We start from the raw sequence: 141,997 nt of genomic DNA, 5'->3' as shown, positions 1-141,997 counted from the left end.
TGTTAGATCAGGACCAGCGTCACACTTGAACATGATCATGTGATGAATGCCTCCACCCTTTGGACTCTGCCTTGAGGCTGTGGGGGTCTGAGAGGGCTGTGCGGACATCCTGTGTCCCCGCCCAGAAAGGGTCGCCTCCACACATGCAGGCCACATAGCTCACCCTTTAATTGCGCGCACCCCATACTCTCAAGTGTGGAAAAGAACTCATTCTATTGTTCTCAAGAGTCATATGTTCCTGCACTCAAGTGTCTTCATCATGCCCCGAGCCAGATGTGTGAGTTGTGTGTGCTAGCTAGAAAATTTCCAGTGGACGACACCTCCCCTTCATTCTCTTCAGTTTCATCGTGGTCATGTTTATATTTCTTCGACTCCTGATTAGAAATCTTTTCTTGAGTGCCACTTCAACATCATCAGGTTTCTACATCCGTGAACCCGATCGGATCCCACCTTGGCACATTTTGACCACGCATGATAGTTATCTAAAGTAATGTGTATGTGTGTGTGGGGGGGGGGGGGGTGCAAACAAATATATACCGGTACATTTTGGTGGCCTTAAGTCCATCCATCACAAAACATAATCCATTTCATGCAGAGAATTTAAGGCGACTTGAAAGAAAAACTTTGCATCACTTATACAAACAAAACATCACTATCAGTTTGTCTTGAAGAGCATTATTAAGGAGAAATTGCTTGCTTCAAAAAATATAAGTAAAACAAGTGGCAACGATGTGAAAACAGAATTATTGCATGTGCCTGGTACTAAGTATGTCTACTAGTGTTTTTAGTGTTTTTCTCACATATGTTGCTGTAAAAGTCTCTTGCTAAGGGAAAAAAAATAAGTTTAGGCAGAAATGATTCCCATTTTATTTACTCAGATGTTAGCAATTTTAGCTCAGCGGATGTGGAACTGAAGGCAGTAAACAATTGTTGGTCACGAGACGGAGGAAGTGTTTTCTGGCAAGCTTCAAAAGTTCTGTGCAAAAGTATTCTTAGAAATAGGAAGTCAATGATGCCTCAAGCAAAGGGGTAAATATGGGAGGGGTGGGCAATGGAGTATTGGCATGAACAAATGGTAAACATCCTGCTTCAGTCTGTCACAATGATTGCTTTTTCAGCTTGTCTGTATTAGGTTGCCAAATGATGCATTGGTAGGGTTTTCCTTTGAGGCTTCCTTTGTGTACAAATGCGGGATGAGAAGCAAATAGCAAACATGCCATCGCTTTGCCTGGAAGTTGCAGCCGAGTTCACGGGTCATAAAGAAAATCCCATCTTTTCTTTTATGTGTCAGAGAAACATTTTCTTTCTTTTTAAATGGCGGCAAAACAATAACAATTACACAGCCACATTATGTTAATGTTTATTAAAAACAGACACACATAATGGATGATAAAGAATAATCGCAAACATCAGCATTATTTTCAGTTAAATCAGGTTATTATTCAGAGTTCTGCAGATGGATGTACAACTATAGAAAGTACTGTACAGTTATCCAGTGGAGGCTAACAGATAGTCAGCCAGTGTTTTAGAAGGCTGAAATCTGCAGCGCCTCAAAAGCTCACATCCCCAAATGTACGAGTTCCAATATGCAAATTGTATGTCAAGATAAGTGTCATTTACTGTATGCACAATATGATTGAAATTACTTCATCATCTCTTCTCCAGCATTCTGGAATAAGAACAGCAGAAACCTCAGTATTTTTGAAGCAAATACGAAGGAGGAGCTATAAATTAAGAAAACAATACTAACTGAGACAAAACATGCCATACTCAAAATAGAGAAAAGAAGAGGAAATGTAAAATGTGACTACAACGCCACATTGTGCAACACAGAAACTACACACAAAAAGTTGGGACTATTTCGTCTTTCACCTGAAATGTTTGCAGGTGAACTTTTGGACGTGCACAACTTTTCAATGTTTCCGTACTTTTTTGAACAAGTTGCTGTTCTCTAATAACCAGAAGGATACCACAGAGACATAGAGACACTGGAAGAGTCACAGAAAGGCACAGCAATGGACAACCTTGGAAACATATTGATCTTTTCATTCATAAATCAACACCTGCTGTCAATTTTGGCAATCAGCTCCTTGTGAAAAACGTACTGAAGCACTGAACAATTTGACTTTTGCATTCAAAACTTGACAGACAGTCAAAAGGTTGCAGTGCATTACAGGTTCATTTTGAAAATTCACCTGAAAAGCTCAGACCGCAATTTTTTTCAAAGTTGTGTTTATCGGCCAGTGTTGTTAAAATTTGCAACTCTTTTATTCATCTGAGTGGCTTCATTTGGCCTTCATGCCTAAAAACACGCAGTTCATCCACTCGATGTGAAAAAGACGTCACACTTTAGCTTGTTGAGCGGCCTATTTACATCCTATGCACTGAAAGGTTCTGCAACAGAAAAAGGTGTTTAAAAAATGGCAAATTCCTCTCAGTTCCTTGCCGTCTCTCTGAGCATCTGAGTGCCTCCTGTGCAAAAGGTTCATTTCACACAAACGGGCTGTCAGATCGGAATATGTCTGAATAGCTTTTGCCGTTGGTGTGCTCGGTGTGACTTTCAATGCTGTAGCAGCGGTGGACCTCGGTGAGCGACGACGCCACAAAGGAGGCCGAGCGGAAAAGGTCGGCGTTGGCAAATGTGCCGGCAAACTGCATCCGCTGCTGATTCCAGTGTCTCCGCAGAACACTTTGAACCTTATGGGAGGGCGGAATCACAAGTCAACATTGGAAAACATTAAATTAGTCAGATAGAGGGTTGCCACCCAGAGGTAAATGTGGTTTTGTGAAATTCATCTGTGGCAAGTCAATAGCCTCCAAGTCAGGTGTGGCTTACCTCCCCATTAAAGAAGCAGAATATGGTGGACACTAGGAGACCCTGAAAGCGTGAAAGTGAATGTCTTTAGTAGGAAATAAAATTAAACAAATTCTGCTTGTGTTTTGGTATGCAGACCACTGCTGTATTTTTCGATGCTGAATCAGCACTCACTTGGTAGTGCATGAGGATCTCCATGATGTAGAGATAGATCTCAGACACCCAGTGCTCTTGCGGCTTGTAGGGAAGCAGCACAAACTGAATGCCAAGAAGCGGAATGAGGATGAGTGTGGCTCTCACCGCCCGCATGTACAGACTGGACTCAGCTTGATGGGTTACTCGCAGCTTGGTGATGAGAACCCGTACAATGTTCAGCAGAAAGAAGAGATTCACCTGGAAGCAGATAGATGGATAGATTAGTAGATTGATAGATTGATAGATAGATACACTTGAGACTGACTTCACTTCTGGAGGCAACTTATTCCATTTGCATTCAGCATAACAACTAAATGCTGCTTCACCATGTTTGCATTGAACTCTGGATCTCCACTATATGACCTGAGGCTGTAGACCTCATGGCCCTACTGGGTTGATATTCCATTAGTGTTTCTTTAATGTTTTTATGACCTAAACTCATCAGTGATTTTCAGAACAGTAGCATAATTTTTAAATCTATTCTATAGCTAACTGGGAGCCGGTGTAAAACCTTTAGGACTGGAGTAAGAAGTTCTGAACTCTTTCACAGAAAAAAAGCTGCAACATTCTGAATGAGCTGCAGCTGTTTGATGCTCTTTCGAGGGGGTGCAGTCAGAAGACCATGACAGGAACCATATAGACAGACTGACAAATGTCAGGTGTTGACACTTACTACCAACGCGGCACAGATCGGCCCATGGATGATGTACAGCAGGGACGTATCGGAGCTCACCCAGCATCTGCCAAAACAAAACCTCATTCAAAGATGGCATGAAAGCAACAAATTACCGTAATTTCCAAACCATTAAACGCTACTTTCTTGACATGCTTTGAACCCTGTGGTTTAAACATTATGCAGGTAATTTATGCATTTTTATGTTATAACAAGCTTCATGCTGCCACTAATTTTGGGGCCAATCCCAATAATACCTCCATGCCCTTTTTCAGCCTTCCGCTTTCAGTTGTACGCCTTCACAAGAATGAAGGGGTGTCCCAATTCTCAGAGGGCTCGGTCTCACAGCAGCAAGCGGTGACAGCGCAACTATAGTGTAGTGTGGGTTGATGTGAGGACAAGCCTTCTCGCAATAGCAAGGTAATAGAACTTCTCTTTACTGACAAATATGTGTCTGAAGACAAAAAGATCCCAATCTCTCAAGTGACTCTGATGGTTATACTTCACATTTTGAGTGTGAATGCATACCAGCAAATTGTGAGATGGTATAACACATGTACAGAAAAAAAAACTGCTTTTGAAGGACAATTTAAGGACAGGGTAGGACAGGGTCGGGTGCTTATTAATCTTGTGACATTAAAAAACTTTTATATAAAATTCTGGCCTGTATTTATTATTTTTATGTCATAGGCTGTGTTTTATATTCAGGTGCGCTCAGTAGTCGGGAAATTAGGGTTATATTTTAGGTTTTAAAAAACCCACTTGTCATTGTAGTAGCATTGGCGTGCTATGGAATGTAACACTGCTGGCACAAGTGGGAAACCTGTAGGGTAGAAAACACGTGTTACATGTCCTCATAAAGCTTGAGCAAGATCCTTGAACTCCACGCTCACCCCAGCCAAGCAGATAATACCACAAGAGATGCTGCTTCTCGGCAAACACAGCCACCACAATCAGAGTGTGCAGGTAGATTCCCTCACACAGCATCCAGAAGTAGTTGCAACTCAGCAGGTAGAGATGAATGAACATGAGTAGCTTGCAGCTCGCCTATCAGTGGGACAGTAAGAACATGACAAGACTCCATGGCCTCTTCCTGGACAGAGAGCAACTCACTTACTGAGTCGTTGTACGTGTGCCCTTGTTTCTTGGCCACCTTCGTCAGCCACACAACTGTGATGATTGAGTTCAGAACAAAGGAGACAAAGAGATTCTTGTGCAGCGTGATCCTTTGACAGCTCAGACTCCTGGAGGGGAAAGTTCAATGAAGAGATTCTGCTTACAGTCCAATTTACACCACAGGCCCATTTCATCTTTTAAGTAATCCAGGCAACTGTTTTACACAATGTCTGCTTAGCATTGATGACATTTATCTTATTTGAGACACTAGCTAACAGGAAATTCTAATTGTCGGTTTGCATATTCTGATATATATACTGTATATATAGATGTATACTGATGTATACTGTATATAAACAGCATATTGAACACATTTTATATTATTTTTTCTGAAAGATCAACTCACTCAAAATGTTCATATTGTTGAGAGACTACCTTACATATTTGTATGTTTATTCCATAATTAAAAAAAAAAGTATTTATGTAAGGGTCGACTGTCGCTCTGTGGTGATATCACAAATCACCACTTACACTGGGTCTTCCACTGCCCTATGCTACAATGTGAGGAGACAAAATATTTTTCGAATGATATGGAGGACAAACATAATCTCTCAGCAATATGAACATTTTGAGTGAGTTGATCTTTCAGAAAAAAATATATTAAATTTGTTAAAAGACTTAATGTTTTTTTTCCCCCCAGTAGTTTTGTGCCATCCTTGAATGGTAAGTTTAATGCAGCCGAGCCTTTAAAACTGAAAAAAATGTGGGATGAGATTATTTTGCTGTTTGCATCAAAACCTTGGTTTTTGGGGTAAGATATTGGATCTTTTACATATTCACTGAAATATTTGTATTTTCAGCATGCACTTACTTAAAATGGAAGAATATTCCGAGTGAGATGATCAGTGAGACCAGCGACAGCCCATGACCAATCATGACCAGGTAGAAGTGAGTCATCGCCACCTGGGAAAAGAGCAACATTTCATAACAGAACTTTCCAGACATTTTACATTACATTGTTTTCTTACTGTGCCATGATGTGTTGTATTGGCTCGGCAGTTGGTAAAGTTTGTCCATGTCCGGTTGCTCTCCGGGTGACGCCACCAATCGCCAGTTTCCGTACAAACTTTGGATGCTAGCGCTGATGGCAAAATGCAGAGTTGTAGAGAGACTCAAAGGTTCACATCAAGGAAGTCTTACCATTGAACCTTTCAGACAAAACATCAAAGTTATCTGAATCACAATACGCAAACCTCAACTAGGGAATCACATTTGATTAATTTAAGGGGACGTATAATTCAAACAGACTTTTTTAATTACGTGTCTGCAAATATTTGGTCCGGGTGTGTCTGTCTCCTCATGAAGTATAAAATTCCATAAAACTTATATAGTAAATCTCATTTTCTTCTTGTCCAGTGGTGAGAAGGGATTTTGTTGCCATGACAACTAGCACACACGAGCCCGCACAAAGACAGTATTACACCGCCATTTTCACTTGCAGAAGCAGCACTTCATCAATATGATGGTGAAGTATGTTTTAGCGGACACAAAGAACCCAGTCAACATCTTCCTTTGATTGTGATTTAATGCATAACAGAAACTCAAAAGTGATGAAACTTAAGAGCAGTCCTTAAATAGTGGGTTACGACCCCCTGGGTCCACGATGGGATGCCTGCAGGGCATGTAACCTGAGGAAGCATACTTCTTTTTTTTGTTTGTTTGTTTTTAAATGCTGTCCTACAATAAATTATAATTGCACACCCACTACAATAGGTGGAAATGGTACTCTCTTTGTCAAAGTGCGCACAGAAGACAGTATAAGCTCTAAGGTTTTCTTTGCACTGAGCATGTGCACTGCAGAGTAGAAGATATGAACCGCAGTTAACAAACCCTTGAGAGACACCATGGAAAAATATTCATCACGGAAGAAAAGAGGGCTGAGATGAAAAAAAAACAGTAATCAAGTTATTTGTTATAAGTTTAACTAAGGCTTTCATTTTTTTAAATTTGTTCAATGTTAATAATGATACAATGGTTTGCATAGGATTACGTAGAACAATTCTATTGACAAATGATAGTATTTATAGAGTTGGGGGGGGGGCACAAACATATTTTCTTCTTCCTGGGGTTGTGTATCAGAAAATAATTGAGAATTACTATTTTTGTGGGGTACTTTCCTTGAATATTTAGATTTTTAAAAATAAAGCAGTATTTTATTTTTACTTGTTTTTGAGCTTCAAAAATGGCAGGAATAGGCCAAAACTCAAGCACAGTAAAAAGAAAGTATTTCTATTCTGCAAGACGAAAAATTACTTTTCCTGTTTTTTTTTTTACAACACTAGATACAAACCATCTAAAATATACAGAAAAAAAGAAAAGTATAAATCAGTCAATAATAAATATTTTGGTTGAATCTCCAAATGTACAACCTCAGGGCCGGGAATGTTCAAGACGTCCCACTGTATTTCCATCAGCCCATCAAAGGACTATTTATATACTATTGTTACTCAAGGTATTTGTTGTGTCCCCACATCTATAGTATCAAAATTGACCAAGGAAATTATAACAAGCAAAAATATTACCATAAGTGTCGAAGTCTTTATAATAGTCAGGGCAGCTTTGCTCTGTTATGAGTCCTGCTTCGGTCTCATCCCAGCACAACCAACCATCCCATGTCATGTTGCAAACAGGTCCTGCAGGCAAAACATAGAAATAATCACTTTTGCCTCTTTGGCCTTGCTGATGTTCTGCAAAACCAACATCATCATGCTCACCCATCGTTTGTGTTCTGTGATGATTGTCTCCTCTCACCATTCGCTGGAAACACTTGTACTGTGCCATGGCGATTGTTGCCGGATGTTCCCCATAATGGTTCAAATGTTCCTGATTGGCCTCTTCAGGACTTTCAGCCACGAGCAGCTGACACATGAAGCATACCATTCCTGATTATAACTGTTATTCAAGGAGAGAGACCATCTTTTGTGTGGACCTTTACTACCTTGCAGAGGGAGCACATCACCAGGAGAATTTGTAATGTCGGATCCATTTTCTGGGGAAGATGAGCAATTTTTCTCAAGTAAAAAAAAATCATTGGTGCTTCAGTGCTTCAGCCGGTATGGAATTGGATTTAAATCAAGTGCCGCTCTTTTAAGAAGATTTTGATGTATCGTAATCTGTTTTAAAAGGTTTCCTGTTGTGTATTTTAGTGCACTTGCAATGTTTTGCATTGACTCTCCCTTTGAAGCAGAGTACACTATCTTACATAATTTCTTTTTGGACTGACACTTGACATATTCAAACTACAGCAATCAAGCAGAAGGCTGTGATTTAACTTTTGGTATGGCTGTAACCTTTTGCAATAGCTCACATCTGGTTTCCGCTTCTTTCTGTTACTTCCTGATCCGAGAGCTGACTCTGAATTAGATTGACTTGAACTACATATTTGCCATGCTTTTTGACCTTTGCTGTTCTGCCATGCAGTACATTGGAACCAGTTTTTGTAGTGCCCCTTTCAACAATATGCAACTTCCACAGTATTCCTTTGTTAAACCGATTTCTTGACATTCTGACTTCCTCTTTATCCTTTCCTTTATCCTTTATTTGTCCCCCACTTTTTTATTTTATATGAGCGAGTGATTTTTGTCTTAGTTCTATGACCATGTTTTCTGTTTGTGTTTCAAAGAACCTGCAGAATGAATAGACAGTTCAAGGAAAAAAAAAGAGAGTGAAATATTCTAGATGCCTATTTCGTGGGGGGCATTCGGTAGAGGTTTGGTTTTGGATATGTGATGTGCTTCGGGCAAGGGGTTAGAAGGTGGGTGATTTGCTCTTTGAGGGGTAGTTTGTGTTTTGTGTATTTGTCTTCATTTTGTGTGTCTTGTCAGTCAAAAGGGTTGATTATTAATATATTATCATGCGCTGCTGAAGATCCTTGTTTGAGTTTCTTTTCGTCCTTTTACTTTATTTATTTCTTATTCCCATTTTGTTTGTTTGTTTTTTCTTCTTTCTTCTTTCTACCCACATTCTTGCTGTTAGAGGCTGTAAATTTCCCCAGTGTGGGACAAATAAAATATATCTTATCTTATCTTAAAAGTGATCGGTTGTGCCATCAAAGCACACAAAAAATGCCCATCTCTCCTGTGCTATGTGTGATGGCAGGATTCCTTGTTTAGCACTAGATGTCAGATTCAGCCTCTCTTTCCCCTTGGCCTCCACAATTTCCTTCCTTCTTGCACATTGAAGCCTACGTATTGAGCAAGTTTAGCCAAATGAATGTCGATGCAGCTCGATGTGTTAATTTACTTCCTGGCGATACTGTGTTACTGACCCAAACATTTGTATTTACTCTTTGCATTCATGTGAGGTGTGCCTCCCAAAATATTAGCTTCAGTTTGACAGTATATTGTAAATTTTCCTCAAACTATATGAATACAAAGCAAAAGAAAATACATAAATATCGTTTTATAAATTAATCGATGTGACATGTCCTCTTGAATCTTTCATCGTCCTCCATTCAGGTCCATGTAAATTCATTAAGCTGAAGTCAGTTAAATAAGCATGCGATGTTTCCAGTATTATAAGCCCATGTGTGCAAATTGGATAAAATGATCATGTCAATGTGTGATGTAAGCATAAACAAGAGCTTACCTTTGCAGATGACTGGGGTATTTTGAAGACTAATCCCTTGATTTGTCTCTTCTTGTCATTAAACTAAAAAGATTCAAGCTGTGCTCACGAGGAGTCCGTGTGTCTGTTGTGTTCCCCTCCCCAGTCTGAAGCAACACTGAGCTGTCCTGATAAGAACACTTTTGGATGACATCATGTGTTCGTCTTCCATAGAGGCATAAAGGGAAATCCCTGCAAAGGAGATGACAACACTATACAGGTACACATTCACACACACACACACACACACACACACACACACACACACACACACACACACACACACACACACACACGCACGCACAGGCACACACACATACACACATACACACACACACACACACGCACGCACACAGAGTATATGTATACAAATATAATATATTAATCTAAATGTCTATGCAAACCGATGTAAATAGAGAGAGTTCAACATGTCAACTTTACTTTTGAATACACAATTTAAAAGATTTGGTGACACACCGAATGTTAATTTTAGCAATAGTATTGGAACAGATAGAATTAAGGTAGATTAAAGTTAATAAGAGGTTCTAGTTACAGTAGTTGCATATGGTTTGCTTGCAATAACTGCATTAAGCTTTTGATCCACTGACAACAGTAACAGATAAAATGCATGCTGTACAGGATTTAAGTCTTGAGACTGACTTTCCTAGTCTTGGGCCCGACTTCCACTTTTTGCCCCGATGAGCTCTGGCTCATTCATTTGCTGCGTGATGAACAATTTCCGACACGGTTTGGTTTTATCTTTCTTGAAGATTGACTTTTGTAATGCTTTTTGGTTAGCCATTTATTGTATAAAATCAGTGTAGAAAGAACACTAATGTAGTAGGACACTCACACCAACTTGTCTTAAATGAAAAATGTGTTTCAATGAAAAGCTGCTATCTAGCGGTCAGATGTGGATATAAACACCTGGAAATACAAGCTGCAATGATGACATTTTGCCTCATAGTCATTATTTAATGTCAAATGCAAATATTTTCAGTTTGCAGTTAATTATAACTGTGTTGAATGAAGACTGATTTCTTTCTTTTTACTTTTTTATCTACCTTATTTTCTGTCAAATTATTACTGTATATGTTTTATGTTCAATAAACAATAAACAAAAAAAAACAAAACAAACAATGGTTAAAATGTTATTTCACGGACGTTATTTACATTGGTAAACACTGCCCCCTCCTGTCCAAATGTGCTGTTATGTCCCCAACAGTGAACTTCTAAACTCCACTCAAGAAGGCCGCAGCCCGGATTCGAAGCCATGAACCTGACCTGTGAGGCAGACCCACCAGGCTGTCTCATCCATTTGACCAACAGGTGCATGTTATGATCACGCGGCAATTATATGTGATTCATGTATTGCTTTTTAAGGTGGCAACAGCATAGTTATTTAGGCAATTTTCAATATTTACTTCTTAAAAGTGGAATTAAAATCCAATGTTTTTTTTCATTTACTCTTATCCAACATCACATATCATACCTGTTTACATCTGCAACCAATAACCCCCCCCCACCCCCCCCCCCCTTTGATAGTAAGGCAATCCAAAAACACTTTGTACATGCAGACAAAAACATGTACTGGTACATTCATTCATTTATTGTATTCTTTGGCATTCAACTCAGCATGACTTAGATTTGTTCTTGGTTTTACTGTTTGGTGCTTACTACCGTCTTTATTACCGATTTGTTTTAATGTTTATTGTATATGTTAAATTGTGCTGGCATTGTCTGCCAGAAGTTGACATCCAATGAAGATTATGAATGTGGCTCAATATCACAGATTATTTTTTATCTTGGAAGTCTTTGTGATAAAGGATCAGCCAAAGATTCAAAACAAATGTGTTTAATACTTTAAAGCACATAAAATGAATACATAGTGATTGGGAAGAAATGTGTCATGACTGCCAAAGCATTACAAATACATTTAAAGAAATTACTTGAAGTGAATGTTGTTGTTTTGTTTTAGATAAGCCTGTTGACTCATTAAGTGCTCATATTGTTGCTACATTTAAAAGAAACATCTATCTGTTTTGTATTCATTTCTAAGAAACTCCAAAACAGTGAATGCAAGATTTTGAAATGAATTAAGTGTACAAATAGAAGAAAATTGCACAATCAACATCACAGTCACATAACTGAAGCAATTTGACTCTACAGTATACACACGCATGACAACTGAAACCAAACCTGAATCCATCATGGAAGACTACATTTGGCAAAACTGCTCAGCTTTAAACATCAATTTTGCTGCTAATATTTCTGGATTTGGCATTGTGCATGAACATGAATATTCTGTATTGGATTGGACAGAGCGATGGTTGCTTGAGTCCCATTATTTACACAACGAATAAAGACGAAAGAACATGATCAAGCGATTCTCCAAGGCACAAAATGTAATTTCACAAGTAACATATACAATACATGAAAGGAAGTGCTGCTGTGATGAGGTTGAAAATGATCACTAGGATGAATAATGCTTACAATCCTAAACTACATTTGTACTGTAGTGAGAATAATTTCTCATTAAAAAAACGAAACCAAAAAAAATTTTTTTTCATGCACATCAAAAAAGGCAGTTGAGTTTTACAAATTCCATTACCTTAACAGAAAGCCATCTCAATTCGATTCTCAGTATCATTTCGTAAGGTTTTTCTTTGAAAGTGTGGGGGCGGGGGGATAAGCCATATGTGGGCGCCGTGGGTTGATGGTGAGGATAAGTGCACTGTTGCCCTGTGTTATGTCCATCCTGCAGACTCACCAGCATTAACTCCATCTTACTTCACTGTTGGATGCAGAAAGAAGGCACTCTTTCTGCTTGGACTGTGGGACATGAACGTCCACAAGAGGAATCCTGCTGGTGATCTTCAAAATGTGTTTGCAGGTTCTTGATGCTTCAGCAGAGCATTTCTGCAATCTTTGGCAAAGTTGTACAATCACAGAGTTCGACAACAACATTGCCTAGAAGAGGAAAAGCAAGCCGGCGGTTCCTGGACAAAGGAACTTGCTTCAACTATTTTCGCTTGGTCAGAGGTCGCCCCTCTCGAACGTGCTTGGTATTTCTTTTCTCTGATTTCACCTTCTCCTTGCACTTCCTCAGGCGGCGTGGTGGGGGTGTCTCTCTGAGCTCACTGTCTTCCTGAGCGCTGGATGTGTCCATTCCGTCTTGCTCCTCGGGAATGTTGGGAATAGTTCCGCTGCTTCCATCTAGAATGTTCCTGAGGGAGGGGTCCTCTGGAGTGCCAGTGGCCGTAGTGCCACTCTCGCTACTACTCAGATCCTGCTCTTCGCCATACCTTCCGCTTCTGCTGTGCTGCGGAAGCGAGGAAGCCCTGATTGATGTCCTTTCCCGTCGCACCTCACGGATGTTCTGCTGAGGCTCGTTCATGTCCACCCCGGAGTCCAGGCTGGTGTCGTTGCTGCTGGTAGGGCGGTGGCGGCTGTGGAGCTCAATGATGGAGTGGCGCACTTGAGCGGCCGGTTTCCCATCCAGGGAGACGAACCAGGCCCTGGGGTGGGAAGACGAAGACTTGCACCTGGTCAATTCCAACAGAGTGCGCTCTGAGATCCCTTGCAGCTCGCTCGATATGCCGTGACCGCCGCTAAAGCCTTCCATCCCGGCCGCCTCATTGAGAGTCCCTGGCACTGAGACAGAGGACTCAAGAAGGTTACTGTAGCGGCCCCATACAGCTGGAGGGCCTTGGCTTGGGGGAGTAGTTTCGAGAGGCTGGGGCTCATCTTGATGGCTATGCTGTTGGCTGCTTTGAACTTTGCCAAGCGTCTGTGTGTAGCCGTCTTTACTTGGTGCTTCTGAGTGAGAGTCAAACTCATTTCCATTACGGGGGAATGTGGCAGACTTACAGCCGGCTTTCTGTGGCTCTTGGCTGCTGAAAAGCTCTGGTGCCTGAATGATGGCCACTGGATGGTTGTAGATATGAACCAGTTTGTCCGGAAAGAAGCTATCAATATTTAAGTTGCTGCGCTCCATAAATTGAGATATCTCCTCGTTGTTGATGTAGTGAGTGAGCACTTGGGGAATTTTGATATGATCAGCAGAAATATTCTCATATAGAGGAGCTGTTACTTGACTGGCTGGGTCTTCCACATAGATGTTGTAGTTGGCTTTGTGCCTTGGGGTGGACAAAGGGTCACACTGGACGTGACAGGAAGCCAGGATATTCTCACCTGAGTGAAAGAGCAGACCCTCCTCCATGTGCATGGAGGTAGTCTGGTCTTTTTTCACCACTGTGAGTTTGGAAAAACGGGCTCGTCTGCCCCTGGGCTCTCGCTGGGAACTTGGAAAGAACATTTTCAATTGATTATTGGCAGAAATAAACTTGTGATATCAAATGAAATGCTTGCCAGTTCCTACCCGTATTGACACAAGAGCAAAGACAGGAATCCAATCATGACTACAAGAGTTCCTGCCAGTATTCCCACCAACAGGAGGTTGTGATAGGAAAGGAAATCCAAAGAGCTTCCATTATCTGACACATTAAAACTGACAATTAGTACAGTATCATCACAAAAATTATGCATGCATATTCACCGTTTGAAGGCAAGGGGGCAACGATCCAGTATCCCAAGTGAGAAGCGGTGTATGTCCAAAACAGCTCTTTATCAACGTTCTGCACTATTCCCAGGCCCTGATTCTCCCAGGCACCTTTAAGCAGAGTCATTCATTCCAGAGACATGTCATTTTTTTATAAGCCTACCCCATTCAGCTTCAAGTACGACTCCGACCTGTCTGTAGGTTGAAAGACCAGGCTGGTATGGTGTCAGAGGCTCTGAGGCGGGTGCCGCTCCCCAGAGGCACATTAAACTGGATGGGTCCTTGAACCTGGAGCTCCTGGCCTCCCGCATAGAGCCGGACACTGACTGCTGCCACTGGCTTCAACCCAATGCTTCTAAAAACTGCACAGTCAAGCAGTCATAATATAATGGTGTACAAATACTTTGTTACTGCGCTACATTTTTCGCAACTTCCACCACTTTTACTCCTCCACTTTCACGAAATAAAACTTGGACTTTTATAGCGACACATTTCCACGAACCATCTTCCTTGCTTGTTACAGCTAAATTAAAAAACAAGAAATCGTTCAGTGGCACTTGCAATTTAATGAGGATAACGTGACACACTTGTGGTCGCATTGATAGGAGTGTTTTTTGAACACTGGTGACAGAAATATTGTCTTTCACAAACTCAAAGTGAAGAAGCACATTGAGGTAGATTAAATTCATTGATACCAATCCCCCAAAATCGAAACATCGGTATTCCTAGATTTATGATGTGTCTGTTTGAAAAAGCCAGCTCATTAACGTTTGCGGCACCCTTGATCGTGAGCCAACATACACATATTTTTAACTAATGTACAGCACTGGAATAATCGTTAAAAAAAAAATCAAATGAAATAATTAAAAACGTAATCAAAATTTGAAATACTCCCTGTTTAATTTTATTAACTTACACTTAATTGTATACTTCCAACACCTATATGTACTTTTATTATCTATGTTTAATTTCAGGGGTACTTTTGATACATACTAGTATAGCAAATGCCAAATATTTTAAGACTTTTACTCCAATAATTGTCCACAAGGTGACTTTTACTTCTACTGAAGTTATTTTCTGCAATATATAGTACATATTTACACTTACCAATGTATCACTTTCAGGTACTTTATACACGACTGCAAACAGGCAAATGTTGGTGTCCAAGTAATTTGATGGTCACATGAATGTGATTGCTTTAAATGTAAGTTTACTTGGGGCTCACCTGATGTGTTGACAATAATGCCTGGAGTGCAGCTGTCACACTCCTTCCTTAACTCTGGCACAGTCAGGTAAGGTGTCAATGATGACATGTTGCTCTTGAAAGGTAGTGTGAGCAGGTTCTTGGGAATCTTTATCTTTAGTTGAGAGGCACTGTCTGCAAAAATCAGACAGGAACAAAAATCCAGAATGATGTTGTGACAGCATTGAATTTGAAATGTATGTTGCATCCAAACACACCAGGTAACTTGGATGTGATGAGCACTGTGTCTTCAAATAGCCAGATATTTCCTTGCCTCTGAGGCAGCAGCAGCAACGTCACGGCAGAGAAGACTGCAAGGAGATGGCCATGAAGTTTAACGTGATTTTTCCCTGCTAACAATATCGATGAAAATCAAAGAGGAATGGAAAATTCCAGCAGAAGCGACTCACTGGGTTTCTTGGTCGTGCTCCAAGGCAGTGAGCTGGGGACGTAACCCTCCATGCTGGCCACCAGGGTCAGACTCAGCCAGGGGCTGTACGGCACCCAAAGCAGAGCTTCACCCTTTTCCCCTGTCCAGGTGGAGCTGCTCAAAGTGTGGTTCACATAAATCCCAATTGAGGCCCCTGGCAAGAGATGACGTGTCGCCATGTCTCTCACCAGAACCTTTAGGGCAAACCGGGGCTCTAGAATTCACAGAAGAGTTTTATTAACTAATTCACGGGAGGCCCCCTCCATATCCCACCACAGTCCTGCCTACTGTGTTTTTTTTTTTGCTGACACACACTTCCATATCTGCAGAGCAACATGGGATGACAATATGACTTCAACGTAGCACCTTAACTGATTCTTGTATTCTAATCCCATTACATTCATGTAAATGAGGGCTTTCGTATCACTTAATGCAGGTGCACTACATGCAGTGGTGTGCCAGCAAGTAACAAAAAATACATTATTATTATTTGCGATTAGGCAACAATGAGCGGCGCAGATGTTCACCTTCAGTAAAAGCAGGTGCTCCGAGAAACACCCCCGGAGGACTCGGCGTGGTGCTGGCATTCTCGCCATTGTCCCCGGGCAAAATGGGCTGAAGGCCGCCGCCCTCATTCGCGGCTCCAACTGGCGCATCAGAAATCAGAAGCAAAGAGCGTGTAAATAGCAACAGCAGCAGTGGCGGCGGCGGCGACAGGAATGGAGTCAGGCGGCGTTCGGCATTGGGCATGGCTCACTGTTTATCTTTATAGACATAACGGCTCGCTAAGAGCGAGGATAACGCAGCGAAAAAACGAGAATATCGTGAGCTTGGCCTTGAACGGATCGAGGAACAAACGCGGGGTTTGGAGGATGCGCTGGTGCTGAGGCTGGGCGTGTGCAGTCCAATAGATCGTTTGTCATAAAAAAGACGTATCACTCAAGCGCTGCCAACGACACAGGAGAACTTTTCATTCCCTTTCACTCTTGACCACTTTTCACACTGTGCACCATTTTATGACACTTGTCAAAGAAAAAATATGGGAGAAACAGCTATATATTACGAGGGGGCAGGCGGAATGGAAAAGCAACGACAGTGATAGAGTAAGGGGTCTTCATTCTCAGTGTATCTTTGCAGAAGAAATGCTCTGACGTCATTCGGCTTTTGTGCAGTGTAAGTTTACGTCCTGACAGACAATTTTATATTAATTTTATCTGCCTGGACATATTACAATGACTCTAAAAGATAGAATTACAAATTTTGTACGTAATTCAATAAATCCGATCATTTAATTGGCAAATTTTACTTACACAAAATAAAAATATTCCCTTCCAAATTTTCAAATACTTCTCGTATAATTTAATCAGTAGGGTGGTATTTAGAAAATAACACAAAACAAGAAAGGTATTGCAATGTCTTGGTGATTATCTCAGATTGACCTTGAATGCAACTTTATTGTGCCTTGTATTGTTACTTATTTCTTTGGCTCAATTATGCCTCGTTTTTTTTTTTTTGTGTTGCTTATTTGTTTTCTTGAATCAGGTTGATCCATATACATTTTGTTATATACCAACGAGGCGTTTGTAAATGGTTATAAATCAAAGTCTTGAATAAGATTTACCCCCAAAATGTTCACATTCTTGAAACCACAATAATATATTCATCTATCCATCCATTTTTCTGAACCGCTTTGTCCACATAAGGGTCACGGGTCATGCTGGAGCCTATCCTATGTGTCTTCGGGCAGTAGGCGGGGGGACACCCTGAACCAGTTGCCAGAAAATCACAGGGCATAGACGAACAACCATCTGTACTCACACTCACACCTGAGGACAATTTAGAGTGTTCAATCAGCCTGCCATGCATGTTTTTGGAATATGGGAGGAAACCAGAGTACCTGGAGAAAACCCACACAGGCACAGGGAGAACATGCAAACTCCACACACAAAGGCTGGAGCTGCAATCGAACCCTGCACCTCTGCACTGTGAGGCGGATTTGCTAACCAGTCGACCACCATCTGCCCCCATCTGTGCAATGTTTAGTAAAATAAACATATGTGTGTAGATGTTGATTTTGTTGTCCATCCTAGCGCTAACAAAGTGGACTATCTGATTCAGATGCTAAAAAGTGGCCTTGCTGAAGACTGAGCATTGCAAAAAGCAAACAGCAAAATATTCACACCCTTATTGAAGCAGTCATGAAGGTAACGATCACATAAATACTTTTTAACTTGAAATGCTCAATTAGATGGGCGGCCCGGTAGTCCAGTGGTTAGCATGTCGACTTCACGGTGCACAGGTAACGGGTTCAATTCCAGCTCCGGCCTCCCTGTGTGGAGTTTGCATGTTCTCCCTGGGTCTGCGTGGTTTTTCTCCGGGTACTCCGATTTCCTCCCACGTTCCAAAAACATGCACGGCACGCTGATTCAACACACTAAATTGTCGCTAGGTGTGAATGTGAGCGCGCATGGTTGTTCGTCTCTGTGTGTCCTGTGATTGGCTGGCAACCGGTTCAGGGTGTCTCCCGCCTACTGCCCGAAGACGGCTGGGATAGGCTCCAGCACCCCCCGCGACCCTAGTGAGGATTAAGCGGTTCAAAAAATGGATGGATGAATGGCTCCATTAGATCTTCATGAAACATCAGGGAAGCGATCCCAGGATAGTGTAGTAAATTGTTGCAGCCATAACATTCCAAGTTAATGATTACTTTCTAAAAACAAAAAGATTTATCAGGTTGAACATTAACTACCTTGTCTTTGTAGTGTGCTCAACTATACATAGGTTTAACAAGATTTGCAAATCATTGTATTCTGTTTTATGTATGTTTATTGCAACGTTGTAACTTCATTGGAATTGGGCTTGTATAATGAGCCACATATGGAGATTTTCAAAGGGATTTTATAAGAAAAGATAAGATATCCTTTATTCGTCCCACACTGGGGAAATTTACAGCCTCCAGCAGCAAGAATGTATGTAGAAAGAAGAAAGAAGAATTTATTCTGTTAAATCTAATTGAAACACATGAATAAAAACAACTACCGAAAAACAAATAAGAAATGAGGTGGACTAGTTAGCACCGCCGCCTCCCACATTGCATGCATGTTAAGTTACTTGCAGATTCGAACGTGTCTTTAGGTATAAGTGTGAATGGTTGCAATTGGCTAGCAACCAGTCCAGGGTGGACTCGGCGTCTTGCCCAAAGTCAGCTGGGATAGGTTCAGCATCCCCGGTACATGAGGTTCATGAGGTAAAAGGTACAGAATATTGAGGAAAGGATGGATAATAATTCAAAGAAGAAACATAACTCTTTAATTACAATAATTTAGCTTTAAAAAGTGCTGGTTCGTTGGGCTGTACTTTGTGTTTCCACCTCATGAATCTTGTCGACCCTTTCTCATTCCAAATTTCCACAAAAGGCACAGTACTGTCGACACTCTACATGTGTTCTGGATGGCTTTGAAGGCAGGTGATGAACTTTTTCACATCTTTGCCTTCAAAGCAGATCTCGTATATCGATGTAAAGAGTGGAAACCTAAAGCAGGAAGAGAATAATTCGTTAAAATGAACAACTTTTGAACTATTCAGTATTTGCCAGGGAGGCCAGGGAACTTACTTGCTGACCATGTCCTTCTTCTGTAGGATTTTGTATATCTCAGCTGAGGTTTGTGGACCCTGCAGTTTTTGTCCATTGAGCATTTCAGCCTCCAGCTCTGCAATGGACTAATGAAGAAGAAATGTTTTTTAATACAATGTGTAATGAATGCTGTATGTTCTTTTCCTTGTATTGGTTTGCCTCATTGTTTGTCTTTTATTTGTGGTGTTTTGTTTCAATATCATTTTATACATAAATTTTTAGGTGTGCTTTTATGTTCATGTAGTGTGAATTTGTAAATGATTGCATATATTCAGTGTAGATTGTAAACGTGTTCACTCAAATAAATCAATGGGATGCATGAGCAATATGCTACCGACTGCTGTCAGGCTGATGAATAAAAAATAACAATCATAATAATAATAATAATTAAATGATGTGAAGGAAAATTGTAAATAGTACTGCAATTTATCCATTGGTGTTCATATTGTATTTAATTGAAAGATGTTTGTTGTTTTTTTTTCTCTTTCTCCTTTCTTCTTTCTACATACATTCTTGCTGCTGGAGGCTGTAAATTTCCCCAGTGTGGGACGAATAAAGGATATCTTATCTTATCTTATTCCAACAGTTTTTGGAGCGTTTCTTGTGTATTTGTCAGCTAGCTGGAGTTGAGGTGTTGCGGACAGTCACCTTGGAAGTTTTGACGAAAGCCTCTGCAACTTTGCGGTTTCGTCCCCCATAGCAGGTAGTGATGAGGTCAGCCACGCCGCAGCTCTCCAAGAATGTGTCGGAACTCACTTGGCCCCTGCAGAACAATTTGGCAAAGGCAACCATCTCCATCAAACCCAGCCTGATCACCGCAGCCTTGGTGTTGTCCCCGAATCCGAGGCCGTCGCTAAATCCAGCCCCTACTGCCACTATATTCTGTAGACACAAATTCATTTGTTCCTCTAGTGGCCTTGTGAACGGTTTTCATGATAAGCACGCATTTACCTTCAGGGCTCCACACAGCTCCACTGTGTCACTCTCCTGCACCACAGTGATGCGAAAGTTGGGAGTCTGAAGCAGCTCTTTGAAGAGAAGTCCATTTGCCTCATTTGTTGAACCTATATATTTGGAAACATCAGAGAAAACGGTAACTCAAGTAACAACAGTCACACACAAGAGACAGGAAGAAGTGACCCACTAAAAATAATGAAAATAGTGTCACACCAATGGTGGTTTCACAGAACTTCTCTTCCGCCACCTCTCTTGCAATGTTGGCCCCCATCAGGACGCTGACCTCAATTTCCAGTTCCTTTCTGATGATGTCCGATATGAGCTGCAATCCGCCTGGACCCTCGTCGATGCCCTATAGGCAGTTACAGTACATACCAGAATCAAGCAACTCTTGCTTGATTTTGCTATCAGAAAATGAAAAGAGGATCTCACTTTGATGAGTGAAATGCCGATGGCACCGTCTTCCACGTGAGACTTTATTTTCTCACAAAGTGTGCGGATGAATTGGTGTGGGGTGACGAAAATGAGCAACTTTGCTCTTTTCACAGCCTCTGTGACATCTGGAATAGCCACCTGTACAAAATGATTGTAACAAACTGAGATCATACTAGTAAAGTTGATCTCAGTTTCTCAGTAGACTACCGTACTTGCTGGCAGTACATTTGCCAACAAAACTAAAGAATTCTGTTCTAACTCCGCTTTTAAGTGTGTCAACATGACATTTATGCCAAAGAAATATTCAATAGAACTAAAGCTCAATATAAAGAAGGACATTTTGCAACATAATTTTGTAATTATTCCTTTTATAATAGACAATTACCACGTTCTTTGGCAGCTTGTGGCCAGGCAAATATTTGACATTTTCATGCTCCGTGTTAATAATCTCGGTCAGCTTCTTCCCATCGATGATTTCTTCATAAACCCACATGTTCACCACTGGGTCGAACCGGTTTGACGATCTGACATTGACCCCAATGATTTTAGCAATCGAAGAGCCCCTTTAAAACAAAGCAAAACAACAACATCAACAACAAAAAGTGAATTCGTGTGAGGAAATAAACAAAGAGAGTAAAAATGTATACGGGTGTGGATCAACAGTAGGATGTTAAAACGCAGGCAATCAGGCATTACATAAACAATTGACTTTCTAGACAACATCAAAACGCCCCAAAACAAAGCCTAAAGGACAATGAGCCTTAACCCGAATGTATGAACAAATACAGCCTTTTAACCCTGGAGAACCCACGGGGTCAAATTTGGCCCCTATATATTCTGCTACTCAAATGCTACCCTTAAATCCCAAAGGGTCAGATTTGGCCCTAATCCTAAATTGGGATTAAAGCATTTAAAGCAATATTTTTTAAAAACCCATATATTTTGGTGTTCAGTGAACATATAGCAGACATTTAATGTATAATTCACCATTTTCCAAAGAAGAAAGGGGTTCTTGGGTTCTCCAGGGTTAATGTTACCAAATATGTTAGATTTAAGACAGCGTTGTTGTCAGTCTTAAAACACCATCAATACAGTCGTTTTCGGCCGCCAAGATTCTCATAGTGTGGTACGCGGGCTCCCTCTTGTGTTACCTATGTGGAGGACGACGGGGGACAGTAGGAGGCAAGGGGTGGGGCCTTCTTGTTTTCTTTCTTTTTTAATGCAATCCAATATATTTGTTACATTCAGTTCAATTAGTTTAACAAGTAAAAGTAGTCAAAGTACAAAAGTACAGTATATATTTTTGGAGTGTTTAATTCGAAACATTAATTAAGGTTCATTTTTAATTGAACGTTAACATGCAATACACCTTAAGTGAATCGTTATGAGTCCAGGTTGTCCAGGGTTTGATTTTCCTAAAACTGTTTAAACAGTAATATTCAAACGGTGCTGAAACTACACTGGATTACAGTAATATTAAACATATATTTTGGGATAAAATTTCTGCCTCGTTTGTGAGTATTTCGATGAATAATGGCGGTACGGAATTGGAAAACGGATCAAGGGGTAGACTTGATTTTAAAAATTTGACAACTTTTCCTGAAAAGCTAGAAACGGACTATATGTGTATTCTAATCGTTTTGCGTTATTCTTCTCAAATGTGATAGATCATACAAAACAACGTTTCCAAGAAAGAAAGGGAAAACAAACTCGGAAGACCAGTATGTCAGTTCACGCACAGATTGCGTGAAACAGTAATGAAACACCGTTGTGAGACACGTATCTTAAAAACGGAATCAATTTGTACCAGTTTCCCGATCCCAAGATGCAGACTTTTGTCCCGGGCATTTCGATACTGGTCGCCCTTTTCTCTGTACTCTGCGCCGTGCTTGATCTTCCGCGTTTATTAACTTCCTCATACGCCCTATGATTGCACTCGATATCAGGTATCCAGAACACCCCTCAACCTCCCGTCGCCCATAAAACACATTTTAGGAGTTTTTAATCCGTTTCTGTATTTACAGATGTTATTTTACATTAGCAAACTCATTACTGTATCCTTTTTCTTCACGGTTGCGTATATATACATAGCAATGCAGTTCAAGAAATGATTAGTTTTATTTACATACATACAAACGTACATTACATTGAATAATATTGTACAACTGTAATAATTTTATGCCGAATAATATAATTGCTAAGAGAAAAATATAATATACGGTGTATTATTTTCGTCTGACGTCATAACAAAAATGTTGCTTGTGGAAATTTTCCTAATACTGTATAGTAGAGGTATAGTGATATATATATATATATGGATATATATATTTTTTTTACATTTACGAGCAGTTTTATTTACATTTACGAGCCAAGGTGCATCCTTTAACTGACAAACATGAGTATTAGATTTTTGTTATTAGATTTTGTTATTAATAGACACTGGGATGGTTTTCCTGACGTTCACATCACGATTGCAGTGTTACTACTGTACTGTACTAGTTAGAGGAAACATCAAATATTTTCCTTCCCAACGTATTTTAGGTATGGATTGGAATTCTATTTGAAACGTCACGTTTTCTTTCATCAATATATCTTTTTAAAAATGCATTTGATGCAAAAAAATATCTTGCGAATCCCACAACGACGAGCACGTGATGCGTTTCCGGTGGAGCTACCAGGAAGGCTGCCCACTCCCAGCTACTTTAGCTGCATATGTTTAATCAGATTTTATGCACTACACTACTGTATAGTGAATAGGGAAATTGCTTTATATAGGTTGTGTGGTCAACATGACATGGATTTTGAACGCCGTTCTTCATTTTAAAGAAACCTTGTTTCTTTATTCACGTTGTCTTGTTTTGACGAGTTAGTTTAAAGCCAACAGACTGCGGCTAAGCTAAGCTAAAGGCGGTGGTGTTGCCAGTGACTATGCAAGGGGAAACCTCGGCAATACGAATTACGGAAAACGACGGAAAATTGGATGTATTCCCCCAGAACAGGACCCCAAGCTCGAGTAGAGCGAGTGCCAAGAGCTGGCAGTATAGGTGAGCGTTTTTAACACGATGACGCTATAAAGCTAGTTACTGAATCCAATCGTGTTGTGTGTTTATTAGAGAGGACATACAGGTGTGATGGAAAGAACGCCATTCGATTTCAGAGTTGTTTCGGTCGGTGCATTTGTTCTCAGCTAGTCGACTTTTGGCGAGACACATCCACGAGACAGTTTATGCATCACTTTTGTGTGTTTAAGGCTGGGTGCTCCCGTCCATTGATCGTTGTCTGTGCTTGTCTCCTTTTGCATGTTAACATTGGATGCCAGTGACCACATGGAAAATATCGATGGCTACTTAATGAAGTACACCAACTTGGTGACAGGTTGGCAGTACAGGTGAGGTGCTATATTTAAATGCACAACCATTCAAACGTGATGCCTTTTCACTGCTGTTTATGGAGTTGGATATCTTATCCTGTTGTTTCCAGGTTCTTTGTCCTAAACAATGAAGCGGGTTTGTTGGAGTACTTTGTTAATGAGCAGTCCCGGCCTCAGAAGCCCCGTGGCATGCTCCCCCTGGCCGGTGCGGTCATCTCCCCAAGTGATGAGGACTCTCATACATTCACTGTTAATGCCATCAGTGGAGAGCAATACAAGCTCCGGGGTTTGTTTGAACTCATTGTTTCCTGATTGTTTGCTGTCATTCAATTTTGTTTTCTTGCGCCTGGTACTCGCAGGCCTTAATTTTCTTGTCCCCGTCCATTATATTCATAAAATGTTGACATTGTTTACTGATGCATGCCGTTGGAGCAGGGATCAACGTTGATTATGACAGTGTTATAGTGACCCTGACCATGTTTTATTATTTATTTTTATGCATGTCATAATATATCATATATATATAATCTATCATTCTCAGCCACCGATGCCAAAGAGAGGCAACACTGGGTGAGCAGACTGCAAATCTGCACACAGCATCACACTGAGGCCATGGGGAAGGTAAAATTCACTTTGAAACAAGTGGGAAATATAATTTCACTTTCTTCAATTAAACTTTGTGCCACTTTGCGTAGAGTAATCCTCCACCCAAGTCACGCAGCTACTCCATGGTGTCTCAAGGCAGCAGTAGCTCACCCATGTCTTTGCGCCGACCGAGCCAAAACCCCACCTCCTTATTCAACTGGCAAATACACAAGGGCTCATCACTGTATTCCAGCAAGCGTTCCCTCCTGCCAGATCATCTAATGGACGCCAGAGAAGTAAATAATTAAGCACTCATCACTGATTAACCGAAATCTGTATTAATGTCCATCTGTTTCCACCATTAAGTAATTTTACAAACGAAGTTAATGGAATAAGATGGCAAAATATTTTGCTGTACTTTATTGAAGTTTTTGTCACCAATAACCAGACACTCCCCCCTCTAGATGATGAGCCAGGCTCAAGGCCAACACAGAGACCTAATCCAGGGCATAGAGGGTCTACCATCAGCTCCTGGACTTTCCGCTTTAGACCAGGACCTGCTCATGCTCAAGGCTACCTCCATGGCTACCATGACCTGCCTCAATGAGTGCTTACATATCCTGAACCTGCAGCAGGTGGCCAGACAGACAGGTTTGATGGGAGGTGTGCGGCTTGTTTCCTTTCCCTATACTAATGGTGATGAAGGGGAAACTAAATATGTGCTAATGAGTAGTTCTACATGTCAAATCATAGATGTGCTTATACAGAAGAACAGGTCTCTGTCCAATCCAGACAAACAGTGGAATAATTTTGCATTATTGATAAGGAGAGTACCTATTATTGCCACCTGTGTCAATAGTAATATGACCTTAGGTAGCTACAATATACATGCAATGCTTTTGTAACAACTAGCAGTTTTAATTAGCATTTCAAAGTAGTGTTTGTAACTTCAACATTCACACGTTTTCAAAATCATTTGAAACACAAACACAGATAGCTAACGTCCCACTTTTCTGAAGCAGATCTTATTACTTGATGCATATTTCATCAGGCAGCCCCAATCGCAACAGCCAATCAGAATAAGTTGCCCAGCAACACACAAGGTGAATTTGAATTGAATCGGCCCGCCCCGAAACTTGCATAAAAAGATACCACGCCGACAGTCCTGAGCCAATCAGAGGATGAAGATGTTTCCTGTTGGTGCGGCAAACTGTCTGACTGAAGGCTCCAGTTGCACTCTGCTGAGCTTGAACTAAAGCGTTGGCCCAGCACAAGTTACTCTTGTGCCACAAGTTGCAGGCTACCTGTCGGGTACGTGTGTTTGTGCACGCAGCTGTGAGTGTCAGGGGGCCTTGGGAGGGAGCCTGGGGGACATTAATATAATGAGCACCTCTGAACCTGCTGCTCTGCACTGCCCGCACGTGGTAGGATCCACCATTGAGTGGCTGGAGCCCAAGCCTGACATCCTGAAGAATGGCAGCAGTTCCTTGGGTAGCTTCACAACAGGAGAGGGTCTCCTGGAGGAGGGATGTCTGGAGCTCAGCAGCCCAGAGTCCTGCAGCTTCTCTGGGGTAAGACAACAGGAGCCATGCAGTCCTTCCAGAAGTGGGCTAGGGTTGTACCCACATGTTAATTCGTTATTGTCTTGCTATTTCAGGAGCAAGAAGACATTGCTGCTGAGGATGAGATAGTGGACTCTTTCACAGACAAAGAAGAGGACCTGTGTGCGGTGGAGGAGGAGCGCAGTGTCATCCTACACCTGCTCTCGCAGCTGAAGCTAGGCATGGACCTCACGCGGGTAGGTCGAGTTCCATGTGCTGACAATAAACAAATTGTGACATGCTGACTTAAGCTCAGCGGCATGTCTTGCCTGCTGTGTGGTGTGGAGTTCACCTGATTATTTTCACTGATAACAGGCTATGTGTAAATTCTGATTTAAGATTAGGTTGGATCACATATAGTTGGTTAAAAGAAACAGAAAAAAACCAGAGCAAAAAGTACTTCTCTAAATCAGATTTGCAGAAAGAAATATGTTTATGCAGCGTCAGAAGTAGGCATGGGCGGCTTACAAGTTCCAAGGTATTTCATCCATTGAACCATCTATTTTCTACCCCTGATCTGAGGTTGAGTCGCGGGGGCAATAGATTTAGCAGGGAAGCACAGACTTCCCACTCCCCTGGTACTTGTTCCAGCTCTTCTCCGGTCATCCTGAGGCATTCCCAGGCCTGCTGGGAAACACCTCACCAGGGAGGTGTCCAGGAGGCATCCTAATCAGATGCCCAAGCCACCTCATCTGACTCCTCTCGACGTGTAGGAGAAGCGTCTCGACCCTGAGCCCCTCCCGGATGACTGGGCTTCTCACCTTTTCTCCCAAGGAAGAGGCCGGACACCCTGCAGAGAAAACGCATTTCAGCCGCCTGTATCTGGGATCTCGTTTTTTCAGTCACAACCCCATAGCTCGTGACCATAGTTGAGGGTTGCACCGTAGTTTGACCAGTAAATTGAGCACTTCACCTTTTGGCTCAGCTTCTTCACCACAACAGACCGATACAAAGTCTACATCACAGCAGACGGTGCACCGATCCGCTTGTCGACCTTCCGATCCCTCCTGCTGTCACTCGTGAACAAGACCCCAAGATACTTCAGCTCCTGCACATGGGCCAAGAGCTCACAAGTTGCATTGTGTAATAGATACTGTATAAATGAATGAATCATGCCGACTGTCCTGCAGGTTGTTCTACCCACCTTTATCCTGGAGAAGCGTTCTTTATTGGAGATGTATGCAGACTTCATGTCGCACCCAGAACTCTTCGTGGCCATCACAGACGGCAGCACCCCGGAGGAGCGCATGGTTCGATTTGTGGAGTACTACCTCACCTCCTTCCACGAGGGCCGCAAGGGTGCCATTGCCAAGAAACCCTACAATCCCATCATTGGCGAGACCTTCCACTGCTCCTGGAAAGTCCCCAAGACACCACAGTCCTCCTCTGCAGAGCCCGCACAAGAAAGCACTGACCTAGCTGCCTCTCAAGATTCCTACCAAGTGCGCTTTGTGGCAGAGCAAGTATCACATCACCCCCCTGTGTCTGGGTTCTATGCAGAATGCCAGGAGAGGCGCATGTGTGTAAATACCCATGTCTGGACTAAGAGTAAATTCATGGGCATGTCCATTGGAGTCTCCATGATCGGGGAAGGTTAGCAGCTTCTTTTTTTTTTTTTTTTGTCTCACATTAAGACAAAGCTTGTCTGGAAATGTTCTATTTTGATATCTTGATGATTTTTGTCAGGATGCCTGACTTTGCTGGAACATGATGAAGAATACACCTTCACGTTGCCATGCGCGTACGCACGCTCCATTCTCACTGTTCCCTGGGTGGAACTGGGGGGCAAAGTTAACATAACTTGCGCCAAGACAGGCTACGCTGCAGTCATTACATTCCAGACAAAACCGTTTTATGGCGGCAAATTGCACAAGTAAGGACTTTGTTTCACATTGAAGTGCAGGACAAGAGCATGACACTAAATGACATTGTTTTCCCAAATGTAGAGTCACAGCAGAGGTGAAACACAATGCAACCAATGTGGTCGTGTGCCGCATTCAGGGTGAGTGGAATGGCACTTTGGAATTTGCTTATACCAGCGGTGAGACCAGGGTGGTCGACATCACCAAACTGCCTGTAACAAGAAAGTGGGTCCGGCCGATCGAGAAGCAAGGACCAACTGAATCCAGGTCAGTACACTGAGACTTGGTCATGCGTCAGAAAAAACAATCCCAATGTTTATATGTAATTTTTCACTCGGCTCCCATATATGTCAAATGTTCCTTGACAAGGTATATATGTTTATGACACTTTATCAAGCTACGGTATGTAGAAATCAGGAAATGTACTTACTGTATGTTGAATATATTTGCATGCGTTTTAGACGTTTGTGGCAGCATGTCACGGAGGCCTTACGACAGAAAGACATCGACAAAGCCACCGAGCACAAGAGGATTCTGGAGGAGAGACAGCGCTCAGAAGAGAGACACCGGGCTGAGACAGAAACGTCTTGGAGGACCCGATACTTTGACAGGGAGGTAAGGCACCAAAACTCAACGTGGAACCTTTTACTACCTCTCTTGCCAACAGTGGAACGTGTGTTCAAGCTAGATTTCTTTCCACCAGGGTGATGGATGGATTTATCACAAGTTACTCTCCAAAAGCTCTGCTGTCAAATCCTAGTTTCATCTCTGCTGTTGTCGATTTGCCTGTGCAATGAGGGAAAGATGACCTGCACTCACAAACAGATGGACAGATAATATTCACAAAGCCTCCAAGCTTTTGTTCTGATCATATATCCACAGTATACACCAACCAACTTGGACATCCTGTATGACCACTTGGGCACGTTAATGCTATCCAATACCAGAGTTTTCTTTACAATGACGGTGATGCTCAGTTAATTTCAGATAAGTGTTGATTTAACAATATTTTCATGATTGTGATGTGAACGGTACTGCATCATCATAAGCACTGTGGCGAATATTTTAGTTCAAGTAGTTACACGAGAGAGTGGAGCGCTTGTATTGGATATAATTATATTCTTTCAGTGTGTATATACTGTAATCTGTCAATAAAACACTGTACAGTTATTCTATAGCCTTAAATAATCACGTGGATGAGAAGTAACACTGTAGCCAGATTATGATCGATTAAGAGTATACATTGATTCTGATGGAATGCCCACCCCCATTATTTTATTTCCTTTGTTGTGTTGCAGTGGATGAAAGAACTTGATGTTAATGCATGCTGCGACTCTTGCATCTGCATTACAGACTTTATTCAACAAAGGTTTTTAACCAATTGTGCTTGTTTTGTAAAGGAATAAATACAATTTTCTTTAAACGCACTCTCGCACTTATTGCAAAATACAGTAGGCCGGGACACATTTATCCTTATGCGAACAAACACTAAATGCATGTTTATAATGTACAAGTGTGTGTGTGTGTGTGTGTGTGTGTGTGTGCGCGCGCACACGGATAGCGCAACAATTTTGACATTTTAAAATTAATATAGTTGTCCCTGGTGTGTTTTTTAAAAATGTTACGCATATTTTTAAATACCTGAAATGTCCGCTATTATTTGTGTGGTGGACTCTCGAGCCTAAAAATGTGTTGTTTTTCTTCCACAAGGGGACGCTGTCTACACATTTAGTGCTCCACTGGTTTGAGGAAAGAGCATTTACGTGGTCGGTTTCAACACCAAACAAGCCAATAGCAGTGGAAGTTTCAGATAAAGGCACGAGTGTCTGTATATGCATAAATACACAGTTAAGCACCATTCGCTCAATTATTTACATTATGTTCAGGGTGAATATTCTGAATACTTTTCATTTGTTTTTAATATGTTTTGGTCAATTTTGACCCCGGCCGAGAATGCCCTCATGATTTTACCTGTTCAATTATGGACATCAGTGCTATTGAGAATATTTAACATCCTGTCTGACAATAATGATATAATTTGTGTCTTGGAATCATTTATATTGGATGAATTCTAATTTTCAAAGTCACCACCGAGATAATCCGTCTGTTGATGCATACAACTATTTAGATGAATGTTATTTTTAAAAAGCACCAATTCAGTGCTATGCAATATTTTGTAACTGTAATTAGTATTACTACTACTCTAAATAATATATTTTCATGCCTCAACTGTAATTAGCTGCAGCTCTGGAAGCAGGAGCGTTTCCAGTAGTGGAGGCAGAGAAACAAATGTGTCAACGTCTGAACGTTCGCATCTTCTTTGCAATACAAAATAATATACTTGTATTGAGTTGTCCAAACTGTACTTTCTTTAGTACATTTCATATTTAGTTGCTTTATTAACTATCTGATTAGAATTCACAGTGGCTTATCACATCTGTGTCTCCGTTTATGTCTGAGTACTTCATCCAAAGCTCTTCCCTCAGCCCTCCAAAGTTGTTTTCTTTTTGTCACATGTGGGTCACCCCCGAGCCAGACCGCATGGCTTACGTCTTTAGATTTACAGCACCCTGTGAAAGAGTGTGAAACCTCACACGACGCATTGTAGATAAGTCGTCACAGTTCCTGCAGGCAACCACTTTTGAACCCTTAAACTGTTTTGGTCAGATAGAAGATACACGATATGAACATTTAAAAAAAAACATGTAATCAGTGAAACCATCATTAAGACATCTTGAACAAATAGAAGCTTCTACTGTGGATATAATGCAAACATGTACAAGGATATCCTTTCCAACTGTTGCAGAATGCTTTCCCAGACGAATAGCAGCTGCTATGTTCAACTCTATTTACCAGATTTTCTCAAGTACAATATTCTTTTTTTTTTCCTGAACATTACATTTAAAATTGATGGTGCGTACTATACGTACAAGGAAAACGGGAAAACAATGCCTCATAACTGTTGAATGAAGACTGATTTCTTTCTTTTTACTTTTTTATCTACCTTATTTTCTGTCAAATTATTACTGTATATGTTTTATGTTCAATAAACAAACTCAAACACATTGTATAGATGTATACTGCTACCTAGAGTTTGTAAAAAATGTGTATTTGATTCCAATACAATAAGTCTTATGTTGTGAATTGAAATTTAAATAAGCAATCCAAGAAATGCTCTTTTCCGATGTATCTGATATATTCCACCTACTTTTCCATCACAGCATTGTCTCCAATTGGCTACCTTTAAACATTTCGCTGGGGAAACTTCCCTCTTCTTGCATTGCTACTCCGTGTCACTACAGAAACTAACTACTTTTTTGTTCGTTGCTTCACTGGTATTGTGCTGTGGTGACACAATCCCCCACCCCCCCAAAAAATTAAAAGGAACAATAAAGTGAAGAAAAACACACAAATTGGTCCATGACAGGAAATCATTGACCATAACTCAATTGAAATAAGGTGGCATGCGGTAAAGATTTGGCAGGATGCCCAGTCTCATTCAACGCTTAAAAAGCCTCAGTTTAAAAAAAGAAAAAAAAAAGCCCCTTCGGATGCAGACGAAACACCGAAACGGCATCCTTGATTTATTGCCGTCATACATGTTGGACTGCAAAGAGCTCTCTTTCTACTTTTCGTCTTGCTACATCTCCAGTAAAGTAAATCTTCCCATCTTAATCTTTTTCTTTGAAAGCGGCTGACATCAGCATAAAACCCTTTCTCTCAGCTCTCACCTTTTCTCTCAGAAGGCAGACTGCTGTTGCCTTTAAGCCAGAACACGGGATTAAAAAAAAAATCAATATAATGGCCATGTGTAGATCCATGAATCCAACCGTCCATCCATTTCTATATTTTGCATGTTCAGTTGGGAAAAATGCAAATTACACCCTGAACTGGTCAACAGCCATTCACGGGTCACATGGAGAAAGACAACCATTAATTCTTCCTTTCACATCGTCAGTGAGTGAAGACTAAACCCAAGGTGCCTGCACCAAAGTCAGGCGGATGAACCACTATGCCATCCGTGAATCACATTTGTCGATGTTAGTCAAAAAAGAGGCTATGATAGTTCCTCGAGCTGAAGCTCATCTCAAAAGATGGCAAGCTTTGGCCCAAATCGATGAAAACAACAATGGCTTAACTTTGTACATGAGGGCATGATGGCACCACAATGTTTTGGGAATCCCCACGTAGGGCCCTTTACTAGCTGTTGCTGGATAGTCGGGAGGGGACGCTGAGTGATGGATGATATTGGTCCATATCAACAATACAACCGGAAACCCCCAGCAAACACCACCACAATAACACGTTGAGATTCGGGACTCTCCAAAATGGACCCCTCCTTGCACACCTATTGTCATGCGCATCACAAAAAAAAAAAAAAACGAAACTAACTTATCACTCAGGTTTGCAAGAGCAAAAATCAAGACAAGAAAAAGCATGCTTGTCATCATCCATTCTTTGGCGGGGAAGGGGGAATCATTGTGCTTCTTACATGTGCGGGTATGATTCCAATAAGGAAACCATTCCAAACTGTATTGCATTGTTTCATTTTGCTGTATGTGCCATGGATCAGTTTGCACTTTCAAATGCTTTTGGCGATTGAACCGCGACCATCAAAACTGACCCGATTGGTCTCAAAGAGAAGTTCTCCAAAGCCAAAGTGATGAGTTGTTTCTCATTCTAACATCAGGTTGCAAGTGTGAGAGGGGGCAAATGCAGAGGGCAGCTTCTGATTTTGCTGGAGGGAGGATTTGGGTTTCTTGACCAGAGCAAGCAGACCTGACCTGGAAGACATCTAAAACATTGTCCCATTATTTACGGCACAAATTGAATGTTTCTGGTTTCTGTCGGGAATGTAGTTATGTAAAAAAAATGTTGAAACCACATAAGAAAAGCTGTTATTAAAAAGAGCAAGTTAGAAGACGATCCAAAGCGGAAACACCACGGTCAGTATTGTTGTTGGTCTCCTACAGGATTAAGCTCCGTTCCAGTCAATGTCATACAACCTTTATTATGCAATTAGCTTATGACATTTAGTTGGAATTGAACGCCGACCGTAGCTCATGACTGCGCGCTTGCACCGGCTAAGCTCAGACACAGAGCATAATTTTGTTGTTGTTGCAAAGATGACCTTTTGACTGCCACTAAGTCTCATATGGTATCTTTCCCAGTGTCCTTCACTGACTTAATATTGTCACAATGCAGTGAGCTTCGGGGGCAAGAATGCAACAAGAGAATGGAATCACGGTCACAGTGACTGTGTCGATGATTGAGTGGAATGTGCCAAAGATGGGCTCAAGTGGACCGTTTGTTCGCCGCGGTTGCGCAAGCCTGGCAGTGGGCAGCCGAGAGCGAACTGCCTCTGTCATCCAGTAACAATTAACAAACATGCAATTTGTTTTGAAGTTAATGTGCATCCTTTGAGAAGTTGAAAGACACCAAATATAACATCTGGGATGAGATTCATTGCACACCCTTGTGGCTGTGACGGGTGGATGACAAAGAGGAATGCGGGACCCTGCAGAGAAGCCAATGAAAAGCGAAGCTCCGGTGGCTCCCGGCCGGCGTGAAGAGATCTACTTGGCAGTAAAGCTCGGAGTCATGTGCGTCCATTTAAATGAGAAGGCAATGCAGGACAGACACGCTGAGACTGCCAAGCCAACACGCTTGAGGAATGCAACAGCGGCAGCCATGTGAGTCAGGAAAACAGCTCAGCAGCTCCCAGACTGTGTAAACACATGGCACTCCCCAAAAGGAAAGCTCATATCACAAAGAAAAACACATTGTCCCCCAGTCAAGGAATTCCAAGCATACTGTAGTAGGCCTAATGCTTTTGTGTGTTTGTTTACCAAAAAAGAAAAAAGAAAAAGCTCACGCTGGCAAACGTGCGCTGAATCTGTCACTCTGCGGTGTACCTCGACCACGCTGGAGTTCATCAACACAGAGTTGTCAACAGCTGCTGGTGATGTCATGTGGAAGTTCTCCTCACTCTTCTCCCGCCCCAGCCCGCCCTCCCGGTGTGTATTTACAAGTCTCATTGGGTGTTGCTGCAGACAACCCTACAGCCCTGCAACGCTTCCTGGAGAATTTGCTGCAGCATGTTTTCAGCTGCCATCAAAGGAAATTCCACCTCATCGCTCCGTCTTTCGAACCCAAACACTACCGAGGGCAAAAGGGAGTTCCAGAGATGCAGGCATCCAACCAGCCCGCCGGCGCAGAGTAAGTTTGCATTCCAGCTAGTTTGCATTCCGGCTTTCTGTGAGTAGAAACATGTTTAATGCTTTCTAAGTATGCGTCATGCATCCTTTTGGCTTAAGTTTGAATGAATGTCTTGACAAATAACGCCTGGCTTCAACATCCCCTCCTTTTTTTTTTTTTTTTAAAGTTAAGCAATGAAATAAGAAATGCCTGTTCTGGCCTGCTGTCCAACTATCTAGTTGCGTTTCTTCAACTAATGCCGATTCCATTTCTCAGCACTCCATCTCTGCGCTATGGCCTTGGTAGTTTTTTAACGTCACATTCCCCACTCGGACCCCAATTTCTTCCTGACTGATCCAGTGAGAGGCATATGCTGTGCTGTTGTTTCTCCAGCTCTCAAAAGACATCTGCTTGAATCATGTTCAGTTCAAGTTTTCTCCACTTGATGCCCTCATGCCAACCAGAAGCTGTACGGAAAAGTCCCTCTTCATCCTGTCTGGACCCTAGCAGTATATTTTCGAACTTGAAGCAGGATCATAGTCGCGTTGCTCGGCTGTGTTTTCAATTGCTCCTTCTCCTCTCAAAGTCTCAACTTAATCTGTTTGCTGCTGACTGAACAGCATGTACTTAACACGTTCTTGGGAGCAGATGATCTTTGTTTCTTTGAGGGATATTTGCCCAGGAAATTGGTTCAGTCAGTCATCTTAGTCGGGCCTCCGGGCGCTGATTAAGTACATCGTGGGTTGTATTTGAAGAGCTTCAGCCATAAACTAATATTGAGATATTGATGATGTAATCCAAACAAAGTTGACAGAGAGAGAGAGAGTTGAGCTTTTTGGTTTGATGAAGGAGCACAATGATTAGTCTTAGTGCTGGCGATTCAAAGGTGTATCTGTAAAGGTCTATCCAGTGTCTTTGCTTTCATGTAGTATATCTATTTTTTATTTTTAGTATTATTATTTTTTCAGGTGTTCGGCAGTCAGCCACGTGTTTGTTTCATAATACTAACTGTACCATCTTGGTCAAATAATATCTCACCCATGTCACCTGGCATAGTTAATTTATTACCCCTGACTTGGTGCGCAGTCATCATCTATAGTATATTTTCTGGTTTATCTATTATCACACCCACATCTCCTTGTTTGTTCATTATCACACCTTAGAGTCTGCTCGGTTCTTACAGTTTCAAAGTTGCTGAGTCGTTGCTGCACCTCTGACTACAAAGTCTATTGTTAATTTTCCAAATGAAGTAATAATACAGTATAACGACTGTGTGCAAAGTGGTTTGACTTTGATGGTTGACACACCCAGACATTAATAGCCATGAAAATTGTTTGGAAGCACTTGTCATTATGCAAAGAAGGTGTTTTAATCTCTCAACCTTGTACTGCAAGTCTGGAAAGCAGGATCATGAAAGACATGTGAGTGCCACTAGAAATGAGTCAGCTCATCGACCTCAGCAGTTTTAGTACAGTGAGGCCCACTTTTCACTCCATACGAAAATGTAATTAAAGTTCCCTCTGTGCAGAGGCGTGCTACAAGCGCTTTATTGGTAAAATGCAGAGCTAACATCCAGCATAACCAATGGGTTGCTCTCAGAAAATAAAATGTTAGAAAAAATCATCCACACACATTTTTTAAGCTTTAATTTGTTGGAGGCCCCGTAAATCCAAGTCAGATCCAGCAGGCTCAGTCGGGTCGGCCAGCAGAGGGACCCGAAACATCCCATCAGCGTGGACCATCTGTGCTACTGCAGATGGGATGCCTCTCTCTCCACATTAAACCCTATGTCACCCACTCAATGAATGGAAAGTAATAGCCTAACCCCCATGCATCATTTCTGGGTCCCCTCCCACATAACCCCCCCACCTCCAACCCCATGTAGATGGCAAAGATGTCCAATGGATTATCGTTGCAGTCATTCGCGTTTCACAGTGTGGAATAAAACAGTCCGGATACTTGGGCTGACCTGTCAATGGCACAATTAATCCTGTTCTGAAATTGGATAACTCTACCATTCAATTCCTGGCATAGCTGTCTTTTCTTTCACCAATAATTATTTGGCCTCTTCGTCAAGAACTTTTCAAAGTGGTGTGAAGATTTAAGTGCTAGCTCTGGGACCCCCCTGGCCCCCAACACTCTGGCCTGGCATCCCCCATGCAGATGGTCATTTTAACATGTGATCTGTTTGCGTAAACCAAACTAAAGCCCAGGACAAGCAAACAACTATCCAAACATGAATGTCATTGGTGGTTGTGAGCCATTTGATTCGTGTTTAAACATGAAAAGCATCGTCATGTTCAGATCACATCCACTTTTGTGGCCCTGACAGAAGGTGCAATCCGCGACACCGACTGTATCATAAAGAAAATGATACCAACAAAAAGCGCGAAAATGAATCGTTTACAGAAGGACAGTATCCGAGGCATGACAATCCATATTCATGGCCTCATTGCTATTTATCCACAAGGCTCACGGTTTGTTTCAGAGAAGCAAGCGCTCCATGGTCCTAAGTGTTCTCATTAAGCTGTTATCCCTTCACATTATCCTCGTGGTTTTGTTGAAGCTGTCTGGGGCTCCCCCCTCGTTCCTGCAGCAGATGTTTAGAAAAAAGAAAAAAGAGAGACCCCTCTACCAACATTTAACACACACGCACACACACTGACACACAAACTACTGCCCATCATCCTGGTATCTAATTAGGCTTCCAGCACAAAGACTCCCAGATGTCAGCGTCCTCCTGGCCTCCTTTGATTGCCTCCTTTCCACACCGCCGACTGACTGGATGACCGGCTGGGGGCTGCGCACGCTGTAGGCGTCGACACGTGTCACTCTGCGGAGGTCAGCGCCAGACCGCTTTAACATACCAGTAATTGCTTTAGGTGTAAATCACAGGAAATCAGGAGGGAGGGAGGACAGTCCCGAATAACGCAATAAAAAACTGCAGAACTCTCCCTTTGCCAGAGAGAGAGAGAGAGAGAGAGAGAGAGAGAGAGAGAGAGAGAGAGAGAGAGAGAGAGAGAGAGAGAGAGAGAGAGAGAGAGAGAGAGAGTTTCTATTTTTATTGAAACTGGAATTCCCTCCAAGTTCTGTGTCGCTAAACTAGTTGCACATTCAAAATCCAACTGGCCAGTAGAGCGGAAACAAATCACTGTTTGGTTTGTTCAACAAAGGATGTAATATTATGAGTTTTCTTTTTATCAGCTCCCTTATCTGATCGAACACATTCATGTGTTTACTTATCACTTCCGATTAGTACGCAACCTCCTCCTAGCCATTTCCAGTGCCATGATGAAAAAGGCGCCATTCTCTCGGCGTCAGGTCAGCGCAATCAGGTGCAGTGCTGACACCTTTTGATCTCAATTTCCCACGACACTGCTGCCCCCAACACCACGACAACGCATGCGCGCACACACACACACACACACACACACACACACACACACACACACACACACACACACACACACACACACACACACACACACACACACACACACACACACACACACACACACACACACACACACACACATCTACTTTCTCTGCAATAACTGCAGAAGCTGCAGGCTGTTTCATTTATATGAAATCTAAGCTTTAAACATGTACTGTAATCATGCTACAATGTGTAGTTAGTCTTGAAAGGCTGCATGTCTCACATCCTGTTCACTGATTAGTTGGCTTCCACAGACCGCCCGTGGACATTTAGAAATGGGGCAACGGGTTTGAAAACGCATCGTCGTGTACTGAGGCATCACGTCGATCATTTTGGATTTGGTGGTGTGACACAGAACAGGATGTGTCATGATGTGTGAGGATGTTTGACAAGTGCACTGACGCAGTGGAGGCCTCGCAGAACACGTAGACGAAGCTCCTGCCACACAGGGACACACTAATGACATGATCTTAAGCCTTTTTGGATGCTTATAATCATGCTTATATTCATTTAATTACCAGGTATATTAGAATTTGCTAAGCAGATTCGAGGTCATATTGTTAAGGCCTTTGCCCTCGGGACATCCATCAGCTGACCTTTGACCCTTCCCTTGCCAGTGAGGAAGTGTGGTGACTCCTCTTTGGCCAGCAATGGCCGGGTCTCTTTGTACAGGAGTAGTGTGCATAAAGTGAAGTGTTTATCTTCGGCTGTGGCCTTAGCCAGGTCGAACTGGTTCCCAGCGCTGTTTGGAGAGGCCTAGAAAAACAAAGGGCTCAGGGTGGGTGGAAGGGGTGGGTAGATCTAGCTTTGCGAAGCCGGGGGAAAATGGGAGGGAACTTGGACTCTGATCTTGTGTAGAAGGTGAAAACTTGAACAAGAGTGACGCTGCTGGACGCAAGGTGATGACTCTCTCCCCACCCCTTCCCCTCTCTGTAGAGCGTCCCAGGTGAATGAGACACTGCCGGACGAAGGAACCTTCAGCAGACATGTGGAGAGTAACAAGCAAATAAAGGGATTTTCCCCGGGCCCACTGGTAAGAAATATAAATTTACTCTTCTTGTGACTCGAACTTAAGGTTCAGGAGGCGCTCAACGTGCATGCAAATATGTCTCATGCTTAGTCAGTCTCTGGGGAAAATATCATTTTTCCATGTGGGGAGTCAGAGCCAGCATGGCCTTCTCTGAAGCAGCATCAGAAGCACTGATTTACAACCTAAATTCTTATTTCTAATTTGCTGCATGAAATTGTATTCCAAATAGTTTATCATCTTGATGTCATAACATTTCTCTTGGCTGCACTGCTTTGACTACATGAACGGGGAGGTTAGATCTGTTTGTCCATTTAGATAGACCTCTGTGTGTTGCAACCATGTGTTGTAAACACTTCAATCTAATCTGTAAGGATCCTCAGAATCGGTAGTGCTCCGCCACATAATTCAAACTGGATTTGCGATTGGATCAGATTTCAGTTGGGTCCTCACAGCATCAGCATTTATTTGGCCGCTGATCGGTTGGTCAGAGCAAAACTGTTCGACGGGAAAAAACTGTTGTGATCCACATCAATACTGTACATTTAATAATAAGCATTTCTGGTGAATATGATGTATTTTTATTTCAATGTATAATGTTTGGTCATGTTATGAGATCAACGTTGGTTTCTAGCCACGCTGGATGATGTACACAGCAGATGTGTGCTGTAATATTTTCTTTTGTATGGTATTGATGATTTCTGTCATTGCAACATGATAGTGGTAGTATTAAGAGATGGATTTGGAGCCCCGTGTACTAAAGGCGCAACACGTCACTTTACACAAGTATAAGTAAAAGCCTTTAAAGATTCATACGAGTTTAATGGACAGAAATGACTCCAGTGGAGCGTTCACCTCAGTTTTGTCACATGTCCTATTGCGCCAAGTCTTTCAGTCATTAAAACCCTCGCGTGGTATGACACCATGCACACACGTGCTAGGTTTGGGAAGCACAGCAGAGTCGTGGCCGGATGATTGGCGAGCATTTATCAGGGGTGGAAACTTACTGTTGCCAGAGGTTAACTGAAGGTGAATCTTTTTGCGAGTGCCTCTTTGAAATGTCAAGTGCAGCCAAGCACTATATTGTGTCACATATAACCCAACCCTCCTCGCAGCCCTAGCCATACACACTCCCACCGACTCACATGTGCATATGAGAGTCATTGCTACGCAGGAAATATGAATCAGCGTTTTGCGTCGTTGTGTCAGTGGAGGATACTGGAACACTGGATTTATTATTTCCTATCCCCTCGTCAATAAGCAGTAACATATTACCTACAATCAGTACACGCCAACCATCTACAATCCCAAATCCATTGATGTGTGAATCCTCTTCAACCCCTTTTCACCTGAATACACTACAAAGACAAAATATTTTATGTTCAAACTGGTCGACCTCACAGTGCAGAGGTCGTGGGTTCGATCCCAGCTACGGCCTTCCTGTGTGGGGTTTGCATGTTCTCCCTGTGCCTGTGTGGGTTTTCTCCGGGTACTCCGGTTTCTTCCCACATTCCAAAAACATGCATGGCAGGTTCATGGAACACTCCAGATTGGCCCTAGGTGTGGGTGTGAGCGCAGATGGTTGTTCGTCTATGCCCTGTGATTTTCTGGCAACCGGTTCAGGGTGTACCACACCTACTGCCCAAAGACGGCTAGGATAGGCTCCAGCACACCCAAGACCCTAGTCAGGGTAAGCGGATAAGAAGATGGATGGGTGGATGGATGCCTGTAACATGTTAAAAAATAGCTGGGACAGGGTCAGGTTTAAATGGGGGACAGGTCTGGGTCAGATTGAAGGTGTAGCGAACACAAGGACTTGCTTTCACTGTTTCAAACACTTTGGCCTCAGTGAAACTGTCCAGCCTCGCAAAATCCCGATGACACCGCATAAAATAACTTTTATACACATTTCCTCCCTAATGCAAGGTAAAAACCTTGAGACAGGCCAGTGACCACTAACCATGGGGCCATTTCAGCCAGTCAAGGCTGACAATTTCGGAAAAGCGATACCGACCTTATTTATGGACATAATTGTACCTTAAATGCCACACTAGAATATAAAAATAACAAAAGAAACACACATAATGAAACAGTAGTACACACACTGATTCCATTGAGAAGAGCGGAGGTGGGCAAAGACAGATGACAGAGTTTTGGAAGATCTTCATCCAGCTGGGCGGTTCCAAAAAGTCGCATGTCACGTACCTGAGATACTGCTCTCATGCGGAGGAGTATTGACGTGGGCTACACGAGTTTGGAACACCTCCCTCTTCAAGAATGCATCCAGCCCTCGGCTTCCTCAAAGCTTTAGGCTAAATTCACAATTAACTTTGAGTCTTTGTGTTTGGGGAAGGTATGAAGGGAGTGGACTCTGAGTCAGCGGTATCTACATTTTACTGATGTGTTTCACCACGCTGCTGGCTTCCTTTTGGCAGGAACAAGGCTGGGCGCATTGGCTAAGCTGAATCAGGTTGCGCAGCTTGGGAAGGACCCAGTGTGGGCACGGAATAACTGGGGCAAAGCATTACATAAGAGCAGTGTTGCTGGGTTGATTTCACGGCACTATTTATTTTTATCACTGGCCATCCGCCTGTGGTGGAGACGCTTGTCGTTACGCTGGGATGTGCACGGTGAGCGGCTGCCAGTGAGATTTAAACCAGGTCACTGACAACGTGCTGCCGGGGGTCAAGCGTGCAAGGAACGGGCTCATTTGGCCAAAAGTTCTATTGTAGTGGGATACATTTTGGCGATATTTTGTAGTCTGGGAATTCATCAGGTTATTCACTCGCATTAACAAAAAAATCTATCGATCCAAAATCTGAATATGTGGGGTTCAGTTGTCCCATCGTTGCATTCATGTACAATGGAGTTTACATGCAGCACCACCCCGCACACTCACTCATACACATAATAGAGAAGCCCACCTTTATCCATCTTAATTAGATTTGCATCTGTTGTGCTTCAAACCGTAAAAATGAAATGAGTTAATTTTTTTCTTCCTCGTGGAGGATGACAGCAAATGTTCGGATTAGATGGGTTGGACTGTACCATGTTTTGGGGGTTGAATCGCAGGATGAATCAAATGGCAACAAGATCAAATCCCCCTCCTGCCCCCACTCACTACAATGTGCACTACAATTAAATTGCTTTTTTGAGCATGAAAATATGCTGCGTAGCTGTTGTACAATCTTGCTCTCAAAAATAAATGCTTTGAAATTATGCCTCTTGCCCTTGCAATTTCCACATGCAGTTGATGATGGAATTATTTATTCATCACTTTGTTCATTTTGCTTGTTATTTTTACTGGATTGATCAAATAAAGCAAAACAGTTCCACAAAAATCTTGCTGTATGATGTGAGGTTCAAGCAAGGACACATAAACCAATCATTTTGATATACACCTGCACTCATGGATTTTTAAGTTTATTGCACATAATTATAACAGTCCCCTGAATTATTTAGTAAAAAAAACAACGAAAAAAACAAGAGGGCGAAAGAAAGAAGAACCATGGCCCAGGTGAATGCTTATATGAGAGGTCATGCGCTCCATTGAAAATGACTAACCAAAATAACCTCGTGCGCTCTCGCCAATGTTGCAGTGACGAATGTATTTCTTCAAAGCGTGAAGTCATCAGCCTGTCTGGGGTTGGTCAAAATGGTGGACGTCCTAGCTTGCGCTGTCAGCTGCACTTGTTTTGTCTTTGCTAGAGTCTGATGTGTGCCGATAACAAGAGGCAAAAGTGAAAACACTATGCAGGAGGATAGGGGAAGTTAGTAATCACAAGAGCTCCGTATTACTCCAATATCTTCCAAAAAAAAAATATTCACTCCCATACTTTTATATCAGTTTTCAATTATGAAAGAGTAGCAGTAAAAATAGCTTATAATTAGCTCTAATGCAGACTGGAAACTAAACCAAGGAGGCGAGTGAATTGGCAATAGAAATACTCGTTGAGATCCTATTGGTCCCCACACTGTCAGAGAGTTTTAAACTGACATGAAAAGGAGTCATTCAGGAACAATTGTTTTCTCAGACCCTGTTTTCAAACTCATTACTGGCCCGACCCAACTCTGGAATTGACTGCTGCCACTTGATTCTGGAGTAGCCGGTTAGAATGGGTCTGCCTGTACAACTTGGATAGGGAAAATGTCACTCACGCTTTAAATCCTGAGCCTGAGTAGCAGCATCAATTTCCAGCTTGCTGGATTCTCTGTCACCACGACTGACCTGTTTTCTTCCCAACTTGGCACACATGCACTTGAACCCAGTCCTCTGCCTGGCACTGAAATCTCTGACCCGTATTACAGGTTGCGTGTTTCGCCTCAATAAAAATGCTCACTGAAAGTCACCAAAGTTGAGCTTCTGTTATCATTAGTCTCTTATCTTTTCTGCTTCCGTGTCTACAAATTAGTTAGGAAGTGCAATCATTTGGACACTTCTCCGTCCTCGTCAATGTCTGCTTCCGGTGACAGCCTCCTTTGTTCGCTGCAGATTGATTGGCCAGTTATCCAGATTATATTCTTCATTTAGAAAACTTCAGAAAAATGTATTTATCCCCACTGGGAAATTAAGGGAGCAGAGACTGGCACAGTTTTTAAGAAACATTTCCTCTTTTCAGAAGGACGATTAATGTCCCAATGGTGCTGTGGTGGCAGCAAGTCTCCAACCAAAATTGTGTTTGTTTATAGTATGTAAATGAGTCGGTGTCTGTCAGTGAGGGACGTGTGTGTGTGTGTGTGTGTGTGTGTGTGTGTGTGTGTGTGTGTGTGTGTGTGAAGTTTCATTCATTCATTTCTTTCTCTTTACTTGATGAATGAATGTGTGCTGGTGAGCCAGCGTAGCATCTCTAACCAAAATAGTGAGATGGTCATTATGAGATGATCTTGCATCATAAGAAACTTTATTTATAGCTGACACGCATTTCCATGATGAACTATTGCACAAGTGCATAAAATGACATTTTACATAGACACCAATCTCTGAGATTCACACATATACAATGCAATCTATTTCATAAACAAGATGGGTGGACCCTGCTTAGCTGAAAACAATTAACTTTCAGGAATGTGTGTCGTTAAGATTGCAAACCTGCAGCTTCACATAGCTCGACTGAAGAACTCCTAACCATGCCGCTTATGTCATAAATTTTGTTCGGCTCGTCTCGTCACATGAGCAAAACACTACCTGCCTCTCGGCTCACATGAATCATCGCCACAGCCAACAGGTTATATGCTCTCTGGCAGACAGCAGTCTAATAATTCAGGATGAAAGCCCACTTAGTAAGTAAAGGCAGTTCCAGATGAGCCTGGTTTTAAACGAACATAGACTTAAAAAGTGCTGTTGTCAGTGTTTCTATAATTTGTTTGAGAAATATAGAGAATGAACCATTCAGACCCAGTTTATGTACTATTTGATGTACACAGATAAGGTTCCCACTTTTTCTTCTTAAGTGACCCCGGCATATTCTGTGTACAGCGGAAGTTTGAGTCTGAATAAAACTTTCAAAGAAAAAACAACAACTTGTATTTGCACACTAATTTCAGTGTACAAACGGTCTTGGCAGGAATCAGCGGATGTATATATGTTGTGCCACTTCTTACACCATGTAGGCAATTGGCAATTTGCGTAGCGCTTTGCTGTAAACTGAAAACCGGATTTATCCTTCTGCAGCACAAGGCAAAAATATTTGCATCTGTAGGCAGAAGTCTTGCATCCTCTTTCAATCAATCAATCAGTAATGATGTTGAGGTAGACTAAAAGAAGTCTGAAAATATATTCATATTTTTTTTTACAGAAACTACCTACAGTATGTATGCTATTTATTAAATGTCACACCTCTTTAATTATGGTTGATATTGGTGGAATTACGCCAAAAATAGCCATCCATGAATGTTGTCCCACCCGCCTACAATATATTCAGTCATGAAGCATAAAAAAAATGCATTTACTCGATCACAGATGCCAGAGGCAGTCACATTTTCATCACAGTGCTGCCTTCTGGAAATAGAAAGTAATAGCGTGAGCGAGGTCATCAAAAACATGATTTAAAAAATGGTCGGAAGGAATCCGGAGCAAATTCATCTTGGACAATCCAGTTTTGGATTTTTTTTTTTTTTAACAGAAAAAGTGTTTCTCTCGATCCGTATGCCAAAGTAATGAGCAATAGAATCATTTATTTCATTATAAAAGTTTCATAATATTTTCACTTATTTCTTTATTGCATTTTTATTTATTTCTAACCGTACACTGGTGAAAAAAATTGTTCCTAAATATAACTTGGTTTTGGGCCTTGAACCGATTCATTATATTTCCATTAATTTAAATGGCAAACATTACCTGGTTTAAGAACGTTTCAAGTTAGAAACGGGATCTCAGAACCAATGAGGTTCATAACTTGAAGTTTCGCTGTTTTTTTTCACGAGCTGCATTGTGGAGCTGCAAGAGGCAAATCCAGGGGTTCATCCAATTTGATTGAAAATGAAAAGTGTTGTCACTCACTGCATTTGAAACATGAACACACTTAAAGCTCACTCACGAGGAGGATTAAATATTGAATAGAGCTGATGTGGCCTCGTTGGGGACAGACAACATTTCAGACAAGACACTTAACTGCCTGCGACAACACACACAGACACACACGAACACACCACAAAACACACATCCACACACAGAGGCATACAGCAGCTGAGACTCAGCTGGGTCAGAAGTGGAGAATGAGGTGGAAGAAGAGGCAGCAGGCAAGTGGCAGACAGGAGCGAGGATGAGCGAGGATGAGCCACGTTGCCGATCGTTCCGTCCATAGGATTAGGAATGTTCCCGTGCTTGAACAACTGGCGGTGAGTGTCATCCCTCCATCCCGTCTGTGGAAGAAGAAACTGGGGCAGTGTTTGGGGCTGCCATATAATCAGGGTGCTCTCCAGTCAGGGCAAATTTACAACTACCTACCGTACATTTGGCCAGACGCGAATTGCTGGAGGATAGAGGATGATGATTTTTTTTGTGGGGAGCTCGAGGATGGATAAGCAAGTGCACATGCAAGTTTATGGTTCGGCTACTATCAGTGACATTCCAATATTTCTATGTGAAGTTATGCGATCTTACCCATGGTGCGTGCCCTGTGCGCATAGGGAACCATATCTGTGTAGAAAAAAAATGTAGGTCACTTGCAGACAAGCTGTGATGCAACTAATTACGCCCCACATCCTTACTTGCGCCATATCTCTACCATGCTGCTGGATTGTGCGTCTTCACAAGCAGCGTGGACTGTCACGAACATTGTGACAGGATGTTGAAAAAAAAAGAAGTGTGGCACCTGATCTTTTTTGAGGGGATGGGGTGAGTGAGAGGAATTTCTGTGCTTCATTTCTCTTTGTGCAAGAGGTGGATTGTAGTATTGCATTCATTCTGACATCCTATAAGTCTCTGCCGAGCTCTGTAACGCCATATATCTTATGTCTAATTACATTAACAGAAACTGAATAGTGACTAATGGCTCGTGAAAAGAGAAGGAGCGAGACAAAAAGCCAGGAATTGGCGAGCCTTGTGATGCATGATTGAATGTTTCCATCCTATTTCACTGTCATGCCCAGATTACCTCCAGAGAAAACCAGCATCCCCCACCCCCTCAACTCCAAATCCCAACTCAAACCTCCTCACACATTCACACTGACCCACTGAACTTGAAATACTTAAATGGTGCAACACACATCCCAAGCATTAGTATCGTCACTCATGTGTTTCTCGGGAGTTTGGCTCAAAATGAAGCTTTGTTGGGCCTCCGGCGCCATTTTCCTCTTGCTTATACTGGCAATCCAATGAAAGCTATCCATACACTGATGGTGCATGTGATCGCAGCTATTTACAGTATGTCCTCCATGTGCATCTTAGCGAGCAAGCTTACTTTTCCTCATTTTCAGCTGGCTTGCAAAATGGAAAAAAAAAGTAACAGGATGACCCCTTTGGCATCAACAGGCTCTGTACAAATAATATTAAAGGTTGTTTTGATTACTGGTAATCTGTAGTCATAAAGTCCTAAAATCATAGAAGCAAGAAAGTGTAAATATGAAATTGCCATGATTTATACTCGCTATTGACAGTTATCCAGTAAATCAGATTTTGCATGGGATACAATGGTGCTCATTTTTTGTATTTTGACAAATTAGAAGTATCTTGAGGATTACATTGCAATCTGCTACCCCCTATAACTCTATGCAAATATCCCCCAGCTGCAAGCTGCAGCACCCTGCTGCTACCCAACATGCACACGTGCGTGCATGCGGCGCGCACACACACACACACATTCACACGCACACATGCGCACACACGCGCACACACACACACACACACACAAACACACACACACACCCTTGGGTCAGTCATGGGAGGGCCATGAAAAGGATGCCGAGATGATTAATTAACTCTGCCCTGGTTTTGATAGCGCCTTATTGGCTTTAAACACACTGTGTTTCTGCTTTAGAGCTTTGCATAGATTAGCTGGCAGGCCAGCACACAGACACACTTCCCAAATATTGAGGCCATGATGGGTGAGTGTAGTGCCATGGTTGTGCAACGCTGCTTGTAAAAGTGTCAGCTTTGTTATAGGCAGTTTCAAGAGGAACCATTAAAGCTGATGGATAAATAAAGTTAGTTGCAATAAGAATTATTTTGTGATGACTGCATGTGCTTCTCACGTGTCAGCTACTTGTGGTCATACACAAATGAATACCTTCATGATTTTTAGCCATATTGTAACCTTTGACACTCAGTAGGACATGTGTGATGACAAACGATACACAAGCAGCGTAAATATGCATGAAGCACACAGGCTGTGCTTTAGCATCCCTGGAGTTTGGAGCATTGACTGTTTGCTCACTGTATAAGTGTGTGTGTGTCCCAGCTGACCCTGTAGTAGCCCTGACCCAGCGTCCCTGGGGCTTGTATACTTTTTCATTGTTGACAGCTTCAAAGGGTCATTTGCACAATCCAAAACGATGGAGAGAGCCTTTCTTGAAGGCTCACACTGGGCGGTATTGTGCGCAGGAAATCACCTGCCCGCGTGGCTGCAGGATGTGTCACACAGTGCACATTTGCATGTTTATGATTGAGCCTGTGCAGAGTTGGCCTGTATGTCGCATTGTGCAATGGTTAAAATCCTGTCTGGCGTCTTTCAAAGCAGTTATTTTCATAGCAGGCACCGCTCCCTTAATTTCTCGCTAAAGTGCTTTTATGCTAAGCAGCAGGACTGAGACATCATAAACTGAGACGTCTGTCTTGACTCAAGTGGTGCCGCCTTTGCCATGTAACAAGGTGTTGCGGAGAACCTGCTTCTCTCCCTTCATGACATTGATCTCCTAATTTTCCATCTCACTTACAGGTAAGAAATCATTTTGACATGTTAGTTTTTGTAAATATGCTCCCAAAACTGCAGTTGTACTTTAAAGGAATCATTACAATGTGGTTACAGCAAGTAGTAAAACAAAATCAAAAGCAGACTCTTTTAATGATTACAGGAAAATCCATGGATATACAACACTGAATGCAATATTTCTGGCTAGGAAAACACATTCGATTGATACTTGAGAAGCAATTGTATAAAAAATTAAATACATGAGATATTTAAACTGTTTTAAGCTCGAATTGTGTTACTAGTTTAACAATATATATTTTTTGTAGTTTGGTCGACATGTTGCTGTTCTGAATCAAATCACTCTCTTAATAATGAAGCTACTTTTATGATCCTAGTGCTGTTGCAACATTCCCCAGGCGGTTTTAAACTTTGTACGAATCTCTTCCTTTGATGTGACGTTAGTTACCTCTCATCTTGTTGATGCCCGGCCTGGACAATGTATAAATGGAAAATCCTCAAAGGTTTTGTGTTAGGATGACCTAACCTTAACCCTAACTCAACCCCAGGGTGGGTTTGTCACACACGGACACATGATATGGGGTGAAAAGCGGGCTCCGAGTGCTCACGTGACGGCAGCCCACTTCACAGCATCCACAAGTGGAGATCTTCTTCAATTCCTTATACTCGTAGCTTAACATGCCAATCTCCTGCATGGACTCCAGTGAGTCCGTTATGCTCTGCAATGTAGACCGTGCACCTCACCTGTGCTGAATTTTAAATGGCTTCCATTGGCCTGGAAGCAAATCAGCTGTGGATGTTTTCACTCCCACAATGGCGCAAGTGCCCCTCTCTATCTGCGACCATCTCAATGTGATGTAGTTTAGCTACTTATGTCATTTCATTTTAGCTAAGCTTGCTGCATTTTTCTCGGGGGTAGCTTCACCGCAGTGAAGCTTCATTAACGTGTGTGACGGTTCATTACATCTTCCAAGTACACTTGCCCAGCACAGGAGTAAAAGGATATACGCTAAATGTACTTGACAAAGTTCCATAACTGGTTTTCAAGATGAATCGATGGCTCTAGAAGTCAAAGACAGAAGAAAAAAAAATCAATATCATCCGCATCCAGAAACAATTGTCCATGTGGATTTTTATGGAGTTAGTTTCAGAGGACACAATATGAGATGTGTGCCTCTCATGACTCAATCACTCATGTTTATGGTGATGCGCTCGTGGCACTCCTTGATTTCCTGGCGTGCTCACTTGCTGTAGCCAGAATGGTGATTAGGATTTTATGAGGCGAGCCGGGCCTCAGGTGAACACTTGTGACTAGGGGGGATGCTCTGTGTAGGATGGGGTGATGCCCAGGAGCTGATTGTGTAGAGTCAGTGGTCAATGATTGTCTTTCTACACGGCCACAGCGGTCAATGAGGGACAATTTTGAGGACCCACGGGCTATCAAGCTGTGACCAAACATCCATCTGGTACTACAGCTGCAGTAGCTGTCAACTACCATGTATTTAAAAAAATCTCAATTTTGCTGGTTTCTTAGGTCTCCTCTTTGCTTAAAGGTGAGAAGAAGGATGAAGATGACCTACATAATTCAACACGTCTCAGAACCTTTTCCCTCAATAAAATACATGTGGCTTGAGGCCAAACTGAAAAATCCTCCTTACCGTCTGTTCTGTGGATGTTTCACAGCTCACCGTGTCGTGAATGGCGTGCGTGTTTGGCCGCCTCCACAAATAATACTCCCCATGTGGTTGATGCAACTTGTGACCTACAAGTGAACAATGCAGAAAGGACCAGTGTGTGATGTACAATGCCATGGCAAACAGCTCATGCTGAAGGTAATGCATTCAGGGGTAGAGGGCATCTGATGGGTGAGCTATTGTAAAGCCTTCGAAAGAAGCTGCTACCTCACTTCAATCAGCCCGTTGGCTAGTGCCGCTTGAGAAATAGCTTCCAGAGGCGTCAGAGAATGGGAGAATAAATTGCTAGAAGGGGCTGGAGGTGAGGGGGGTCAATGGGGGGGGGGGTGCCCCAGATAAAAGCGTTAGCTGAGTAAACATGTAGTAATGATAGAACAGTGTTGTTATTGTAAGAGCAAATAGCTGGCCTAAGCAAAGGAAGTTTGGGTCCTTGCGTTGCAACATTTTCCCACAGCAGCGGCGTAATTACCTGATTGTGGTGCTCTAGGAAAGTTTGGAACGCAAACATGTCGAAATCAAGTTTCTCTGCTCAAAGCGGGCTCTATAAACGAGGCAGTATTATCGATAAAATTGACCTTTGACACTTCACTGAAAAGTATGATTCACTGCCAAGTTGAAAAGAAGTCTGCTGATGTCACCACGTTTGGGAGGTTTAATAAGAACCAGCCCTGTGTTCAAATTCCTCACCAGCACGCATCTGGAAACATTAAAACTGGTGTAGCTGCTAAAAATAAGACTGCGCTTGAGACGATAACAAGGATTTAGTGCTATTAATTGTGTAAATATGGCACGTGTCTGGCTCTGAATTCATATTGGAATTCCAAGACTGCAATGTAAGTGGTTCATGCTGCTGAATTCGTGCAAACTTTGTAATGTAGTGTGCGTGTTGAATTTGGAATGCTCAGACAAAAGAACATTGCCAAATGTGCGTCAAAGGATGTAAACCAATGCGTGTATTATTCAACATAGAAAGCTGACTGAGGATAGGTTATTTACAGTTAGACCTTGAGGTTAGGGGAGGGATGGATTTACAGCAGCCATTCAAGCCGAAACCTTTTGGCGCTGGCCCGCGCACACCTGGGGGCTGCAGCCTCCCCCACCGTCTGCAGCGAAAGGATGACAAATCATTCATGACCCCGGGATTAATCGTTGTACTCAAGCCTGTCGCTGGGGTCTTAGGTCACCACAACCCATCTCTTTCTCATTGCTATTTGTATATTACTCCCGAAGCAATCTCACAACTGTAGCGTCTCCAGCATTGTCAGCCGGGACAGGAAACGCACAGGTGGTCAAGGTAAAACACAGCATCGCATGCTCAATTGTTCCAGGTTGTGGCAGCTTAAATGAGCACTCTTTGATTCCAAGGCAAGGAGCTTGGTGAAGTAGGAGATGATATGAATATTTGAGAGCAGCCACACCATCTGCCCGACACCTGGGTCGACAAGCTTGGCGCATAAAAGGGCTTAGGCAATCAATCAGACTTAGGCGTAAAAAGACACGGGCTAAGATCAAGCTCAGTTGGGAAGTGCCCTGCAAGAAGATATGCTTGGAGTACTGATTGTTGCTGCAACTGCTTGTCACCTTGGCCTGTAATAACTGTTTGGCAATAACCACAAAGGTCCATCCATCATTTTTTTACAGCACTTCATTAGGGTCAAGGGTGAGCTGGAGCCTGTCCCAGCTGGCATGATATACCAATAACTTCAACAGACAATCACAGGGCCCATTCATACTCACCTTCATACCTTAGAACAATTTAAATTGCAAACACCACATCGGAAGGCCAAAGCCCAGATTTGAACGCCCAACCACAGAACTGTGAGGCAGATGTGCTAACCAGTCATTCACGGTGCCACCTCACAATTTGACCTTCTCCGTAAGGTGTGCCTTATTCCCATGAAATGCTAAACAGAAGCCCGACTTCACTCTTCAAAAGTGAAAAGGCAAATATGTTTGGCATCACTCAGCTCCGTCTGCCCTTTTCCTTCTCTATCAATTTCGCTTTCATCTCATTTCCAAGTCATGATTGGAATGCTGAGATGGCGTCTCATTTGGGGGCAAGCAGCATTTCTTGTCTTTGCTCTCAGACCAGAATTCTCTCTGTAGTCGCGGCAGAAAGCCCCACCTCCTCACCCCACCCAGCTTCCCGTTTGCTTTTCATATCTTTCATCACCACCCCCCCCTATCCAAAATCTCCCGCCGTGACTACACCTGGCAGAATATGAGTCCCCAGATGATGATAAAACCTAGGCTGGTAAAACTCTGCACCCCTCATGTCCTCATCCACAGAGAGCTTCAGCGCATATTTTTAAAGTAGTACCATAAATACAGACCGTGCATTCAGTTTAGCGAGTATGAATTGGGCAATTACTTCAAGTCCTAGAAGGAATAGCACAGGTGTTCTAATGACTGTATTTAAAGTGTGGCCTTATTAACACAATTAGCAGCCCTGTCAAGCTAGTATGGGGACTCCACCGTATGCGGCAATGTCCATCCTACAAGAGCGTCAACGGTTTTTGTACACTTTCACTCCTCAACTCCTTTTCCCAATTTCCCATGTGCGGTTTGCCCAGTGAACAGTTTGGCCACTGTTCCCCGCTGGAATGAATGGGGCGCTCTGTGCAACTCAAAGAGCCCGATAAAGACTCCAACACAAGGGGGGCTATTTTGAGCAGTGATGGTGGCTCGTGTTTGGAAAGATAATCCGTCAATGATTCTTGATGGTGGTGATGTGTTGATGTTTGGGCTGGACGCGGAAAAAGTGCTGCTAGAGTTGGGACATCAGATAGCTCAAACCCATTGAAGAGGATGAACAGGGTTGTTTTTGTCTCCCAGGTAATCCGTATTGGCTGACATGATGGCATTTGGGCCGTATAGGAAGGAAAAGAATATCCCATGAACTGGCAGTATTTGTTTAGTGTACCTCTGCTGCTGAATAAGGTCACTTTGTCAAGCCACTGATTGAACTTCCAACCTACAATTCAAGCAATATGACTCTCAACTTAGGGCCACAGGAAGTCAAGTTAAAAGTAAGCTTCAAAATGCACAGTATGTACTACTACATAGTAGTCGTAGTAGTAGTGGTAATAGTCGTACAGTATTTGTTTATACGGAGAAGGGAAAACCTCTGCCCAAATAATTGTACTGCGGTTTTGAGTCTCTGCAAGCTCAGAAGCTGTCGTGGTTTCCACTTGAGGTGCTAAAGGTTGCACATGTGTCAGCATGTTAAATTGAACATGGAAATCCCAATTACTGTAGTATATACAGACACTTATATTGCAAGTTTAATCGATCGGTTGCAATTAATTTCTCAGACTGCAGTCCTTCACTTGAATTCACAGATGGATTTTTTTTCACCCCATTTTAGCAGAAGTCTGCTCTTGATGTAAGCCTTATTGGCCCATGTGAATGTTTGGTTTGTGATTTTGGATAGCAAAGATATTTTCGCTGCACACAACACACTTTTGCATTCTACTGGCTGGCCCATTGACTCGCTGAGGCTTTCTGCTTTGTTAAAGCTGCAATTTAGGGTTTGCTGTTACTATCCAAGAATTCATGCTGGCACGGTCAGTCAGAAATATCCCAGCAAGCCGAGGCAGGCGTGGGTGAAGGGATGGAGAGGATACAACCTTTGTATTTTATGGGAACTGCTGACCTTAACATGCTTTATTTGTACATGTGGACAAAAATCTTTGAGAGCCAAATGTGTAAAAAAGGAAACTTACTGTGGTCACGGAAATAACTTTGTAAGTAAATAAAATGTATTTTTAAAGACATGATTAACATCATTTTTCAGGCACACAATGGAAATCAGCAATTTTGAGGTAATCACTATCGATTGTTGTTACTGTTGAGCATCTGTGAGTCTTGAGTATCGATCAACAGGTATTTATTTTCCCCACTCCTCATCAGCAAATTTGTCTCAGCTGGTTTAAAGTGTGCCTTCTCCACACTGCATGTTTCAGATCTTTCTTGAGTCACCCATTGAGATTGTAATCAGCAAAGCAAAACCGTCGAAAGTACGCTCATCCAGAAGATGTGTGATTTATCAGTGTGCATCTTGACACACGCGAGGCCTGTCTGTCATTTCCGTGATCAGTGGATGTGTGTGCTGGAAGGCTATCAACAATGTAGCAAAGTATTGGAGGGATTGATAAGATCACTTGATATGCAACCAGAGATAGTTTTATCTACAGTAGTTCCTGGTCATACGTTAAAGGTTTCCAGTTGCAAGAAAAAATAAACAAAACCTATTAAATGATCTGGATACCTGCATAAATTGGTCATAAAATGTGATCTGATCGTCGTCTCGGTCTTAATAATATACACAACTTATACCAAACGAAAAAAATGTTATTCCCATGTTTTTGCGGTTGCTGTTGTTTTCGTTTGAGTGTGGCCAAAGTAAAAAAGTGAACATCGTCCATCAGGTCTTTGCTACAAGAAATTCTGAACCGTTGCTCATAAACACTTAATGTAACACTTAATGTTTGTTTTCATTTCATGCACTTTTTAAATGGTGTTCGACTACAGAACTAACTTCCACAAGTTTACAAGAAATGTGGTTGAGGTAAAGTTTGAGTAAGTCCAGATCTGTAAGTAACTTTTTTTGGTAGTAATGGTGCAGTTTTCTCCCTTGCCATAAAACGGGTCAGAATTAAAGCCGTGCTGAAGATAGAACATTGCACTGCAAACGTGAGCAGGGTTTTTAAATGTTTGCTTTAAATACCATCCATATGACAACAAGCACACGGCATTCTTGGCATTCCTGCATGTTCGCTGAGGAGTGTTCTGGTGCCTTGTCATTAGGAGCAGGCTGCCTGATGACACCATTGATTCAGGCGGCCTTACTTCGTGTTTGATGTCGCCTGTAAATATTTCCTCTGACGGAGCCCTTTCACAATGAAGGTCTTTGTGCGCCAGTCAAAATCATTATGGGATTGTGTTGCTAATGGGAGGAAGATGTTTGAGCCAGCAAGTTTCTCCTATGGGAGACCAAATAAAAAGTCAAATCAAATTCTGTTGTCTGCTTGAGCAATCATAAGAAAAAACAAAACAAAACTCGTGGTTGAATTGATTGATTGATTGATTGAATGAATGAAGGGCAGCCCGGTGGTCCAGTGGTTATCGCGTCGACCTCACAGGGCAGAGGTCGTAGGTCTGATCCCAGCTCCAGCTTTCCTGTGTGGAGTTTGCATGTTCTCTCCGGGCCTGCATGTGTTTTCTCCGGGTCCTCGGGTTTCCTCCCACATTCCTAAAACATGCATGGCAGGCTGATTGAACACTCTAAATTGTTTTCTAGGTGTATATGTGAGCTGGCAATCGGTTCAGGGTGCCGCCCGCTTACTGCCCGAAGACGGTTGGGATAGGCTCCAGCACCTGCGTGACCTTTGTGACGATAAGCGGATTGGAGAATGGATGGATGGATCGATTGATTTTTTTTTGATTGATTAATTGAATGTATGAACACATTACAAGAAAGAAATAAAAACTGGAAGAAAGAAAGGAAAAAATCATCAATGGATTTCATAGTACAATGCTGTTTGCATGTTTAAAGGGATTCAGAATAAATTTACATTCAATGATTTTTTACATCTAACAGCAAAATGTGGCTCTATCCTGGTAAGCATCAATGCCATCCTCCACTGGCATTTGTGGAAGTTGTGGTCACCTCACATGTGAGACTTAATCATGCTTCTGGTGGAATTACAGTTCTGTACATTTTTTGTTCAATGTACAACTTCTGGGTGGGAGTCGTCTGCTGTGGGAGCTGTGGTGGGCCGTGGCCGTGGTCCCGCCTCTTGGGAGCCCAGTTGCTGTCAGTGCCGGCATCAACAGCACCACTGTACTGTGAGCTCAGTGCAGGCGGCCTGCGGCTGTGGCCTGCGATTTGGTCCTGGTGCAGCAGCAGGCTTTATGAGATTCCAGATGAAGTTTCCATCCAACCATTTTCTACATGGCTTATTCTCATTGGTGTTTATCCCAGCTGACTTTCGGCACATGCGCTTTCAAGCTTATGAATTATGTACAGTCTTCAATTATCCCAGTTCAAGTGAATTATATTCCTCAGTGTTCTCATCTCCTCATGACAGGAATACATGGACTCCAACCAGTGCATTGGTGAGCTGCTCAAACAGCTTGAGGAGGAGCGCCGCAACATTTGGAGGTAAGACCTTCTTAAGACTTTGGGGCAGGTATTGTTCAGATGGTTGATTTGATCAGCTGCCGCCAATCCATTTCCAGTCAGAGGCAGTAGAACAATGTTGTTTGGTTTTGAGCTCAAGACGAATTTTGCTTTACATCTCTCTCAAAAATGCTTATTGTGTCTGGCAACAATGGGTGGGGGAGTTAAACTCTGGGCCAAGTGCGTGGTTGACTGGGAGCATTTCTCATGGAAAAGATTTTCCAGGACAATGGGGCCGCAGCACTGATGGAGATGCCAACCAAATGACCTTGTCACCGCTATACTTCTCAACCATCCTTCCAGAGACATGTGAGACAATTTTTGAAACTTCACCCTTTTATGAAAGAACCTTCTCTCCATCTCAATGGAGCCATATTCCCCCGGCTCAAAGTAATTTTCCCCCTGAGTGGACAGAGAGGGCCTGGCGGTGAGGGGTCTCGGAATGGGTGGATGGATGCAGGGATGGGAATGGGGGGGTGGGGGGTGGGCGGTAGATGACCACTGGTCAGCCCCTTTACTAAGCAAAGCCGCCCCTTAAAAAAGAAAAGGGATGCGTAAAGGAATGACCCTTCTGTCCAAGTCATCTGCACCCCTATTTAAACACAAGAGTCTCCGTCAGTGACCGGATGGCCTGTTTGCGTGACCCCAACGTCCATGCAGGGTCCTGGTGTGTGTTTTTAAGGAGGCCATGAACTTTGTGACCGTCTTAGTTTGCACTGAAACTTGATCACATATTTTCTCAAAATCACTTGTCTCCTGACAAGTCAGACAATGCTTATAATAAGTGACCAAAGGGCCTGTTCATGTTTCACATTTAGTGAAAGGCTTTCCACACCTTACATCAATAAGATGTAAGTGGTTTGATTTTCACCATCTTTCTTGATATGTGGCTCAGTTACTTATCTTTACTGAACAAATCACGATTGGTTATTTTATAGAGATGCCACCTAACCAGGTGACCCTTTCATGCACCCTGTAACCTGATAACACAACAAGCTGTCCACTATAGAAACTGCTGTCCCTTAAAGGGTTCGAGATTTTTACCTCTCCAGTTTTAAAGTTAAAGCTGCATCAATTCTACAAGGAATGTAAAACATTGCAGACTAGTGAACCCCCCCCCCCCCCCACAACTCCCCTGATTAGGCTCGTAGGGTAGTATACATATCCCTGTGGACCTCAATGGGGCCCATCAATCCATCAGGGCCTTACATTCCTCTGTCCTCTACCTTATGACCCAGTGACCTGGTGCATTCATGCCATTCATTGTACCATATTATAGGGTACTTTCATACTGATGGACTACACAGATTGGACAATTATGACTTATTTTTAATGATTATTCTGTATTTGATGATTTATAGATACATATTCAATATAGCAGATTCAAATTATATTCTCATAATGAGCGACAACTTGTTTATTCATCACGTGTCAGAAACATCTGCTGCGTTCTCAGCATCTGAAATCGATGCAAAACCACTGCTGCCAGCACTTGTCTACTGAATATATGGACATTTCTGAAGAGACAAGAGGGAGCTCCACATTAGCGTGTCAACATCAGATGGCGATTTGTCCATTTTGACCTATTGTTTGTTTTTTGTATTTACTCTCTCGACAAGAATGTTCATTACACGAGAATAAAATGTGTTTGGAACCAACACATTCATGCTTTGTACAGGGCCAAGGCAATTAATCCCGACTGATCTCTGAGACAAGCTTCAGTGTAATGCTCCATGTGGACTAAAGCACTTTTTTTACACAAGCAATTTTCCCACTCTTGTGCTGAGCTCGTGTTTAGAGAAGCAGTTGAACAAGAGAGGCAACAGGCTTTTGGTGCAGATGGCGTGCCTCACAACTCGCACACCTTTTGGAGGGCAGTGAGGAAACCCGAGCTGAAAGAGCATTTTTAGTAGTGCTGATCAATAACCATTTGTCATGTTCATAGAGCAGTAGCTCCTCCCAGGCAAGCTAGAAAGAAAGTGGAGGTTGGATCAGATGTCTGCTAATCTAAGAAATTCTTGGCAATGAATAACATGCAGTAATTTGTTGCTGTTTTCAGCCACCTCTTCTTCAAGTTAAAAAACACTTCAGAGAATGACTTTGAATGTAGCTGGTCGGGGCATGCCATTTGAAGAATATGTCCTTGAACAGCGCGCATGGTCAACATAGCAGGAGCTCCGAGCTGGGAAACAGCTCAGAAGGACCTCACTGATGTTAAGACAAGGCATATCAGGCTGGCAAGACGCCTGTGCGCTGGCGGCGGTCTGGCCACGATGAAAGAGTCTAATCCTTCCTCCAACTACGTAGTGAGGCCTGTTGTTTCGATATGGAGGCGGGTAAGATCTGTCGTCTTACTCGGGCCAAAGCTATGCTTTATACAGCTCTAATTTGATGAATTGACCGGTTGAATGAAATTATTTAATGATGCTAAGATGCAAAGAGATCACACTTCAAAAATATATGTGTTTATGTGCAACCCCTGAAGTGGATGATTGGCCTAATCCACCCATTTAATGTCATTTTGCAGAGTAAAAATGCTTCAAATAACCTTCAGAGTTAGACGATAATCAAATCTGCAATTTTTTTTGTCAGAAGCTTCTAGTACTGCTGGAATGTTAGCGGTTGTTTGAGTCATGTTGTTTCATATACCTTTAGCTAACCCGCTTCCCTCTGCCTAAATGCACGCATTGCTTTTTATAGAGCTGGTGAGAGGTTAATCATGTAGTTTAATGAGGCATTTTACCTTTGCTCCGTCAAGGTTGAGCAAATGAGAGTTACTGTACTAAAGCAGTATCATGGTAATGCCGGTCTACGCTTCCTCAGCTTGTGACACGGTCAAGGTTAAGCACAAAACTAAGCTGTTTTTTCCTCGGTTGTTTTTCTCAGCACATATTTACCTTCTTTTGTTGGACTTGAGAAACACAGGTATGTAAATGAATGTTGCTTCATAGTGTGCGGTCTGAGCTCTTCCCTACTGTGTCATGAAATGTGGTTTATCAGTACAGTACCAGGAGAGTGTGCAATGTCCCCCTTTGGTGCTCATGATAGCGTGATGTTATTTGGACCGGTGCCTGTGCTTCTGAGTCAAAACATCCTCAGTGTAAAGATGAAGACCCATCGAGGCGGTGTGGTTTTTATTATCATGTAGTGGTTGTGTGGTTTAGGCTGATAGGAGGTCATTTCCATGATACTTACCTACAGCTTTGGAGGTCTTTTGAAAACATCCCTTTGTCCCAGAGGAAACAGGATGACGGGAAAATGTGTAAAGTACAAAACAATCCTACGTGGGCTTGTCGGATGATTCACTTTAGTTTTTTATGTATCAGGATATTTGCAAATAACAGATCACATCTAGCTCTGACATTTGTGGATTTAATGTTGATGTTGTTATTGTAGTCACACTGAAAACATCCAAGACTAATTACTGATGAACTCAATCAGAGTTAATTCTGCTCATGGAATACTTTCAGCATTTCCTGTGCTCAGAGAGGAAATGAGTCTGTGCCTCTGCTGTCTCCTCAGACTTGCATCGCACCACACACAGCCTACCCCGCCCACCCATGCTTAATTCCAAATGTCTGAGCTGCAGTCACAATTTTGTCCCATTACACACTCATCTCATCACGTGCAATTTCAAACGTAGATACTCATGGGTTCTGTCAGCATGACCGTCTTGTGATTTGCATCTATCTGGATCTTCGTGGATCTGAGTGGGTCTCTGTTGGGTAAACAAACAAGCTCTCTGTCTGCATTCTGGAATTTCCTTTGCTCGTATTGCTGCAGGAAATGAAAGAATCGCCATGTTGACACTTAAATATTCTCATAGCAAACCATGCATGCTTACCCTGGATGTTTATAATTCATCCAGAAATTATTAAACATTGCTAAGTGACTTCTCAGCAATAAAAAAAGTTACTTCTGGTTTGATAAATGTCTGTCTTGGAATGCACACCTAAACAGTGGAAGGCAACGGTCGAATGAATGAACTCTAGTGACGCATGCTGACGTCCCCCGTCTGCCTCTGATTACTCATCTGTGATGAAAAAACAGTGGATTAATCTCACAAAGAGAACGTGTGGCTGATGGCTGTGCCGAGTGCACTGATCGCCACATAGTGCATGCGCATACGTATGCTGAACTACCGGTATATTAATGATCCCTCACATGGGTCTCCAACCACCAGGCCCTAGATCATTTAGCACCAGGCAGCAGACAAAGAAGAAGTGTAACCCTACTTGAATTTCATTACATGCAGCACATCCGCTGACTATTTCATTCTCTGTGGCACTTCACTGGTCTTGCTTCAGTGAGCCCAAAAGATCTGGGGGTCTTCAACCTTTTTTTCCCCACGGACCGGTTTAATGTCAGACAGTATTTTTAGGGACCGGCCTTTAAGGTGTGACAGATAAATACAACAAAATAATGTGATATGACCTGCATGAAAACTGTGGTATTTTTGAAGCATAATAACAAACACGCATCGTGACATGAGGAACGTCCGATCTGGCCGCAACACTCTGTGGTCGCTATGGTAATGTTTAAACGTGCCTTCAAAATACGATAGACCGCAAATACAAAGTGCATGAAAAATACGACTCACCATCGCCGCATATGATGCAGCGTGGGTTTGGTGCGTGGGAATCTCCCATTGAGTTAAATCCGTATTTGAAGTAGGAAATCCTGATACTGTCTATTAAATGTACCCTTCTTTTTCTTGAAACTCGTAGGTTCTTCTGGGACTTTTCCCCTTCCCAAAGAAATGTTCCAAGGATGTATTTTTGTTGTTGTTGTTTTTTGTTTTTTTTTTACTCATTTTGCTAGATCCTGGGTTTCATTGAGAAGCGCATCAAGAGTGACATACTGTAGACGGATGTAACAGAGAATCTGGTCATTTTTCAAAATAAAAATCTTTCATATTCCAAAATATATAAAACACAAGTAATGTAAGTTCTTTGTTTTTTCTGTGCAGGCCGGTACCAAATGACCCACGGACCGGTACCGGTCCGCGGCCCGGTGGTTGGGGACCCCTGTATTAAATATAACAAAACGGGTTTGGTACAATGCTGTGTGCTGACCTGATCCATGATCCATCACATTGTTTGTCCCTGACGAACTATAAATTTAATCGTAATTTTCAAATTGTGCTTTTCCCTGCTCACTTCCTGACATTCCATTGCAACTTAAAAGTGTTTTTTTCTTTGTGTCTTTCAATAAATGGACATAAGTGGGTTAGCCTATAGCCAATGCCAGACGACACAAATATATTTTTTGAGCCGACAGATGTGTTGCAAACAAACGTAGTGGCTCAACGCTGATTTTGAGTTGTCTAGTCCGTGTAGTATGACATACACAACGACATACATATTCACGACCACGACCACGAAAGGCTGGCATGTCTGAATTTTTGTTTGTCTTGCCACATGTGAGTGTGACATGGGCGACTGGTTCTTTGGCCTTGACCAATCCGATGACAGTACTCTCCTGCTTATGATGAGAGACTGGACATGGTGCAAACATAGAAACAATGCATATACACTCCGGTGACAAGACTTTGACAGCTGTTTGTCCCGCCTCCCTGATGGACCTGCGCCGATGTCCTGAATCCTGACGTAAGCACACGACTGGGCAGGGTCTGGTTGGTGACGGACTTGTAGTGTGACACCTCACCCAGTCCAAGACATGATTGTAGTCCAAAAAATCTTGTAGGCCATAAAGTTACAAAAGACGGCTGAAATGTAGCCAGTGCAAGTCAAATATTTTATTTAGCCTTTTCAATGGGTATGCATAAAAATGTACACTGAAACAAACCATACTGGTATGTGAAAATGAGTCTCAACACCGCAAGGCAACATGCAATCTGGTTTTGTAGCAGTAGACCCAATTTTAGATTGACCATTCTTTGAACAAGGTCGTGCTTCGCTGCACTCACATTCCAACAGCCCGTCACTCTTACCCATATCGATCTGCTGGCCCTCCAGCAACTGTCTCAGCACTGTCCTGTCTCCTTCCCTTCGCCCGCAGGCTCCCTGTGGAATGCTAACCTAGCCTTTGTGTGTCCGTGTGTACATGAGCCACCACTGGAGCCAGGCTGGCTGAATGGGCAGCCAAATGTTTCCAAACAGAGAAATATTTCACTTGCACCTCTAACAATACAGCTAACGATTCCATAATGACCACAGCAGAACCATTTTGATGCACCGATATGGGACAGGTACAGGAGTGACACTCATTATGTTTAAACTTGTAAAAAAAAAATACAGTAGTTTGTCGAAAGTTCAACGAAACAATCAATTTCCTAAACTGAGTAGCAGGGGGCGTGCAGGACGTCGGTGCACAACAAAAAGAAAACCATCGCTCAGTCAATGGCCGCTTGCTGCTGATCTAATTAACATGGAACACTGCCTTCGATCTATTTTGATTACACACACACATGTACGTGTTAATGCTGACTCAGTCGAGCATTTGTCTTTTTTACCCAAATGGGACAATGGCATTTAATTGGCAGCCACCTGCTCTGGGAACCAAATGGCTATGGCTCCATATTTAGATTTGCCTGCGAGACAGCTGTGCTTATGTTAAACACGATTATCCCGCTGCATAACTCTCATCATCACCAGCCATCATGAATCTTTCTGATTTTTATGATGATGAATGAGACAGCGGGCTCCAAACAATGTGGAGCATCTTTCCTAACCATCATGCACCTTCTCTCCCCTGCCCCCACCCTGCTCCTGCAGGCTAATTTCCTCACATGGTTGGTGTCATTGTTCTTTCGGCGCATTAGTGACAGTGAATGTGGGGCCAAGTGGCAGTGATGGTCTCGACTCCGAGTCAGACCGGTCCCTTTCTTCTCCCTCTTTAACTGTCCGCTTCTGTCAACGGGACCCTTTTAATTCCCCCTTTCTCCCATCCCACGCTCATCTCCCTTCGTACTGGTCCCATTGGGAGGCAGACAAAAGAGGGGTCCACCCTCCTACCCTTCTTTTTCCTCATCCTCTTCCTCCCCCTGCATCCCATCTCTCTCGGTTCTTGCTCACAGGGCCGGTCGAGGCTGCAGTTTGTCACAGCCATTCAGCTGGGACTGATTATGATTGCAGCAGATGGGCGGGAGCTCAGACTGAACAGACCTTCATTTCCCACTCTGCTTTTCACCTTCCCCACTGTTTGACACCGTCAGCTTTGCTTTACTTCACACAGTGTTTCATGTACAACACCCATTCTTGCGACGTGACACAATGGGCAACCATTCAGTTCATAGTTCAAAAATGCTGGTAGGATTTGCATGCAGTTACTCCACATGTTGCCTTTACTTGCTGCTTATTCTAAACGTTGAAGGTAATAACAAGGTTCCTGGCAGTCCCATGTGGCACTTCTTCAAGAATCACATACAGGAGCCAGCTTGCTTGTTCGAATCTACACACACATTGTAGTTCACCCCCCCCCCCCCACACACACACACACTTACCCACCACCCCATCCCCCGGCAACGAATTAAAGAGCAAAAAATCCACCTCCTACTCTATGCAAATCCCCACTTGGGGACTCCTCCTGCTTCAGAGATGCAGCAGTGAACGCATGTTCACTGTCCTGCTCGGAGGAGAGACAAGGTCTGAGAGAGAGGCAGAAGCGGATATGTACTTTGGAAATGGGATAATGCCTGGGGGCGGGGCAGGCAGGGGGAAGGCTCACAGTGCTGTGTGTTGATGTGAAAGAGATCACAGCTGTGAGGCAGAACGCATGTAGAGAGAGGATAGGAAAGCAGAGTCGGGACTCAGGAGGTGGGTTGATGCGTGTTGGCAGACCGAAAGAGGAGTGAGACAGAGTACTACGAGGGGGCACGGAGACAGGGAGTGGGCTCAGGTTCAGTCCAGTCTGTAAGTGGGGGGAGCTGTGACGAGTTGTGGATGTCAACTTTATCATCTGCGGGGATCAGCGGGTGACAGTTGCAGATGAGGCAAACGTGCTGGTGGATTACCATGAGTGTCCTCTGACTGCCCCAGAATGCTGCATCTGCACCAGGGTAAGACCAAGTTTCCATGTTTTGATGCTTGTGGTCCACATGAATATTTGCAGCATACCACATAAATAAATACATATCCCGTATACTGCATATAATAAGCCCCCAATATTCATGTGCAAGTAACAATCTTGGACAGTTAAGTTGGACAAACCAGTTAGGAGGGAGAGTGCACCGGGAGAATTGCGTCCTGTGTTGCTTGTGGCAACAGAATCTGGCATTTACCATGTTGACTGGGACTGATCGCAGAAGGAAATGGATCACTGTCACATAGACTATAGCGTTGCGGGGGGATTTATATACTCAGGAATTTTGCCCGCCTACGCTGTCCCTTCTCACTCTCTCAAGCTGATTAAGATTTTTTCGGTGGCCCGCTAGACCCGCCGTGCATTTACTGCGATTGGAGTTGCAATGAAAATGTCAATTTCGATTCTGACAATATGGTATCTCTGTGTACCGTCTTTCGCTTCTGATTTTGGTCCCTCCAAAGTTATGCTACAATAGGTCAAAGTCAGTGAGAGGGTCAGCCATATTTAAAGAACACAGGCATGCATGTGGTTGCTCAAGCCTTTCTGTACTATAAATGGATATCTTAGCTTATTTTGTTATCTCTAAAAACAGAACCACCCGAGAAGATGATAGCCAAGCATGGGAGAGAAGGGGAACTGTCATTCTTGTTGGTTTTGACAAAATGCCAGAAAAAAAAACCCAAAGTTTTTCCTGCAATGGGAATCAGCGTCGTTCAACTTTGACAGCAAAAAATAGATTCTTCCATGAAGTCATTGCTTGAATGCTACCCATCAAGAGGAGATGATAATTCATTGTTTTGGCAGAGGACGTTGGACAGCAGCGCAACATGTACAGTGCTTTGTTTGCATGCATGGCCAGTTTCCATTTGTTCTTTTAAAGTGGGAAATGGGCAATATGTCAACTTGTGACCAAGCCAGATGTGTTGCCACGCTGGGCAGTTTGAGTCTGCCTCCATGTGAAACCTACCTGGGGATTACTGGTTAAGAGGATTGGCAAGTGGAGGGATTTGATCTGGTTAAATGCAAACTGTAATTCTCTCTGTTATGGCCATGCTCCAAGCATTTCTCCCTGGCACCTCGATCGATTTTTACTCATGCTATTCCCTTGCACAACTAAAAAGTCACCTTGTTAGAAACAGTTGAGTGAGTGGGATTTAGAGCATGAGCACTGGGGCTATTTGGAGAATAAATACCTTAAATCCATGCTTGGTGAGTGGACACATCAGCGTGAAGATCCCTCTGACCACTTTTGCATTTCCTTTTCGCGTCGTTAACATTCATTCCTCAACATTCAATTTTACAACCTAACTCCCAACCTTCCTTGCATGCTGCCCCGACTTCCCTGCCTGCATGTAGCTCTCTGTATTCATTGACCCCTAGCTAGCGTGTTGGGCTCGGGTCAAAGTAAATTATTGAGGAATGTTCCCCCTGTTTAATGGCTAGTCGAGTGGGCCTCAGCATGGAAGTGTTCCCCCCTCTTTGATAGCCAAGGCTTTGGAAGTGGGGGTGTCCTTCTTCCAGACGATTTCCTCCAAATGATTCCCACGTCCAGCAAGGCATACTGAAGGTTGCTAAAAAATCTGATGTGGTTCTTGCTGGTTTAGCTTGGCCAGAAAGGTGCATTGAATTTGATGCGGCACACACAAACTCATACAATATATGAACAATAAAAGGCTTCGATTTGCTTGCATTCAATGGCCTATCACGTACAGAAATGCGCTTGCCTTGAGACATGTCTTTGTGCAGCTTGTGAGCATTTTTGTGGTCTCTGAATTATGAGGCTGGATCACATGAGTGCACCAAGGTGTGCATGTTAACAGCCTGGTTTGCAACACAAACCTTTATCGTTGATAAATCTCATAATGGTGCCTTGCAGTGTTTTAGCTCCTAAAATGGGTACATTTAGGTCACATGGTCATCCTGTATTCCCGCCTAGAGCGAGATGATATGGCTCCATGCTTATTCACAGTGTTAAGGCGCTGACACACAGTCACATGTATCGTGCAAGCTTTTGGAACAAAGCCACCAATGATCTGAGCTAATAGTTTCACATTTCTGAAGTTGTCACGGTGACATGTTTATGGGAGAGAGTTGCTGAAAAATGAAGGATCTTAAATAGCGCTGTACACGGGCAGGGAATGTCAACAAATTTTAGCCCTGTACTATCTGGGCTATAAATCAGCAGGTAACAGTGGCAAAAACATGCAGGCTAGCGTCCAGCTGCTGGAGGTGTCGGCACAGCTGGAGAAGCTCTCATTGCTGTTCTTTTCCCAAACACCTCTTCTGCCCTGTTTAAACATTTTAGCCATTTGCTTTTTGTCTTTGCCTAGAATGAATTCTTGCAAGTAAAAGCCCAAGGATGACTTCACTGCCGGCATGCCAGAAGTCCAACGTGAGGCTGTTATGCCAATTTACCCTCCTGAGAGGGTCTAGATAGTAGACCCTTGGCTCGAGTGCCCTTGTTTAATCATGTTCCTACTGTATGTGAAGCCATTTGTCCACTACTATAATGGCCTACTGTTTGATGGACGCTTGGAAAACGATGCGTTGACATTCAGCGTAAAATATCCTATCGCCGCCGCTTGGTCTCCATGAATCAGCAGAACATTCCAGTAAACTGGAGTCTGCGCTGCCCAGTTGCGTCAAGCCAGGACAGCCAGTAATGTGGAACAATGCATGGGAAGTGTGAAATACAGTGCACACAGTGTATAGTGTTGTAGTGAGCGTATACTGTCAACGTTCCCTCGGATCAAAGCTGGGCTTTGTCCGACTGCAAAGTGCAAATCAACCGAGAAAACGGGCATGTTGCCGAAGGTTTCAGACAGGTTTGTGAGTAGACGACAGCGCTGAGAGATCGTTGCCTGCTGATTCAACTTTCTGTCAAGTTTCAAGTCATACAAGCTAATAAATAACACTTTTTAGCAATGCGTCCCTGGTGGCTATATTTTTGACAGGGCAAACTCATTAAATGTATTTTGAAGATATCCTCTTTCTGAACAGCGATTACGCACCATGCAGTTTTTCTACCCTTAAACTCATGCCTCAGCTGGCCAGCAGTAGCCTGGGCTTGCTAAGATGAAATAGCCCAGAGGCAAATGTGTGACACACGTCAGATAATTATCATCAGAAAAGATGAAACACGCACATGATAATTACTTAAGCTCAAATACAAGGAATGCTCTGTGTCACGAGGTGTGTCTGGAAGCTAGTTTCAAGTTTTTGAAATCTTTAATTGTTTTTCAACTCATCTCTTCATTGCTCAGTTTCACTTCATGGCCTTATTCGACATGTAGAGATTCTATCCTCAGATTGTGCCTTGGCATCCTAATTCTCTCCTTGGTTTCGGTGAGTCAGACGGATGGGAATCTACTCATTCACAGCATTTCATTCCATCTGATCAAGAATGCGTCAATGACATGGAAACAGTGAAGGTCAGGCCCCACATCAATGTGAGAAAACCTTGGGGGGTGGGCATGTGGTTCGACAGTGAGGCAGGCGTAAGCCATGCTTGACGAGCGTATTCCTTGTAGATCAGGAGAAGTCTTGGAGAAACGCCTGCCTCTGGCTTATGCTGCTCGAGATGTTGGCAGAAGTTGCTATTTCTGTTAGATCTGAATCTGGGTGTGGACAGCGACATTCCCTTGTCTGCCTTCTAAACAAGCACATGAGATTCTTTGATATTACAGATAATTGGCAAGGGTAGCATAAGAAGCATCCACAAAACAAAAATTTCTCAGAATTTATCAGTTAAAACACTGAGGCTGATTCCATTAGTGTGATATGGTATATCGTTTTTGTGCATGTGTGTGCATTTTTTCAGTTTACAGACTGCCCTTATACAGAGAGCAAGCGATTTGCAACCCTTTAGATTGGTCAAATAATTGTAAAACAACTAATGCCCACACATATGGACTGCTCAGTGTGGAAACATTTACCAAACGTGTAAAACATTTACCAAATTTTGACATAGGAGGTCAACGCGATCAGGATTCATTGAAATCTGTGCCTTAGTGAGCTGAAGCGAACTGTACCGCTTGGTCGAAAAATTGTTTCAAGTTTGCTTTTTTTTGTACAGAGGCATTACATCGATGGACCCATTGTCAAGAAAGCACGATTTTTAACACAGTGAGATTTTTTTTCTACCCCCGCAATTTTGCTGCTGTAGACTGCAAATTTCCCCAGTGTGGGACAAATAAAGGTTATCTTATCTTAAAACTGTAAACAATTCTGAGCTCCCTCGAAGCTGACGATGTGACTCCACGCAGGCCGACATGAACTCAAGCGCGTGATCTACTTTGCTAGTGGCTTCGCCAATGGCCCGCGGATGATACAGAACGCGCTACTGTGCAGGCTAAATACATTCACAGCTAGCATGAGGAGGTTCTTTGTGTGCACCAGCTCATCACATTTCACCATGTCAATAATTGATTGTCTGCTACTGTGAGGTAAGGCTTTATCAGGCCCCTCCCGCCAGCCGCGTGAGTCTGTACGCTGCTGACATGTGGCTCCTGTTTGTTTCTCCGCCGCCGTCCAGCACACTCAACGTCTGCATCGGGAAGCAGGAGGTCTCCAGCTGTGGGTGAGGCTCCATCCAATATGAGGAGTCTCACTATGCTTTCAACCAGCCTGATTCACCAGGACCAGTTGAGCGCTCACAGATGTGTGAGCCCTGGCCCTCAGACCTTTAACAGATGAGCGTGTTTCCCTACGTGATGCTGTCTGTGCTCAACTCCTGGAATCTGTTAGACATCATGGGATTGTGTGCTGAGATTGTGTTACAACCATGTTATCCTAACTATAATTGATAAAGGAAGAGCCAAGTTTTCAGCAAATGTGAGACAAATGGATTTTAATACTGCAAGAGCTGCCACCGTCGGCTCGCTGGCTCACACGAGGGGATTTTGGATCGGATCTGACAGTTACATAAACAGTGGACGGCCGATTAAGGATGGGAATGACAAATGCTGAACCACAGCCAGTGTGTCGGCTGCTCCTCGATGTGGGCCACAGCATTGCGTGCATGTCAGAGCTCTTAACCCAGCAGGAACACAGACACTAATACATAAATGCATGACGCCGCTGCCCGACGTGCAAACATTTGTGCATCCCTGTGTGCCCTTGTGGCTCAGACTGACACGTTTAGGTCACTGGGAAAGTCTGTGAAAATATCGGGAAAACTTCTAGGAGTTATTCTACATTTTAAAATGTATTGCACCTACAATCAATCACAATCTACACCAGCATTGTGTAAAATACTCAGAACGTCATGAGATGTTTAATCTGGCAGTCTCTTTCTGCACTGAGATTAAACCAATGCATGTGGTTTTAGCTCTCCTCAAACAGGGATGACATCAATAGGAACATTTGCAAACCTCCTGCAGAACACTTCAACGTCCAATAAGCCTATGCTGTGATTGGTTGGTTGCAGTTGGAGTTACAAGTCATAATGTTAAAAAATGATAAGTTGCCAACTCACATTCAAAGAGCTGTGATCTTAAATTTGTCCTCAAGTGTAGCCTGTAGTCATAAATGTGAGCTATTTGAAAAAAAAAAAAACTATTTGATTTTGATTGTCAACTGCATTTGTGCTGTGCGAATTCCAAATCAGCGCCAGTCACGTGTCAAAGGAAGCATTCTTAGTTTAAAATCCAAATGTTTGAGGCGTGTTGGTGCTTTTCCCAGGGTGGAATCAGCTGGTAGAACAGGCCTGTGTGAGGAAAGACTGAAACAAAACAAAAACTGCTCGACTGTTGAAATGACATCCCGCACTCAAACACATCAAGGTGGCGGAACAAGTGAACTGTAGCTGGAAAGCATTTTGAAACTGGTCACACTACTTTCATGAGGGTGTATCCGCCATTCCCATTATGATGCTCACACAATGAATAGTAGACAAATAAAATAAAATACAGCTTATTATCATATAATAATAATACAATTAATCCAGCCCAATACATTTTACAGTACAGTTCATTTAGCTTTTAGGTACAATGCATTTTGACCTTTAAGAACTGTTTTTTTTTTAAAGATTTATGTTAGCACATTTTCCATTTGATGCATCTTTACCGAATCATTATTGAAGAAAAAAATAATTAGCCACCACCTCACTGCTGGTTTCACAATGCCGCCTTTGCTGGAATACATTTGGTGTCATTAAAGGGAGCGCCATTGTTTCAGTCCAGACGGACCATTCAACCAAGCCGCAAGATTCTTAATCACCAGGTGTGTCTGCCTGAACAGGTGAGCTGGTGGCTTCTAAACTCTGATCTCATGTTAAAAATTGGCAAGGTGTCCAGGGTTTTTTGGGGGTGGAGGTGGCTCATTTGGTTTAACATTGTCCTTCTAAGAGTATTCACTTGAGGAAGGCTTTTTGTCAACGTTTTATTTCATTTTTTTTTGTAACTACGTCGACCAATCTGATTGATGACTGAGCTGTTTCAGAACCTGGATGCAGTTTAGCTTTCACGAGAGGCCATAAAACATAACGCTTTATTGCTCGTGTGCGTGTTCCATGATTTGATTCCATTAACAATCTGGAAAGGCCTCACGTGGGGGGCTGCTTGAACCCACACACTCCATTTCTTTGTTCAGGCTTGCTCACGTGTTGGAGGTTTAAAAGGGAAGGAGAGATTGGCATTGCAATGCCCCACTCTGTGTTTCATCTTTCTGCAGTGTTTTGTTCTTGGCAGGTTTGAAGGGTTGTTGATTTGTTCAAATACACCAAATGTGTGTGTGTTTGAGCTGACTGCGTAGTCGACTGCTGTCTCGAATGATCCATGTTGACCTAAATAATTGAAATCAGCTGACTTCTGAATGTTTCATGAGCAAAGCTGAAGACTTTTTGGTAGGATTGGTAATCATGTCACACTGCTTATTTTCCCCATTCTCTCTTTTTTTTTTGTACAGGGAAAAACTGGCCGTGGCCCGCCTTCAGAGGGAAGTTGCACGGAGCAAGAGTGAGGGAACAATGGTAAAGTACCCTGGAGTGGCTTGTCTGCAATCTTTTCACACGCACTCATGAGTCAGTCACATGCTGCCAGCTCATTGAAAGGTTTTTGTAGGAGACAATTACTGAAATTAAATGATCCGAAAAAGGACTACAGGCAGACATCCTACTGCTAGGCGAGGCTTCCTTGTGCGTATAGGGACGTCACAAGGTCAAACCGCAAACCATGCGATTCTGCAGAATTTAGCTAATAACCTTAATCACAGCCTTCCTCAGATTTGCTGTGACATGAAAGCAAAATTCTTTTTTTCCCTTTTTTCTTTTTGCCTCATGGTAAAGGAGGTCAGAATATCGGCTACTATTCTTCAAAGACACTTCAGCTTACTGTTGCTGCCGTTGCGGTTCAAGCCAGCATGTGAATACATACACATAAATTATGTTGTAAAAGAAGATGACCACAGACGCCAGCAGAGTCACACGAGTCGTCTTCCCACACTTACGCCCTTCTCTTACCTCCATTTGACCCCTCCACAATGTCACGCCGCTCGTGTGTACGCGTCCAACTTATATATGGCTGCACAGCCGTTATAGTCATGAGCAAAGTTCATGCTAGGTCTTTCCCGCTTTCAGCACAAAGTAAATATGTAAAATGGTTTCTTATGCTTCTCAATTTATAGCCATGTCACAGATACTGATTCCTCACTCGCTTTATCCTGTATGTACACACTACAATTCTTTGTGGAGAATCTGTGTCACTGTCTCCTGTAACACTAACCTCGCAGACCTCCACCAAGGGAAAACATCTCATTGGCTATGAAGGAGCAGCTCCCACTCTAGCGGGGACACAAAATGCTAATTATGTCTATGAAGAAGTGTGTGTGCGTGTGCATGTGTGTGTGTGTGTGTGTGTGTGTGTGTGTGTGTGTGTGTGTGTGCGTGCGTGTGCGTGTGCGTGTGCGTGTGCGTGTGTGTGTGTGTATTGTAGGGGCGCTCATGCGGCGGCGAGAGGGGGATGAGTTATCTGTCTGAGACAGGAGCTGGTCGGGGGGTATCACTAAACTCCATTTGAAATTGGGATTATCCCAGTTGGAGTCCCCTCACACTCCCTTTCTGTTTCTCTCTGGCATTCCTGGGAGGCATCTCGGCTTCTCACTAGAAAGGAAAAAAAGCTGCATGGACGAGATAATAACTGTCAGAATGCTGCCAGTTGGTGAAAAGTGGAAACCAGCAGCGACTTGTGTAGATGCCCACTTCCACGCTTGCCCATGAGCCCCCACCCTTCCCCCCTCCTGCCCTAAACAAATTTCCCATGCTAAATACAAGAGATTACCCAGTAAAGGACGTGATGCTTCTCTTTAAGAAGGAACCAGATCCCAAGCAGAAAGTAGCCGTCTATCTTGCATGTCTGTGCAGGGACACTGCACCATTAGCAGCACATCACGCAGGCTGGTGCAAGCCACAGGTCTATAACATAGTAACATAACCAAAGCGGCATTAACAAAACACTTTTCAGTGTGTTGTGTTTTAATTGGAGCTCTTGTTGAGAAACACAATTGCTGACTGCAGCACCTTACAGCACTACTAATTCAGGATCTTTGCGGAGAATCACTTGAAGCCTATTGAACAATTTGCTGGTGCGAACTTCATTGTCACGCCCGAGGGATTTATTAGTTCAGATGGAACTTCGTCACAGTCTGGACATGGACATTTCCAATTTCAACAAGAAAAACAGGATCATTTGACAGTTCATGTTTGGTTCTGTGGTTTCGACTTCCAAAAGCCTCTTCTGTTCTGAGTGGAATTGCTCATTAACCGGCTCATCACCTCTTTCTTCTGGAATTCTTCTCATAGGCGTGACGCTGGGCAGTGCCACGGTTGTTTAAAGCCACAATCTCAGTCCATTTGGGGAGGGGGCAGGATGCGGGGTTTCCTGTCAGGCTCAAAACGCACGTCCACATGCAGACTCATAAAAAGAGCGTTGCATGCACTGCCCAGGGGGTGGGGCTCCCTGTTTAAAAAAAAGGCATTTGGACTGTTAGCTAAGATTATGGCCACTGGAAACGGCTGTATAAACAACACGTGAAAATAAACCATCTCGACTTCGGGAGCTTTATTTTTCTTTGAGGTCTGTACATGGACGCTCACTTAGCCAAAAAGACAGACAGAGGTGCTGCTGTCAAGGTTTGGCTTGATGCTTGGGCCCGTGCTTGACTAAATATGCACAATAAAAGACTTTAAGAGGAGTGTGAAAGTGCGAAAAAAATAGTTGCAGGAAAAGACATTTTAGCTATTATAGCCTGGTGGGTGTAATGTCAACTATCAAAATTCTTAATTTGTAGTACATAGAAGGAACATGTTGAAATGAAAATCATGAAATTCTTACAGTCAAACGTCTGAGTACACATGAGCACACCGAGGAAATAAAGGCCTGTTCAAACTTTTGACTGATCCTGGATATGATGCATACGTTCGAGCATGTTCGGTGTCAGCACAAAAAAGCCTCAAAAGCATTTGCTAACTTTTATTTTCCTCTCGCCTTCTCCGTTTCACCGGGATAATGATCCTCTTATTTCGACAGAAAGCGCCATGAAGTTTGTTCTGCCAATTGCTACCGTGTATTCAGTTATGTTGAATTTACTTCAAGTGGATGCATGGAATGAACTCATCAGGATGCAGATACATTTTTAAGGAGGTATATGGTCTACTTATATGATTTTATTTCCTTCAACCACTTGACGAAATAAAATTGACTAAATTCAACAGAATTTTTTTCAGTGCTGTAAGATGACCGACTAGTCCATTTACGGTACATCAGAAGTGAGAGGAGAGCGTTGCGCATTGGAAGGGTTTTTCGGCATGTGAAGTCAGACTACAACAAAAATAATTCTATTAAATCAAAGAATGCTTTATTCATCACTTTTCATAAGACATTTGGGGTCCACACATGTAATTGTTTGCCAAATGGCAAACCCTCCTGAATATCAAACGTCAATGGAGGAGTTAGATTGTTTTGTGTCTATCAGTGTCGTACCGGGGTGGCGGGCAGAGCCGTCGTGTGTATTACAACTCAGGCCCTTTGTTCAGTTTGACTTGTACAGTCAAAGGCAGATGTTTCAGGCATCCACAAGCTTTGTTGTGTCTTAGCTTTTTTTCACAGAATTCTTTTTCTGAATTGTAAACATTGTAAATACACAAAATTTGGAGAACAGAGCGCCCACCTGAGTTTATTTTCAACGTTTGAGGTAGTAACGCCGAATATAACCAATGAATCCTGTGGAGTTTGTGCTAATTAGGTGAGCACCATGACACCATGATTAATGACCATACGTTTATCACGAAACCACACTGACAGCACATTTAAGGTTGAAGGTCTTTTGCGGAGCCGATAAAGAAACACCTGAAAGGACTTCAAGTCTTTCTGACAGCCTATGCCTGAATGTGTGACAGTGTAGCCTTCTGTGTGGGGCTTCGTTGGACTCCGGTGCTGCTTTTGCACATGGAGCTTATCATCCACGTGCAGGGGCAGCGCAAGGCTCAGCTCATCTCCTCCTTGAACAGTGAATGAGCGCTGACAGGCAGGTGACAAATCGCCATCCTTCTCAACCACGGCACTGACGGGAAATAATCCACAGTGTGTGGCTGGGGTTGGAAGATGAGTTTCTCCTGGCAATAGTGAATTGCTACTGTTGTGATGGAGCATATTTCTGGGGAGTGTGTTGGGGTGGCTGTACATGATAATGAAATCAATGCCCCTGAGAGACAAGCTGTTATTTGACATCCTGGAAAGTCCACATTGCAATTTCAACTCATTGTGAAACTTACATTGTGGCATTTGTAATCATGTGTTCACAATTATTCTTCCCATCCAGGTCTATTTGGAGCATTTTATGCTCGTACTATTGGCTAAATCAGCTACCGGTAGCTTCATTTTAGGGGAGGTCGGTCCAAGTAGGCCTTGACAAAAATCGACAACTAGACATGAATTAAGGAATAGCATCTGTTTTGTTATTTCGGTTGTCATGTACATTTCTACATGTACATGTCTAATTTGTCCTCATCTTGCAAATTTTTTAGGGATGGCTGATAACGTATGATGCGTAGCAGTTTTACATTACTGCAAATGCACGAGTGCCTCTTTGACATTTTGGGAGTTATTAACTTTGCCAAGAGAGTTTTTAATTAAGCAAGGATTATGCCACCAAATATTAAATGTTAGCAACTTTAAGTTAATAGTGCCTGTCACGAGTTGTTCAACACATCTAAATATAATCAAAGAAAAGCTGGAATTTTGAACTTTTGTCCCATATTCATCTTCTGACCTGAAACCCAAACAGAAGCAAAATAATGAATGAAAAAAAGTTGCCAAAAAGAATGTAGCTACTTGCAAAGATGTAAAACAATAGAATAACAAATCCCATGCCTATGAGTCGCGACTGTCTACCAATGTTCTTAAAGTAATCAACTAAAACAAATGACATTTTCTGCCAAATCAAACCATGATATAATGGTTTGCATTAGTTCAAATTGATTCTATGTGCCAGCAAAGCAGCCCAAATCCTCCTTGTTGTACCTCTCCATTTGAATTCAGTGCTGCTGATGAGCACACATGCACACACAACCTACTGGCATGTTTTATTAATGAACTAAGAACCTTTATGTTGTATTGTGTCCCTGATGTTTGCTTTAGCAATGAGCCAGAGACCCGCTCCCGGCCCTTTGATTAGAATCTGAATGAGGGGGTGAAGGCGTGGGGGTCTGCGTAATGAAGAGATTATTGAGCTGCTCCAAAATTGTAGCCGCATGCTGCGTGAGGATGTACGCTTGCAGATGGACATCAATTGATGTGCTGTCTGGGCAAGCTCATGCACTTGAGCTGATAATACTGATGTAGCTTTTCCTAAATGGGAATCGGAACTGCAAGCAGAGACTGAGGTCTCTAATGAATTTACAGCCATGCATGGATCTTTAAAGGCACTGGGATGTAAGGGGCGGGGGGACTGGTAGAATGGTATGGGGGAGGGGTGATGTTGTAATTCAGCTTGTATGGGCACCATTACCTTCTAATGCAGAGCAATTTCAGAAGCATTGCTGGATCTCGCTTCAGCTAATCAAATGGAAGAGTACATAACAAGCATGGTCTCTATACGTCCCACTAATCCATGTCCTCTTGCATTATGAGCGTTGCATGTTCACAATGATAAATTGATACATCTCAAGACCGGTGCATTTTCATCATCCAGGAAATGAAATTTGCCTCCTCTGTGATAGAGGTCAAATTTTATCCTCAAAGACCCAATCTGGGTTTATTGAAACTACGGTATATTGCTCAGTAGATAAAAAGCCATCCCGGGGCCATTTTACAAATGACTTCTCCCTTTTCCCTTTTGATGTCTTTTTTTTTTTTTTGCTACCACAGTGATGTTTGGCGGCAGATTTGATGGAGCCCCTGCTACCTTTGCAAAATGGCGTGCTCTACAGGCCAAAGCAGATATTACACATATACGCCTCATCAACGATGGCAGACGTGGAAGAATCATTTTTGTGGCGGTCGTTGATTTAACAGAAGCAAATGTTCTTATGCGTTCCATTAAAGAACATGTTGAGGAATAAAGGCCATGGAGTTGGCTTCGGCATTAAACATTTAAGAGTCAGTCTGGTGTATTGCTGTGGATTTCTGGCCACATAAAGATACGGTAATGTTGGATTTAACAGCCGCCTGCCTGGTTAAATTACTGAAATTAGAGATTGAACTAAAGCTATCAAAGGCTTTTACTGGAATGAGACAGTAAATCCTGCCTTGTTATTGAGATTCTCGACTCGAGTCTGTCACTAGAGCTGAGCTTGGTTCTTTACACTTGGGACTTTTGCTGGGCCATGTGGGCAACCCGAAATAACAAAGCTGCTGTTGCTTCTGGAGCGTGCAGCAATCCTGCGCACATTACCGCACGATGAATAGTCGTTTGTCTTTTTGTGTTATTAGCAGCGTTGTCATTCAAATTGCATCACGCAGACCTCCTGCTCACTTGCACGTTTGCAAGGAGGTCGTTCTATTTTATAACGAAGTGAAGTAGGAGGTTTGTTATGGTTCCAGGTGTGAAGCTTTTGCTTCTCGATTGGGGGTGGGGTGCACTTTTTTCCGGCTGGATTTATAGCAGCCATTACAGAGGGAACCTTATGCCGTGTAAAGAGGTGCCTCACACACTGTAGTAGCCGCCGATTTAAAACTACGGCAAGACCCCGCGCTAGTTTTAATGATGCCTTGGGTTTTACTATTTGCACCCTAATGGACTGAAATGAGCAAAATGCGCTTTTTGTGAACGGAACGTTTTATGTTATACAGTATGCCTGTTATTTGGTTGTTTATTGGACTGGTATGGTTACGGGAAATTTTTGATTGAATTTCAATGTGCTGATTTTAATTTCTTACAAGACATCTTGCTCAATGAAATAAAAACCGAAAAATGAGATGCATGTATCAATATGCACTATACGTGCGTCTCTATGTTTCTACCACTAGAGGTCCCCCTCACGCTTGTCTGCAAACTGCTCAAATCTGACCAATCTTCTAAATCTGTCAGACCACAAAAATAAACAGATGCTTCGTTTTAATAAATTGATTTTCCAAAAAATTGTATTCTCTTAAACAACTTCTTGTTGTTTTAATGCAAGGAAACCAACACATTTTTCCTTGTGTGTCCAATATGTTGTTTTGTTTTGCATGTCACCTTGTAAGTGTATCTTATGTTCTGAACAGTGAACGTGTGCATTTTCAGTGCCTTCTACCATTCATCATGGCATCTGTGGCTGTTGCTCTGTTACAAACTTACCTAACGTCCCCAACCAGCTATTGTTAACTGGTGCCTTTATAATTAATGTAATTAGGACATTAAGAACATTACTCGATATTTTACTTCAGTGTAACTAGTTTTGTGATTAACATTTTACATTTTCATGTGAGCATCTCTGTCCAGCCTTGAGCTATTTTTTGGCTGATGGATAGTGCTTGTTAAGCAAAGAAAGCCAGTAGTGTCGAAGTTCCCAGCACAAAGCTGAACTAATTCGACTTTGAAGTACATTTTGAGGATGGTGCGCATTGGGCAACAGATAGCTGAAGCCATCCAGACAGAAGAATCCAATTAAAGCATGAACAAAGATTTAATTTCAGACTCATCTTGAGTGAGAAAGAGACTGATAAAACGGGTTAAGATGACACAAAGCTGACTTAATGGATGCAACAAGTCTTTTTCAGCACTCTGGGCACTTCCGTCAATATCAAGTCCAACGAGGCTACGCGTTTCCAACTCAAGTAGAGTGCAAAGGCTCCATAACAGTGAAAGATTGAAGCTCTGATGTGGTTTGACATTTTTTTGGTGAACTTTCTTTGAAGGGAGCAATGCAACTGCCTGAAGTAGCAACAACTTAGTATTAAATGTCATCATTATTTACTTTTGTCCAGATTTTTTACCCAAGTTTGCCCAAGAGGATAGTTTCATCTGAGTAGATTTGTTTGTGTGCAATTTCCTGTCTGTCGAAGGCTTTCAATGTCACCCCAGTTGTTGTTGTTGTTTTTTTAATTATTGGTGGGTCTTCTCCCAAGAATATACACTCACCTCCAATGATTTTCTTTTTGCTGTAGACACTGAAATGTGAATATCAGGCAATTCAAAAACAGTGGTCATGGCAAGTGCCACCATTTTGAAAGCCTTAAAGGTTTAAGGGGGTGTTTGAATGAGTAGATGAATGAAAACAGCGGCCGTAAAAAAAAAAATATTGTGAAACCTTCAAAGAAAGACCCTGAAACTACTGTTAGTGCTTGTTTCTTTGTAAAGTCGTTTTTGAACCTGATGTGAAGATGCTTTCAACGAACACGCTTTTATTTTTGTGCCTCCACAGCGAGAAAAGCTGATCCATGAGCTAGAGGAAGAGCGACGGCTGCGTCTGGAGAGCGAGAAGCGTCTCTGCGAAGTGACGAAGGAATCCGAGCTGGGCCGGGCACAGATCGTCTCCCTGCAGCAGCAATTCTCCAGGTGAATGAGCACCAAAAGCTCAATATGTTCACTTGCCCTTGTCATCTTCCGTGACGCTTGAGCTCGGAGAAAGAGGACAAAATGTTACGCGATCAAATAAAGCCTCCCTAACCTCTTTTTCCCGGTCAGTCTGAAGCTCATAATTTGCAGATAGACATTCACTAGTCATGCAGGAGTCTTCACATTATCTTACTTCAAATTAGCTGCTTATCTCCTCATTAGAAAAACGCTTCACACTTTAATGATCCCACTGTGCAGCCGCAGACTCTTTGGCAGAAGCAGGATGGAATATTTAAAGAGACAGTTTGCCCAAGAAGTTCCATTTTTGGCTCATCTGTCCATAGCACATTCTCCCCAAAACTTTGATTATTTTATTTTATTTTTTAATTTTCAAAATTGGTGTCCTCCATGGTTGACTCAAATAACGACCGAAGGTGTGATCTGTTACTGATGTATCTTGACATTGCAGTTCATGTTTGATTTCTTTGGAGGTTATTCTGGGCTCTTTTGTGACATCAATTTTCCTGCTACGGCCATGTCCAGGGAGGTTGGCTAATGTCCTGTAGAGCTTACATTTCTGAACATGTACAGGAGTTACAGGAACGTTAATCTGCTTGGAGGTGGTTTTGTATCGTTTACATTTAGTATGATTGTATGTCATTGTTTATCTAATCTCCTGAGACAACTCGCTCTTTCGCTTCCTCAGGTCCATGTAATGTGCGATACACACCGTGCCACCCTTTAAATAGGCTGATTAACTGCTTATAACTTTGAAGACACCCGTGATGCTAATTAGAGGACATAACGTGGTTCCCAATGTTCCTATGGTCAAATCATTTTCAATAATTTCTCTGGGTACCATCATTTCTTCCCTGGCCTGGTTCATCAGGTTATTTTTTTTTGTGTGTTTTAAAAAAAAATAATTCTGTCAAACACAAATTCAAAAGCAATGTAGCGGCATTGGGAGAAGATTCCATCGAAAAAGAGAAAAAAACACATCAAGCTTATCCTTGACTGTGGGTCCTTCATTGATCCCAAATGAACTTGGGGTCATCTGGATGGATGGCTCTCATTGGGCCGTAGACCGCTGAGACTGTCTCATCAAACATTCCAATCTACCCTCCAAAAAAACTCGGGGAAATTAAGTACCCTGCTCAGATATTGTTGTCATTCTGTGAGGGTTCTGTTCATTGTCACTGTGCTGGATTGCTCAGGGCACCTGGTGTAGGGAGGTCTCCCAAAGGTCAACTAACAACTTCACCCGACCGCACACAAAGAAGCCAAAATGATTCTGTTCATGTAAACGAAACGTGGCCGTTCTCTGGATTATTATGATGGCCCGGCACTCATTGGCACAGAGTCTAGCTGGCAGATGGGGAAGGATCGTGTGCTTAGTTACTTACAAGGAAGGCTTCTGGTATCTTCCCATGAGCCTTTGCCCCAGTGGCATCTGCTGCTTGCTCTGCTAGCTTCAGGTAACTGTGCTCCCTTGCCCTGCAATTAGCTGGCAACCAGTTCACAGTGTACCCTGCTTCTTGCGGAGTGATTTTGCCAATCGCTCTTGATATACATCCACCGTCTGAAGGACTTTATGCCCTTCTGTCTCAAACGGATGTCACTTTGAATCTTTTGATCCCTTTTACAAAAAGGGGGCTTTGTGGAGGTGTGGATGGAATAATTTTCTGGTTGAAATGCATCTGATGTAATGCCGAACGGAAGACATTTTGCTGCTCATTGACCATTTGTTTGTCAACTGGGGGATGGGAGCTATGGATGTCCCCCTTCAGGTGGATGCCTGTGGCAGCCGCCTCGTCAGCCCCGCCATTTGCACGCTACTGATGAGGAGCAGTGGGATGAAAAATGGATTTTCTATATGCATGTCAATGTGTTGCAAGAAGCCTTTGACCAAATCTGTGAACCAAGTTGGCACATTTTTTTTGGACTGACTGTTGCTGCTGTTTGTTCTAATATCAAAAATAACTTTTTTTGAGATGCCATTTATGGTTGCTTGGCTATGCATTTTGGCTATACTTTGGTTCGCAGCTGAACTACTTTGCACACAGAATTGCCACTTTGCTCATGTTTTCATGGTTGAGATTAAAAAAAGTCTACATTCCTCAAGTGACTGGCCACTTAGCTCCACGAAGGTGTGCACATATGCCAGTATGCAGCCCCTTCCCCCCGGCTGGGCTCTAATCTTGGTGTGGGTCACATGCTCAACCCTTCCTGACTTGGGTCAACCCCCCAAAGCTTCACTGCCACTTGGTGTGGCCTGCCGTCATTAAACGACTACGGATTAGTGGTAGACTGCAGCCCAGAGCCCTGCTGCCTGCACAGCCCACCCTGAACATCGCTTCACTCCGTATGGGCTGGGACATTCAGGAGCAGGGACAAACGGAAGAAAAATATGTGTTGAGAGCAACATCATCAACTAACAGCTACATTCGGACTTGTATCCAGCAAAGGCACCGTTGAGGCCTTGAGAGAACACCAACAGGATGACTGGTGAGCAGGCTGAAGCGTGGGGGATGCTTGGTGCTCATTCACGTACACTTGCCCAAGGATGAAGTACGCAGTCAGCAGGTAACGGGTCCAACAGCTTGTGTGTCTCACCTTCCGCTTTTCACAATTCTTCATTGTCAGTGTTGTTTGGGATTTATATTAGGCGCTGCGTGCAGTATATTGACAGTCTGGAGGACCTGGCGAAGGACCTGATTTACGAAAGGAATGTATGTGCAAAACGAGGCGAGAACTTGATAGTTCACGCAACCAGATGTGGTAGCTGGTCTACTACAGTAACTGGGCGCACACAAGACTATATCTGTCAAATGAGCAAATTACTGCACATTTCATTTTGCGATTTCTTGATAGCCCGCGACCCTTGTGAGGATAAGCGCATCCGAAAATTGATGGATGGATTTCTTGATGGAATATGTGCAAATAGGTTAGCATGTACAAAATGATTCATCAAACACGGGAAAAGTATGAAGAAATGACTGTGGCTACTGTAATGTGTAGAAGGCATACTGGCAAAATGAGGGGCGATAGGAAGAAGCAACTTTTTCTGCTCATGGAAACATTTCTGAAATACCAGAAATATCACAAAATATCAACTACTTGATGCAATGTTGTAGTTTCTGAAAAGATCCAAGGCCTGACTTGGATCTTTTCAGCTCGTCAATTCTGCATTTCCCTCGGGGTCATTCTCAGCATGGTGTGACAAGAGGTGCTAACTTCTCCCACAGCGAAGCATACCCATAAAATCCCATCTCCATCACTTTTACACCTGATCCCTTTGGGCTCTTCGCAAATCAGACCATGTGTGCTGTAACTTTGCAGAGGATTCTTTTGGGCACATTATTCAGCGCAATAGCATGAGTGATGCAAACAAGCAGGAATGGCATTTCGAGTCTGGACTTGTTCGGGCGGTCATGCTCAAGTTGAAATGCCCCAGCAGAGTAAACCGTCAGTGTTGTATGTGCTTATGTTATTGTCTCGTTAGCTGTGCGGAGCTGGGGCAGCAGAGAGCAACACATTGAAAGAGTAAGCAGAGTGATGTCTTTCTGTTTGCTGATCAATGAGCTCTTCTAATCATTCAAGTACCCGTCCACGCCTGGCCCAAGTCTTTTAATTTGGCATGCTGGAGAAGGCCCCCTGCTGTGCTTGGGAAGCTGTGCTATGAATTGAGCCCCTGTTCCAAACCGCACATCTGGAGTCATTACAAAGAGGTCGGGTTGGGTCTTTTGAAGTCGCTTTCCTGTGCCTTCCACATGACGATGAGGTTTGCTAAATAGATAATAGGTGTCTGCACTGTTTTGGAATTATTGGCCCTACTTTTCAGATTCCACTCTTGAACCAGGAATTAAGTCCAATTCAACTCACTTTTAATCATGTAACTGTCGCTAAAGTACTAGCTTTTAACATCTCTCTGCAGTCCATGTGCTTAAGTTCGACCTATTATTCCATTTTGTCAGCTGATTCTAAACACGCTACGGCTTCCAATAATTAATCTTTTCTTTTCTGATCGTTATCCGATTGATTATTCCATAGAAGCGTGTTCCCTGCGAGTTAACTTTAAAAAGCCTCAAACCGTAAATTACTCTGTGAAATGAAGTGGGCAATCACACATAATTGTCATTTGCAAAATGCATACAATACAGTGTGTAGTCTACAAATACCAGAAAGCCCCCAAACCTTTGGCGTATGTTTCATTTACGGGTAAGTGTATCCCCAGGCTGAGTGCGCCCGCCTGCAACAAATGTTTGAGTGATAAACACCGACGTGGCATTACATGCATTCTGGGCATCACAAATATGGTTTTAAAATGAAAAATTATACTTTTGAGGCAGACATTTTTGAGTCAACCAATTTTTGTGATCGACTTGGCTGACCGAGTGCACACACGCGCACACGAGCGCACACACACACACACACACACACGCACACACACACACAGACACACACACACACACACACACACACCCTGCTGACTTCCGCCACAGATTAGACATGCTGCTTCTCATGTTCATAAGCACGCAGAAAGAGGTCAGATTACAAGCCTTTGCGGATGTAGGGCAAATCCTGACATCAAAATGGCTTGCCCGTTCTCTCCGGCTCGTGGAGCCTTTCCTCATGGTTTGTCGCCTGCAGCCAAACAGCCTGTAATTCAAACTGACCTCATGATTGCAGTATAGATTTGGTTGTCTGGCTGCAGCTCTGGTTTAAATAAACACAACCAGTGCGTCACTTCGGCACTTTGACTGTTAAATCATTAATTCACCTACTCTGTCAGTATATAAAGAAGTCTGCTAATCAATCAAATTATCAATATTAATGCTGTTGAACAAGATTTCAGGCGGCCCGGTAGTCCAGTGGTTAGCACGTCGGCATCACAGTGCAGAGGTACCGGGTTCGATTCCAGCTCCGGCCTCCCTGTGTGGAGTTTGCATGTTCTCCCCGGGCCTGCGTGGGTTTTCTCCGGGTGCTCCGGTTTCCTCCCAAAAACATGCGTGGCAGGCTGATTGAACGCTCTAAATTGTCCCTAGGTGTGAGTGTGAGCGTATATGGTTGTTCGTCTCTGTGTGCCCTGCGATTGGAGACAGCTGGGTTAGGCTCCAGCACCCCCCGCGACCCTAGTGAGGATCAAGCGGTTAGGAAGATGAATGAATGAACAAGATTTCTTTGTTCCCCCAGAAACGTGTTTCTTCAAATCAAATTAATGCACACAAATTTGTGGAGACAGTTTAGAGAAGGCCACATTTTCTTGTGTCATTATTGCCCAAGAATATGAAGGAAAATCCATAAAGGAGGCTTGGATGATTTTGGTATGGAAAAACATGAGATCCTGAATTCATCAGATCAAAGTGTAAGACAGAATAAAGATTTTGAGTCATCATCACTGATCTCTGGTTTCAGGGTCAAAACACAAATTCCCCCAGACATACTCCCAAATCTTGTTGAAATTCTTCCCATAAGTGGAAGCTGTTACAGTAATGATGAGGTGTCCGTATAGTGCATCTACTGAACTTGAAGCGAATCTGGATATTTGTTGTGAGCAATGCTCTGTCTGGAATCGTTATTTGGTCTTGGCGAAGATTTATTGCAGAGTCTGTCCTGCCCTCATGACTAAGGTTTCACACTGGGAGGCCTTCCGTTAGTATCTCACACATGCATGCAATTCACTAGGGTAAATGTCTTCAGCCATGATTTTGTCGACCACCAATGTCTGCCTCGGTGTTGTCTGATTCATTTGGCCAGAGGTGAACATGTGGAGCACTTTAAATTCTTCCAAATGTGTCCGGGATGCCGGAGAATGACTCTTCACGTGGCTCGCGCTTTATCTGTTTGTCCGGATACTGGCCATACAGACTCGGCATCATGCAGTTAATTCGATTCTATCCTCATTTGTTGAAAGGAAGTAAACTACAGGTGGTCAAATGTCGAAACCTGGTAGCGGTTAAGCTTTTGTGACATCCATGCGTGTTTCTGGAAAGTGGATTAAAAGAGTCTCTGAGTTAGGACGCCCCAACAATTAGGCCATATCTTAGAAAGGGTCTCCTTGCAGTTTTTCTGAACAACAGCTCCGAGAGGATCAGAGTAGCTTAGCGTCAGGCTAAGCCAGGCAATCATCGGTTTGCCTCACACAAGGAGCGCAAAGAAGAATGGAATATTCTTGAGCCAAAGCGCACAATTGTGCTTGGGTTTTCTCCGGCCACGTAAGGCGATTGTCGCACGCAAACTGCAAACCGACCCCCGATGGCCTCAATTCTGACGCACAACTAGGTGATTGTTTGTCCTATCGCTTCAGCAGCATTGGGGTTTTCGTAATTGTTCTTTTGTCAAATCTGATTAGCGGCCTCGGTCAACTTGAGTGTCTGACAGCGGCGATAAGGTGAAAGTGTGACCTGTTGAGTAGGGCAAAGAAAAGCTCTGACCCCCTCTCTATTCTCACAGAATCTTGGGCCCCCATTTTTCAGTGGACAATTGTGTTCAGCTTAGAAAAAGTACAAGATAATAAACATGATATATTGATCGAGTTCTTACAGATGTAGGTGATGTGTTCAAAACAAAAGCGAAGCATTTGGTGAAAAGTAGACAATGCACTATGACGGCATATTGAGAGTCAGTCCTGGCATGTCAGTGTGCACAGAAAGTGTTGACTTTAGTGAAAGCAAAGCCTCTTATTTCCCATTAAAGAGTCACAACACACACACTGACAAACGCAGACTGATGAGAGAGCATAAGCCACGTCAAGCGTTCATCCCACCAAGCTTCTCCTTGTTTCCTATATGATCCAAGACTAACAGTCGGTTTGCATCCCAGCGGGAGAGGACTTATTAACATGGTCCATATGGGAATGTCTGGGCCACATCAGTGGACAAGGCCACTGCGGGATAATGACACAGCGTAGACGTAACCAGTAGAGGATCTGTTTCAGGCTGGCTCAGAAACATGGACTGACCACGTAGAATGTGGCTTTACCCTTGAACACTCAGATTTACTTGATGACAGTGTTGCCTTTTTTTGGCCTCAAAACACCCATTTTTGAGTGCGGCACGGCCTCTACATGTGGAGCTCTGTGCCAAGTTCAGGATGACGGTGTTCAAAAAGGAGTAAATCTCAGGTGATAATTGAAATACATTTCTCTCACGTATGTGTGGGCCTCTGTCACTGAAGCCGTTCAACTTTATGTCCCCGCATGAGCACAGGTATGCTTTGATTCCTTGCCATTTAAAAAGACGGAAATGAATATTGTTCCAAAACACAAAACAATGCTTGGCGATGAACTTTGTACCTTGGAGGGATAGTTATCTGAATGAATGTCAATGCCTCTGAGCCTTTAATACACATACACAATTTGGTAGTCGGCGGCCCGGTAGTCCAGTGGTTAGCACGTCGGCTTCACAGTCCAGAGGTACCGGGTTCGATTCCAGCTCCGGCCTCCCTGTGTGAAGTTTGCATGTTCTCCCCGGGCCTGCGTGGGTTTTCTCCCACATTCCAAAAACATGCGTGGCAGGCTGATTGAACACTCTGAATTGTCCCTAGGTGTGAGTGTGAGTGCGAATGGTTGTTCGTTTCTGTGTGCCCTGCGATTGGCTGGCAACCGATTCAGGGTGTCCCCCGCCTACTGCCCGAAGACAGCTGGGATAGGCTCCAGCACCCCCGCGACCCTAATGAGGATCAAGCGGCTCGGAAGATGAATGAATGAATGAATTTGGTAGTCCACAAAAAAATAATACATACAAACACATATTACCAACTATTATATCAACAAAAACATAATAGAAAAGAAAGAAACAGTTACAAATAAATTTCCAAGGTGAGTGCAGCTTGCTTATTTTGCACAAGCTTCAAGGTAACGCTGCAAAAAAAAAAATATATATATATATATATATATATATATATATATATATATTTTTTTTTTTTTCATTCATTCATTCATTCATCTTCCGAGCCGCTTGATCCTCACTAGGGTCGCGGGGGGTGCTGGAGCCTATCCCAGCTGTCTTCGGGCAGTAGGCGGGGGACACCATGAATCGGTTGCCAGCCAATCGCAGGGCACATAGAAACGATCAACCATTCGCACTCACACTCACACCTAGGGACAATTTAGAGCGTTCAATCAGCCTGCCACGCATGTTTTTGGAATGTGGGAGGAAACCGGAGCACCCGGAGAAAACCCACGCAGGCCCGGGGAGAACATGCAAACTCCACACAGGGAGGCAGGAGCTGGAATCGAACCCAGTACCTCTGCACTGTGAAGCCGACGTGCTAACCACTGGACTACCGGGCCGCCTATATATATATATATATATATATATATATATATATATATATATATATATATATATATATATACTGTATATATATTAAAAGACAGGAGAGGGACCTGGTTCATTTTGTTGGATAATATATTCTGCCCGATAGAAGTACAAGGTTACTTATACAACGTAAAGAATTCCCTGAAAAAAAACGGCGTGTTGAGATTAATATGTTGCACATCGTCAAGTGGATGCACCAAATAAAATCATCTGAATCCAGATACATTTTTAAATTAGATGTATAGTCTAAAAAATTTATTTTGATCCATATGATTTTATTTCATACAACCATTTGACCAAAAAAAAGGAGGACACTCAACAACAACAAAAATAAATCAGTGTTATTCTCACATTCAAGTGTTGTCTCAGATCTTGCAGTGCAATTGTGATAGTTTGTTCAATTCTAATAAAAGATTAGCAAATAAAGCAAACTAGGGTCAGCATTTCTGCCCATATATGTTCCCCCAAAAAATCTGCTTCTTATAAATTGGTAAATTTGAAAATTGGCTCGTTACGAGATGAAACATTCCCCAACGGAAAATAAAGTACATATTCTGAATTTCCTTTTCGTATGCATATTTTCCATGGCATACGATAACCCCAAATATTCCATTCAATTAGAAAAAAAAACACACACAATTTGTTGCAATGTTTTAAAATGAGTATGCACCAAGCAAAGTCCATCATGATGTGAGAAGATAATTTGTGACACAATACCCTTTGTCTAGTGTGTCCTGATCACCTTGCTCCTCCACTCATGAAATTGCCCACTTGTGTGAATGTGTCTGCATGTGTTTTGTGTGCGTGTGTGTGTGAGTGGGTGGGTGAGCGTGTGTGTGTGTGTGTGTGTGTGTGTGTGTGTGCGCTCGTGTGCGCGTGTGTGTAAGAGAGAGAGAATCGAAACTTGACAGACCTCAGGCTGTAAATTGATTGCCCTCCTAATTGCATTGTTGGCATTTTTTAAATTCAGTGCAAGCTCTGATGGGTCAAGTGAGTCATAACTTACTTTTGCTTCCCTCCATGCCCCGTTTGTCCTTTTCCGGCCGAGAACTCTTCAAGTGTTTTCTTCTTGCCGTGTTGCAGATATTTGGTGGGCATTGCGATCAGTGATCTGGTCAAAGGAACTGAGAAGAGAAAAACACAGCAAACAATGCCGTCAAATCGTTTCTTGCAACTCTGAAATTGAATTTCTTTTTCAAATGATATGAGTACTCAGTACTTACTACTGTACTACATATTCTGGGGGTTACAGTGTAGTTGATTTTTTTTCTTTCTCCTTGTCAATTGCCTCCCTTTCCTTCCCACAATGTCGCACTATTTGTGATGCTTGGCTTTCTTCCCAGCGTTATACTACCAATGTAGGGAAAGTGCATGGAGCCAGCACCCATGTTCCCTTTAATTCCCTAGTCTGTCCAAACTCATTTTTGAAATTATTATTATTTTATTTATTATTGTTTTATAATGCATAGAATGGTTCATCACTGAGAAATTAGCATCACGTTGTCATACTGACAACTGAATTGCCATGTCCGCATGCATGCTGATCAATTTGAATTTGAAACGATGCCATCTGTTCTGGATTACAAACACGGTCTGAATTGTAAGCGAGGGATTTCAGATTCAAAGTGTATTTGTTTCATCCCAAACAGTGCATGCATCTCCACATCTCAATGGCAGCAAGTCGCCAATGTCATATCATCATCATCATCATCATCTTCTTCTTCTTCATCATCATCATCATCCTCACTGTGCTGATTTAGGCCAGTTGAGAGTGCCCCGCCGACAGTTTGCACATTCACTCACCGCCTGACTACAAGCGGCTTTTTGCAGCACAGCCTGGACAGATGGCAAGGCAAACCTTCTTGCATGTTCTCATCACAAGTAGCACGGCAGATCTGCTAACTAGCAACAGTTTGGATGTGACAAAGTACGCTCCCCCATGGGTATAAATTCTTCAATAGGCAAACTGTCTCACGTGGAAGCCACCTTCATGTGTGATTTATATGCTCAGACACATTAGCGGGCCATGACAGATACGAGGTGTGCTGTGTGAAATTATCCAATTTAATTTTTTGTCCATTTCATTTTCACAAAAAAATGTCATAAGCTATGTTTCATGTTTCTGCATCCACCAACCAGTAACGGTTGTAAACAAAGACTTCCATGGTGTCAACTAGGATCGCTTATGTGGCTCAAAAGAAGCCGAATGGGTGGAGGGACAAAAGTTCAACCTGAAGCTCTAGGGAGATCTGATGCAAATATAGGGGGCAATTTAGCCCTCTCTTGGATGCCTGCTCTGCATGCAGCCTGCATCTTTGGCGGTTGATTGTTTTGAAGAGACGGAGCCCTCAAGGTCAAAGTCACTCGGTCGGCGGTTACTGCTGCGATTGCACTTTTATTCACCCATGCAACTGCTCGTTTGCAAGCAAAATGTGGGAGTCACTCGTTAATCCAAGGTCCTGTTTGTATACAAAAGTGGATACAAAAATACTGTGAAAACCATTGAAGGGCAATTGCGGGACGGTTCAGCCACTGAGGTCATGTCTTGTGTGTGCAGGATGGAAGAGACGGTGCGCTCACTGCTGCAGAATCAAGGGGTCGTGGAGCAGACGACGATAGACACCGCGGACATCACGAAGGCCTTTGAAGTAAACAATGCATTCATACAATTAAGATGAATATCTTCATTTCTGGGTAATCGTCCTAAAAGTAAATAGATGGATCTAAATTGATGAGAGTAGGTACCGTGGTTGTATTTTTTAGTTTAACAAGAAAAAAGGAGGAAGGCAATGATGGCTGACCTTGTTATGTACCGTACCAGAAATTGCTGGAAATGGAAGGAATAAGTCACATTCACATGATCACCTTTTGAGTCACATTTGACAATCTCCCTTGTTTGTCTGCCGTTATGTTGTCTACCAAAATGAGAATGTTGCTGACTAGTTTGGAAAAAAAACATTACTTTTGCATCCTGATGCATGGTTTACTTCTAAAAATAACATACTTCATTGCACCAACCAAATTAATTATTCCAAGATTTAAATGCTCTAACCGTGATCAAGGGATTGTAAGAAAAGGTCATCCGATCATCCCAATGGGTGTTTTCTTTCATTGTTGTGCATTGCCATTGAGTGATGAAGAGGGCAGAAGAATGGGGCTAAATGTCATCGCTAATGTGCTCCAGTGAGGATTAGCAGCTAGTTTGACTGATAGTTTGCTAGTTAGCCTGAGGTGAACTCAAAAGATGTCGGAGGTGGAGTGGATTTGGAATGACAGATGAAATTAATAATTGAGGATGAGAAGTAGAGTCTGACGAGAAGGGATCATTGAAATGTTTTAATTGAGTGAGGTTTTACAAAGGTTTGCTTTGCGCTTGTGATCAGTCGCCTGTGGATTTTGTGGACAAGAACAAACAGGAGGGGTATTAGGCGATTCCCAGTTGCTGAATAACGCACCGCCAGCCTGTCCTACGCAACCGCTTTCTGTGTATTCAGCAGACAACCCTAATAACTTGAAAGGGCAGCACGCAGGACAGTGCTCTCACCCGTCTCTCTGTGGACGCTATTACAGGGTCTTTTAACAATGCCTGATGAGCAGGCTCTGCAAACAAGCACAAGGAGGCCAGCCACCACAATAAAGCATCGCCTCAAACACAATTTTAAGAAGTAGCGGTTTATGATTGAAAGCCTCTGAAGTTTTGAAGAATTGAAATAAGTTGGACACAAAGGGATTTGTACTGTGTTACATTTTCTGATTTATAGACAAAAGGATAAATAGATTGATCTATCCATCCATATCTCCTTCTCTGGGATACGATTACCATTTTGTGAATTTGAATTTGTGAGACTTGATGCTAACACGAATGATGCAATTGCGAGAATCAGCATCGGCTACTTAAATTGACAAACAGACACGGCAACGTCCCGGCTCGTGAGCTCTGTCTCGAGGACAGTAAAGGCTCTTATCGCCAATTTTGAATGAAGGAGACTTGTTTACGACTCTTCTTGAGATTTTTTTTGGGGGGGGGGGGGCAGGGGGAGGGTACCAGACAGATTGTCCATCTGATGTGTGCTGTTCTGTGCCTGTTGTTAGAAAGTGCCTAATTAGAGGCTTATTACTACCAGTAGTTAATTATGGGATGTTGGGAAGACGTCCATCTCCTCAAAAGATAACTGGCAGAGAGATGCAGGAGGGCCAAACGAGAGCAACGATGAAGGTCGCTGCTACAATTTGGAAAACAAGAGAAACATGATTAGGGATTATGGGACATTTAGTTGAAACTGCCTCCCGGTCGGCCCATCTGCCCATTTGATCCGCTCCCCACTTTCTCTCTGCTTTCATCTTGTGTTTCACTTCCTCCTCCTTCTGTGATTTCTGCCTTTCCTCGGCTTCCTATACTCCCCTTTACAAAAGCTAGTCATCCTTCTTTTTTTCTTCACAGCCCATCTGCTGCGGCGTCTTCTTGCCAAAAGCCACCACCCATCCCCAGCCCGTCTCACTATACCTCCTCTAACCTGCCCTCTTTGTTTGTGCCTCAGGAGAAATTCTCAGAGGAAGTGCCAAAGCAGTATGATTGCCCAGAAGAGAGCAGCCCCCTGCCGACGACTCAGATGGAGTCTGAGTCTGGGATGCGGCCGCACACCAACACCAGCCAAACAGACGATAACGATGACAGAACCAAGCTTCTGTTAGAACGCCTGAAGACCCTGGAGGTAATTTCTCTGTTGAACAGCTTTTTCTCAACTACTCGCCACCCCACACACCTTCCTTCTTCCATGCTTGATTGTCAACAAACTTAAGACTGCCATCCTGGAGGTTCACAACAACACCAAAGATAATTATTCAGACACAGATCATTTCTTGACACTCCCTAAGTCATCCTTCACATTTGATGGAAAGCATCACCTCAACATTACATTTGAAATGCTTTTATCACAAGATGGGTGCCATTTAATCCCACCACACTAGATAGACCATGTGATGAATGCACCACTTGCTGGAGCAGCAGGAGCAAGGCAGATGCTATACATCACTCGCCTATCCACTGATTATTGTTGGAGCTGCTGTTCTTCCGGAAGCCTCTTAAATACGAAACTCCGAAAATAGAGATAAACTTCAGTTAAAGCAGATGATTAATAAAAGTGAGAAAGTAACACAATTCTAAATCCATCCCATAATTTCACTATGAGTCTACATATTGTATTTTGCTCCGCTGCGCTGGGCATGCTTCTGTTCTGAAATGCACTGTCCTAATTTCCAGTTGTAGAAAGAGACAAACGCAAAAGTAGCAATTTATTGGATCGGATTGGCTATTTACAGTTATATGTTTGTCTAAAATGAACATTTGTTGTTTCAGTCTACAAAATATCAACAACATATATTCCAAATTCCAACAATTCTGATTGTCACTGAGACCAGTTATTTTCAGAAGATGAAAAATGTTCAAAATGCGAAACACAGTCCAGTGTATTTTTTGGTCTCTCGAGATTTTTCCAGAGCTGTATGTCCATAATCATACAATCATCTGGTGTGCGACAAATTATTATTTACAGGCAGCAATGCTGAATGGTTGAGACGCCTTGCAATGAGTGTTCATGTCAGTCATTACCCTTGCAGCAGAGTATTTAATATTTTGATATCTACTCTTTACATGCAGCATAATACAGTACTGTTAATCATGGATTGGGGAAATTCAGGTTTTACCGCAACAAAGTAGACAAATCAAAAATCCATATATATATATATATATATATATACACACACACACACACACACACACACACACACACATATACATATATATATCCTCATCTCACCCCTCGGGTGGTGTCCGTCCCTCATTCAGCTCGGGTCCTCTACCAGAGGCCAGGAAGCTTGAGGGTTCTGCGCAGTATCCTTGCTGTTCCCAGCACTGCACATTTCTGGACTGAGATGTCCGATGTTGTTCCCGGGATCTGTTGCAACCACTCATCTAGTTTGGGGGTCACTGCCCCGAGTGCTCCGACCACCACAGGCACAACTGTCACCTTTACCTCCCAGGCTGTCTCCAGCTCTTCTCTGAGCCCTTGGTATTTCTCGAGTTTCTCGTGTTCCCTCTTCCTGATGTTTCCACCACTTGGGACCGCTACATCCACTACAACGGCTTTCCTCTTTTTATATATATATATATATATATATATATATATATATATGTATATATATATATATATATATATATATATATATATATATATATATATATATATATGTATATATATATATATATATGTGTGTATATATATATATATATATATATATATATATATATATATATATATATACATACATACATACATACATACATACATACATACATACATACATACATACATACACACACATACACTGTACAGAAGAAGAGCACCTGGGTGTCAGTACATGAATATTACATACTACACGTGCATAAGGGGATGCTGAGATTGTGATGATAGTGTGTTACAAAGCTTGCATATGCCAAGCAACAGGTGCCAGTATGCTTACCAGTGACTTTATTAGGTACACAGAAATGTTGAAAAGCAAAGCAAACATTGTACAGTCATCCTACTTTATGATCAATGTCTTGAGCAAGAAACAATTTCAGTGAAGTATGTTATTTAGAGTGAGTGATATGGCTGAAAGAATGACTTAATACAGTTACCATGATAATGTGCCGCATTTCTCTCCACCTTGCCTCCAAGACTTGCTTGAAGAAGTGGGGGTTGAAGCATTCCTTGAGGGAATCACTTGTTCCTCATTACATTTGCATTCTTCTCTTAAGCTTTGGGGATTTAATTTAGCTTCTTCCCCCATGTTGGGGGCTATAATTACGTCTCACACGTTCCTAGGAGGAATGGCGAGTTCCTCCGAAAGGGCAGAGAGTGAGTGGCGCCAGGCTGCCTGACAGCTTCTAATACGATGCCGGCCTCTGACAAATTGGAAACTCCCAGAGATCAATAGTGCTGTGACTGGACCCTCCGCAAGTGAGGGGAGATATTCCTATTAGATCTGGACCCCAAAGTTCAGCATCATGACTTGCATCCCCTTGACCTTTTCCTGTCTGGTACCTTGGAGGATTTTATTGGCCGTGCTGACGCTCTGTTGACCTTTCTAAAGCCAAACATGACCGTCATATCCGCCTCCTTCACTGTCGTTGTTGTTGCATCACATTGACAATGCCGACTATGAAAGCACCGTCTGAACAGAACGTGCTCTCTCCAGGAGAGGAACTCCGTCTTGGCGTTGGAGAACGAAAGCCAGAGGGAGCAGTACGAACGCTGTCTGGATGAGGTGAGTGGTCATTTCCTCACCCAGCTCATGTTCTACGACAGGAGAGTCCAAAGTTGTTCCCACGAGGGGCGCATACTGAAAAACCGAATGATGCAAAAGCCACTTTGAATTTATTGAACACGCTAAAATACAACCATCATATTTTGAACAACTGCTGCATCACAGCTTTCTGTTCAAGATGATAAGGCAAATACTGTAGTTTAAGTCAGGATTTTTGGGTGGGCTCCCACAAGAATTGAGCCTCCCCTGCACTGAGAAGCAGCCGAATCCCATCGCCACATTCAGAAACAAAACAAAATCTGTAATAACCAGCCATTGATTGATCTGACCTTGATAAAGGGCAGAAAGTGACGTCAACCATTACTTCTTCCGAAACAAAATTATCGTTATTCACCATTATACTGTATATATATTAATCTTACTGTATATATACGTATAATCTATAGAAAAGCTTTATAGTAATGCCAGTTGAATCGTTAAAGGTGTCACATCAATGAAGTATTTGGGTTACCCCCCCCCCCCCCACCCCGCTCCCTCCCCAACACACAACCCTTACAAAAAAGTGCACCGCAGAGCGTGTCAAAGGTTATTTTTTTTTTGTATTTGCTGCAGGCCACTAAAAAATGGCTGCAAGTGGCCCCTGAGGCGTCGTCAGGTCACCCCTTTTGTACTAGGCAGCTTCAACCTGAGGTCAACTCACATGCTGTCTGTGCTCAATAAAACGTCTGTAAAGCTGTTAGTTGGTTTTGATACACCACAATTATCTTTGCCTTGCGGTTGTTTTTGAGCTGAGTGCTGCTCAGGGAGTCACAACAGGGAAGGATATCAGTGGAGCAGCTTGCTGAATCACTGTGAGTGGGAGTGCATAGTCCGAAGAAGGAGAGGGGATGCAAGGAGGCAGCATCAGCATCTGCTGGAGGGTGGATGAGATTGGAGTTGAAAGTGGGTGATTAAAGAAGATCATTGTTTACATGGGCTTGTTGAGCATGTGGGCAAACACATTGGGTACTCAAACAATAGTCGAGCACAATCAGACGCGGAGGATCATCTCACCATTTTAACTCTCACCTTTCCTCGTCAATACATATGAATACCCCGGAGCCAACGTGGACTTAATGAGGGATCGATAAGCAGTAATGCGAACCGCTTCTCTCTTGACACTGTGGTCAGAGTAAAGACATCGGCCAGGCAAAACAGCACTTAGGCCACTCACACCTCTCTGCTCTGGTCTGACGGTACAGTAGTCTGGCCCACTGGTCGGAAGTTTAACTTGAGGCTTTTAAAGCAATTACAATTCAAATTCCCACAAGCACCAGATGAAACCGTAGCAACATGAGGGCATGGAAAAACGAATAACTATAATTAATCAGATTTAACAGTAATCATAAATCAGTTTTATTTTTTTATTCATCATATTGATAGACTTTTAGATTTGTCTCTGTTGTAATAAATTTGTGTTTGTTATATTTGGCAATAGTTTATAAAACATGTTGACATAAATGTAAATGCGATTGGCAGGTAACCAATTCAAGGTGTCACTCGCCTACTGCCCGAAGACAGCCAGGATAGGCTCCAAAACGCCCCGCGACCCTTGTGAGAATAAGCAGATCAGAAAATGAATGGCTGGATAAATGTAAATGTTAGGTAAAACTGGACTTGATGACTAAGGACGACACGTAATTCAGAATGACTTTATGTGGAGCGTTGCCTCACGTTGCTCAGATGTCGCGGGTCGTAATGCGTCCCCTCAAAGAAGAGGCTTCCACAAGTTTACACCAGCTTTTTATAGGGGTTATTTGCGTCACTAACACTGCATATGGCTATTAGCGCTGGCGTCATAGTGAATCAGACGAGGCTCATTTGCATAGCGGTGGGCAATTTCTCTGCAAAATATATGCATGTTACCTCGTTTAAATATGCGTAAATACTTCCGGCGCACCGAGACGTTTTCTGCTCGATATCTTGGTTTATGACGCATCTCACATGCTTTGTGGATTCGATGCGATCCGGTTGCTCCATTTTTACCGGTTAGCATCATGCAAAAAGGATGCGGTTTTTTAGTGGCTTCAATTCTCAGTTTTTTTACACAGTTGTCTTGCTGAGCCAATGCAGAATTCAGCTTTCGTTACTATTATTACTGGAGGGGTAGCCAAGGTGTTGCAACTAGGCAATTTGCTACTTGTTCTCAAGTAGCTCAGAGTCTGAATAAAGAAGGAAAGTGACCAACCATGATAATGAAGAAACAGCATTCTTTGCATTTTCACTCGTGGAGGCTACCCATCATCACCAAACCGCCAACACTTGTCAATTAGCCTGGGGTTTCATCCATGTGATACTTGCAGCAAAAACATGCACATCGGCAAACACAAATACCCCTTCATGCCCAAGTCGTCAACCTTCCCGAATATTTGACTATGTGCTGCTCATTGCGCTGTGAGCTAAAGCTAATCTGTGCTTACACTGCAGCTCTGCTTACCTTTTGGCTTTGACACGCTAGTGTTTCCATATAGTGAGTGGCTAATGGTAGACCTTCAACTAGCCTACCTGCCAAGTCATACAATACAATACAATACAATACAATACAATACATGCTGATTTATATAGCGCTTAAGTCATGGGCACATTAACTTCATGTGGGGGCAGTATTATGTAAATTAACCACATTATTACATCTCAGTCCATCAAAATTCACAAGGCTTGGTCACCGGCACAATTGTGTAATGACTGTAGGTAGCTCACAAAAAAGACTGACTCGGTTTCATCAGTTCACACTTAATGAATGCAGGTGCCAAGGAGACAATTTGTATAAAAGTAAGAAGTCCATTTTCCATAATATGTCCCCATTTATGATTGACCTCGGTCTTGTCTGTGTCCTTTCCAGGTCGCCAATCAGGTTGTGCAGGCACTTGTCACACAGAAGGTTTGTCTCCTATTTCCCGAGCATAAGCTGATTGTTCACGTTCGTATTGTTTCATCTTCTGGCTCTTTGTTGCCTCTAGGACCTGAGAGAAGAATGTCTCAAGCTGCGCACTCGAGTTTTTGACCTGGAACAGCAGAATCGGGCACTTGGGGTTCTGTTCCAGCAGCGTATCAAGCCCACCTCGGAGCTGCTCCTGCAGGTAGGATGCGTGAGCCGAACAGCAAAGTACTTATTCTGAACTGAAGTTATTTTCCACTTGATTTGTTCCTTAAAAGCACGATTGGTCTCATCTGATAATGAGAGAATTTGATGGGGGGAAAAATGGTGGAAAGTGCTGATTGTTTTATCTTCATATTGTCAAGTTTCTCACTCAGGCTGTGAAGTAAATGACTTTGCATTTTGCACTGCCTTCTAAAGAAATGTGGGTTTAAATTGGCCGAAAATTGCCTCAGATCATTTCATGGCTAGATGAAAGCAAGTACTTTACTGCAAAGCACCACACTGAAAGAAAAAAATGAGACAGACCTACCCTTCTGTTTTTAGTGATGGTATAATATTGCAGGTGCAGAAGGTCAGCGCTCAGGCCACAGGGCTCTATGCTGTCAATACGAAAACAACAGGCTGCTAAGAAAAAAAAGGACAGGACTGTCAGTGCTGAAAAAAATGAGCTAAATAGAACAGAGAGGGTGCACGGGCATAAAGGGAGAGCCAGGGGAGATAAGAAGGGAAGAGCGGTGAGTTGAAAATGAAGCTATCAGTGAGTCCTACTGCCACAGGGAGAGAGGAGGAGACCAAAAGAGACAGTTTAGTGAAACAAAATTGGAGTGGGTGTGTTGTCAATCTGAAAGGTGTCACAGGCTTCAAATGGATACTACAGTAATGAGGTCACTGAGCTGACCTGCAATTGGAGCTCATTGCTGCAGTGATTTTCGCACATTCCAAGTTGCTTGAGCTACAAAGCAGTCGTGAGATTATAGATTTTATGTCTTCAATTTTTTTTTTTTTGTCATCGTCAGCAAATGACTGGGTATGAGAATGAACCACATGGAATAACATTTTTCTGGATAGGCAGTACATCAATTATGAGCTCTCCCTTCTGCCATGCTAAGACCACATCTATATTTGTCTACGCTGACATCCATTCGAACTTATGTCAAAATGCATTTTTGTTCCCCATGGGCTAAGTCAAGAAACTAAAATAGCTCCCGGCTTTTAATTGGGTAGGTACTCAGATTCCAGCATTCACACCATGTTATTTGAAAAAAAGAAAAAAGAGAAAAAAATTATAAAGCGTGTGACAGTGTGCATTTTATTTGCGCTTCATCTCAATTAAAGAAAAAATATGTCCAAAAAAACTAAAGTTTTGCATGCTGTCTCAACATGACTAGGAAACGATCAGGCATAACGTCTTTTTTTTGGTTCTTGTTCAGCAACAACACTTTAAACGAAACAAATTATGAAGATGTTTACATGGAAGGAGAAACTGACTTGCACAATTAGAAAAAAGATACAGAATTGCAGATACATTGCTAATTATTTCGGAGTTCCTATTGTGAGAAAAATATAAATCATTGAAAACCTGTATCAATCATTAAGAATGACATTGTGGAGAGCCCTCACTCTCATTCCCCAGCAAAAGTAAATGCCTGTGCTTTCTAGAATCACCCCTCTGTCCCGCTAATCCCCCTCCCCCAAAGTGCTTCCACAACTTAAAATGTCTACACTTTCACTTTGACTATAATCAAACAATGAATCTAGTAAAACCTTATTACTAAAAATCAGCATTATACTTTTTATGCACACTGATTCCTTATCCTTAAGCCCCCTCCCCCTCTCTCTCTCCCTTTTTCATGAGGCACAGCACTAGAAAAAAAGATCCTTTGGATTTACTTAATTTGAACATGTACATCGGTTGCACATGATTAAAATGTTGTTAATCAATGTCATTTTCCCACATTTTCCCTCAAAATAAACGTGTGCTAAATCCATTTTAATCATGTGCAACCAAAATGCGCTATTTTTTTCAGAGAGATGTTGATTTCTTAAAGTGTGAGAAGTGTGGTTGTCGACATGTTGCATACAGACCTGTTAAAGAGTATTTGCCCCTTCCTGAATTCTGTGTTCTTCGCATATATACATCACACATAAAGTTTTCAGTTCATCAAGCCAATTTTAATATTGCACAGAGGCTACCCAAGGAAATAGAAAATGCACTTTCTAAAAGATGATTTCATTTACCATGATGAATTCTGCTGTCTACCATAAAATCCTCAAGTAGAATGTTCAACAATCAGTTTGCACCCTCAAACGCAAGAACTCTTTGATCATGCAGCAGGACAACAATCCGAAACACACCAGCAAGTCCACCTCTGAATGGCTTTAAAAAAAAAGAAAGGTTAAAAGTTACAGTCTGGACCTGTAAAAAATCCAATTGAGATTCTGTGGCGTGACCTTAAACGGGTAGTTCATGCTTGAAAACCCTCCAATATGGCATAGTAGAAGCAATTCTCTGAAGAAGAGTGGGCCAAAATTCCTCTACAGCGATGTGAACAACTCATCACCAATTATCGCAAAATTATTTCAGTTATTGCTGCCAAGGGTGGCACAACCCATTAGTAGGTTCAATTACTTTTTCACGCAGATAGGTAGGTTTTGATTTTTTTCTTTTTTTGTGCCTTAATAAATTAAATTGTCATTTAGAAACTGATTTTTTTTTTATTTTCTTGGGTTGTCTCTGTATGATATTAATAAAAAGATTAGTTCGATGACCTGAAACCTTTTGATGAATATACTGTGTTGATGAATATACAAATAACACAAAAATCAAGAAAGGGGCAAATATTTTTTTCAGAGCACTGTATGTGAAGCACCATGAGACACATTTTCTTCTGAATAGGTGCTGTATAAATATAGTTGACTTGAATTGAATGGTCATCTTCTTCCTATAATAATAGATGAGACGAACTGCTCAATCGAATAAGTCCATCCTATAAGTTGTACTTGTAGAGTTGAGGATTGTAATGAAGATGAAGGTCATAAATGAATCTAAATTGTAGCACTTCCCGATTGTTGTTATTGAGTCAAAATAACTTAGTAGCTTCAAGTGGTCAGAGATTTAATTGTGTGCTACTGTATTTTGCAGTCCGGGTCTGAAGCTTTTCCTTATCAGTAATTAAAATGTTCTCTTGTTCCCCATGGGCTTCTTGAGCTTCCCTGATAAAACATCATCCTGAATTTGATGGCGCCCGTCACCATCCGTGCACCTTCATCGTCTCTGCTTTAGATTGCATATTTGTGCCGCACGGCCACAAACATATGACCAGGGCTTTGGAAAAAGATTGCGCTCAGTTAGAAATGCTGCTTATCAAATATGGCAGGCAATTGGCAATTAAGTGTCCCACTACTTGGGATAAACGCTGCACTATTTCGGGGCTTCAACTTCAAGGACAGAGCGTGACCTCCTCGCTGCCCTTGCGCTTTCGGCATCTGCTGCTTGCCACTGCCACAAAGAAAGCTTGAATAGCAAAGGAATAGGACCACATATGCGGATGCACTATAGTGTCATGAGTTTTTCTTTTTTTATTTATCTCGCTCATAAAGGCATTTGAGTCATACAGGTGAGCGTTTTGTGTTGAGTGGGTGTTTTTCTTTTTCTCCAAACATTTATTGTCTCGATCTTAGAACACGCATCAACTGCTAGTTATTGGCAATGTATGTACAGTATCTACTTTTTTTTTTAAGTGCAGGATTGCAAATGTTTCGCCGTGTATACAACTTTGGTTATGGCCTTGAACCCTACAACGAAAAAAGAAATCCATGCAGACCTGCCATCCATGCAGACCTGCCATCCATTCGACATTTTGGCCGAGTACAAGCCTCCTCCCTCCTTGACCCAGCGACACTATTGACTGAATGCTTGATGAGGATGCTGAGGAGGTGAAATTCTATACTTTACGATAAGATATGGACCCCTGTGACACTTCAGCCACTCCCATCTCATGTCCCAGGAAGGCTGCATCACTTTGACATTGATATTAAACCTTTTTTAAAAAAATGAAAGTTGGCTAAATTATATCACACACACACACACACAAACACACACACACACATTTAAGAAATGGAAACCACACAAATGGCATTAAAAGGATAAGCAACTGCAGTACTGTAACTGAGATCTCTAGTTTGAGAAATGCTTTCTGCTTTGGCCGCAGGCAGTTAGTCAGCTTTCCTCATGAGAAACAACTGGTGTCTCATTAGGGTTTCAGTTCAAAAATATTCGTGGCATAAGTAAATACACTTTTTTTTGTTTTGTTTCATGTTTTTGTTTTTATTTTTTGTATTGCAGTCACAGCTGGTTGATGAAGCCTTGCCATTTATTGACATTGTTTCTATAGTATGCACATACAAACATATACTGCGCTCAATGGTAGAAAATTCAAATAAAGTTAATTTGCTCGCAAGAAAGGCAAGCTAATTAAACTGTAAGATTAATATGTGGAGCTGTATTTGGTTTTGTCTTCTTCCCATTCAAGCAAATGAATTGGGGGGAAATATTAAAAGGGGGTCCCTTATTCCCTGATGCAATTATTTCTTGTTCACTTATGTTTTATTCCAACTGATGATGTAAATGTCTGTGAGTTGGAATCCAGCCTGCGCATGGAACCATTAGAGAGGATCTGAAGGACCTTTTTCAAGAAATAGTGTCAACATTCTGCATGATGACTTTGAACTCATTCAATTTAAACCTCCATTTTGTGCTGTGTGCTGCACAAATTCACAGCAAGACTCCTTTTAATTCCCCGGGATCCCAGATGTCAAGTGTTTGCACCTTTTGCATTCCAGAAACTCCAGTCACGGATCATTGATCTGTCGGCGGCTGACTTGCTCCAGGAGCCAGAGAAAAGCAAGGCTTTCTTACTGTCCAGGAACACAGATTCTCCTTTAACTGTAAGCTTAATGGCCAACAGCTTTTCTCTTTGTGGTGCTGGTGTTGCAACTGTGTCCTGAATCTACGGAAGAAATCATTACATGATATTAAAATACAGACCTTACTCTCTAAAAGCCTGACCCCTACCCAGAAATGGCTGGTGATATCAGTTAACTAAGAAGAATACGTACTTGTCGTGTTACCGGAAAGTCATCGATCGAGATGGTTGTCATTAAAAATTACTTTATGGGACAATGTTCTGCATTGGTCACCTTATATATTATGCAGTCAGGCGAGAATCTGAGTTGCCTAAGCAATAACATTGCCCCATAACGGGTCATTTTCCTCATGTTACCTAAACATGCTGAATTCCATGCTTTTAAAATGGTTTATGAATACTATTGAGTTGGGTTGAGCTCATTTGATGCTTGCGGTGGTCTCCCAGATGTTCTATGGTGAAAACCATCAGATATACCGACACCGCAAAATCCTCTAATAAATATGCCTGACCCACTTGTTACTAACAGCATGTGCCCTCTGTTAATAACTATACATTGATAAGACAGGCCAATTTTCTTTATTATCTTTTTCAGAGCAACAACAACAATCTTTTTGTCTAGCAAAGCTGTTTGTTCATTTTTCAAAATCTCACAATCTTATGTCTTCATTTGAATATTTCACAGGAGATACAGTTTATTGGAATGTCAGGTTTGCCCATCACCAAGTGTCTGAGCCAGCTGAGTCTGACAGCGCCTATGCCAGTGTACCCACGCAGCAGCTGTAGCAGCAGTGAACTGTCCCTGTCAAGCGCATGCAGCGAACTCTCTAGCGGCTCCTACACCTGGAACGACGGCCGCTCCTGTGGGAAAGTGGTAAGAATAATTTTCTTCATATATCCAAAGGCGTGTTTGAAGAGTATTTTAATCTTCTTTTGTTTGACTCACTCTCAGCATTCATCTCTCACCTGGGAAAAGAGGCTAAATTTGGGTTCGTCTGCCCCAAGTAACATCAGTGCCTCACTGGAGGAACAGATGCCCACTCGGCGCAAGGAGACCAACATATTAGAGGGGCTGAGAAAATTGCAGAGGAGGAAGCACAGGTCCTCGTCTTCATCCAAGGTCTCCAAGTCAGGCTACAAAGACTGTATGAATTCCAACGAGGGCATTTACTCACTTGGTATCAAGAGTAGCAGTAAAGGTGTGTCTAAGCCCACCCATGTTGGCAGAGCACCAGTTCTTGTCGGGAAAAAGTTTTTGGATGATTCTGATGATGCAGATGATGAGCTTTTGCAATCTCGCCATGCAGCTGACATCCCCGACAAGGACAGCTTGTTCTACGGCAAGAGGCTCTCACACAGCATCTCTGATACACTGTGTAGCTGGGAGGGGATACAAGACAGTGGTGGTGTGGATGACAATAGCTCAGGCCTTGTGGTGGCACAGCCCCCCATTGAATTTGACTCAAAAGAGCATCCTGAGAAACTCCCGAGTTTCATCGGCAGTTGTCTCACTGAGAGTGGACGGCCATCAGCATTCAAGAGAGTGTCTGTGCTGCATGTTACCCCTTCAGATCCAGAAGGCTCCAACTGCTTCTCGGATATGGACGATCCAGAAGAACTCAAATGTGATTCTAGGGATTTGCAGGTGCCCTTAACCCAACAAAAAGAGCAAGCAGAGAGGATATCACTGAATGCTTTCATGCCACAGCGCTTGCAAACGGACCAAGTACGCATCCAGTCTGCAGATGGGAGACCTGAACCTGTCAAGGCAACTCAAGGAGCAAATAATTATCTATCCGAGGAGAGCATCTTGGCAGTATTTGATGCTCAAGGGGAGCCATTAGAATTAAGCCCTCAGAAGCTTACCAAAGGTTCTGATCCCACAGTTGGGATACCAGCTAGCAAAGTAGAGGCTACATGCAATGAATTAGACCCTCAAGAGAGGCCAGCAAGGCAGAAATCTATACCTACAGGAAATTACACAGTCCTGGATTGTCCAGAGAAGCCATCGGAATATCAGCTCAGGACCAGCAAAACAAACAATAGTAGGGGGTGCAATGCTAATCGGTTGTCAATGCAGCTTACGCCACAGAAGAAGCTAATCAAACCACCTGGCAGCCGAGCTAATAAAGGACATTCAATCCCACCGCTGAATGATTCTACTAGTCATCTGTCTAGTGGCTCAAAACTACGAGGTTGTAATAAACCTTCTGCATCTCCGATCAGATTGTCAAAGGGTACTACCACTGAGCCAAACAGTGGAAACTCAGGAACTCCTAGTCAGGAGAAAACACCCCCACCCCCAGTAACTAAAATGCCCAGATTCATCAAGAGCACCCCGAGCTCAAAGGTGGTAAACTCCAAGCTTCCTAATAGGTCTGAATGGAGTAAAGGCTCTTCCCCTAGTTCCCCTCAACTCTCAAAGAGACACTTAGAGTATGGTAACAATTCTGAACAGCCAACCAGAGACAAACACTGTGAAAGTATGAAAAACAAGCTCAGGTCCCCTTCTCCACCCCCTGCCCCTGGTCGCACCACCTCCTTACTGATCAAACCAAATTATGAAGGGTCACCTCAAGCACACAAAACAGTAGCTCAGCCATCCACAACAACCACTGTGAGGGGCCCTCCCCCAAGTTACTACACCTCTGTCCAACCAAATATGCAAGCTACACTACCTATTAAAGAAAAAGACATCGACATGGATGCCGGCTATGGGACTGCACTTGCACCTCAGAAACTGGTTGACAAAACCAGTCAGCACCTTCAAAGGTCCTCTGGCATAACACCTATTTTAGGCACTTCAAGGCGAAACACCTCAAAAGACTACCTCCCCTCCACCAACTCAGGCTTTGACCTGGATAATGAAAATGCACCTAAAAGCTCAAAGAATGTCCCCCCTCCCTATAATGCCATCAGAGAGTCCTCACTTCACAGCTCATTTGAAAATAAGGGAGGGTCCACCCATGAATATGACCATGAGTCTGTGCAGAAGCCCTCAGTTAGTTTACCAGTTTCACTTCAGGGGGCACCAACGGTGAAAACTGAAAACTTTAAAAATTTTGTCAGCCCGCCAAGCTCAGTCGTGATCTCCCCTAACTCATCAGAGAAGAGTCAAAAGACTCGCATCTCGATGGGATTCAAAGCATTTTTAAAATCTCCCCCAAGTCATAAAAATAGTCCCACTTTGCCAGACAAGCAAGAGAAAGATCATATCAACTTAGTTTCCAAGGAGACAGTGACTTCAAACACCTCCGGCAAGTGTGACAGCTGGCAGCCTGTATACAGTATTGATCCACCCACCAAGATGTCTGTTACAGAGGTGAAAGGTGTGGCTCACTGTAGGTTACTGGAAGAGGAGTTAAGTCCTGTTTTGACACCGGGGGAGGGGGATGTCTGCGATAAAGGGAAAAGGAGCAGTCAACTTTTCTCTCGATCCGTATCCATTACCACCAAATCCCACCTAAAGCCAGCCTTGGGAATGAACGGGGCCAAAGCTCGGAGCCAGAGCTTCAGTACCAACTACATTGAGAAACCCAACATCAATGTTCTGGAGGTGACAGGGAAAGTCAGAACTCAGATCATCACCAACTCAACAGAGAGGGGGAACTCTTTGTCCAGACAAACTTCCTTGGAAGTACCCAGCGTTGGGTTGGCCGAGAGTCCAATCTATTCTCCCAGGGCAACACCCAACAACCAAAATGTTCCAACTGAGAGAACCTCTAAGTTAATATCCAAAGGTGATGAATCTCAAGGCACAGTGAAGGGGCAGACAGTCACGTCGCCCTCTTACAGGGAGACGTGCGGTTTGCCTATCAGTGAAAAAAATAGAATAAATAACATCTGTCGGCCTGCAAAACTCGCCTCGCATGTTCAACCTCCAGCCTCCTGTCCTTGTGGTTCAGAAAATGTAACAGGAGGAAAAGCATCCACCCCTAATGAGGACGAATTTAATTCAGGAGTAAAAACCCAGACAGACTCCCCGAACAAACCCGCAGACATAGAGGACAAAAAAGTCAGCCCATCAGCCTGCACTATTGAAGAGAAGGTCATGATGGGAATCGAAGAGAATCTGCAAAAATGTCAAGAACAAGAAAAGGTCGCTGCGAGTGAGGCTAAACAAAAGACTGGCCCCTCACTGGCAAACTGGTTTGGCTTCCGGAAGAGCAAACTTCCAGCTCTGACTGGAAAGAAAGCAGATGTACCCAAAGGAAAAGAGGAGAAGAAAGAGATGAAGATTGGATCGGTGCTCGGAGGCAAAGTCACAAAGTTGGACAAGAAGAAGGAGAGGAAGAAAAATGACAGTCTGGAGGCGCAGAATCAATCTGAGACGAGCAACAAGCTGAGCTCCATCATGGACCACTGCAACAATCAAATGGGCCAGATTGCCAGTCAGATCCAGTGCACCACAGCATTCATTGGCAAGGACCAGTTTGTGAAAGAGCTCTTTTGCAGGTGCGTAAATCAAGACAATTACAAATTAATTACCCTTAATTGATGACTGTTTACTTCCTGTCACTGTAGCTATCTTAAGTTGTCTCTCAATTGAGTGAAGTGAAAACATAAGCTACTTTGTGTGCTGTGAATGTGGGATACAATAACTAATCTCAAACACAGCCGCCTGTTCCAGTTCTGACTCCGTGACAATTGTTGCATAGTCACACTGTAACGCTTCACACCAATGATCTGTTTTTTCACAACTTCTGAGGTGCTGGCATTTTGTCTTCACACAAGAGAGAACATTTCAAGCAGCCTGAAACACATTTTTAAATGGAGATCAAATATTGTGTCGTCACAGGACTGCTGGAAAAGGCAACTTAGTCAGTACATCGCCGACAGGGATCGCCACACCCAAGAAGCGTTCTGAGATGAAAGGAGACATGCAGATCTGTCCCGATGCTGCTGTAAATGGACATTTTGCTTTGTTTGGATGAGTAATCATTTTATTGTCTTGTATCTCTCTCAAATTCAGGTTTCAGGGCACACATGAAGCTTAAATATTACTTTGCTTTCTGCTACACCACTTTGTAAATGAAAATGAGGAATTTAGTAATATCAGTTTGGATTGATTATAAGTGAGTTAAAATATGAAACATTGATGGGGAGTTCTGTAGAGCTTTAAAAGCAATCAAAAAGGACATTTAACAGAGGGGAGTAAGTGCAGTCAAAAAAGAGCCCCGCAGAATAACTTCGGAAATTTAATCCTGATGTGGGCTTTCGATAGCGCTGAGGAGTCTCCTTATCAGAAGCACTCAATTTGACAAAGGGCCATTTGATACCATTCCCTAAGCCTTCCATCCATCCATCTTCTCCCCACAAAACAGCACAAAAGACAGACAGTTTATGACCTCTGTGATTCTTTTTTTTTCACCTCACACTTGAATAACTCAATTATAGTTACCATATAATTGACTACTCTAATCGTCCCACTTTACAATGTTGACAATGAAACGCGCATCTAGGAATTGCATACTGAGGTCACATTGTAATTTGGACTTCACAGACCCTCTTAATGAGTCAGAAGCTCAACTTAAGGGGTGACAACAAAGAGGGAGGCATGGCAGATCCTACGGGTCAAGACCACATGATGGGTAAGTGTTCATGTTTCTGCCACGACAGTGTTTCAGACCGATATCAAGCCAGGTGACACGTGGCAATGCCTTCCCCGCCATTGAAGTGGGGAACAAACTGAATGCATTAACTTGGATGGCATGATGGTTGTAATTATTGCAATGTGATAGATACTCATGTTCACCAGATGGGATTTACAGCAAGTTTGTAACTCAGGCATCCGGCTTTAAAGGTCATAATGACTGAGTGGCGTCTGTGTTTTTATGGCTTTTTTGGGGGGTGGGGTAGGGGGGGCAAGTTTATTAAAGCAACACTTTTGAAGTTGCACCGATGATGGAGAGAATGTAAACTGTCTCCAGTCAGACAAAGCTCAGTTTCACCATCATTCTGCTCTCTAGCACTTATTAATATAAATTAAATGCATGGCTGAGGTAATGCAAAACTATACAGAGATGATGACCAATTGAGAGGTGGGTGAGTGAAGGCCAAGAAAGGGGGTCGAGCTAAAAACTCCCAGGTAAAACTAATATGACAAGCAGGAGCAAATCTGAAAGTTAAATTCTAAAGAAAACAACAGAAATATGTTCTGTCTAAAATGAGCTCCGCTTTAAAACATCAAAATACAATTAACAATCTTAGAAGCTCTCTGTATGTTTTGATTTACGCTGCCTGAGCAATTAAAAAAAACGTTTTTATGGTCCATAGCACAAAAACAATAAATACTTCAAAACAAATAGAGGCTAACCATCAGACAGTGAAGCTATCATCACACCAGCTTTCTTGCCTCCAAGCATGCAGCCTGGACGTGATTGCAGCTCATGAAAAACTACATTACATCCAGTCGCTGTTGCCTCAGGCTAGAATTACTGTGGAACTTGTTATAGTTTGCTTATGGAGGGCATTTTGAACCGTCAAGCCTAGCATTAGATTATACGACTTCGTAATCTATGGCTGCCTCCTCTCTGTGCTTTCCCTCCGACATGTAAGGAGCCCTTCACAATCTCCCAAACATGCACTCACGGCCACTGCGTTATTTGTTCAGATTCTTGATGCGGTGTAGCAAATGTTCTCAAGTGCGTCAAACAACAAGCTGTTCAGCAGTGCATATTTACGTCAAATGATTTTCGCAGTTGCTGCTCATGGGTGTAGATGTCAAATGCATAATGTGAACACAAAACAACTTGAGCAATGTGTTTGTTTTGAATTTTTCAAATGGCACACATTTTGTACAAACAACTTTCAGTCTCTTTGGATTAAAGTTTTGGGACAGACCTTGCTCAATTAGTTGGTGTTGATCTGACCATTTAGTTTCCCCTCAATCTCAATTCTTCATCTTCATAAGATATTACTGTATACTGTATTGGAGAAAGACCTTTTCTGTCCCAATGGGAAAATTAAAGTCCAGAGAGGAATGTTTGGAATAGCTTGGTCTCAAATGAAGGCTGGTGAGCCCTATTGAAAAGCTTGAAGATAAACTAGACCAGAGATAAAGCGCCACCATTAATTGCCGTTTACTTTGAAAATGAGTGGTCTTTTGTTTGTTTGTCCGCTTGCTTGCTTGTGAGTATGTTTGCGATGCTAAACTGTCTCAAAATAAAAACATGCATTTCTACGGTCAGATATTTTTATGAAACGATTGGGCTATCAAATGTTTACTTCAAGTGAAATTTCTTACCAGACGATACTTTCACTAATTTCCAAACTCTTTGTGTTCTCCCTTTGGTTTCACCTAAATTGTAAAAATAAAATATGTTAGGAAAGACAATGTACCGATTGGTCTCCCATTTAAAAAAGAAAAAAAAATCCTTATTTTGCTGATTGCTGCCGTAAACCCAGATGAATAACTCTCGGTGCCCTCAGGAGTTCTTCTGTTTCCTTTTATGTAAAAGGAAGTTTCTGGCCATTCATTGACACATTATTCCATTTGATTTTGGTTAACATGATCCAAATGTTTTTTTCTCTCTCTTCTGTACCGACGGCTGAACCCGCCACAGACACCCTGTACTCTCACCAGCCCTTCCGTTGCATGTGAAGCCCTAGTTTCATTTCCTGTGTGGTGACCCCTGCCTCCCCTAGTTGTCACATTTCCTTGTCACTTTAGGTTCTAGCTGCCAAATGAGAACACTGGACAGTGGGATTGGGACCTTCCCTCTTCCTGACTCTGTCACACGAGCAAGTGGACGCCACATTCCTAAATGTGACTCCAGCGTGGATGGGGTGACTGCTGAGCCTCCCTCCCCTCTTCCAGAAAGCTCACACCCTAGTGTCATAATGCCTTCCCTACCCAACACCTGCCTACATGCTCCTGGAAGCTTGGGTCACTCCTTCTCGGACCCAACCCTTACTTACAGTGGTTACACCCCGGATTCCCAGACCCGATTGCCCAAACTCACCGGTGAGTCAAGCTCCATTAATTTACTCAGTTGAAAAAAAGTGTTTATTGCTACCATTGCTGTCGTACTCTTGTGCAACAGAGCATCACTGCCTTAATCCTTTTGAGGCACATGCATAATTGTTTTACTGTAAGGGACCACTCATCCACTAAATGGAAATATTTAATATAATCATTTTTAAGACGATCCAGAACTTAACAACGTGATCACAACAGCATTTACGTACATACCTATTTAAATATTGTCTGGTTCTTTGGATTTGTAGGTGTAAACAGGACAAAGAGGTTGAGCCTGTTAACCCCACGGAGCAGTGGTTCACCTTCAAATGAGGACAAGGACGATGAAACTGTGAGGAAGATGAAAACAAAGGAACATGACAATTCTGCCGTAAGTTTAGGGGGTATTCACACCAGAAAAGCACATGGGTCTGCTGGTTTTGTCCAGCTGTCCAATGGACAGAAATGCCTACAATGCACAAGCCCGGAAATTGATTAAAACATGGAAGTCATATTTGTGCTTTGCAAATTTGTTCTGTGTGAGTGTGAAGTGCAGATCATTCAAAGCAGGTTTTGCGATGCTGTGTTTCTAGTGTTTAGTTTCAGAAGTAAAAGAACTACAGTATTGGAAGACACTTTTCAGAACTTAGCAGGTTGAGAAGGACAGTCTGAGTTAAGAAAAGACCCAAGAGAATGTCTCTTGAGAAAGCACTTTGGCAACACTGGTAAAGAGAAAACGTCTCTTTAGCAGTACAAACCGTTTCACAGAAGTAAGACTCTGTTTCGGGCGGCTATCTGCCTCGACTGCTTTTTGTGGTCTAACTGTTATCAAGGTGCCTAGTTTTAGGCCTAATGTAATTTTACTAATACTGGAAGTGAGTTAGCCCAAGTGACTAAACATTGGATGTGTCATGCATAGTTTTAACACTTTTCTTTTTTGGACTTTAGGAGAGAGCCCTGCGATTGTGTACGTACTTGGGCAGCAGCAGCGGCAGCGATACTGAGACCGAACTTGAGCGACCTGCAGTCAATTTGAGGCCGACGCAAAGCTTGGGGATCAACTGCAGCAAGACAATTAACTCTGGTCAGATACCTACCCATCAGAAATAGCGATTGATTTTAGAAAACAGGGAAGTCGGAATTTCAGACATCCAATGAAGTAAATTGGTAATGCTTCTCAAAGTCAGAAGTTGGAACAAATGGATCTGGCTTAGCTTCACCAGGATGCAGTGATTCTGCAATGGCAATTAGCGATCCACAGTGTTAATGCAAACCCTTCAATCCCAATGAGGAACTTCCCAGTTTTCCTGACTGCATCATTGAACCGAGGCTTGTGAAAAATACAGTGCTTGACTTGTGTTAACACACCCAATTCCAGTCGACCAACGTGAAAAGACGCTGAGGAGTAGCAGTGTGGAGCATCCTCTGTCAATCATGGACTTCTACCAAGATGATATGTTCTCTCAACTGGAGAAGGACAGCAAGAGGATCAGTCAGTACGACCTGTTGCACAAAGAAACACCCATCAACACAAGAGACATACTCAGTGTGAGTGCTTAAACCCCAAGGTTTTCGTACGTCGGGAGATTTTCATAGTAAAAGCTGCCTAATTGCTTTCGATCGACTCACCATCTCGTATCAGGGGGTATTTGCCAAGCCTTATTTAACGACGCTCAATGACAAATGAGGACCAGAGACCGTGAAATGGCCTCCAGCTGCCGCTGCAGGACAGCCAAGCTACCCTTGACTACCCCGATGCCAGACCTGACACAAAGATCTATATTCTGAGTTGGGTGCGGGCTTGTGCTGGTCGGGAGGGATCTGACTCAATACTTGTGTGCATTAGAGTTTGTGCTGTGAGTTTTATTGTGACCTATGGTGAACTCAAGCGAAATGACTTCAAATCAAATCAAACTTTATTGTAATTCTATCAGCTGTGCAGCAGTGATCCAGACACTTTCAAGCAATCTGCAAAATGTCTAATTCACTCAATGCACAGTCCACTCGACAAAGAAGCCAAGGAAAAGTACATCTACGGCAAAAATAATAGTTAGTAGTCACAAAAGGTCCAAATGAGTTTGGAGTGTCTGCGTGGAAATTGATGCTAGATATCATCAAGTTTTATTTACAGCGAGAAGCCAATCAGTGCATAGCAAGCGTCTTTGCCCTACTTCAACATTCACATCCAGGCCTGCTGTAGCAAAGAAGGGTCACACTTGGGAGCCATTGCCGTCGGTGACACTTTGGGAAAGTTTGGTGGCTGGTGTCAAAGATCTGTATGAGCTCCTTTAATAACATTCCACAAACACTCAGGAGAGCAATGCAAAGCTCGGTGACTCCCATCAGAGCCCTCGTGACCCACGTTGGCCTCCCATTCATCATCTTGACAGCACCTGACACTCGCACTAACAACGTCTTCTCTCCCTTTTCCTTTGAGTCATCCTTTTCAATAACGTCTCCTGCCGTCGTCCTCTCAGTTGTATGTTTCTCTTTTGTGTTTGTCTCGCTTCGGTTCTCAGCTCATCATCGGTCCTCTCATTGGACTTTCCTTCGCTTCATTCTCACCTTCTCCTACGTGTCTTCCTATTGTTGGTGCCGGGGAGTCAAAATGCCCGAGGAACAACTGAGTGCAAGAGATTTCTGGTTGTTTTGGTCCAAAGGAAGCGAAAACGAATCGACATGCATCGGCTCCACAGTGAGCATGGTGCATTTTTAGTGCCCTGAGAAATTTCAGGCTGCGTGGAGAATAGAAAGCGAACATTAGATTTCAACACGGAATGCGAAATGTAAGATACGCGGTATATGTGCATCTCATTAAATTTGATTAATTTCAGTATGTATACTCTTTGCAGTAGGCAGATTCATTTACAGTAACACACTAGATCAGGGGTGCCCATTACGTCGATCCTCATCTACCGGTACATCTAAAACAGGTCCCAAGTAGATCAGGTAAAGCAGGTAAATCTTGAATTTATGGTCGCGCGTGATGACGTCAACGTAAGTTGTTCGCGCTCAGCAGCCTGCAATTGCAGCTTATGATCACAGCTGTTGCGCTCTATCTTTTATTGACATTTTTCTCATTCAAAGTTTGCTTTGTGTACAATTCACTGAGGGCATGGGAAAAGAATCGGAACCTAGGAGGGTCCAGGGAAGCACTTTAAAACGGTACGTGTGAGCTACGATAGTTAACAGGCTGCAAAAGTGCATCGCATGTCTATGTTCCAGGCTGTTTCTCATCTTGGTGTGTGTGTGTGTGTGTGTGTGTGTGCGCGTATGTGTGTGTGTGTGTGTGTGTGTGTGTGTGTGTGTGTGTGTGTGTGTGTGTGTGTGTGTGTGTGTGCCTGTGTGTGATCCCGTGAGGTTAGTTGATCGAAAAGTAGATCTTCGGTCCAAAAGGTTTGGGCACCCTTGCACTAGATAAATACAAATGACCATTTCCTATCCTAGGTAGTGTGAATCACGTTGCGTAAAAGCCAAACTTGTCAGCTCTGTTGTTGCAGAATTAATTTGTTCATGCTGCAGTTTGTTGTTCAGAGCTTTAAGGGAGGTAGAAAGGCCCATATTTAGAACTGCTTTGGAACATCTCAACCACCCTCATCCAATCCACTTGTGTTTTTCAATCCCGTCAAAATATGTTGTTTTGCTCCCAGGCTCCATTCGCTGGCCTCTCAAGATAGAGGATGATTGTTGCAGTCTGCTTTCCAAAGCACCTGAAAGGATGTCAACATCTGCTTGAGTCTAAATGTGTTCACGAACGTGTGTAATGTGACTAGATCTCAGGATTTCATTTGTTTGTCTCTCCGTAGAAGGAAACTGCGCCGGGAAAGACGGCCATCTGCCCCAAACAGCCCGGCTCGCTGGGTGTCACCTTGGAGTCACTTAACAAGCTCAATCACAGCAGCTCGAGCGTCCGCAAAGAGTCCGTCACTGATGGTGGGAGGTTAGAGGCATTGTGTGGCAGCAAGGTAGAAGAGCCATCCTCATCCGGTTTCTCAGGCAAGACTGGCGCTGATCCAGCAGGCTTCCTCAGTGACTCGCTTTACAACAGCTTTTCGTCCTGCAACAGTCAAGTCTCCAACGATGTGTGACAGGACCCCCACCTCCACCCCCAACCATGCGTGACTATTTGGGTGTCCAACAGCGTAGATTGACTGACCGCTGCGAGTGTTCCTGCTGCCTGCGGCGGCCGGGAAGATTCAACTTTGATTTGAGTGACTGCAGTCCTGCACCTCACCTCTTGATGAAGAGCCCAACCAAAAAGCACTTAGAGGCGGAAAGCTCAAACCAGTAGTTTGATGGTAGCAATACGTGACTCATTGCACCTTGTTGTGTCCTTTTGGGTTTACACTGTTTTTTGGGCCAAATCAAGTCAATGACAATACTGGCAGTGGCTTAGGATCTTCCGAGACATTTAATCTGCTGCTACATCTGGCCCTTCACGTTGCACCCGGCTCAGTTTTCTTCAGACTTCTTCCAATATCAAAGAAGCGGACACTTGATTTGACTTCCTAAAAGTGTCTTCCAACATGTTCTTGGTTCTGAAAAACTCATTTATAAGATTGACATCTCTAGGCTCATCTTCTTGAGACAAATGAGGAAGTTGTTTCTTTACTTACTAAACTCCTCTTTAGCGCAGATTAACAGACTGTTGGTAGCTCAGGGAACATACTGAACTCAAATCGATTGTACCATCAGGAAGACGTTGACTTGCATACAAACACCACGAATAATTTGTTTCTCGGTTTCCCGCGACGCAAAGTCCATCTCGTGTGTGTGTGGTTTTCTGCAGCAAACCTGAACCAAAACTCACTTCTCAGATGTATGATTATTTTGTAAATAAAAGTGGTATAATTTAATATCAGAAGGGGCATTGCTAATTCATATATGCAAATATGAACACAAAAATACACCTGTACATTCTTTTTGCCAATCTTTCAAATGAGCTTTTGAAAATAGCTTGTTACTTGTCTTATTGAATTCTTTTGGGGTTCTTGTTTGAATAGAAATCTTTATTTTGATCAAAAGAAGAGCTAAAATATTTTATTTTAACAGACATACATCGGTGACGTCATGCCGAATTCCTATTTGGAACTTGACCAGCTGGTGCTAATCAACACAGCAGACTTTGTGTCGCAATTTTTTCATGAAAGTGTTGATAGTGTGTGTGACTGCGGAGAGCTTGTGTATTTTTCTATAGGTGTCGAGTATTTATACCCATGTTTTTGTACTATCGGACTGTAGTGTGATTCACCTCTCTCCTTAAATGTTCCCTTGGGAATGGTTACCAGCAGTGTTACTTTGGCAAATATGATTAACGATTCATTGTTTTAATTATTACTGTGTGCAATCTTTGTCCGTTACACTAATGCTCTATTTTATGTAACTATTTCTGAAATAAATATGACAAATATTTTCTGTTGGCAGCCAAGAGTGTATACGTTTGTCTGTCCCAGCATGTGTACTCCGTCTTCAAGGAAGGAAGCGAAAGCGCCCCAAAGGGCCTATGCCTGTAATCAGTTTTCTCCTAACAATCTGTCAACAGGAGACGGTTTGCGCAAAGAGCGCACAGGCATTTCCAAGTAAGCAGTCTCATGATGCTTCATTATGCAGTCTGAATAAATGCAATTAGTGAATCTCCATCTTGGTGATTGTGTGCCATAATCTGCCTAATATCTTTGCATGCATTGATCTGATTCAGCAACAGAACGTTCATGTGTACCTTTGTCTGGCAGTTCCGGTTGCTTCTTGCAGGCTGCACAGGGTAATAGGTCACTGAATTATCAGTGCCACTGTGATGTGTACTCGACGCCACACACACCTTCACAATCTAATGAGAAATTTGGCCATTCCGGAGCGAGCAAGAGCACAGATATCACAACGCCGGTAGATAGGAAGAGATTTTTCTTTCTTATCTTAGCGCCTAGGTTAATGCTGGCCTGGAGACAAACAAAACAGCAAATAAACGTAAAAAGACAGTCCTGCATCTAAAGTCAGACGTCTCTGAGGTCAACCAAATCCAACCAAAGTATTTGTGGAACAATAGGCTTCTAAAAACATACAAAAATAACGACTTCCAGGATGTCACCTGACCTGATTGGTCTGCATTATGTTATACCTCCACAATACAGCATTTAAGCAAGTGAGTGCACCCTCCAGCCTCTTTAGTCAACCATGGCGAGGCTCATTCTGAACGGAAAAAGTCTTGTTAAACTGCTTGGTCAGTGTGCTGCACTTAAATTTGAGGGCGTTGACAATCACTGATGGCCTAAGACAGTGATTAATACAAGGACATCTTTGTTCATCTATGTGCAAGCAATGTCTTATGAATGGAAAAACAATTGCTGTGAGATTTTTTTCACTCAAGAAGGGTTGGGAAACGCCCAAAAAAACCATACTAATTGATTTTCGTTTGTCACGATGCGAGGGTGGTGGTGGACCCCAAAAGAGGGAGGAGCAGGGTGAACTTGACGAGTTGTATTAAAACACAGAAAATATATCCAGAACAAACAAAGTCATGAAAATAAAAAGATTCCAAAGTAACAAACCAAAACCATGGCTGTGGCAAAAAACTAACAGGAACAAAAACATGACGGCAGCTAGCAAACAGCAACAAACAAACGTGACAGTAGCCAACAGCAACAATGATCCGACTGAGTGTTCGGGCGGGAGTCCTTTTAAACGGCTAACGACATAACAACCGACAGGTGTGCAGCTGCAGGGGGAGCCCTACAGTGCCACCTGTTGGTCACAAACCGAAACATGACAGTTTGCACATGATTAAAATGGGTTAATGCATATAATTTATTTGTTGTTGAGGATAACATGGGAAAATCACATACATTTACCACATTTTAATCATGTGCAACTGATGTACATGTTTGAATTAAATAAATCCATATTTTTCCAGTGCAGATTCATAGCAACATTTTAATTATTTTGGAATATCCTCAGAATTATTTTGTTCCACGTCAGTTATTGAACGTCCAGTGAACAATATGAGGGTGTGAGCGTGAAAACACCAAATTCAACTCACCTGCTCACCATACCTGAAATATTGTAATGTGACACCAGTGGGGGGTTTGGGAGCGGGGGAGGGGGGAGGGTCGCACCTTATTCGCACCACACCTCCTCCACCATTTTTTTTTTATAAATAGCTTTTGCAGGCAGTGTCAAATCGTATCTTTTATAATATGCCCCATGCTACTAAAAAGTGGACAGCAAGCCATAAATGGCCCCAGGGCCCTCGTTTGGATAGCCATGCAACATGCCATTTAGATGCTGTAAAATTTGAGAAAACTTTTCATAGCTCAAGCACGACTATGGAAAACTTAAAAGACAACACAGCATGCATGCCTGCACGAAAACTTAAAAGACAACACAGCGTTCATGCCGGCACTGTGCGCGCTTCGGTCACGTGGTGCTCTATAAGAGTCCTGCGCTCACAGTGGGGGTGCATTCGCGGCCGCGATCCCCAACGAGCGTGGACGATGCTGACGAGCGCGAGCGTGTGCGCGCTTCATCCGCGGCGCTCAGTCCCGCTGTTCATCTTCTGAGCAACTTTTTCCGTTCGGATGCCCTCCCGGGAGACATGCGTCTGCTCGTTTTGGCGATTCTTTTTGGAGTCCTGGTTCACGCAGGTACGTGCAGCCAGTCCTTTTGGCGAGGAGTCACGCGCGGGCGTGCATGGTTTGCTTTTTATATTTATATGTAACGCGCACCTTCTTGGTTCTAAAATATGTCATCTCGATGCTTTGATTTTTGTTTTCATATTTCAAGAGTGACTTGTATTGTGAGAAAACTTTGGCGTAGCTGCATATGAAATATTATTTGGCATGAGTTTTGCGCACAATATGGAAGCCATTGCAAGCAGGTGACAGCCAGTTTGGGCACATCTGCCAAAGGGGCATTACTCAGGATGACTTTTCATAATGGGTTCATTTATCTGGATTATATTATTCATACACAGGTACAAACGATCAGAGTAATAATAAGCTATACAGTTCCCACAGGGAAAAAAACGGCACTGAATGATAAAAAAAATCAGTCTGTCTGACTGTCTTTCCTTCTTTCTTTCTCTCTTTCTTCTTTCTACAGCCTAAGATGGATGCAAGGAACTACATTGCATTTTTTTTATCAGTCTGAATGATCCCATCTGACTAATCGAATGTTATGTTCATGCTGATAAGCTGCATTTTACCTCCCAGCTAGACAGAGTCCCTGTGAAATAATAAGAAGCCGCTTGCATCCGCAATCAGATCCCAACTGACGGATGGAGCCACTCACTAGTGTTTTGTTGTGTTTATCAGTCACAAACTTGGCAGATTAATGGCTTCCACCTTTTCCATAATTACACCAATGAGCAGATGTGCTGTGTTTGGCTTGATTGATGCTGCTTCAATGATTGGTTCACATTAGAGGAACAAATTTGAGTCGACTCTCAGGGTTCACCGATGTTGTTATGCATTGCACAGAATGTATTGTCTGTTTTGCCACACTGCAGTTTCTCTGGCAAAACAATCGTGAGGGCTTGATGTGCAGGTTTTAGTTGAACAAACACACACGGCTGCTTTGAAAGTAGCCAGTAAAACGTTTCCCCTTTGCAAGGTGACATGGTGGCACTTCCCTTAGGCGTTGCATCAAGTTCCTTTTGTTTGCATTGTAAATGAAACTTTACCGACCTTCCTAAAGCTTGTTGTTAAAAATACCACTGATGTGATTTTATGGCCTTCCCTCATTTCATGGATGCAGCCATCATTATGTGCTCAGCATCCTTTGCAAAAAAAAATAAAATCCTCAGCCACCCCCTAGCTCGAGGTGATGTCAAGTTTGCAGTGCAGCAGACGGAAGACTCCATTAGTTTTGTTTGGACATGGAGCCATACCTTATGCTTGGCCTTTGTGGACTTTGAAAACTGTGAGTGAGGGTGTTCGAGTGTGAAAAGGAGGCAGACATTAGTTCTGGTAAAATAAGAGCAAGGTGACAATAAATAAATGAATAGCATGATGTTATGGATGACAGATCAGCTCAAATCTCAAATTCTCTCATGACTCCTCGTCTTTTGTAAATACATATACAGTATCCATTTTCAATGGCGCGCAGGGTCACAGGAAACTGTGGAGCTTTCCCAGCTGACTTAGGCTGAGAGCCGGGTTACACCCTGGCAGGGCTGTTGCCAGCGATTTGGGCTCTGTGAAAATAATATCACAGCAAATTGAAAATATTTTCCAGGGAAAAAGGGCCCTTAAAAGCATCGTGACCTTTTTTCCTTGCACCATAGACTACTCTTGTGTCTTTCACAGAAACACAAAGTTACATTCACACCAATGAGTAGGATTTGTGTTTGAATTTTTGACGAAGCATCTGAAGAAAATCAAGCACAGGGAGAACATATACTGTAGACTTGACACAAGGCCAAGGGTAACTAGAATCGAATTTGGTCAAAGAATCCTACAAATTGTACACCTTTCTGGTTCTGCAAAAGCCTGGATTTTGTCGTTAACACCCATGCATAGGAAACGCAGAAAGCCAATATATCATTTTGCAAAGTCTAAAACTGTATCAAAAGGGGTGGAAGGATCCTGGACCTTTGCCCAGATCACACCAAAATGTAATTATTCCAATCATGACCAACCCTTGAGTGGGCCGCTCCTTGGTGAAGAAATAATCCTTTTCTTCTTTCACCATCCTGCTTTGTTTGATGCGTTTGCAGTAGACGGCCTTCAAATCCAGTGTTACCAGTGTGAGATGAAGCACGACTGCTCAACACCCGAGTACGTTGTAAACTGCACCGTCAACGTGCAGGACATGTGCCAAAAGGAGGTGCTTGTCAAACCTGATGGTGAGTGACAATATCCGCTGCACCCTGTTGACAAAGCAACAGTTTTGTACGTCATATTTGTCGATTACTATGAATAGATTGTTCCGCTTGCTGCGTCCGTGGCCCACCACACACTGAGTGACCAAGACTGAACTGTTGCGAGGTACCTCTGCAGTGAGCGGCCAATGCTGTGATGCTAAATTTCAGTCTCAGCTGAACCCTAACCCTGATCTAAGAACTCTTCAAATAGAACAGCAAAGCAAACATTCCATGTTGCAAAAACAAGTTTTCTGTTACCAAGCAAGAGCAAGCCCGCTCCCAACACACTATATGCAGGGTGTACATATTTTACAACACTGCGTAAGTATATTTAGAATTTCATCTGGACCTTTGGTTTACAAGTAAATGAAGGCCATTGATGAAGGCCACTAGCCTCTCAAATATCCACTCTCTCTTTTCCTCTGACCCGTTTCCTCTCTTTGTATTATTAGGATAATTAGGATCATTTATGCTATGTTGTGCTTCAATAAAGTCATACCTGTATGTGGGTATGCCACATTTTTTTCCTAATAAAATCACTGAGGGTTTCGGGTTTTCTATTGCACTGAGTTAGTATGTGTGCGACGGTGAATTGCCGGCTGCAATTCCTTCGCGATTTTCTATTTCAGTTGCATTCGGTTGAATCGCTCGGCGTGCGGTGGGTCTAAGAAGACTCTACCTAGGTGGACACAAAGAAAAGTGTGAATAAACAAGGAAACCATGATTGCCTTTCATTTCCACGCTACACTGTGACAGAAGTGATGAATAAACGCCAGACTGATGCTATGTAACTACGCCGCAGATGAAATCAGAGGCCTGGTCCGATTCCACCGGGAGTAGATTAATAATCCGACTTGTCCCCTCTTCACAGGGATTCATTATCGGAAGTCGTGCGCATCGTCCGCAGCGTGCCTCATCGCTTCCTCCGGCTACCAGCAGTTCTGCACCGGGAGGCTGAACTCGGTCTGCATTTCCTGCTGCAACACAGCACTCTGCAATGGGCCCAAGAGGAAGCGGCTCGTTCACTCGATGGCAACGCCCAACCCACAGATGAGCATCATCCTCGCTCTCCTTCTTTCGCTTCTTTCTCTGTCGCATACCCTGCACACCGCTTGTTTGATCTGAACCATGGGATTGGGGATGGTTTTTATTGAAGCTTGTTTCTACACACATCCAAAAAGTCCATTTAGGAAAATCCTGAACTCTGTTAGCACCACTAGGAATCTCAGTGGGTACGCCATTTCGATTATCTGTTCTGTGGAACACCAGAGAACCGTACAGGTTTGTTTCACTTGTGCACCAAAATATGAGGCGGACATTTCCTGCTGTAATGGCTGCTACTACAAGTTGTATGAATTGTCTTGCCCTCTGTGTTGCTGTAGTCATCAAGTAAATGCACAACGGTAAGCCCACACCATCCTCAGTCATGATGGATAGTGCCTAAAGTGATTTATGCATACTTATACAGTATGTATACAGTATATAAAGCATTTCAATTGTATTCCTTTCTTTGACACCTGGTTCAAGCGTCAGACCTGAGGAGCAACAAAGAAAGAAATGAGTCAACACATGAACCACAAGCACAATATAATTCTCACTTTGAGAGCTGCTTCAGGTTGTCAGTAATGTTTAGAATTAGATCAAGATGAACTCACCTGATTAGTGTATGCAACAACACTCATTTCAGAATAAATGATGCTTTCATGCTTGCTTTTATTCTTTCCTCAGTATGTGTGATAATGCCTTCATTTGGTCCAGTGTTTCGATATTTAAATACCGGTACTATGGTTTTGCTCGGATTGGTCTTCTATGAAGAGTAAAAATATTCTTCTGATATGAATTGTGAGTGGATTTTGTGTTGACACAGCAAGTGTTTTTTTGAGAGGGTGGGGCATTCACAAACACTTTCATATTTTTTTTCAAGGGTGCTACACTTTAATTAACTTTGAGTACGGGTCTGAAAAATATTGCCGAGCGGGGGCCATTAGGGTTACTTTTTGTGTCATGAATGCTTGGACACAAATGAACCTTGTCCAGTTGGCAAAGTCAGAATGGGCATCATGCTAACAAGAAAAGACATTTTTCAGTCTGTGTGGCTTTTCTGAGGAGGAAAAAGTAAGTACTACTAAGTTAATAATAACCCCCACAAAAATGTGCTGAGACCATCCAATTACTGATTGTTTTCAGCATTTTTGTCCTCACTAAACTTTGAATTAGGCTTTTTTTTTCCTTTTTCTGGACCATCTTCATACGGATGGTTCATGGTGAGGAAACAATGTACGGTAAAAATAAACTCAAGGCATAAACCACTATGACTTATATTACTCTGTGCATTTGATCGTTACAGTCATCCAGCATGTACTATTATACCTAACAGTTTACCTTCGTGATGGGCATTTGTGTCCCAATCAAAGATGATGAACTTGTCAGGAATTTGATTCGGGGACGCATAGCCAGGGGCACAACTGAGCTGCTCACAATGAATGACTCAGGCAGAGAAACAACTTATTAGCACTACGCCGACTTTGTGAATAATGTGAGCTGGTTACATGCAAACTACCGTGCAGCTCTACTGTTGCCTCAACATGGGCTCGGTTAAGGCCAAGCCCAGAGGAAGAGGTCGGCATTGGCTAACCACACCTCCGGCTGTGGTTAAAGGGCAGCAAAAGCAGCTCATTATTAGAAATAATAAGAGTAAGGCGAACCTAAAACCTAGCTCTAATGATGTACACACAAACAAGTCACATCGGAGCTCTGGCAGAAATACTTAACTCATAAATGTACGATGGGGCAAGAGCCTCCATACAATGAGTCAATCATCTGTATTCCTTATACTATATGAAATAACTCCACAATTGAACACTCATCCTAAATCTACGGGCCAAGCAGCTTTAAAAGGTACTTAACCGTTGCTATTTGCAGTAAAATATAGGCACACAGTAAAATGGCATCAAAATTAAAGCAGCTCATGATGGAAAATTAATGGCAGGATGCAGGAAAGCATTCAACCAATGTGAAATATACTCCCCTTCACCAAAATGGTTAGCATAATGGCTACTACTCTCAATTCTTATACCGTACACACGAAATGAATATACAAATTGGAGATGACGGTTGGGGGGGGATATTGACTGTGCATGACTGCTCCCTAGTGTTTACCTCCCTTCATTTTCAAACTTTTCATTGTTAGAGAGGATCAATAGATATGACGTGAAAATAAAATACAATAATTGTGGCCAATACTTAGCTATAACATTCGTGGCTTTTTAAAATTTAATACAGCTAAAACTATTTTGTAATTTAAAATGAAATAATTATAAACATATTTTGTTTTTTTTTTTGTTTTGTTTTAGTATATGTTCTTGGATGCAAAGTGGACAGAAATGGCCGTCACAGGATCCAGGAGGTGAAGAGGGCAATTAAGTTCCCACTGAAGACAGGTGGGAACTCACTACCATGGCATTTCACATGTTATAATTGAATGAAATCTGTTGCACAGATCTACAAAAAAGTATTTGGATGTGAAAGGACTACATTCGGAAAGTCTTTAGAAAAGTTAAATGCTGCCTCTGCGGTCGTGGGATGCATCTTTATAATGATGAAAGAGAATCTGGATCATAAATGGAAAGGAATTTTACAAGTGTAACTTTACAATAGTGCTAAATTAAAATAAACCCGCTTTCAGAATTGATTTGCAGCAACAACTAAAATTCATATATTTTTTTCCCGTGCGATTGGCCTGCGAACCAATTCAGGGTGTACGGTGGGATAGGCTCCTGCACGCCGGCGACCCTCGTGAGGAAATAAACATTAGAAAATGATTGGATGGATATTTTGTTCGTTGCCTTTCTGCTGTTTCATCCTCCAGTCTTGTGGGTGGCGGTAATGCACTTGGACGCTGGTTTGTCAACCGTCAAATACGTTACACAAGAAGAATAAATCTATTACACTAACGAATGCCATACACGGGGGGTCGCTGTTCTCTGAGGAGTCATTGTGCATGAAAGTAAATCTCCGGGAACCCGGAAGCGCTCATCCATTTGCCCTGACTGCTGCTGCTGCTGCTGCTCTGTTCATTGAGGTTGCGGCGACTTATATCACCCGCGACCGGCACATCTGTCCAGATTGGGCGACTGGGATATTTACCTTGAATTCGGCTAGAAGGCGAGCGAGCATGGCTGGTCGACTGCCGGCTTGCGTTGTCGACTGTGGCACAGGGTATGTGTGGAACTTGCTAGCGCTATTTAGCTGCTCTTTGCTTGCATGTCAATTTCCTAGCTAACGCCCTCCTCGTTAGCACCTCTTTCCTCTCTAATCTGTATCGTCAAAGTTGCCAGTTATTCTTACTTGGGGGCACTCTAAATTGCCCAGGCTTGCTTTGTTTGATACTGCTGCTTTTAAAAACGGTTTCCTTTCGGTGGCTAATGGAACGAATGCTACTTCCTGGTCCACTCTCCCCTCACAAACCACGACGTCAACATAATTTGAGCTGTAGCAACCCGTAATTTCCAGCAAGTGTGGGATAGGCAAATAGTGACTTACTGACTGACTTTCTTCCCCGTGCAGGTACACAAAGCTTGGTTATGCTGGAAACACGGAACCTCAGTTCATCATACCGTCATGTAAGTATGAGATGAAAGAGCTAGTTTAATGACGTGACAGAATACTGAAAGGCCATTCAGTGTTCTGTACACCAACAGAAAGATTTTCAGATGTATTTGTACTATGTTCTCCTGGCAGCTGAGAAAGTTACTTCATTAAAAAAATCTTATTTGGTTTAAGATAGAACCCATTGAAGGAGCTTTGTTGATTTGTTTTCTCACTTATTTGATCAGGCATTGCAATCAAAGAGTCAGCCAAAGTTGGAGACCAGGCGCAGCGGCGAATGATGAAGGGCATTGATGATCTGGATTTTTTCATTGGTGATGAAGCCATCGATAAGCCATCATATGCAACAAAAGTGAGATGTCATTTTGCCATGCATAAACAGTTTGGTTCCACTTTTTAGCAGAGGATTGACACTTATAATTTTTTTCCATCCCAGTGGCCAATCCGACACGGAATAGTGGAAGACTGGGATCTAATGGAGAGGTTCATGGAGCAGGTCATCTTCAAGTATCTGCGGGCAGAACCTGAAGATCATTACTTCCTTTTGGTAAAAGCTCATTTTCCTACATTCTGTGTACCTACCCGGAAATAGTTGCATTGTTTTATTCAGCCACTGGTAACGTGTTATGTGTCTCATCCTTACAGACAGAACCTCCATTAAACACACCAGAAAACAGAGAGTACACAGCAGAGATCATGTTTGAGTCATTCAACGTCCCAGGTCTCTACATTGCTGTTCAGGTACCAAAATGTGACAATCAACTTCGTTATGGGATACTGAGAGAAGTGTGGCACACTTTGTATGATTGTGTGAATATAATCACTTCATGATGATGTTACATGTTAATGGTACAGGCAGATCGGTGAGCCGTCTTTTATGATGCGGATGTTATATCGGTCCGTCGAGACAAAGAAAGAGCTGAGCCAAAGGTGAAGTTCTCGATTTACCGGTTGATCTATCTTCCACCCTCACCTCTGGTCACGGGCTATGGGTCGTGGCCGAAAGAACGAGGTTACGAATGCAAGCAGGGTGTCTGGGATCTCCCTTAGAGATAAGGTGAGAAGCTTGATCATCCGGGGTGGGCTTGGAGTCGAGCCGCTTCTCCTCCACATCTCCAGATAAGGTGTCCCTACACGTCCCACGATCGACTTGGGACCAGTCCCCGTGCTACGGGTCGTTCGTTATCGACTGGTTGGACACCCACACAGAGGCAGATGTGATGATGTCATCAAGAAGAGTTATTAAGCTTGTTTGGTAGAGTCTAAATCTCTACCAATAGCTGAATATATGTGTTCCATGTCCTTGTAAAAAGTGAGACAACCACTCTACAAGCCGATGCTATGTTTAATTGTAAATATTGCAATTATGGTCTTAGGCTGTCCTGGCACTGGCAGCCTCCTGGACGTCCCGACAGGTGGGCGAGCGAACACTGACGGGGACGGTGATCGACAGCGGCGATGGAGTCACGCACGTCATTCCGGTGGTGCGTTGACTGGCCGACTATACAGTATTCTTGTCTATTTTCTAACCGTTCCCGCCCTCATTTGGTTTTCTCATTGCATTCCAGGCTGAAGGCTACGTCATCGGCAGCTGCATCAAACACATCCCCATTGCGGGCCGGGACATCACATACTTCATCCAACAGCTCTTGAGGGAACGGGAAGTGGGAATCCCTCCTGAGCAGTCGCTGGATACCGCTAAAGCTGTCAAGGTCAGTCAGTTTGACTTCCTGCAGCTGAAGAGTTGGTCATCCTTTTTCGCATGTCACCTCGAGAGCGGTTGACTTGCTGGATTGGCATTAAGAAAAAGAAGAACAGACTGTACAGTCCTGAGTTGCAAGTTTATTTCATTCTGTGACCACACTTATAGCTCATACTCCTCATATATCAAATCCGTCTTCCCCCGGACGTATGGAAGCTTCCATGTCGAACTGCTGTATTCACTTTCTTGTGCTGCTTCGATGCCGTGTGTTTCATCGTGTGTCACTCCAGGAGCGCTTCAGCTATGTCTGCCCAGACCTTGTCAAGGAGTTTAACAAGTACGACACAGATGGGTCCAAGTGGATCAAGCAGTACACGGGTGTCAACGCCATCACCAAGAAAGCGTTCCAGATAGATGTGGGCTATGAGCGTTTCCTTGGGCCTGAGATCTTCTTCCACCCAGAGGTGCCTTTGCATTTCCATTCGGCCACATGTGTATTTTCACAAGTTCGAGTTTAGAATCTTTTGCTTTCATGCAGTTTGCCAACCCAGATTTCACGCAGCCGATCTCAGAGGTGGTTGATGAGGTCATCCAGAACTGCCCTATCGACGTCCGCCGCCCCCTCTACAAGGTGCAGAAACAAAATGCGAGCAGGCTATGTGCATTTACTTTGTGTTAATATGTCAGCTGTGCCACAGAACGTTGTGCTCTCTGGAGGCTCCACCATGTTCCGAGACTTTGGTCGACGCCTGCAGAGAGATCTCAAGCGGACTGTGGATGCACGGCTGAAAATCAGTGAGGAACTGAGCGGTGGCAAGTTGAAGGTGAGGAGCACAAGAAATTATTTTACGACGTTACAAATGGAAAGTTTAGTTACTGTAATTTGCAAGGAATCTTTACAAGGAGGTCATGTGTTTTATATAACAAGATGACATGAAAATTATTTCACACTTGGCCTTGAAACTGACTAAAAGGTCTGAGCCACAGCCAAGTTCAAAGATGAAACCATTGAAAAATATATTGTCATGATTATTATTAAGCAATTCAAATTTTTGCCAATTTAGTACAGTAAAAAAAAACAATAAAAAGTAGACACAATAGAAATTAAAATTATTTCTACATTCCCCTCCCCCAATCTATATGCAGTCAAAAATTAGTCCATTGGCTCCATCTGCAGCATCTATAGCAATGCGCAGCTTAAATGAAGGAGGGGGGTCACCATTTTTCAGCATTGTGACTGGGCAGTAGAAGTCAGCACAACTAAAACATATCTAACATCTAATGGTAGTTAGTGATGTTACAAAATAAAATAGTTGACCTCTGCATCTTTGCAGTTTGACACCCCTGAATTTGCATATTCAGATTTTTTTTTCCCTCTGGCCCAACCATCAGTCCCCGTTTTTGGTGGAAAATGCACTGTATATAGTGAATGTTTATCACTGCTTTATGAAGTCCTTACCAAAATTACTTTCAATCAAAGGGGTTACTCAGACTTATAAACCTTTTTCTTTGGGCGGGGTCTGGGGGGCGGTCACACATTCATTTTTGCTTTACTGTTCAAAGTGAATCATGCTCGATCACAATTGAGCTCAGTCAGGTATTTCTGTGCTTCTGGTTATCATTGTTTATTCATGTATTTATTTTTTTGGCAGCCAAAGCCCATTGATGTGCAGGTCATCACCCATCACATGCAGCGCTACGCCGTCTGGTTTGGAGGCTCCATGTTGGCGTCCACTGTGAGTGTCAAACTATTTTGCTTGAAATTTTACGACATGTATCTTTAATGTTTAATTTGTTTCGGCAGCCCGAGTTCTACCAAGTGTGTCACACCAAGAAAGACTATGAGGAAATTGGTCCAAGCATATGCCGCCACAACCCCGTGTTCGGGGTCATGTCGTAGGCCAAGCGGAGCTCGTGGATGGCAAAAGGAGGAAGCACATATGTGGCGGTCTCATGAGCCTTTGGTGCTCCAAAGGACCTCTCCATTCAGATCGAGTGACAGAGGACCAAACAAACTACCAACAATGGTAGCAATGTTTCCATCAATAAGAAGGGATGAGCAGCAACTCTAATTGTGTTTCCTGCAAATAATTTAATAATCGCTGGTAAATATTTAATTAGTGCTCACAGGGTTGTCACATGCTTACTTGACTTGAGTCTGCTTGAACATACCTGGGCCAGCTTGCCCATCAAGAGGCAAAACTAAATAAAGGAAGAGTCATGAAATATTGCCATATTGTCTTTTCAAAAGGTGTTGGAACAAGAATACTTACAGTTTGTATGAAGTTATAAACAAAAAAATAGTGAACAAGTAGATAAAGTCTTTATGATGTTTGAGAGTGGCATGATGACAAACGCAAGCATCCAGCCATGCTCTGATGCAATTATGAGTCTTTGGCGGGATTGTTTTAACTCACTTTTCAATGCAGGCACATCTTCACAATACAAAGGTTTTAGTCACAGACGAATATAAGGTGAGATTTGTTGAATTCTGGTGTCTGTGCTGCCATTCTAATAAAAGCTGAGATGTTTGACACCCTTTCTCCTGACTTTCTGCTCACCGTGTCGTTATATTTAGTTGTGGCATCTGCTCCTCTCCTTCCTGACACATGATGCAAGTGTTTATTTTCATCCTTGAACTGACCCGGAAGTCATGTAGCCACGCTCCAACGCTGGGAACATATGGAGCTGGCAGTTAGCATGTCGAAGCCTTTCCACCGGAGCCCAGATGAGCGCTTAAGCGTGCTTCTCTTCTTTGCTTTGTTCTCTGTGGCACTGGGCCTTCTGTCCACTTTGTTTTCCTGCACGACTGACTACTGGCTGCTGGGTTCGGCTAAGCTCTGCCATCCAGGAAGTGGCTCAAGAGAGACAGAGGTAGCACACGGTACATTGCAGGCGCTTATCAAGCATTTCACGTTAAAATGGTGGTAAAAAGAAATCATTAATTATACAAAAAATGATTAGTATCCTTGCTGTGTCCTATGTGCATGTGTGCGGCTAAACCAATTAATGTTTCTCTAATTGTTAAATCAAGACTTAAATTTCTTTCCCATACTCTGGGAATGACTAGGAGCCCTCTGCCAGAGGAGTAGAATGCAAGAGTTCATCATGCTCAAGCAGTTCTGAAAGATGAGAGGGACCAAGACCATGAAAACACATCAACCATTGAAACGAAGAAAAATAGAATTGACCCCTAATCACACACGGAGCCAATTCAGGCTTTCTATAAGCGGTGCATTATGGGCCGCCTCCTGGTGTTTGTGAAGACACGTGATGCAGATTTTGTAAAAGTTTTAAACCTGAAATACTGCTTTTCATGACACCAGAGAGCAAGTACTGTATAGTCAGTGGGACTCGCAATAAAAGCATGCATCAGCGCCTCCGTGTCGGCACGAGAGAGAACAGGAAATGTATGCGGCTTCGGAGGAAAAGGTTTGCACAGCCCTGCCGTGCTGAAATTTCCATGCATTGCACTAATAATTAACCGGTGGTTTTATGACGCAAGGAGGCAGACAGCATGCTCTTCCACGAGGGGCTTTTCTGGCGATGCTCCTTCCCAGCAACATCTCCGAAATACTCTCTTTGGGATCTTTGGATCTGTAAGATCATTTTACACACACGTAGCATGATTTGAACTCTGCTTTCTCAACAATGATCACAACAATGCTTTTTACCCTTCAGTAAAAGCGCCACACATAAAAGTGTGCCAGGCAGCGTTCCTCTTCCCATTTCCAGCGAATAACCCGTTTTGGGTGCAATCACCGGACTCCCCTGCTGCTGAACCTTACGAGCACCACAGCGCCATTGGTGGGACATGTCATCCTTCACATACAGAATGTACACACACGTCTTCGGTGTACCTCATTGCCACTTTCTCAGTTTTCAGAACGTTTTGGAGCATCTTCCTCATCACGGGTGTGGCCACTGTGACCACCGGTGGGCTCGCTGTCATCTGTACTGCCGCTCTCTCCAAGCACAAATTCTACAAAGTGGGTGGAGTTCTTTTGATTTGTGGGGGTAAGTACAAAGCTCCACCCCCACCAAACCCCGACAAGAAAAACACTAAAAAACTGTGACTTCTTCCTCCACATATCAAAGTGGCTTTGCCATGCATGTTTGGAGTGTGGGAGGAAACCGGAGTACCCAGAGAAAACCCATGCAGGCACGAGGCAAACATGCAAACTCCACACAGGAAGGCCGAACCCTGCACCTCTGCACTGTGAGGCAGATGTGCTAACCAGCAGATTACATGCCTCATTTATTTATTTGAAAATCTGTTTTGAATGAGCAGAGGTTCAATTCCAGCTCCAGCTCCGGCCTCCCTGTGTGGAGTTTGCCTGCTCTCCCCGGGTCTGCGTGGGTTTTCTCCAGGTGCTCCGGTTTCCTCCCACGTTCCAAAAACATGCATGGCAGGCTGATTCAACACAGTAAATTGTCCCTCTGTGTGAGCGTGAGCGCGCATGGTTGTTCGTCTCTGTGTGCCCTGCGATTGGCTGGCAACCGGTTCAGGGTGTCGCCCGCCTACTGCCTGAAGATGGCTGGGATAGGCTACAGCACCACCCCAGTGAAGTTTAAGCGGTTCAGAAAATGGATGGATCGATGTTTTAAATGAGTGAAAACACAATCGGTTTAAGTCAAGTCAACTCAAGTCAACAGTATTTATAGAGCACTTTCGAACAGCCATCGCTGCATACAAAGTGCTGTACATGGAGCGATTTAACATACACAATAAACAGTAAGACGAATCGGTAATAAAGGCGGTGGAAAGCACCAAGCAGTAAAATCAAGAACAAATCTAAGTCATGCTGAGTCGAACGCCAAAGAATACAAGTGAGTTTTGAGGAGGGCTTTAAAGATGGGCAGCGAGGAGGCTTGCCGAATGTTCAGTGGGAGGTCATTCCAGAGAGAGGGACCAGCAACAGAAAAGGCTCGATCCCCTCTGAGCCTCAGTTTAGTTCTTGATACTTCTAACAAAGACTGGTCCACAGACCTGAGGTGCCGGGCAGGTGTGTAGGGGCGGATGAGCTCAGAGAGGTAAGGTGGCGCGAGATTATTTAGAGATTTGAAAACAAAGAGGAGGATCTTGAAAATAACTCTAAAATGAATGGGGAGCCAATGAAGGGATGCCAGAGTGGGAGTTATATGCTCCCTCTTACGAGTACCAGTCAAGAGGCGAGCAGCGGCATTCTGGACCAGCTGAAGGCGCTTAATGGAGGGAGGACTGGCTGACTCCAAAGTACAGGGCATTGCAGTAATCCAGCCGGGATGTGACAAAGGCATGAATTACTGTCTCAAAGTGTTCATGTGAGAGGAGAGGTTTTATTTTGGCCAGCTGTCTAAGGTGAAAGAAGCTTGGCTTAAGGTCAAATCTTAAACGTGTGCTCATGCAGATGTCACGCTCTTGCTTGGAGCTTTTGTCAAAAACTTGATTCGGCCCTAGAAAAAAAAAGCCAAATACTATGTATGCGTCACCCACCCTGTTTCCTCCGTCCTTGTGTACGGCAGGTTTGTGTCTGCTCGCCGTGGTGCTCATGTATGTGATGTGGGTCCACGTGTTGGACACACTAGAGGAGTTTGCCCGAGGTCAGCAAGTGAGCGGCTGCAAATCCTTCCACCTGAGCATCCAGCACGGACCGTCGTTCCAGCTGGCTCCCGTGGCTTCCTTCTTCAGCCTGCTGTCTGGCCTTCTCTTCCTCTTGATTGCACAAGGCGTTCGTTCTTTGGAACCGCATCGCACACACAAAACCCCACATCCTCCAGAGCTCCAAACTGACCTGTGACTCTTAATATCTCTTTTTGCTGCCTGTCATCATATGAATCAAAAAGACACATATAAAAAGGCACAATAGAGTATAGTGTTTCTCCATTTGATGGCAAAAGGTCGTGCAAGTAACATGTCACCAAATACACACATCATCCCTCTCTCCCTGAGTGTAAAATAAACCAGAGGATCCTTCTGATATCCATCAGTGAGCATAATTGGAATACTTAATTTGTAGTTTAAATCTATGCATTTTTCTTAATCTAATGAATCGACCTACTCTTCCTAAATTATAATTGATCGATTAGATAAGACAGAAGTGCTGAAAAGATGGTTGTCAAGCTTGAATGTGCACTCGATACGGACATGAGAAGGATGTCTGGGTCACAGGGATAGAGGGAGATAATAAATGAGACTGTCACAATCCATTTCCTGACAGCAAGGTTACTTCATGCAGCGGCCGCTAGAGGGAAGTGTTGCTACGTCATAACATTTCTGACCGGCGTCTGAGTTCAAATGTGGAGTCTTCCGGCATAAGTGACAATTATTGTTTTTTTAATTTTTTTTAATTCACCTTCCAGACAGAAAGGCTGCATCCACAGTTTGTCGTAATTAGGTCAAATTAATGAGGGCGATCGCACAAGACAAACTGATCATTGGAAACAGAAAAACACGGTGATTTTTAGATTCAAGATGTATCCCTTAATTTTTTTGCTTTTAATCTCGCTTGTAAATTAGGTGAGTGCCATTACACCTGAGCGACCGACCCTCACACGCTTACAGCTCACCAAAGCCATCCGCCTTATGGATTCAATAATATAAATAGTGTCTCAACTTGTAATTTGTTGAGTGGCAGCATGATGACTTAAATATGCGCTAGACAAAAGCAACCACATTTATAAAATTCAATACAAGTATGGTGCTAAATCCTAACTTGAATAATAGAACGTTTTGGTAAATAGATTCCATTCCAGAAAAAACAAAACAAATTGTTGTTCTTCACAATATATCAATTGAATGTTGCTCCTTCTGGTTTGCCGACCTTAGCCAGCTGAGGGTAGCAATAGACAGACTGACAGCTATACTGTTAATTGAATTTGTGTTTTGCTCATCATTGGGCCTACAGCAGTAATATTGGTTGTTCTATGCAAAGCATAAACAATATATGCATGCGAGTACTGTACTATTGTATTGTCAGTGTACATGTTGCTGTACTGTTTTCAGTCCATAGTTTCAAGATTTAAAGCACCTCAACTTGAAGCCATTTGATATTAGCATTAAGATAGCAGAGTAAGATTAAACTGTGGTTATTTTAACTCTCCTATTATCCTTGGGGTCAATTTGACCCAATTCAATGTTTATTATTCCAAAAATAATAGTTGGGGCAGCCCGGTGGTGCAGTGGTTAGTGCGTTGACCTCACAGAGGTACTGGGTTCAATTCCAGCTCCGGCCTCCCTGTGTGGAGTTTGCATGTTCGCGCTGGGCCTGCATGGGTTTTCTCCGGGTGCTCCGGTTTCCTCCCACATTCCAAAAACATGCTGATTGAACACTCTAAATTGTCCCTAGGTGTGAGTGTGAGTGTGAATGGTTGTTCGTTTCTGTGTGCCCTGCGATTGGCTGGCAACCGATTCAGGGTGTCCCCCGCCTACTGCCCGAAGACGGCTGGGATAGGCTACAGCACCCCCCGCAACCCTAGTGAAGATTAAGCGATTCGGAAAATGGATGGATGGATGAAATAATAGTTGACTTTTTTTTTTACTCCATTTTTTATGACTTTTCTTAATTTGATAGGGGAAATTCATTAAGCATAAAATGATCAAGATGGTATTTTTTTGTCCTGAACACATATTGCACGGATTGGTGATCCTCAGGTTTCATCCTCTTGTGGCTCTTAAAGTTGTCATAAAATTTCAAAAGATTTTTATATGAAAACATTTTAAGATACATTATTCTAATTTAAAAGTTTGATTTTATGTTGGCGCTACAAGAACGGTCAACTGGCTGATAAGTTTTATTATTAGGAAACCGGAGTACCCAGAGAAAATTCACACAGGCACAGGGAGAACAGGCAAACCCCACACAGGAAGGCCGGAGCTGGAATCGAACACGGTACCTCTGCATTGTGACATCAATGGGCTAACCACTCACGCACCGGGCCACCCTATTCGGTTTATGTGATCCCTAAAACATATGTAAGTGTTTGTTAAAAGCAATATAAGCCCTCTGCAAGAAATGGCACTTAAACAAAATGTACTGACTTACTTGAGGTACATTTAAAACATATCTGGGAAAGGTCCCAGCTCACCCCAAGACCCAATCGGATAAGCAACACAGAGAATGGATGGACAGAAAAGCCAAGCTGCTCTGAGATCCTCTCCTCTGCTCCCCTGGCGTTTTCTGCTCCCCGAAGGCCAACCCAGGGGCCACAATTATTCAGGACTTTGTTCAACCAAGTAGAAGAATTAGCCTGGCCAGCCCATCGAAGACCTTCTCACCTCCTCTTCGACCTCAGACTGAGGCTCTGACTCAATCAGCCTGTTCACGGCTGTCCTCGCCGGACCTTTTCCATCCATATGAGGCCGGAGTGATGCTTGGCTGCGCATGATTCAAACAATAGAAAGTCAAGAGATGATTAGGTGAAGGCAGATCAAATGAACATGTAGTGTACTGTAGATATGAGTTGAATTACATGTTCTCAAAATGACAGATGAGATTCGTGACCTGTCGTCTTGCTTTGGTCACATTCATACCTGGATGACTCCACTTCCCCATTAGCTTTCCATAATGGTGGAAATAGAAAATTGCGATGGGGGAAGAGTATGTGGAAGTTTCTTTTATCTGCGAGTGCTTTCCCCTTCCCTCCCCTTCTGTCCGACAAAGAGAAATAATGATTTTCAAGGCTGCTCTGGAAATGCATAGCGTAATGAGCCAGGTTGCGGGTTTGTGACAACAATGGGATGTTTAGTTGTGGTGATCCAATTTTGCCTGACTCTCGGATATTTCACTATAACGTCCCATGTGGCAAAATTTGACTAAGGCAGAACAATTGATAAAATAGTGGGAATGGCATGAAACATAATTTTAGTTTTCTTCTCTACAGCCATATAAATTCACCTTTAATAATCCCACAATGTTTTTTTCACATTTTATCATTTATATTCATATTTACTTGTTTCCCTCATTTTTCCTAGATTGAATGTGTGAAGTATGAATACAAAAGATGTTATGTGAGGTAAGCTGGAAGTGAGACCCATCCCTGACCGTAATTTACATTAAAGCAGTTAAATGAAACATTTGTTAACAGGCTTCTGCAAAGGTTGATGATGGATTCATTTGCAACAGGAGTGTTTTTTTTTTTAGGGCCACATGTAAAACAGGCTGGCTAGAGGCTCTCGAGTACCGGACTTTGGTCTACATGATCATTGAGGGACCGGATAATCGTTTATTTTTTCTGTGGTTCAGATTAATGGGAAATACTGTATGCGCTCTTTTGATAGTGGCAGTCTTCTTTGGTTCTCTGTGCGATTTTCAATATCCACTTCATTTGACCTCCTCACCCACAAATTATGCTGGATTCACTGAGAATATTTTTTTTACCCCAAAGAAATCAATCGTGAAAAATAAAATCTTTGGGCTATATTTGGTACATTATCAAAGACACAATTTTGTCATTATTTCAGTTCAGATGGGCAGGAGCCACTCACTTCTCTGCCTCCTGCAAATGATGTATTTCAGTTAAGAAGTCCTCACCGCAGGTGCAATGGAAACAGAGCGACTTTTCTAACACAAAACGTTGCAAACATAAATAAAACATACCAAACCGCCCACACCCAGCCGCCATCCCTTCCACATTGCTATACTCTTATTATTATTATTATTATTTTTCATTAAAATGTGTGTCAAGACTAATTTGGCAGGGATAGAGTGCAGATGTCAGGATGTCATTGGATCTCACGCCAGGTCTTCGTGAGCTAACAGGCTTTAGTAGAAAGAATCGGTGCCAATGAAAGGAGAATTAGACTCCCATCGCATCAGGCCCACCCCACCAAATCTCAAATCTATTTTTAACATTGGTATTAATTATCAAACTAAAGCTGCTGTTGCATATTGATTCATTGGGCTTCACACTTGCATTATCTTCTATTAGGGAGTAAAAGAAGGGGAGCTTACACTGAGCCTTCCGGGGCGTTTTGCGACTCCCGTGAGACTGTTAAACCATGTCAGACGCCGCAGCGATGAACCAAGCCCTTTTTTGTTTGTGTGCGTCGGCACACCATGCAACTTTAAGCTCTAAATTTGATTATTTTGTTGAGTGTTTTTTTTAATTAGCTCCCCCAATCTGTTTTGTGCGCATGCAAATGGGTCGTCAGATTGCAGACATTTTCATTTAAAAATGCAACCTTCATGTACAATTGTCTGGCTCATGTCAACAAGCATCGGCTTGTTTGAAATCTGGGGGTACCGTGGACTGGTTGCCATGGATACAATAACCCTCCATTCCCAAAAGGCAATACCGTTTGGCTCAGTACTGTACATTTTACCTGTAGAGTTTTCGGGGGATCTTTTCAAATGCAATGGAACAAAACTTGACTTCTCCTTTGCAGCTTAGGATTCATAACATTAACAGTCTCAGCTGTCATGTAGGCATGAAGAAAAAAGAAAAAAAACGAGAGCAACTCATCTTGCACGGTCCGAAGGTGTGAGACTTCCACACTGGTCCTCATATTTTGAGATCTTCGGAGGAGAAAGACGTACATTATAAAGATTCCGTGACCGGCGGCCAAATAATGAGACCTCCAACAGTGTGACAGCCATTTCACACATGGCTGACATCTGTGATTGGAAAACATATGTTGATATTGATGTCTAATTATAGGCCCTGGTGTCCTCTAAAGTGGTGGGATTGAGTCTGCGTTGTGTTGGGAAGACAAAGAGAAGCATTGACGAGAGCGAGCGCATCAACACCTAGCTGACTGCTCTCAATCACCTTCTTGATTATGCAGCGAGAATCCAAGACGGCGTCTATTTGGAAGAGAAGTCTTCAAATTGTTTTTGCGAGATGACGTTTTCACCTTCACAGGTGTGACGCAGATGGCAAGCCTGGAATTTTTATAGATGAGGTGTGAGTGTTTTTTGACTTTGTTATGGTGGAGGTCGGGCGTCATGTCTCCGAATATGTGAGAAAAGCGCCAGAAGGAGGAACGTGGATGGGAAACTGGTAGGATTAACAGGTTTGAAGGCGAATGGGAGGAGTAGGAGGAGGAAGAATAAGTCGGCAGCAAGAGAGAGCCAGGAGGAGGGGTTGGATGATGACGAAGCGTCAAGGACGATGAAATAAGACCACATTTTCTTTGGAAATCTCTGTGTTCCTGCTGCAGGTGTCTTTCCACGAAACCAGGGCCGGATGCCAATGCCATTAGTTCCTGAGCCCCAGGTGAATTGGCCACAGTTCCACATGATTAACCCAGATAATTGTGTGTTGATAGAAAGCATGGTCGATGGAATACAATTTTCGAGCCCAGATTCCTGAGCAAACAGCTTGGTGACGAGGCTTGCGATGCAGACGGTGTTCTCAAACGGAGGCGCACGAAACAGAATCGGAACTTCCTGATGACAGATTAAAAAAAAAAGATTGACAAAAACCTACAGCACCAGCAGTTAAATTATGTGACAAGAAAAGCTGTGTGATAAAATTCCTCATTTCCTGCATCTCAGTGTTGCTTTAACATCAAATGTTGCTTTCATACTCGCTGAGTGAGCTGGTCTGGTTGCCTTACACCACCTCCTACAGATTGTTGGGCCTGTGTGCTTTGTCGGCCAGCCTTGGAATTCATCAGCAAGGTGAGAATTAACCAGAGGTGGGAGGAGGCTGATGCGCTGAGTAAACACACAGAAGACGCAAACATGTCCAAAATACATAATGTATCCCTATTTGCCCATGGCTGACATGGTATTGTCTAAAATGTCTTTGTTAGAATAATTGAAATCCTGAGGAAATTATGGTGTCCAGTCCAACACTGATTGATTAATTGAGGAAGAAACATGTATCAATGACTATGTTGCCAGGTTCCAAAAAGAACACCACGTTGTGTTCTTCAAGCCGCACATCTAAAAATAAGATTTTATTTACTTCATATTTTCCACCTGTATATTTTCTCAATAAGATTTCTGTCAAGAGAAGCTTCCAAATGTGACCTATGTATTAGAACTGAAGAAGAAGAAGAAGAAGGCAGGCGTACTGTCTGCACATTTTGTACGTCTCCATCCTCGTGCTCTCATAGCAGGGTTTATGAACATGTTTGGGAGCCCAAATTATGCTGAAATAGCAAATGAGCCTTAGAGGTAATGATGCATCAACAGTTACAGTGGTTTGTTGATCATCGGGCACCCAATGTTGTCGGAAGCCAACACGCGACTTGGATTCTACCTGGACTGGACAGCGGATCATTGATTGGTTCAGAGCGAGCAGAAATATGCAAACGGTGAGGCTGAATGGAGTTCTACCTCAAACATATCTCATAAGAACGGCTCAAAGAAACGCTAAATGTCAGATATTTGTCATTAACAGGCGGCTCACTCGGCCGATAGTGCGAAGAGCGGTCACACTGCCGATAAGCGCATCATGTTGTCAAAGAAGAGAGCGAACTCAAAGCTACAAACGAACCACGTCTTTATATTCAACACCAACAAAAAGGAAATTCATCATGTCTTGGCTGTTGGTCTTCATGGTAACATGGATTTGCAACGGTTACCCTCGACAACATTTTATTTTATTTCTGTGTCAATGCCTAAAACTTTGTCAGTGAAAAGGAAGGGCTGTGCATGCGTGACAAGCGTTGTGCGACAACGCTGTTCCAGGATTTGTACCACTTGACCATCTACACCACCAAAAGACAACTCTTAACATACATAACGGGTGCACTGTTCCGATTCAGAGCAAAACCCCTTGTAATGTGTTTCATTCACATTCCACCTTTTGCTAACAGCTCAACCACAAAGTGGACTGAAAAGTGATACTATTTCTAACAAGGGCACGTCTTGATTACTGCCTACAAACCAGGAGGGTCACTTGTATTTGAGGGGTGGAGATGAAGGCCAAGTGTTCTGTGTGTTGCTGGAAGGAAGAAAAAAGCTAAAAAAATCAGGCTGATTAAAATTGTGGGCCATTATGATATGTGGAAAAGGTGGCTCAATCACTGAGGTGCTGCTTTCTTTCCAAGCTAATTACTTGGCGAGGAGACGGGGTGCCATACTCTGTACAGAAACCTCCGAGTGAAGGTTGCTAATTGTGGTGTGTGATTACGTTGGGCTATCACTGGTTCGAATAAGGCAAAAAACCTGCCAAATTTCAAGTGCTTGTCATGCACATGCATTTATTCCCATTTGAGGTTTCAAACAATGCTTGTATGGGCCGATTCTTCTTATGTTATTTCTACATGTGGAGAGCATCATTTTTGGGAAAAGCTTGCTGCTGCTTTTGTGTCATTTTTGGAAATTACTTATATTATTGGGCGGCCCGGTAGACCAGTGGATAGCACGTCGGCTTCACAGTGCAGAGGTACCGGGTTCGATTCCAGCTCCAGCCTCCCTGTGTGGAGTTTGCACGTTCTCCCCGGGCCTGGGTGGGTTTTCTCCGGGTGCTCATGTTTCCTCCCACATTCCAAAAACATGCATGGCAGGCTGATTGGACGCCCTAGGTGTGAGTGTGGGCGTGGATGGTTGTTTGTCTCTGTGTGCCCTGCGATTGGCTGGCAACTGATTCAGGGTGTCCCCCGCCTACTGCCCTAAGACGGCTGGGATAGGCTCCAGCACCCCCCGCCACCCTAGTGAGGATCAAGCGGTTCGAAAAATGGATGGACTTATATTATTTGGCCTCTGATTGGTTAAATCAGAGAACAGTCTATACTTTTCAAATATTCACTCAATCTAAAATGATGCTTTTCACATTTTACACAATGTCACAACTTCTTTGGAATGGGGATTTGTCCAATGTTGACACTTTGCGATGCCTTTTGTGTATCGTAGCATTGTGGAACGCTATCAAAACCTATATTTGAACTATCCAGCCCAAATTATTATTTTCAAATGCTTGAGCTCGGACAGTAAGACTTCCAGAAGTTTAAAAATGTCATCTAACATGCTAAAATCCTTGCAAAACGTTATATCTCAACAATGGTATCACACTGAAAAGTCACTACTGTAAATAGCTAACAATGGCCAAAATGCCAGTGTAGTGTGGACATACAGTCTGCTGCCAGTGTCTGACTCCAAAAAAACAACAAAAAACTTTTACCCTCGTCTGTGGCTATACAAAAACAAACAAACAAACTAACAAAATGTATTGATCATTTATCATCAAACGTAAATTAAAAGTACAAAATTTCCATTATTGTCTTCACATACAACAGGCGTCTTTCCGCAAAGATTCTCTTGGGCACCTTGGATATCAATATCAGGTTGAAGTTGAAGTACAGACTGGCTCACAATATTCATTGACATTTCCATTTCATTTTCACGTGACAAAACTTTTGAAATATTTCCTTCACTTTTGTTGGGCTGGCCATGTGTTGGCAATCCCTGCATATGATGTCACTCAGCCAGGTTGGCCAGGGGACACGGTGAACCAACTGCATTTGATCTTTGCATGAATATGGATGGGGACGTGCCACTTCAGTTCTCTAGTGTTCGGTTTTCCCAAGGGTCCGGTGCATCTGGGACGCCTTGACTACTTGTTTCGGGATAAAAGGGGGAGCACATGAAAGACAGCAAGTAACCCTAAATAGCCAGTGCTGGCCTTTGAACAATCCCCGACGCTGATCTGCGTTACAAAGCCTCAATCAGTCCAACACTTGGTGAAGGAGGAGGCGGAACTTGACCGGTTTCGAGCGGCCCTGATTGCAGGCCCCTCGCCCCTGTGTTTACAGCAAATTATTTTTGTTTGATTAATCACTGCTGGTCAAAATGTTGTAGCTTATGCAGAAACAGGCTTATGAAAGCCATTAAGATGTTTTATTCCGTTGTTTTTAAAGTATGGAGCTCACGGTATGCGTCATGAGCTAAGTGTCCACTAGATGTCGGCCTAATCTTGTTTTTCAAAAATGTGGCGCGGCTGCGCAAGCTCACACGATTGAAACAATTCACGTGAAGAGATTTAGAATTAGAATTAAAAAGTAGATTCACTGATTTTAAAGAGGCAGGGATGAAATCTCTGCAATTGTTGTATTAAACACTTAGATTATAATTGAACAAGGCAAGGCAAGTTTATTTTTGTTTCACATTTCAGCAACGAGGCAACTCAAGGTGGTTCACACATAAATAATATACAGTACAATGAACCAAGGAAAAATAAATCACAATGAAGTCATTTCAAAGACACATATACAATATGATAAAAAACTGTATCTAATACAATTTAAAAAAAAACATTACAATAAAGCTTACAGTACAGATTGTGAGTACAATTTGATGAGTAAAAATGCTTTTGCTCAAAGGCAGCAGTAAACGGGTGATGCTTCAAAGTCGATTTAAAAGAATTTAGACTCTCAGCAGATCTGATGTTTCCTGGGGGTTGTT

General features: G+C 42.9%; 8 protein-coding genes and 1 long non-coding RNA gene across 20 annotated transcripts; 6 read left to right on the top strand and 3 right to left on the bottom strand.

Moving 5' to 3' along the window:
• Window positions 1-1,359: 1,359 nt before the first annotated feature.
• calcrlb (calcitonin receptor-like b) lies at window positions 1,360-9,613 on the bottom strand. Its single transcript, XM_052057138.1, has 13 exons — window positions 9,447-9,613; window positions 7,798-7,848; window positions 7,574-7,718; window positions 7,382-7,492; window positions 5,828-5,940; window positions 5,671-5,762; window positions 4,801-4,927; window positions 4,577-4,730; window positions 4,446-4,506; window positions 3,684-3,750; window positions 2,990-3,208; window positions 2,837-2,878; window positions 1,360-2,697 (listed from the first exon to the last, which is right to left on the bottom strand). Exons 2-13 carry the CDS (start codon window positions 7,843-7,845, stop codon window positions 2,491-2,493), a joined length of 1,386 nt encoding a protein of 461 aa, XP_051913098.1. The 5' UTR covers window positions 7,846-7,848; window positions 9,447-9,613; the 3' UTR covers window positions 1,360-2,490.
• Window positions 9,547-10,914, top strand: LOC127595569 (uncharacterized). The gene is made up of 2 exons (XR_007961283.1): window positions 9,547-9,684; window positions 10,690-10,914. It is a non-coding gene; the product is annotated as an uncharacterized LOC127595569 (long non-coding RNA).
• A 389-nt stretch (window positions 10,915-11,303) lies between these two features.
• fam171b (family with sequence similarity 171 member B) lies at window positions 11,304-16,607 on the bottom strand. Its single transcript, XM_052057113.1, has 8 exons — window positions 16,226-16,607; window positions 15,679-15,912; window positions 15,487-15,579; window positions 15,251-15,403; window positions 14,217-14,387; window positions 14,023-14,136; window positions 13,846-13,960; window positions 11,304-13,768 (listed from the first exon to the last, which is right to left on the bottom strand). Exons 1-8 carry the CDS (start codon window positions 16,446-16,448, stop codon window positions 12,487-12,489), a joined length of 2,385 nt encoding a protein of 794 aa, XP_051913073.1. The 5' UTR covers window positions 16,449-16,607; the 3' UTR covers window positions 11,304-12,486.
• Window positions 16,608-18,984: 2,377 nt separating this feature from the next.
• Window positions 18,985-22,679, bottom strand: LOC127595553 (glycerol-3-phosphate dehydrogenase 1-like protein). Its single transcript, XM_052057157.1, has 8 exons — window positions 22,532-22,679; window positions 21,110-21,287; window positions 20,722-20,862; window positions 20,503-20,641; window positions 20,284-20,396; window positions 19,981-20,214; window positions 19,312-19,418; window positions 18,985-19,230 (listed from the first exon to the last, which is right to left on the bottom strand). Exons 1-8 carry the CDS (start codon window positions 22,570-22,572, stop codon window positions 19,134-19,136), a joined length of 1,050 nt encoding a protein of 349 aa, XP_051913117.1. The 5' UTR covers window positions 22,573-22,679; the 3' UTR covers window positions 18,985-19,133.
• Window positions 22,680-23,361: 682 nt separating this feature from the next.
• Window positions 23,362-29,565, top strand: LOC127595526 (oxysterol-binding protein-related protein 11-like). Of its 3 annotated transcripts, XM_052057116.1 has the most exons (14): window positions 23,363-23,768; window positions 23,838-23,891; window positions 24,044-24,112; window positions 24,205-24,380; window positions 24,636-24,715; window positions 24,790-24,975; window positions 25,144-25,342; window positions 26,108-26,250; window positions 26,337-26,477; window positions 27,411-27,873; window positions 27,967-28,153; window positions 28,227-28,409; window positions 28,604-28,757; window positions 28,846-29,565. In XM_052057116.1, exons 3-14 carry the CDS (start codon window positions 24,051-24,053, stop codon window positions 28,900-28,902), a joined length of 2,031 nt encoding a protein of 676 aa, XP_051913076.1. In that variant the 5' UTR covers window positions 23,363-23,768; window positions 23,838-23,891; window positions 24,044-24,050; the 3' UTR covers window positions 28,903-29,565. The 3 variants fall into 3 exon arrangements, with proteins under 3 accessions (XP_051913075.1, XP_051913076.1, XP_051913074.1); XM_052057115.1 differs by lacking the exon at window positions 23,838-23,891 and having other exon boundaries at window positions 23,362-23,768; window positions 25,144-25,330; XM_052057114.1 differs by lacking the exon at window positions 23,838-23,891.
• Window positions 29,566-34,178: 4,613 nt separating this feature from the next.
• On the top strand, window positions 34,179-115,919 carry LOC127595509 (nck-associated protein 5-like). Of its 10 annotated transcripts, XM_052057063.1 has the most exons (20): window positions 34,182-34,361; window positions 38,713-38,809; window positions 55,955-56,028; window positions 70,999-71,062; window positions 78,932-79,065; window positions 89,944-90,034; window positions 91,925-92,098; window positions 94,623-94,691; window positions 97,573-97,611; window positions 97,691-97,810; window positions 102,454-102,558; window positions 103,222-103,410; window positions 103,489-106,991; window positions 107,335-107,440; window positions 108,040-108,127; window positions 110,209-110,502; window positions 110,766-110,887; window positions 111,445-111,580; window positions 111,875-112,044; window positions 114,303-115,919. In XM_052057063.1, exons 1-20 carry the CDS (start codon window positions 34,330-34,332, stop codon window positions 114,582-114,584), a joined length of 5,889 nt encoding a protein of 1,962 aa, XP_051913023.1. In that variant the 5' UTR covers window positions 34,182-34,329; the 3' UTR covers window positions 114,585-115,919. The 10 variants fall into 10 exon arrangements, with proteins under 10 accessions (XP_051913034.1, XP_051913023.1, XP_051913024.1 ...); XM_052057064.1 differs by lacking the exon at window positions 102,454-102,558; XM_052057067.1 differs by lacking the exons at window positions 34,182-34,361; window positions 38,713-38,809 and adding an exon at window positions 45,478-45,640.
• A 1,982-nt stretch (window positions 115,920-117,901) lies between these two features.
• LOC127595564 (ly6/PLAUR domain-containing protein 1-like) lies at window positions 117,902-122,186 on the top strand. Its single transcript, XM_052057169.1, has 3 exons — window positions 117,902-118,133; window positions 120,206-120,334; window positions 121,224-122,186. The coding sequence occupies exons 1-3, from the start codon at window positions 118,085-118,087 to the stop codon at window positions 121,475-121,477; spliced, it is 432 nt and encodes a 143-aa protein (XP_051913129.1). The 5' UTR covers window positions 117,902-118,084; the 3' UTR covers window positions 121,478-122,186.
• Window positions 122,187-124,345: 2,159 nt separating this feature from the next.
• On the top strand, window positions 124,346-129,196 carry LOC127595538 (actin-related protein 3-like). The gene is made up of 12 exons (XM_052057136.1): window positions 124,346-124,570; window positions 124,919-124,974; window positions 125,188-125,312; window positions 125,397-125,507; window positions 125,606-125,701; window positions 126,337-126,444; window positions 126,529-126,672; window positions 126,953-127,126; window positions 127,201-127,293; window positions 127,361-127,486; window positions 128,315-128,398; window positions 128,467-129,196. The coding sequence occupies exons 1-12, from the start codon at window positions 124,353-124,355 to the stop codon at window positions 128,560-128,562; spliced, it is 1,431 nt and encodes a 476-aa protein (XP_051913096.1). The 5' UTR covers window positions 124,346-124,352; the 3' UTR covers window positions 128,563-129,196.
• A 32-nt stretch (window positions 129,197-129,228) lies between these two features.
• Window positions 129,229-132,513, top strand: LOC127595557 (transmembrane protein 182-like). Its single transcript, XM_052057162.1, has 5 exons — window positions 129,229-129,536; window positions 130,168-130,261; window positions 130,344-130,469; window positions 130,542-130,679; window positions 132,168-132,513. The coding sequence occupies exons 1-5, from the start codon at window positions 129,345-129,347 to the stop codon at window positions 132,440-132,442; spliced, it is 825 nt and encodes a 274-aa protein (XP_051913122.1). The 5' UTR covers window positions 129,229-129,344; the 3' UTR covers window positions 132,443-132,513.
• The last annotated feature ends 9,484 nt before the right edge of the window (window positions 132,514-141,997 follow it).

The sequence above is a fragment of the Hippocampus zosterae genome, chromosome 2 (genome assembly GCF_025434085.1).
Source record: "Hippocampus zosterae strain Florida chromosome 2, ASM2543408v3, whole genome shotgun sequence".
Classification (NCBI taxonomy): Eukaryota; Metazoa; Chordata; class Actinopteri; order Syngnathiformes; family Syngnathidae; genus Hippocampus; species Hippocampus zosterae.
Note: the sequence above shows the minus strand (reverse complement) of the source record. Positions and strands in the feature narration are given on the sequence as shown.

What these genes read in the sequence shown, in the direction of transcription:
- fam171b (XM_052057113.1), bottom strand. Translation starts at nt 16,448, where the DNA reads ATGCCCAATGCCGAACGCCGCCTGACTCCATTCCTGTCGCCGCCGCCG. An exon ending in GAGCACGACCAAGAAACCCA is followed by an intron (nt 15,580 to 15,678) that starts GTGAGTCGCTTC and finishes ATCTCCTTGCAG; the next exon opens with TCTTCTCTGCCGTGACGTTG. An exon ending in TTGCTCTTGTGTCAATACGG is followed by an intron (nt 13,769 to 13,845) that starts GTAGGAACTGGC and finishes GTTCTTTCCAAG; the next exon opens with TTCCCAGCGAGAGCCCAGGG.
- LOC127595538 (XM_052057136.1), top strand. Translation starts at nt 124,353, where the DNA reads ATGAAAGTAAATCTCCGGGAACCCGGAAGCGCTCATCCATTTGCCCTG. An exon ending in GTCTCTACATTGCTGTTCAG is followed by an intron (nt 125,702 to 126,336) that starts GTACCAAAATGT and finishes TTATGGTCTTAG; the next exon opens with GCTGTCCTGGCACTGGCAGC. An exon ending in AGATCTTCTTCCACCCAGAG is followed by an intron (nt 127,127 to 127,200) that starts GTGCCTTTGCAT and finishes GCTTTCATGCAG; the next exon opens with TTTGCCAACCCAGATTTCAC.
- LOC127595564 (XM_052057169.1), top strand. Translation starts at nt 118,085, where the DNA reads ATGCGTCTGCTCGTTTTGGCGATTCTTTTTGGAGTCCTGGTTCACGCA. An exon ending in TGGAGTCCTGGTTCACGCAG is followed by an intron (nt 118,134 to 120,205) that starts GTACGTGCAGCC and finishes ATGCGTTTGCAG; the next exon opens with TAGACGGCCTTCAAATCCAG. An exon ending in GGTGCTTGTCAAACCTGATG is followed by an intron (nt 120,335 to 121,223) that starts GTGAGTGACAAT and finishes CCCTCTTCACAG; the next exon opens with GGATTCATTATCGGAAGTCG.
- calcrlb (XM_052057138.1), bottom strand. Translation starts at nt 7,845, where the DNA reads ATGGATCCGACATTACAAATTCTCCTGGTGATGTGCTCCCTCTGCAAG. An exon ending in ATACAACACATCATGGCACA is followed by an intron (nt 5,763 to 5,827) that starts GTAAGAAAACAA and finishes CTCTTTTCCCAG; the next exon opens with GTGGCGATGACTCACTTCTA. An exon ending in TCTGCTTCTTTAATGGGGAG is followed by an intron (nt 2,698 to 2,836) that starts GTAAGCCACACC and finishes CCCTCCCATAAG; the next exon opens with GTTCAAAGTGTTCTGCGGAG.
- LOC127595557 (XM_052057162.1), top strand. Translation starts at nt 129,345, where the DNA reads ATGGAGCTGGCAGTTAGCATGTCGAAGCCTTTCCACCGGAGCCCAGAT. An exon ending in TCTTTGGGATCTTTGGATCT is followed by an intron (nt 130,262 to 130,343) that starts GTAAGATCATTT and finishes TTTACCCTTCAG; the next exon opens with TAAAAGCGCCACACATAAAA. An exon ending in AGTTCTTTTGATTTGTGGGG is followed by an intron (nt 130,680 to 132,167) that starts GTAAGTACAAAG and finishes TGTGTACGGCAG; the next exon opens with GTTTGTGTCTGCTCGCCGTG.
- LOC127595553 (XM_052057157.1), bottom strand. Translation starts at nt 22,572, where the DNA reads ATGCCCGGGACAAAAGTCTGCATCTTGGGATCGGGAAACTG. An exon ending in TCGGCATTTCACTCATCAAA is followed by an intron (nt 20,642 to 20,721) that starts GTGAGATCCTCT and finishes AACTGCCTATAG; the next exon opens with GGCATCGACGAGGGTCCAGG. An exon ending in AGCTGTGTGGAGCCCTGAAG is followed by an intron (nt 20,215 to 20,283) that starts GTAAATGCGTGC and finishes TTGTGTCTACAG; the next exon opens with AATATAGTGGCAGTAGGGGC.
- LOC127595509 (XM_052057063.1), top strand. Translation starts at nt 34,330, where the DNA reads ATGCAGGCATCCAACCAGCCCGCCGGCGCAGA. An exon ending in ACACAGATTCTCCTTTAACT is followed by an intron (nt 102,559 to 103,221) that starts GTAAGCTTAATG and finishes AATATTTCACAG; the next exon opens with GAGATACAGTTTATTGGAAT. An exon ending in CAGCAAGACAATTAACTCTG is followed by an intron (nt 111,581 to 111,874) that starts GTCAGATACCTA and finishes ACCCAATTCCAG; the next exon opens with TCGACCAACGTGAAAAGACG.
- LOC127595526 (XM_052057114.1), top strand. Translation starts at nt 23,653, where the DNA reads ATGCAAGGGGAAACCTCGGCAATACGAATTACGGAAAACGACGGAAAA. An exon ending in GTGACAGGTTGGCAGTACAG is followed by an intron (nt 24,113 to 24,204) that starts GTGAGGTGCTAT and finishes TGTTGTTTCCAG; the next exon opens with GTTCTTTGTCCTAAACAATG. An exon ending in ACACTGAGGCCATGGGGAAG is followed by an intron (nt 24,716 to 24,789) that starts GTAAAATTCACT and finishes CACTTTGCGTAG; the next exon opens with AGTAATCCTCCACCCAAGTC.